The following is a 139,669-nucleotide window of genomic DNA, read 5'->3' on the forward strand; positions in this document are numbered from 1 at the left end:
AGACTTGAATAGGATGGTTCATCTTGCATTGACATCTGGATCGAGAATCACCTTTTCCAGGGCCGTTAAAGAGGACGTATGATAGGGTATATTAGACCGTTGTTGATGTCGAATTGTCTCGAGAGTGATTCTGCTGCTTTTATCCGACCTCTTACATTGGTCAGGGTCAGCCTAGTCAGTTTTATCAATTTCAAAATCCTCAATCCATCGCTCCAATATGCACATTCTGCCAGAAGTCAGATTTCCCTCTTTGTTTGGACAGGATGAGCATCGAGGTGTATGAGGCTTTATCTTGCTGACTTGTTGGTAAAACCTCCGCGCCTGGTGCGGAAACCTACTCCGACAACATGGCTTACTGGATGACCACTACAATACGTGGTGTAGTGGCTCTTCTCATGAAAACCGGTCCCTGTCCAGCGCATCTCTTGCTACATGAGCCTAATATTGCGACAGGGTATCGGCTAGCTGCTGAGCAGCATTCGGTCTATACAGGGAGCGCACGTTCTATGAGAAAATGCGCAAATCATTATTCGGTTGTCGTTGCCGGGTTCATCGTTTTGAAATCCATCCTGTCCGAGGCTCCTTCCGTGATTTCGTAACTCTGGTTTTCCGTGCAGGGTTGTCAGCCTTACCCAATTCCCAACCTGGAGGACCAGTTGGCGCGTTTTTTAGGCGCGGGCGAGTCGCCTTCATTTTCCTCCTTCTGCAGTTTTTCATTAAGAACGAACTCCAAGCGATCACCACGTGAAGGTGGAGATAGGGTTTGATAATAGAGCTGTTAGTGTTGGTTCAGCAGGCGATTCCCAGGTTTTATGCACCATCATGGGTACCAATCAACTTATACTACCCTTTGATCGCCAATCGATAATGTTTACCATAAACTTGAAGGGAATACCTTTCTCTTGGAGTATTGCTAAAACTTTTCAATGTTTGTTACTAAATGCAAACCCAGGGGTTTACTTGGGACTCTCTGCCTGACTGTCTTGCGTTGCAATTAAACCACGAAAGCCTCAATTGTTTTCGTATCAATCGAATCATGCAAAGCAATTCACATCTGTGACAACCACTTATACTTTGTAACTTCGTAGCAGAAGTACGTCCTTAAATCGACAACATAGTCACTTGTCGAATCCTTCACTCCTCCGGCAACCCATAGCAATGCATGCCTCCAAGGAAGCTTTTTCCTAGTGAGATTTCCTCCATCGACGACAAAGCATCTGTATCTGAAGTGTACATTCTCGAGTGATGTTCAAACAGGTGCGTTAACAACTTCTCGCCGGGTCCACTTGTCTTCCTTTCAATCCTTCGAATTAAAATCACACCCAACACAAACTTTTTGCCGACAAGCTGGAGGAAACTCTTTCGATATGTTCGCAGTTCCCACGTCAAGTTCGGCCCGGCTCCTTGACGTTCCCGCAATCTGGATGCTGCGACCCTCGTTCTCGTCTTCATATTGTCGTCGTCGTCTCAACAGCAGGTGACAAGAATAGCAAAATCTTGGAAGATTCCTTGTAGCGCCATTCGTGCTCATGTCCTGGAACTGTTGTTCGAATTTTATTGTAAGTTTTTGAATCGCACTAAAACCGAAAACTTTTGCCGCTTCCCAGAAATCGAGCTGAGCACGTACATTGGAATTTAGTTGAGAAGTGGAAACTACTTACGCCAGAAGCACCTACTTTCCAGGGAACACAGTTAAGGGTGGGATTAACACTAGTTAAAGTTGCTCACTATCGAAGTTATGAGCGCACGAGTACGTGATTTCACGAATTTAATGTTTCAAGTTTTCGATGGGAGGATAAGGAAGTATGGGGATGATATGTGGATGCTACAAAAGATATGAAAGATAAAAGTTAAGCGAAATAGCTTAGATAACTCTTAAGAAAGTAGAAGTTAGTTTCCTGAAACAGCACAAGACATCACTGGTTAATAGTCGTTGCATACTTTCGTATACTGATATGTGGGTGACGTCAATATCAGCTTCAGAACTAGTTGATAGAAGGAATATCCCCCAGCGAATAAGTAAGTTTATCATTAGGAGTTAGATTTCCCGATTAAGATGAATTGTATTAGGTTGTTGCAAATGAAATGTCGGATTTTTCAATGAAGTGAAGTTAGTTATGATTTTAATGTTTAAAACTGCCGCAAGGTGACTCTGGTGGTATGGGATAATTGAGTATAAATAGTCGTCCGTTCGATCAAGGAGTCATTTCAGTTTCAATCGTCATTGAAGTTCCAAGTAAAACTCAAAGAAAAAAGCATGGAAGGGAGTCAAAAACGTCTACTTTTTCTATATGAATTTAAACTTGGTCACAACGCAGCGGAGGCAACCAGAAACATTTGCAGAGCATTTGGAGCTGACGCAGCAAACGAACGAACGACACAGCGGTGGTTCGAAAAATTCCGATCAGGCGACATGACCCTCCAAAGTGAACCTCGTGGACACCCAGGACCATCGATCGACAACGACGAGTTGCGTTTGATAGTGGAATCTGATCCCCGATCATCGATTCGTGACATTGCAGAGAAAATAGGCGTACACTGTTCGACAGTATCTCGGCACTTACAACAGCTTGGAAAGGTGAAGAAGCTTCATAAGTGGGTTCCGCATGAACTCAACGAGCAAAACATGGCGCTGCGAATGGAAATATCCAGTTCTCTACTCAACCGCAACAGGAACAATCCCTTTTTGCGCAGAATAGTGACATGCGATGAAAAGTGGATATTGTACGACAACCGTCGCAGATCAGCGCAATGGCTAGATGCCGATCAGCCTCCACAACACATGCCAAAACCGAGCCTTCACCCGAAGAAGGCAATGGTAACTGTTTGGTGGTCTGCATCTGGAATTATTCATTATTCGTTTTTGGAGCGTGGTGAAACAATTAATGCAGAGAAATATTGTGCCCAACTTGATGAAATGCACGAGAAATTACGTGTTCGGCGGCCTAGATTGGTCAACAGAGATGGAGTGATACTGCTCCATGATAACGCCCGACCTCATGTTTCCAGAATGACGGTCCAAAAATTAAATGAATTACGATATGAGACTCTTCCTCATCCACCATATTCACCCGACCTCTCGCCAACCGACTACCACTTTTTTAAGCATTTGGATCACTTTTTGGCGGGGAAACATTTCAGCAATGAAGTAGCTGTCAAAAGTGCCTTTGAAGAATTTCTTAGCTCTAGAAACCCAGACTTTTACGAAACTGGAATAAATGCCCTTGTATCTCGTTGGGAGAAGTGCATTGAAGCTTCTGGTTCTTATTTTGACTAATAAAATTAATTTTCATAAAAGTTATAGTTTTTTGAAATTTTACTCAAATATCCGACATTTCATTTGCAACAACCGAAAACAAGCAAATTCGGCCGCAACAATATCACTCACGCGTAGTAACACAAAAAAAAGTCCTTGGAAACATTGTATCCTTTTTTTCACAACAAGAAAGCTGGTTGTTTTCAAGATATACATACTGAAAACGCAATTATTAGGATCTTCGTCATATTTAATATATGATTGCTATTTGCTCCTTCAGAGGTATATCACGTCAACCACATCCATGCGTCATCATTCGCGGCTATTATTATTATTCTGTTAAGGGAAAGTCGCACCGCGGCCTTGAAGAACTATTGTGCCCCTTTTACTGGTGTGTACCTGTTGATCATAGTATCTCAAGCAGGCCTGTAACCGTTAGGAACTTTAGTATGTTCCCCACTTCCATAAGTTTCAGCTTTGCATCTGGTATTAAGTGTTCTCCCAGATGTATCGACCTACTTTGCGCAAGTGCCGGACACTGTCCTAGGACGTGCATAGAGGTTTCGTCCTCCTCCTCACAGAACCTGCAGGCAGTGTCTGTAGATATCCCTAGCTTCCCTAGGTGATAGTTCAGCCGACAATGACCAGTGAGAATTCCCACTATGATTCGAAGGTTCTTTTTGGTGAGGTTTAAGCAGTCCTTTGTACGCAAGGGTTCGCATCCTCCAATAAGCACCCTGGACTGCTCCATCCCTGGTAGGCCCGCCCAATATAGTTCCCTCAACCGTTTCTCTTCGTTTCTTAGATTCATAGCCATGAAACCGTTTCCGATTCCACAGAAGAGTTCTGGCCCGTGTAAAGGCATCCCTGCTCCCTTCTTGGCTAGTTCATCCGCTGCCTCATTACCTTCCAACCCAGCATGGCCTGGAACCCAAAGTATCCAAACCTTGTTGGACGAGCCGAGTGTATTCAGTCTCTCAAGGCATTCCCATACCAGTTTAGAGTTCACCTGGTTAGACCTAAGTGCCTTGATCGCTGCTTGGCTATCGGTGAGAATAGCTATGTTCTGCCCCCTGTAGTTCCTTTGCAGATTAAAGGAGGCACATTTATCTATGGCGTAAATTTCCGCCTGAAATATGCTAGTGTACCTGCCCATTGGCTCAAAGTACATTTTCCTTGGACCAATGACACCGGCACCCGCTCCCTCTGCTGTGAAGGATCCGTCCGTGTACCAAATAATCAGTTGCTGGTTTAAGCCGTATGTCGCAGCCACGCTCTCCCAGTTTGCCTTGTTACTCCAATGTGTTTAAAACTTCTTATCGAAGTGAAACCTCGTTGTCATGTTGTCCCTCGGTATCAGTAATTCGGGATACCGCCTAGAAAGGATATCAATCTTCCTTCGATTTAGGCAGCTCCCCACCTCACTCATATTCCCGGCCATCCTGAATATTGATCTCCTTGCCTGCATCTGTATGTGCAGATGGAAAGGGGTTAATCCCAGAAGGACCTCCAGGGATGCCGTTGGGCATGTCCTCATTGCCCCACTGATACACACTCAAGCCAGCCTTTGGAGCTTATGTAATTCCCTGGCTTGTGTGTTGAGTTGGGTTCTTTCTGCCCAGATTACCGCTCCATAAGTAATCATTGGCCTTACTATTGCAGTATATATCCAAAGTAGTATCTTCGGGCTGCAACCCCATTTTTTTCCTGCTATGGATCTGCAAGTCATCAGAACCCTCGTGGCTTTTCGACAAGTGTTTCCGACATGTGTCTTCCAGAGTAATTTCTAGTCTAGCGTGATTCCCAAATATTTGACCTCTGTTTCTCGTTTCACCTTCAATCATGTAATGTTATGGCTTTCAGGGGATCCAGCTTACGCCTCCTAGTGAATGGTACTATGGTGGTTTTGGTTGGGTTGATCCGCAGTCCCACCTTCCTGCACCAGGCACTAGTAACCCTTAATCCAGTTTGGATTCTATCACATAGGGTATCTTCATATTTGCCCCTACAGATTAGAACAATGTCGTCCGCGTAGCCCTGGACTTGTATTCCAGTATTAGTTAACACGTCCAGGAGTTCATCAACTACCATACTCCACATCAGCGGCGATAGTACTCCACCCTGTGGACAGCCTTGAGTGGTGTTCATGATAATAGAATTTGTACCTTTTTGTACCTCTATTTGTCTGCTTTCTAGCATTTTGCCCATCCAGAGTGCCAGGGTGTTTTCCACTCCTTTGCGGCTTAGGGCATCCTGTATCTCTGTGTGCGATGTGTTGTCGAATGCTCCTTCGATATCCAAAAACGCGCACAGTGCAATTTCTTTTGTTTCTATGGCGTCCCGTAGTACCTCTGTCAGCTTATACAGAGCAGTTTCAGTTGACCGTCCTGCCCGGTAAGCGTGTTGACAGTGATGTAGGGGATTACGCTGTAGAACGTTAGTTCTAATATAGTTGTCTATGACCTTCTCCACCGTTTTGAGTATGAACGATGTTAGGCAGATCGGGCTGAAAGATTTAGGGTGAAAAGGATCCTTTTTACCCGCTTTCGGAATAAAGACCACTTTTGCCCGCCTCCATGCCCTTGGTATGTAACCCAGTTCTATGCTCCCCCTTACCACCCTCAGAAGAGACTCTAAGATAATTCCTAGGCCTCTCTGGATAAGTGCTGGGAAAATGCCATCTACTCCGGGAGATTTCATTGGTTGAAAAGTTCCCACTGCCCATCTTAGCCTAGCTTCTGAGCATACCTCTTTTGCTAGTTTCCAGCTCTCTTTCCTTCCCCTTTTATTCGTTGTTGGGGTGTCAGGCAGATTGTTGTCGCCTGCCGCCGAGGGGTAGGACCCCGGGAAATGAGTTCTGAGAAGCAGGTGTACCCTGTCCTCCTCATTCTCGGTGAATGTCCCACCTTCCTTTTTCAAGCAGACAGAGGATATTCCCCCGTCTTTGGCTACAGCCTTGTACAGCCTGGTTGCTTCTGTGATCTGTTCAATCCCTTCACAGAATTCCCTAAAGCTGTTCCGTTTCGCTTCCCTGATCGCGTTGCTATACGCAGTCAGTGCATTTTTATACCTCCGCCAGTCCCCGTTTTGTTTTGCCCGGTTAAAGAGTTTTCGTACCTCTGTTCTCATTCTGGCTAGGTTCCTGTTCCACCATGGTACATCCCTTGATGACTTGACTGTCTTGGCCGGACAGCTGCGTCAATGACGATTGTGTTGAGGTCTTCCACCACCGTTTCTAATTCCAGTTCGCTCCTGATGTCACCGTCCCCTTGAAGGTGGGCAATGTTGTTGCTCAGGTGCGTTGTGTAGGATTCCCAATCCGTTCTCTTGGGTTTCCTTGTTATTCTTTTTATTTCGGAGTTACCCTCAATGTCGAATCAGATTATTCTGTGATCAGACATTGAGGGTTCATCCGACACCCTCCAATTCCTGACCATCCCGTTCATTAGGGTATTTCCTAGAGTTATATCTAGTACCTCTTGTCTGATGCTAGTCACAACTGTTGGAGTGTTCCCTACGTTATATATTTCTAACTTATTACTAAGAATAAATTCGAGGAGGTACTCACCCCTACGATTAGTGTCGCTGCTTCCCCACACTTCGTGGTGGGCGTTGGCATCGCAGCCGAGAAGAAGTGGTAACGCCCTCTCCTCGCAATACTCCGTCAGCTTTGCGACTTGTTCCGGTGGAGCCCGGCTGTCGTCTCCTGGGAAGTATCCTGATGCTACAACTGCCTCTCGAGTGCTCCTCCCGGCTTCCAATGAGACTTGGATGGCCACAAGGTCCCCGGTTAAGAACTCTGAAAGACATATGTATTTTAAATTACGTTTGAGAATTATGCAAGCTCTTGGTTTTTCACAAGAGGAGTCCCAAATTACCTGCATGTCTCCTCCTTGCAGACCGCGAATCTGCCCCCGGTACACCCAGGGCTCCTGAGCCAGCACTATTCCAATGTTCTCCTTGGAATTTGCCCTTGCAATCACTGCAGATGCAGCTCTCGCATGGTGGAGGTTTATCTGGGCTATCCTAATGCTGGCCATTGGCTCCGTTATTGTTTGGAGCTCTTCTCCACTGTCGGAGTGTCACCCTCCTCCTCCGACATGGCGCTTTCCTGCGCGTCGCTGTCCACCCCGAGCCCTAGGAGTCCTAGGTCTAGGTCGTCCAGCTTCTGCTCTTCACTGGGCAGCAGGTTTATTTCCCTGGTTGATCCAGTTCTTTCCGCCTCTATGGCTTCCGCGACTTCTTCAGGGACCTCGGTAAGTTTTCCACCCGATGCCTCCTCCGAGGTCTCTTTCCTTGGCTTTTCCTTGTGCACATGCACGGGTATGTTGCCAAATCGGTATTTAATATGACAACTCCGACGTTTAATTGCCTCCAGGGATCGGTCATCTACCCCGATCGTGAGGAGTTTACCTTTTCCCTCCACCTTGCTTCTGAAGACTCTCCATAGTCGAGTATGGAGATCTTCATTCTGATCAATTAGGAGTCTCATAAGGTCTTCTGTTTCTATTGCCGCGGCCTTTGGCAGAAAAACTGTCACCATGTGGGCTCCTGGTATATTATCCCCAGCACATGTTGACAGTTCCACCCCTTCCCAGCCTGGCAATCTAGGAATTATGGTTCTAACCCATTCTGCGGTGCCTTCCGTCGCGCAGTCCACCAGTATAAGGCCTGGTCGAAAGCGTATCCCGGTGAACACCAGTTTCGACGTCCAACCCTTGATCATCTGCTTGACGACAAGTTCCTCAATGATTTCCTGTTCCTCCCGAGTGAGTATTTGCTCGGGTAACCTTTTTGGCAGTATGGCCAGTCGAATGCCCTTGACCGCACTAGCATAGCTAATGCCGGGCTTCCTGGGTCCTGCCTTCACTCCTGACCTGCCCGGGTTTTCTCCTCCCGTGGGTTCAGGTCTGGATTTTTTGGGAGCATTCCCTTCATGCGGGCTGATCTCTGCTGCTCCCCGCTTTCTCGGCTCCGGTAGAGATGGCTTAGGTCTGTTTAGGTGTTTTTCGACTCCCCAGTCTAGATCCGTAGCGTTTTGTTAATAGTAGGGTCACCTCGTACAGGGTGTGGCTATTACCACTCACTAACGGTCTTGGTAGACGAGAGGCTTGGCCCCTGAAAAGGCACACACCGTGCCAGAGGAGAGACAACTCATCCTTAGAGAGAGATAGGTTCGCCTCAGGGAGCTATGTTCCGCATCAGTCTATCCTGCAGTGCACTGCTTGACCCCATCGTTCGCGGTTACCTGAAACTCGAATCAGCTCCCGCAATGACTTCTCGAGACAATTGTTAGGCGACGTCGGCCGTCTTGGGACCGCGGGGACCACTGTATGACGTAGCCAGCGATGCAATTGTCGCCCCTCCATAACGTATGACCTATACACTGCCACTTCCGCCTTCCGTTCACCTTGCGTACAAGTGCTCACTAAGTTCTCCGTTTGTGACAGAATCAGGCCAGCGTACACCGATGATACAACGCAGACAGGTGTTGGTGAAGACTTGGAGCCTCCGCGTGACAGTCAGGGTCACGTTCCATGTGCTACTCTCATATAGCAGACGTAAAAATTGATCAGCGCCCTAATTCACATAGGCAAAATGACTGAGAGCCTTGCTTTTGTTAGTGTTGATATTCAGTTCAACTCTATCTGCCTCTTTCTGTAAATTCAGAGTCATTTGGCCAAGGTCCACGATTCAATGAGAGAGCAAATAGATGTTATTAGCGTAGTCAAGTTGTTTGAATAAAAAATCGTTTCCCGACCGACACCTTATTCCAATCATCCATGACTCTGCGCATTCATTGACAAACTACCGTGTTTTTACGACCTTTTTTTTGGGGCAGGGTAGGTGCGCACAGATTGTTGGACTCCCGATTCGGTACGTAGTCGGACAACCAACTAAACACCTCCTCATCAGCAGAAAGCGAGCCTGGAACCGTTTGTTACATTGCTTCGGGGTAGTCCCCGAACCCTCCCGACTTGTGGAGCCTTCAAATCAGGGAATTCCTTTCACCAACGCGAGGAGAGAGGAAGAAGGGAACTGTCAGTTCAAAGAACTGACCGGTCGAGCTCTATCTTCTTAGCAATGAAAAAGACCCGGACGTAATGGGCAACATAGCACTCTTCAGCATCTCTTCGACGATGTTGTCTGGAGAGACCCCTGTGCCTAAATAGAGCTACTGATGAATCCCATCCCATCTTTCGGAAGAAAAAAAAGTGTGATGGGCGTCATCTACAACTCCATTGTAAAACACACAGTCCGGAGATCGCACCTTTCCAATCTTGTGCAGGTAAGACTGATAATTTCCATTCCCATTTAAGAACTAGGTCAGTCTCACCATACTTCCGATTCAGCCACGCACCTAAGTTGCTGATGAGTCCCGCAATCCATCTGCCTCTAGTTTCATTTTGCCAAGAGAGCTGACAATCGTCTAGAGCGTGCTGCCGTTCTTCACGAGCAGCCAAGGGAGGTGGCTGAACTCCCTTGCCCTTGCATATGGATTGACGCTCCTTAGCAAGAAGGGCATCGGGAATCACTCTCGCGATCACCATCACGACCGGTTCAGACGCCACCAGCAAAGCTTCCCGTCTCTGTACTTGCGCAAGACGCTTACGATATATCTCCTTGACAAGAGCGTCAGCTGATACCTCTGCGCCGTAGAGCAGAACAGACTGCGTTGAACTCATCAGGAGACGTCGCCTGCTAAACGTAGGCCCCCAATATTTACCAGCTTCGATATTTTCAATAGCCTTAAAAATATCAAATTTTTTTCAGATTTCTCTAATTGATAATTGCCTATCTTTATCTAATGCTATTATATCGTCCAACCAACTGCCTGAAAGTTCGACGTGGATAGTATGCTTTAAAGGTAGCAATTACACCTTGGTCCATGGGTTGAAGTAAGGAAGTGGTTGAAAGTTGCAGGATATCCGGGAGCATTATCAACTAGCAAAACCTTGAGCAGTATTCTTTGACGCCTGGACAAAATTCATTTCTAAACCATTCAGTGAATAACGCCGAAGTTACCCAAGCCTTTCGTGGTTTTCAAAATATTTTCAAGGCTTTGGATTTTCCCAATGGTACACCAGTAGAGGCTTCAGTTTCAAATCGCCAGCATTTCCACCCAAAACAAGCGTAAGCCTGTCTTTGGAGACTTTGAAGCCTGGTGTTGTAGCTTCTTCCTTGGAACTAAATGTACGGGATGGTAAACGCTTCCAGTAAAGTCCTGTCTCATCGACATTAAAAACTTGTCTCGGACTGTAACCGCCTTCGCAAATAATACTTTTAAGCATGTCAGGACATTTTTCGCTTCTTCATAATCGGCACTAGCCGCTTTTCCAGTCAATTTTAAATTATGCAGACCAAATTTTGATTTGAACTTGCCGAACCATCCTCGACTTCCACTAAATTTGAAGGCTTCGTTTTCACTTCTGATGGTATTGAACAAACTCGTCGCCTTTTCTTGTATGACTACAGTTGAAATTGGTGTGATTCTCTGGTTCATGTCGAAAATCCAGGCATATAGCAATTTTTCCGTCTCCTCTAATACAAAGGGTGGGTGTTTTGTTACTATGGTACTTCCTGGTAAAAAAATGCCCGCCCGCCCGTTTAAAAAGAAAGTTTCTTCTTCATCATCAACAGCGCAACCACCGGTATCCGGTCTAGACCTGCCTTAATAAGGAACTCTAGACATCCCGGTTTTGCGTCGAGGTCCACCAATTCGATATCCCTAAATGCTGTCTGGCGTCCTGACCTACACCATCGCTCCATCTTAGGCAGGGTCTGCGTCGTCTTCTTTTTCTACCATAGATATTGCCCTTATAGACTTTCCGGGTGGGATCATCCTCATCCATACGGATTAGGTGACCCGCCCACCGTAACCTATTGAGCCGGATTTTATCCACAACAGGACGGTCATGGTATCGCTCATAGATTTCCTCATTGTGTAGGCTACGGAATCGTCCATCCTCATGTAGGGGGCCAAAAATTCTTGGGAGGATTCTTCTCTCGAACACGGCTAAGAGTTCGCAATTTTTCTTGCTGAGAACCCAAGTTTCCGAGGAATACATGAGGACTGGCAAGATCATTGTCTTGTACAGTAAGAGCTTTGACCCTATGGTGAGGCGTTTCGAGCGGAACAGTCTTTGTCAGCTGAAATAGGCTCTGTTGGCTGACAACAACCGTGCACGGATTTCATCATCGTAGCTGTTATCGGTTGTGATTTTCGACCCTAGATAGGAGAAATTGTCAACGGTCTCAAAGTTGTATTCTCCTATCCTTATTCTTCTTCGTGTTTGACCAGTGCGGTTTGATGTTGTTGGTTGATTCGCCTTCGGCGCTGACATTGCCACCATATACTTTGTCTTGCCTTCATTGATGTGCAGCCCAAGATCTCGCGCCGCCTGCTCGATCTGGATGAAGGCAGTTTGTACGCCTCGGGTGGTTCTTCCCATGATGTCAATATCGTCAGCATAGGCCAGTAGTTGGGTGGACTTAAAGAGGATCGTACCTCTTGCATTTACCTCAGCACCACGGATCAATTTCTCGAGGGCCAGGGTAAAGAGGACACATAATAGAGTGATGCTGCTGCTTTTATCTGGCCTCGCACATTGGTCTCTTGGCCGTGTACAGTTTTACCCTAGCTATGCTATCATAGACCGCTTTAAAGTCGATGAATAGATGGTGCGACTGTTGTCCATATTCCAACAGTTTTTCCATCGCTTCCCGCAGAGAGAAAATCTGATCTGTTGCTGATTTGCCTGGAGTGAAGCCTCTTTGGTATGGGCCAACGATGTTCTGGGCGTATGGGGCTATCCGGCCTAGCAAGATAGCGGAGAATATCTTATAGATGGTACTGAGCAACGTGATACCTCTATAATTGGTGCACTGTGTGATATCTCCCTTTTTATGTATGAGACAGATAATGCTTCGTTGCCAATCGTCAGGCATTGATTCGCTGTCCCATACCTTGAGCACAAGTTGATGAACCACTTGGTGTAACTGGTCGCCTCCATATTTAACCAATTCGGCTGTAATTCCATCGGCTCCTGGCGAATTATGATTTTCTAGCCGATGAATTTCACAGACTGCTTCTCCTATACTTGGTGGTGGCAGTATTTGTCCGTCGTCTTCAGTTGGTGGGACCTCCAACTCGCCGATGTTCTGGTTGTTCAGTAGCTCATCAAAGTACTCAACCCATCGCTCTAATATGCCCATTCTGTCGGAAATCAGATTTCCCTCTTTGTCTCGGCAGGATGAGGTGTATAAGGCTTCATGCTGCTGACTTGTTGGTAAAACTTCCGCGCCTGGTGCGGTTGCTCCCTGTACTATTCTAGTTCACAGACTTGTTGGTTCTCCCAGGCTTCCTTTTTCCGTCTGTGAAGTCGCTTCTCCGCTCGACGGAGTTCGTGATAAGTCTCTGCGCGTGCCCGTGTTCTTTGCGAATGCATCACTATTCAGTATGCAGCATTCTTCCGTTCCGTTGCTAGTTTACATTCATCGTCAAACCAGCCGTTCCGACTCCAACACGTGGTCAATTTGATTGAAAGTCGTCCCGTTTGGAGAGACCCATGTATGTTTGTGGAGCGCTTTCCGCGCAAACCAGGTACTTCCAACAACTATTTCGTGTGACACTGCTAATTGAATAAGCCGCAGTCCGTTATCATTTGTATTTTGGTGTAAGCTATGAAAGCCAGCGTATCGCCTGAATAAGGGGCTCCTTCCCTACTTGGCTGTTAAAATCCCCAAGTATGATTTTAATATCATATCTGGGACAGGCTTCGAGGGATCGTTCTACTGCCTCGTAGAAGGTATCCTTCTCCGACTGTGCAGTCTCCTCTGTAGGGGCGTGAACGTTAATGAGGCTTATATTTTTAAACTTGCCTGGCAAGCGCAGAGTGCTTATGTTTTCAAAGCCGATAACAGCAGGTTTCATTTTTCGGCTGACTAAGAAACCTACTTCGAGCACATGGTTTACTGGATGGCCAATAAAATATATGGTGTAGCGGCACTTCTCCAGGAAACCGGTCCCTGCCCAGCGCATCTTCTGCAACGCTGTTACATAAGCCCTATATTGGGGCAGGGTATCGACTAGCTGCTCAGCAACTTACAGGGAGCACACGTGCTATGAGAAAATGCGCAAATCGTTATTCCTTTGTCTTTGCCGGGTTCGTCGTTGTGTAATCCGTCCAGCCCGATGCTCCTGTTGTGGCTTCGTAACAAGTTGTTTTCCGTGTAGGGTTGTCAGCCCTACCCAATCCACAACCTGGAGGACCAGATGGTACAATTTGTCCCGTTTTTAGGCGCGGGAGACTCGCCTTCATCCTACTCCGTTGACAGCTTTATATTTATAACTTGCCTCTGCCTCTTCTTTTTAGAGGAGCTGCATCCCTTATCCATACTGCTGTGTGGGTTTTTATCCTTTTTCTGTTAAAACAATTTTGTCGCTTAGAATATGAAGGTCCGTTTAAAAGGAAAGTTTCTTACCAAGTTTTAGTCCTTAATTTCTTACTCGAAATCAAACCAATATTGTATTAGGCGTCCTTTAATCTTGAGTTCTACTACCAAGATTGAATTAAAAAAACTAAGGCGGCTTCTTTTATTTATGTGTCAAATATGTGTCAACATTCAGAGCTATATTCAATACATATGCCCAAACGGACGAACTTCGACAATGAAAGTGTGTAAAATTAAAAATATGTATGCAGATAGTGCTAAAAACTGTATGATGAGTCGAAGCAAAAACGTGGTAACTCGAAGTATGCTCCTTAATTTTTCGAGTATTATAAACCAAAAATGATAGAAGTCAAAGTGTGATAAGTCAAGGTATACCTGTACATTCTGCTGGAAATGGATATTTTAGTCAACCTGCCCATTTTGTAGAGCACGTTTTGAGCATCTTGCTCACCTGCATTCAGTAGTTTGAGAAGTAGACATTTTCCGGTGTGCTCTCTCTATGGTATGCATTAAGGACTTTTCACAAGCTGGCCTTAAAACTGATTCTGATTTTAGTAAAGTTTTAGAATACAAGCTGAGGATTTCACCAAATGCAAATGAGAAATAGTGACAATAATGGAGTTTTCCCAACTTAAAATGCAATTACCGTATAATACCCACATTCATATATCCATTCGTAGATATCAACCTGTATAACAGATAACCTAGTCCTTTCTCGAAGGTTTGTGCAGTCAATAATGATACTCATAAGTTTTATCCAAAGAACTTTCTATTAGACCAAAAACGTGATGGTTTGCGTCTTCAGTATATACTAAAACGCTTCTTTAGTACTGATGGAAATCCAAGTTAAATCCACCAGATGGCAGAGGGTGGACTTTGCAACTAAATGAAAGTATAGACAATTTCATTTAACAGCTTTATATTTCGACTAAGCTCCACCCCATTCCATGGTTCTATGGAGGTGTTGGAAAGAGAGGTTCGGTGTGAAAATCATGCGAACCCTTGCCGAAATTACATAATCAACCTAATCTTGTCAACGAATTCTTTTTCGAACCCTCAAGATGGCTTCTTATCTGTGAGGAATTGTCTCCTTCCCATGACCATGAAGTGATGTGATGGTGATGAAGATGAATTCCGATGAATGCAAACGTTAGCGGTTGTCCATACCCTCTCCTGTCATCGCAAAGATAATAGCTAAAATAATCATGAATAAATTAATGGACTAAAGTTTATTAACGCAGACAGATCGCCGTTTGCTACAAATTCCTTGAAAGCAACCAAATGTCTATGGAACTTGTTATATCAAATCTTAAACTCTGGATTGGATGAACAATTCATGTAAGTTACTTTAGGAATTGTTCAGAAAATGGTAATGCCCCCTCTCCATTTTGATAATTTTCACTCACATATATTGTGCAGGTTAATGTTCTGATCATTTTTTTCTGAGAACGCCAGACTACGGGATCTGTTTACGGAGATAGGACTTAGGAAGACTAGTCAGCTTTTGCTTAGCATGAATGTAAAAGCTGGTAAAAACGTCAACGACAATATAATAAAAAAATTTCCCTCAGGGGTCGTCAACGATTCTTAACGGGTCGCTTACGATACGGGGAGTGGCGTCCCCGAGGTACCCGAGCAAGCAGTTCGGACCCCCTAACTGGCATAACACCTGCGTCCTAGGTAGTAGCCTCGAGAAAGTTTCTCGTTGAAGAGTGAACTGCTAATGTCCGATACCCGCCAGGACACATTCGGAGTCCCCGGAGCCGTCGACAACTCATTGTCGACTTCGATGGGGTGATGTGAGCCTAGCTCTGCAAAGGTGATTGTTGTAGCGCGTATCAGGAGCCAGCCCCTTCTAGACCCTGGTCGGGTAGTGTGCATTGAACCGGTATTAGTAGACCGCGTTGCCCTGAGCGAGCGCTGATCCGATCGTGAGTTCCGGGATTAGCTAATCGTATGTCAGGCCTCAGGGAACTGGACGCAACAAAGGCTGAAATACCCGGCGAGACATCGGGATGCGCAGCCGAAGAGGAGGACTCGCAAAGTGATCCGGCACCTGCAACGAAAACGGAAACCCAGACAATACAACGCAGCGCTATAATTACGGAAAGAGGTTCAGTGCAAGCTGCCGAAACTAACCAAATAGTTTCAAATATAAGCCGACTGGGGGAAGTGTTGTCTACACTGGCGCAAGCTGGAGAGGAAAGGCTAATTAAGAAATGCGCGGCAGTTGTGAAGCACATGCGATCTGAGACGTTCCTCCAGAAAAACGTCAGCAAAGGGGTGAAAACGGGCTAATGGAGCTGGATGAACTCCTAGACAGAATTTCATATTATGGGCGAACATGGAGAGTAAGAAAAAATCCACAGGAAACAAAAACAACCGCGCCTCCCAATGAGAACACTACGAGTACCAAACGAATCGCGGACAGCCCATTCCAAAGCGAAATGGGAAAAAAAAACGAAAGGAGTAAGGAACATCTGAAGGAGACCTCTCTCAGGTATTCTCCAGGGCTCAAAAGAAGAAGGCGAAGAGGGACAAGAGACAACAACACCCCGCGTCATCAGAAAAGCCTCTGTTTAAAATTAAGGCGGACACTAAGGACGGAACACCAAAAGAAAAGCTGGGGAGACGTCTGGCGTTACAAGATCAAACTAGAAGATAGTGGAGCAGAAATGTCTTCCATTCGTAAAAGGAAAGCTGGTGGAGTCCTAGCCGAGCTAGCCCCGAAGACAACCAATAAAGTTACGTTCTGTAAAGCAGGCAAGGGGCTTTTGAGAGAGAAAGCTTTGGTTTCCAGCCTGGAACCCACGTATTCCTGGAAATCCGAGACCTTGACTATCTCACAGAAAAAAACGAGGTAGTAGAGGCCATCAAACACGAATGTCCGGAATATTCTCACCTCTGCGAACTCCCGAGTCCAAAAACTCGCTGTGGTAGAAGTTGCCGAGCTATACGCGTGGAAGCTTCTAAAGAGCGAGAAAATCAGAATTGGTTGGGTAGTTTGTAGGCTGCGAATCCGGTCCGTCCCAACCAAAAGTTACAGATGTTTGCATTATGGGCACACGTCTGCAACCTGTCGGGGACCCGATAGAAGGGCCATGCCCTAAATGCAACCGCTCACGAGTTTCTAACGTAGTTCACTGCGGAGACGAAAGCTTATTTGGCGCTTATCAGTGGGCAGTACCGAAACAAAGACCCAGTTTCATGGCACCCTGACATAGCAGGTACCGCTGCCATATGTGTTCTTACCTAAGGTCAATGGAACAGCTTTGTTTGGGTTCAGTGTTCAGGGATAACGGTTTTCAGTGTGTATCTTACCCCGAATGAGACGATACCGAACTTTCGTTGCAGGCTTGATGCTTTGGAGGGCGCCGCCTTAGGCACAGATGGCGGATCCTGGTCGGCGGTGGCTTTAATGCCAGGGCACTTGAGCGAGGCATGCCTGACACATACTCCAGAGGGAAACGAATTATTTATTTATTTATTAGATTTATTTATTTTTGGAAATGGCGGCGGGAACAGGCGAACCGTGAGTTCTAGAAGACTTCTCGGTAAGTGACCATCAATATATTGTCTTCGAAGTGGTGGACACAAACTCTCGGTGTGCGCTACCCCGACTCTCTTTTTGTGTATGAAACGTTGCGATAGTGAACACCGAGAGGTTTGTCGAAACTCTAGAAACAGGTGAGGCTGCACTGGAGAGTACTCCTGGGGGTGGTGACGCTGCTGTCGATACTATCATAAATTCAGTTATGAACCTGATAACAACGCCAGCAGAATTTCCATGTCTAGCAGGGCATCGAGACGCGACAAACCTTCTATGTTTTCTTGGACAGCGGAAATTGCAGGGCTCCGGAAGAAGTGCCACAGGCTCCACCGCTTAACACAACGAGTAAGCGGCCAGGAGTAGGCATGTCCCATAATGACGGGGTACAAATCAGCCAGGTTTAGTTCACTTAAGGCCAAGCAGATGGACTGCATTGTACGGGCACTATTCCCTGCCCATCCCGTATGGGATGATGACATCGATGCGGAGAGCGCGGAGGATTGTGCGCTTTTCTCTATAGAAGAGTTGGAACAGTCAACCCTCTCAATGAAAAGCAAGAAGTGGTGAGGACCCGATGGTATTCCAGCTCGGGGCAAGAAGATCCAAGATGCTGCTATGCAAATCATAGATGCCGTTCGACGAGCGGAGGCACATAGCCGCCGAACCCGCCGGCACGATCTCCGGATTGTGTGTTTATTTAAACACAGGGAATCTCTCTCCAGGCAACATTGTGGGGGAGATGCTGAGGAGTGCTGACAGGTGGAGCTGTATTGTCCATTACGTTCGGATCCTTCTCGTTGCTAGGAAGATATAGCTCGACCGGTGGAGGAGCTGGATGATAGGGGGTTCCTTGAACCGACAGTTTCCTTCCTCCTCCGATGGGGAGGTATTTAGTTGGAATCCGACGACGTACCGAACCGGGAGTCCAATACTCCCCCCCCCCCCACCAAACCGAAAGAAAAAAGATTATATATACATAGATTGCAAGCGCGAGTTCGACCAATTTTGTCAGTTTCTGATACATTGGCACTGGAACGACTAGCCGAGATCGCTGATAAAATTGTTGGCAACGGTAGATACACACAAGGTTGTGCCCATTCAGGCAAACCAATTGACAGAGGAACTGTCGGCGTTACGTTCACGTTGCGATAGGTTTAGTTTCAATCGCTCGCTTAGCGCTAATCGACACAGGTTCCAATGGAATACCAGATTTGTTCCCAAAAAGTGTTTCTACCAAGAGCGTTTCGGCAACTAAGCACGAAAATGTCATTCATCATATTCAGTGGAGACAGACTCAGGCTGGCAACGGTGCAGAAGGGCCAACAAGGTTCTCTCCGGAAAAATTAAAATTCCCAAAGGCAACATTCAGTATATGATGGGCTCTAGGTTTATTCAAATAAACCTCAATCATTCCAGGGTCGTTCAAGATTTACTCGAGCAGACCACCTAAGAATCCGAGGTCGAAATTACCATCATTAGCAAACCCTATAGAAACCTATGGGCTGCAGATTCGACTGGTGGAGCGGCGATATGAGCATGCGGTCGACAAGCCATACAATGTACAGGGAGTCAGACATACAGCGGCTTTGTGTGGGCGAAAATAAATGGGGTATATGTGTACAGTTGTTATACCCTACCAAGTGTGACACTGTCCGAATTCGAGGAGATGCTTGAAGGTCTTGTTCTCGACGCAAGTGGTCGTGGTCCAAGGGTGATTGCTGGTGACTTCAATGCTTGGGCCCGTGAGTGGGGAAACAGAGAGGCAAATGCAAGGGGCTGCAGTCTATTGGATGCTTTTGTACAGTTGGATGTAATTCTGGCCAACGAAGGTTATGTAAACACCTTTCAGAAATTGGGGTCTGCCTCAATTGTAGGCCTAACTTTTGTCAACCCTGCACTGGCACGTGGTATGTCTTGGTTCGTCAGCAAGGACTACATCCATAGCGATCATCAGGCAATCTTCTTTGGGCTATGGGAGGAGTCATCAGGCCGAAGACCATCAAGCCGAAAAAGATGTCGGGCTGGTCTGCAAAAACTCTGAATAGGTAGACCTACATAGAGGTGTCGCTAGATCAACCTAATAAAGCGGGCGCCTCTATGGAAAGAGCAGTCCATGTGGCTCAATGCATCGCCAGAGCGTGTGACGCGTCCATGCCGAGGATGTGCTCATTCTCCAGTTGAAGACCAAACTACTAGTGGAATACTGAGCTGGCCAGCCTTCAATCAAGCTCTCAGAGCCAGAAGAGTAGCTCAGAAGGTGGTAGGCAGAATTGACCCAGGAGAAAAAGAGCGCCCCTATAAGGAAGCCCGCAAAACCCTCAAGCTCTTCATCCAACGGAGCAAGAGGGAATGCTTTCAGGAGCTCTGTTCGGAAGCGGACGTAAACCCGTGGGGAAGCGCCTATAGAATCGTGCTGGGGCGATTCGGAGGCCGTTCATCTCCGCAGATCACGTGTCTTTCACTCCTGTTAAAAATTATCCAGGGGTTATTCCCTTAGCAAGAGGAAGGCACTGATAGCTTCTAGCGACCTCTGAATATGACGGCAATACCGCTAATCACTAGTGACGAGCTGCTGGAGATCTGCGCTAGAATAAGAGATAACAAAGCTCCGAGTCTGGATAGCGTGCCGAATAGGGCCCTTAAGTTTGGGGTAAAATCCAGACCGGACATGTTCGCTGAATTGTTCGAAGCGTGCATGTTCGAGGGGATACTTCCTGCATCATGGAAGCGACAAAAGTTTGTAATACAGCCGCAGGCTGGTAAACCTTCAGGTGAGCCAACCGCCTACAGACCTATTGATCTTTTGGATACTGTGGGGAAAATACTAAAGTGAGTTATCTACAATAGATTACTCCCTGTTGTTGAGAGCCAGGGAGGCCTCACAGATCAACAGTATGGGTTCCGTAAAGTCAGATCAACCATTGATGCCATCAAAATGGTTACTGGCTTGGCCGAAGTAGCAACCCACGGAAAGGGTAGTACTAGCAAATATTGCGTGGTGGTGACCCTGGATGTGAGAAATGCATTCAATTCGGACAATTGGAACCTAATACGGGAATCTCTGGCGAAGATTGGAATTCCCGCTTATCTTGCAGCTATTACCAACAACTATTTGCAAGAACGGAGGCTTTGCTATGACACGGATGACGGACCCCAGGAGTACGTTATCTCTGCGAGTGTCCCACAAGGCTCCGTGCTGGGCCCACTGGTGTGTAACATCATGTACAATTATTATTATTATTCTGTTAAGGGAAAGTCGCACCGCGTCCTTGAAGAACTATTGTGCCCCTTTTACTGGTTATAGTGTACCTATTGATCATAGTATCTCAAGCAGGCCTATAACCGTTAGAAACTTTAGTATGTTCCCTACTTCTAGATCTTTCAGCTTTGCATCTGGTAATAAGTGTTCACCCAGATGCCTCGACCTACTTTGCACAAGTGCCGGACACTGTCCCAAGACGTGTATAGAGGTTTCGTCCTCTTCCTCACAAAACCTGCAGGCAGTGTCCATAGATATCCCTAGCTTCCCTATGTGATAGTTCAGCCGACAATGACCAGTGAGAATTCCCACAATGATTCGGAGGTTCTTTTTGGTGAGGTTTAAGCAATGCTTTGTGTATATGGGTTCGTATCCCCCAATAAGCACTCTGGACTGCTCCATCCCCGGTAGGCCCGCCCAGTATAGTTTCCGCAACCGTTCCTCTTCATTTTTAAGATTCATAGCCATGAAACCGTTTCCGATTCCACAGAAGGGTTCTGGCCCGTGTAACGGCGTCCCTGCTCCCTTCTTGGCTAGTTCGTCCGCTGCCTCGTTGCCTTCCAACCCAGCATGGCTTGGAACCCAAAGGATCCAGACCTTGTTGGACGAGCCGAATGTATTGAGTCTCTCAAGGCATTCCCATACCAGTTTAGAGTTCACCTGGTTGGACTGTATGTGCAGATGGAGAGGGGTTAATCCCAGAAGGACCTCCAGGGATGCCGTTGGGCATGTCCTCATTGCCCCACTGATACACACGCAAGCCAGCCTTTGGAGCTTATGTAATTCATGTACAAAGATGTACTTAATCTTCCCCTTCCGGAGGAAGACATGGCGGTGGGTTACGCCGACGATATAGCGCTGGTTGTAGTCGCAATGGATCTCGAAGATGCTGAGTTATACTCATGCGAAGCGATCAGTGCTGCTAAGGGTTGGCTAGAGAGTTCTGGTCTGATACTTGCGGAGGAAAAAACGGAAGCGGTCCTCATCACCAAGCGCCGTAAAAGAAATTATACCCGTATTCAAATTGGGAAACATATCATTACTTTTAAGCCTGCCATCAAATACTTGGGAGTCATGACAAACGGAAAGCTCAGCTATAAGCAATACGCACAGTATGCTTATAACAAAGCATTCACTGTAAGTGTGGCCCTGGCAAGGATAATGCGTGGGAGGGCCACGTCATGCTTCCAGGTTGCAGGTTGCAGCTAGGGTAGTGAGTTCGATCCTGCTCTACGCAGCTCCAATTTGGAGCAAGGCATTGCAGGTTACATCTAACGCTAACAAACTGAGTGCAATTTACAGAAGAATAGCCCTAAGGGTGTGCTTGTCATTCAGGACTGTCTCAGATGATGCAACATTCGTCATCTCTGGAATGATTCCCATTGACATCTTGACAGATGAGATGTCGAATATATACAATGCAAAGTCTACCTCCCCTTTATCGCAAATGAAGAGCACCGAAAGGGAGAGATCTGTAAATAGATGGCAAGAGCTCGGGAAAGAGTTGGTGGACACACAGGCTCATCCCTGCCATCATGGAGTGGTTGCAGAGATGGCACGGTGAGATTAATTATAATATAATCTTGCCGGTTTCTCACGGGGCATGGACGATATCAGGTTTGAACCAGATACCTCACCCGATTGTCCGAACTGCAATGGAGTCCCAGAGGACCCAGAGCATGTATTCTTCCACTGTCCAGGATTTGGGGAAGAAAGGAAGAACCTAGAGGAGACTCTGGGAGAGGTACCTGTGCCAAAAAATCAGGTGCGAAGAATGTTAGCGTGTCTGGAAGACTGGAATGCGATCAACCCCATGATCGCATCTATCCAGAACACACTGCAAAAGGCAGAGGAGACTTGAAAAGTGCGGTTGCGTACATAGCGTGCACAAAACCTTAATAATGAAACCAACCATTGAAACTTTTACCTCATTCAAAAAAATTATTCTATCTCATTCAGATCATGTTTTCGAAAACGAAAGATTTAAGCCAGCAACCTTTTTTTTAGAATTTAAAAAGTACTCGATGGTCATGTTCCAGCGCAGTTTTCTAGACAGTTCCATCAACTTTATCTTTATCTTATGACTTGCATATGATTCACTCATAAGTTACGTGTTACCTTGTTTTATCCACTTGGTGTTGGCTTCCACGAAAAGGGTTCAAAATTAAAGTAGCAACTACAATTCTTCATATAGCATTTATTTTTCCTTTTAATCGGCTTACACCAAGTAGTTAATGGTAGTTTGTAGAACAAACGAAAACATCCTTAAGGCTCGTACTTGAAACACACATTACAACTTAAAACAGGGTTTCTAACATTTCCAAAAATTAAAATAAAAATTCAATAAATTAAAGCACATTGATCGTTTGCCATATCGTAATCTAACCCTTGAATAGTTCAATACAATCTCTAAATTTGTCAATAGATGGTAATATCTGGTAAATGTACAGCTCCACATTGTCTTCCGAGATTTCTTCTTGAATTTCGAATTTCCTTAGGATTCTACTGAGTCTGTGACGCTCGGAATTAAGTGTGGGTGGTGTAAAGCGACTTATGTATTTCTGACTAGCATGCATGCATTACGAGTACTATTGTATGTATGTAAGTATCTTTATGTAAGTTTCTTGTTGGAACACCTAAAATATCAACAATAACTTTGAATTAGCGACCACAATGAATTTTGTCTAGAATTTAGTTTTTGTACATGTCACACAGCACTTTTTCCATTGGTGTGTTGCCAATTGTTCGTTGAAAGTAGATCGACTCGATCTTGTGCGAGTTCACTATCCGGAGCAGGGGCAGCATCAAGAGGAGGCGTCCAAAACGGGCAATTTGAGTGGGAAATTGAGCTCGAGTGTGCTGAGAGAGCATAACGTGCGCTTGATCCTGAAGGTTTTCGATTTGAGCCGGGTCCTTGAGACCGCGCGTTTCAGGTCGAAAGAGAACGATCGCTTTGAGGCAGGCGAATTCGGCCGGGTCGACGAGAACTGCCTTGAATTTGCACAAGGTGTCGTAAAGGGTTCTTATATCAGCAGCGATCTGAAATAAAGAAAATGTAGAGCGTTAATTTAGTGTTAAAGGTCAAAGTCCTCGATAATATAGACTGACTGCAGATACCACATGTGAGTCATTCTATACACTGCAACCCATCATCCCAGAATGCCCGACGAGAAAGTACGTGGACTCTGGATATCTTGAGCACTTTAGATTTCAATTCAGACCGTTATACTAATGGCCGGGCTAGCCAGGACGGATTTTTTTCCGGATTAGTCCTGGAACCGAGACATAAACTCAAGTTTCAAAGAATGGACAACCATAAAAGAAGGAGAAGTAATGATAATAGGTGCATCATTGGAGGGTGGTCTTTTTGCATCCACCCAGGAGGCACTGACTGTCGAAGGCTGTATAATGATGTCAGCTATAGCTCTCCTGTACTGTAACCAATGACAAGGACTTAGGAGAGTGAGGTGGCAAGCCGTTTTGAAAACCGCTGTCCTCCAATTGAACGTAGCAAGCACCAGCCATAGTACTCCTGCCTCAAAACCCTCACCGTCGGAAATCCTCCCTGAAGCGGTCAGAATGCCACCTACCAGAAACCAACGAAGAAATGGAAATCCGCAGAAGTTCAGCTCAAAAGCCAGCGTTCGAAAGTTATTCATAATCTCAATAAAATTGCGAGAAATAGACAGGTCGATACAGTCCATGAACGTGTCAAAAAGGATAACGTTAAAAACTAGGCGATCATTAATGAATATAATAACAAATGCCTGAAAAACCAGCAGATAGCAAAATCTACCCCCTTGAAACCAACCAATCACATGTTCAGGTATAGTAGAAAAACAAAACGAGCGGAGTTTGCAGGGACTCGCACATTAAGCAACCTCTACAAGCAACGAAATAGCAATGGCCGCTGAGTATGAGCTGCGAAGTCAGCAAATATGTCACTAGAAGTCACTCACTGACAATTAAGCAAGCAAATAGGGACCAGCGCTCCCGCAAAGCTATCGGATTTGGTAAGGTCGTCTGCATAGAGCAAACAGGGACAAGTAAGGAGGGGGCGACCTTCAATAAAAAATAAAAAATAACAAAGGACCCAGAATAGATCCCTGTGGGACGCCAGAAGAGGGAGAGAAGGACCGGGAAGTACAGCCGTCAAAGGAGACGCGGCAGGATCGGTTGGAAAGGTAAGAGGCAAGCCATAAAACAAGTGGTATGGGAACGGTTAGGGACGAGAGTTTGGATAGAAGTATCTTGTGATTTACAGTGTCGAAGGCTTTAGCGAAGTCAGCGTAAATGGTATGCACTTCTTGCCGTGAATTTAGACATTTGGCGACAAAGTTGGTAAAGTCAAGCTGGTTGGAGGTAGTGGACCGATAACAATAGCGATAACAAGAGCTTTAAGGCCAGACGTGTAGAAAAGCGTCATCAAGAGCTTAAGCAGGAAGAGTGGCGAAGAAAGCGGAAAAGAGAGCGAGCCATAATGAGTCGCAGTTAAGAATTGATCCGATCTCGCTATGTAATGATTTGTAGCACTTCCATGGGGAGAGTCGAAGGAAAAGAAGGTGGTTCTAGTGAGCAGGAGTCTTATATAACCACATGACAGGAATAGCAGTAAGTTTCAAACCTCTCGAACTTCGAACGATGAAAGAAAACAAAAATACAATGAAAACGACCGACAGACATTGAATCGATTTTGATAAAATAGAAATTAGACTGTGTCACCCAAAATCTTGCAAAGAAATGAAAGAGAACGACAAATTCAATGCGAAACTCACAATGCCAATACGACTTCTGATGTAGTGGAGAAGGATGCTTTCTAAGAGCAATAAAACGCGGTTCAGGGGAAGCTTCCTTGTGATCGTGATGGATGATCTCATTGCCAAGGTGGGATCTGACAACACCTTGCTTGGACATGTGATGGGGAAGCACGATGTTGGCGACCATAGTAATCAAAATTCAACATCAACTGCTTGTATGACCCGGCTGTCGCTCGAGAGTGGGAGAGCAGATCTACTGAGTATCGCTCCCGAGAGTATCAATGAGCGTTGGGCCGCCATCAAAAATGCTTTTTTCTCGGGGCTGCACAGGTCCTCAGCCCCGTCGACGAAAAGGCTGACCTTAGAGTCGTGGAAGTGGATCGATGAACGGAAGGGGTTGACGGCTCTTCTGACCGCTGGCTGGCGTGACTCGTCCGAACTCCGATACTGAGTGAAATCTCGATAAGTTCAGCATAGTGTATGTCGTGACAGAAGAGAATTGGCTATTGCGCTGGTCAGGGAAGCAGAAGAGACCGTGGATCAAAATAATTTCAGAAATGTATACCGCATCCCGAAGAGGTTGCATGTAGTGGTGGATGGTTCTGTGAAGGACGCCAACGATCGACTTCTAATCCATGATAATGAACAATTGAAAAGGTGGAAAGAACAGTTCACCAAGGCCCTTAATTATATTACATCCGAACAGTCTCCTCCTCTTGTGGATGAAATAGCTACTCACCGAAACAACCGGATACGGACTGTTCCTCCAAGTAGAAGAGAAATAATTTCGGCTATCAATGCATTCAAACGAAGTAAAGCCGCTGGGCTTGATCGTATCCCCGCAGAGTCATTTATCGCTACACCTGCAGTGACTGTAGATCTGGAGCTCCCACTCAAATGGAAATCTTGGGAATCCGAGACCGTCTGCAGAGAGTCGAAGAAGAGGATGATCATTAAGATTAGAAAAAAAGGCACCCGGTTTTAAGTATGACAATTGGAAGGGTGTCTGCGTGCTCCCTGCTGTTGCAAAGATAATAGCTAAAATAATTCTGGAACTCATCAAAGAACAACTCGAAAGCTTGATAGACTGAGAGCAGGCTGGTTTCCGCTCCAGATCCTCCTGTAGCGTCCACATCACCAACCTTTGCTGAATCTGTTCTCCATCGATTTCGAAAAGCTTTCGATAGTATGAGCAGGGAGTGTATCTGGAGTACTTTACGTAGGTGCGGCATTAAAATTTCCGGAAATCTCGAGGTCATAAGCGGAGTCCGCCAGGATTACATTCTGTCACCGATATTATTTGTTCTTGTTGTTCATCATCATCACGTTCATCATACTGCCTTGTTCAGAAGACGTGGAGGAGTTCAATGAACGATGACATCTTCCATCAATACGCTTATGAGATTTATTGGCTCTCCCACCGGACCACGAACCTCGGCCAAATAGTTCTGGGTTTGGAAAGAGAGGCAAGTAGAGTCGGACTGAAGATAAAAACGAACATAATCATGGTTCTCAGGCTGACGGGTCGTCGTACCTTCCTGTTTGCATTAATGAGCAGAGCAACGAAGATGTCGGATCAATTTTTACATCTATAAAGCATGGTTTCTGCCGACAGTGGTACCGTACTGGATGTTTCCGACAGATTATCAGCGTTATATCCACTTTCGGAGCCGTGTCTAAAATCTCAACACTAAGATCAAATTAAGACTGTTCTGTGCTAGTGCTAGAGGTGCGGCCAGTGGGTCACCTCAAGAAGACTTAGCGAAGAACAGTAGAGAAAGAATACAAGGGTCTCAGGAAATCGTGGGGGGCTGTAACGCATTTTAGGAAACCGCGAACGATGGCGCGTAAATGTAGTTAACGTGGTATACCCCACAAGTGTTGTATGGGTCGCTGTGCTGGGACCACTTTTGCATTATAGACCATAATGATGTCCTCAAATTTTAGTTGCTGAGGAGGCCACGATAGTGGGTTCTATCGATGACACAGGAATGACAGAAATTTCCAAACATCTAGCGGAAGTTGAGTTGTATCTATCTGAGAGAAACTCTGCTCCAAAGAAGTAGCTGAAAAATGATGGCTTGGCACTCGGACAGGAGAAAAATTGATCCTCAGTATCAAGAACTGTGTGTGTGTCTTTTGAGGTAGGGGGAGGCAAAGCGTCTTAGCACTCAGACTTTAGTGGTCCATAGTACTCGATTCCCCCGTCTAACGATATATCCCCGATTTGTTTATGTATCGCAGGATTTTCGTTAGTAGATCTGATGCTACCCGCTGCAGTTGTAGCACATCAGAACCAAAAAAATCTGATGCCTGATGCGTCCATAGATAGACACTCACATAAAAAATGTTCCGTGGATTCCGCTTCCTCATTACAGGATGGACATGTATCATCTTGGAAAATTCCTATTCTGAACATATGCCACGCTAGTAAATTAGAGTCAGGTGAAATGCCTGCAATATTTTTGCAAGTTTTACTGCTTCTCGACAGGATGAACTTTGCCCTATGTTTGTTTGGTTCTGACAAGAGGAGTTTGGTGTGTTTAGTAGTATTAAGGCTCTGCTACCTGTCATTATGTAAAGTTTGTTCCCAATTTTTGATAACAACATCAGCCTATACTGCTGACACCCCAAATGCTGGTTCCGCTCCTGGCATGGCGGAAATTGAACTCTCTTACCGTAAAGCATCCGAGATTTCATTTCCCTATACACCACAATGACCGGGTACCCAGAGTAGTTCCACTGTATAGAATTAAGAAATAGAGTTCAATCGATAATCAAACGACTACTCAACGCCTTCAATGCAGCTTGACCATCGCGCTCGTCATTCATCCAAGTTGCCTTGCCTTGGGATCGCATACACTTTAGCCTGAAAGATCGCTGTATATTGTTCCAAGGGAAAAGTCCACTTCTCATTTTTATTCGAGAGGTATACTTCTGCCCCAGAACTCTGTTCTATTTTTGAGCCATCGTTGTAGAACACGTCAACATATCCTGACATGCATGCTTCTAGTTCGTCCCAGTTTCCCCTTCGTTTCAAGATAACCTCATATCTTCTACCAAACAGATGTATGGCGATTCGAGAATCAGAAGGCATTGCGAAAACTGAATTCAGTTCTCCCAATAAGTCTTCCAATGCTCTTCGCCTCCAGGTCCATTGTTTCCCCATAGATCTAATCTAATCCACCGGCTGCAAGTTGAGTAATACACTCAGAGCTGCCCCGGATGTCGCGGTCATGGCACCGTTGATACCTAGACACACAAAAGGATAACCTATAATATACTTCTAACTGTCATAGAGGAGCGACAATTTAGATTTCGTCGAGCTCATTCAACGATCGTCGCCCTAGACGTGGTTTTGAAGTTGGCTATAGACTCGATGACGTCTAACAACTGCAGTGCAGTGTTGACATCGGACGTCAAAAATTTTCTTTGGCTAAAACGGGTGTCCCTAGTTACTCCTCGAAAATTATCTCTCCGCAATCGACAGTACACCGTTACAGTAGGAGTATCACAAGGCTCAATGTTGGGTCCTCTCCTGAGGAACGGGATGTACAGTGGGGTGCTTGTTCTCCCGGGGGTGATCATTGAATTGAATATCAATATCAAGGGACACCTGGACTATATCTGTGAGAAAGCGGGAAATACCACAGACTACATATGGCTGGAGTAGTTCGCTCTATACTATTATTTGGGGAAAAGAGCTATCGTATGAGAGCAACCTGAGGAGGGTAAACATGACCTACCGCTTAGTGGTGGCAGCGGAAATGGACACTCTGGCAAGTGAGGTACACTGTCTGCACGAGAAAAGGAGAATGAATCTGACTGAAAAGGATACAGAATAACAAAAGGCAGTGAGGAGGGATTCGCTGAAAAAGTAACACCAACGGTGGGATGACATGCAGAGGGGCTGCTGGATGAATTGAAGAGTGGAGTCAGCGACGAGACGGCGAGATTAACTACCAGTTGACGCGAAAAGCGGAAGGCTAATTCACTTAAAGCGCAGCCCTCCCCGTGAAGTAATGCTCTGCGGTAGTTTCGCGAGAAAATAGGAAGGAGAAAGTACAGTTGGTTTTCGTGGGTGGTAGTGTCCTTCTAAGATAAGATCAATTTATACATCTTCATACGGTTTCTGCCGACGGTGGTACCGAACTGCACGTTTCTAACAGATTAAGGGTAATGCTAATGCTCGATCCACTTTCACTACTCCGTATAAAATCTGGAAATGTAATTATCTCAGCAACTAAACCGCTGCAGCCTGCAGCGGTAGTGTGCTTCTAAGATAAGATTTTCAACTCCATCAATGAAGAAATGATAGCCAGCATGCTGTTGGAGACGTCAAGTGCCCTGAGATCGAAAGTGCCTTTAACAGTAGCGAAAAAAATAAGGTTGAGTTAGATCAGCTTGTAGGGTCGGTGAAGACTGCTCTCATAAACCACCAACGAATCGGAGGTACAAATGGCTATAACAGCCTTAGTAATAATGCAGGGTACGTATGGGTAGCCGAACTTATAGATCGGGCGACGTTGTGGGCACACGGCTTCCAAACCGTACAGATTTGTGTGAAACAACCTTTGTAGGAGCAAAAACAGCAGAATATACAGCTACATTCGCTTTGCTTCTCTAAACGTCCCTTCGGCTGAACCAAGGATACGTTAGACAAGCTGAATCCGGATGCAAAAGGGCACGGAGGTAGGGTAGGTATCAGGGGCCGCTCCGAGGAGCCCAATTAGCGTTTTGGTGCACCGTTTTGATGCCACAAACTCCTAAGACCGCGACTGTTGTTGTGGAAGCAAGGAGGCAGAGTCCAGCCGACTCAGATTTTCAGAGCCAGCCCGTAGCATTCACGAAGGAAAGCAGCTCTCCGACCCTTCAGCTAGAAATCTCTCTGAGGTCCCCAAAGAATGGTTTACCCAGTGTCCACAGCCTGACTCTAGCCAGAGTTGGGCAATCGTAGAGAAAGTGAATGAGGGTTTCCCTTCCTCCTCCGCAGCTTCAACAAAGCGATTTGTAGGGTAGGCCGAGCCCAGCGGCATGATCCCCTATGGGCCAGTGCCCCGTGCAGCCCGCCATTATCATGCACTCTGCACGCATCTGGCACAGGAGCTCTCGTGATCGGGCTATGTTATAAGCGGGCCAAATTCTCCTTGACTTGGCACAGCTTGTAAGCCTTCGTCATCTTAGGCCCGCGGCTGCTAAGTAGTGCAAGTAGGGCAGAGACCAAAAATTCCTTTCCGATGCCTTCAATGCGTGACGCACAGAATGGGGAAATTCTCTTACGATTTCAATAAGTTGGTGTCTTTTGAAAGCCCTCGCGATTTCATATTAGTTAATGATGTTTGGATTTATACATACTGTACCCCCCCTGGTCTGTTTTGGTTTTGGACCTGACTTAGTCAGTCCTTCGCAAGCTTATAATATCTCCCGAAACATTCGTAAACACTATTACCCGATCCTGAGGCCTGAAAGCAATTGACGAGAAAACATACATGGAGGATTGGTTACACCAAGCCCAGATATGCCATCGGGAAGAGGCATCCATATCACGGAGTGTACCGGGACGGCTTACGAATAAACGATGCCAAGACCTTAAATTTTACTCAGCAGAAGGCCCAACTGCTGATGAAAAGGGGAACGGTCTGATCTTCAGGCAGCACGTTACCAAGACGAGCCACTCTAAAAGCAATGGATAAGACTGCTCAAGGGAAGAAGGAGAATGCCTTTAGGCAACTTTGGAAATGTCAAAGTAACTATATAACGAAGCAAGGAGGACTATTTCAAACAACCTTGTGCAGAGGTGGATATAATCCCATGGGGAAGCGCCTATTGAGTTAAAATGAGAAGATTCAAAGGTCAGGCAACTTCGTCAATTACAAGTCCGGATCTCTTTCTGAAAATTGTTCAGGGCTAATTTCCTCAGAAGGACAGGAGCGGAAACCGCCTTTAAATACCTTTAGATATCCCCGTAATATTCGCAGGAATATCAAAAAAATGCTGAAACTTTGTAAGGGGTTGCGAGGTAACAAAGCATTGCGTGTTGACGGTATACCAAACAAAAGTCCTCAGCTGGTAAGTCGAGGATAAACATTTTTGTGGAGTTGTTTTTCGCAAGCTCAGTGAATAAGACCTTTTCTGGGATGTGGAAATGATGAACAAAAGAATCATTGTATTATAGGTAACGCTCTTGATGTAAACCTACATGCCTATTGAATACTATGGAGAAATGCTGGCTCTTTGCTGTAGAGAGTCTGGGAGGATCATTCGATAGACAATTCAGCAACCAGATAATCAGTTCAACCATTGAAGCCATTACACTGGACACCTGCTTGCCTGGAAATGCGATACACGGAAAGGTAAGAACTAGCAAGTATTGCGGACTGGCTACCGTTGATTTGCAAAAGCATTGAACTCGGCCAATTGGACTCTAATAAAAATATCTTATTTGGTGACGATTGGTGCACCAAGTTACCTGGCTGTGCTTGTTGACACATTTTTAGGATGAAGGAGGTGTTCGTTCGATTATGGACCCGCATCCAGGGTTTTTTTACAGGGCCCTGGGCTCGGACTACGTTTCAGTGGAGATCCCGGTGATGGGTTACATCAATTACCTAGGGTGGTCGTAGTTGCAAAACATTTCGCGGATGATAAGTTATATTTATGACTCCTGGAGTGACCTAGAGCGACTCAATATGAAAACTTGGCTCGTAAAAGCAAAAAGTTGAGTCTCAGCGTTAGGTACTGGATGCAGGGAAGGCACGGAGAGATCAAATGCAATCTCACGGGGTATGAAGGATGTCGCAAAAGATATCTATTCATAAAATAGTGTATAGGGTAAAACTGGGCATTTCGCCAAATGGTCCCAGCTGTGGTGGCATCCCAGAGGAACCAGAGCATGTCTCTTTCAATTGTGCTAGATTCACTGAGAAAAAGAAAGTCTGGAAGTGATGCTGGGTAGGGCTACCGCACCCTAAGGTTGATTTCTAGATCCTTGGGTTATATATATATGGAGACCCTTGGGACCCTGGAATTGAAAGGTTTCTTCCCTCATATCCAAAAGATGAAAGCAACTTGCGTTGAGATAATGAAAAAATCTTGCAATAAAGAATCTAAATCTTAACAAACTTTTATCAGGGCTATACTCACCTCACTCTTTGAAACGCAATTATTATTTATATTATTGCAATGTTCCGTAACAGAAAACAGGGCACACGTTGAAGGATCAAGTGGCATGCACCATTGAATTGCGTTCAATAGAAACAATTCCGACCAGGATTCCTCCAGAAGTATTACCTAAAAAGTGACCAAAGCAAAGCAAGGATACATCGAACTCCTTCAAATCCAATTGAGCCATTTCCACTTACTTGATCACGAAATGCCAAACTAGCAAAACTAGGCAAATTTTTCGCCCATTTCACAGCCATAAATAAAAGTCTTGCGCTCGTTTCGTAAACAGTCTCTTGAGGATGTCCATAAATCGAACTGGACATGAAATGAGGAACTGAAAGTGGATTAACACTGGTTCGCTCCGGCTCCTCGTCGTTCGTTACATCAATGGAGTCGTCTGCAAAAATAAAAGTCATTTATCATTTTTTGAATGAATTTTCCAGCCACATACGTGCATATATAATCCCATCAATATCACACACGACCACAAACATATCGAATTCAAATTCAAATAATATTTATTTATTCACCACATCCATAACAACATTGTCAGAAACTTGAACAGTTTTTCAACCCCGGTCCCGGGAAACTACAAAGATTCGTGCATTCGTGATCCAATCCAATCCAGGACTCTGTGACTATCTTCTTCCTTTCACTATATTTTTTCCAAGCCCTCACCCTCCTGCTTTTCTTCAATCAACTTATTCAAATTTTATTACCCACGGATATTGAAATTTGTGTGTGTATTTGTGCAATTTAAACGATTCAAAAACGCTCGATTTCATATTTTTTGATTCGAAATCCGGAAAAGCTTTTCGTTGATTGAATTTTTATTTTTCATTTTAAAATGAGTTATGTGGTCGCATAGTCGCATAAAAGCGGGAGGAGAGGACGAACCAAACCGCATATTGGAAGCGGAGAGAGCTCCCAAGGGAGAGGGCATTTTTTTAACGGCTGCCAAGGATTTTTATCTCGGATTCAAGGAGATTTCCTTGTAATCAAATATCATGACTGAATATATGCAAATTTTCGGAAAATTAAAGGATCAGCGAAGCAGGAAAAAGATTGGAACCTGGAGAGTCCTCGCATATCATCTGCTCTGAATGGAAAGGATACCGGAGCCAACTGACTAATTCACTTCAAATGGATTTGTTTATTTGGTTACATAAACCAAGGAAACCTAATTTCATCGAAAAGGATTCAAATTATAATTACCATCGTTGTCATTTGCAGGTAGAGGACTTGCCGAGCCAACAGACGAGACGCTTCCATGGTTGTGTTTCTGATCTAATCCGTTTACTGCACGAGATGTAGATAATGCGGAATGAATTCGATAAACATGAAAGGATATTTGCTTGTATGTCACATACCTGAACTCTGTTCATTATTTACAGGTGAGTTGGCGGGAATTGACGTGCTACTCGAATTTGCTGACGTCGAAATATTGTTACTACCTAGGTCTGTGTGGTTGTTGTTACTTGTATTATTGTTGTTGTTATTCGCATGCATGGAGCTTCCGTTACTGAATGCGAAGGACGATGTATGGTGGGAGAGACTCGATGTTAGATGCATTGACGTAGAGATTTGACTATGATGTAGCAGTTGTGATGTGGGAAGCCCGTTTAAAGCTAAAATACGTAGAAATAAACACTATTTAATATTTAAATTGCCGTAATTTTATGTAAATATTATATAATATTTTATCCATTTACTAAGATATCTAAGTATCTGAGCGAATTTCGCACTCCCAAAGTTCATTCTTAGTCAAATTGTTCAAGGGATTGAAAGGTAGAATATGTCTCAGGGGGAGGCATTATCGACACTGCATTTCTCAACAAATACCTGGGTAATGCACGCTGATTAAACACCTACAGCTCTAGGGCCTAGTCTTCCTCTTACCACCACGACTTTAACCCCCCCCCCCCTCCCTCCACAACGAAAAGCAGCAAACAATAGGGTAAACGGCAAGCTTCAACGTAAAGCAGAGATGAGTCGACTGGGCATCCAGGTTGGGAGTTGTTCAAGAGGCTAACAGCCTGTTCACAGTATATAATTGTCATGGAACCCAAAATTGAGTATCGAATCGCTCAAACGGAAAACAAGGACGACTCAGTAAAAGACGAATTCTATGGTCACCTTTAGTCAGTATTTGATTCACTGTCCAAGGACGACGTGAAGATAATGCCCGGTGACCTGAACGCAAAGATCGAAAACGAACTGGTCGTAGAACTACTGGGGCAATAGTGTCCACGTCATAAGTAACGAGAAAGGGAGACAGGCTCATAGAATACGCTTCCAGCTGAAACATGGTCTTCTCATCGACTTGTTTCCCTCACCCTAGGATCCAGAAGAGACCATGGGCTTCTTCAAATGGGTTGATCTTCAACCAGGTTGATTACGTCCTCATTGAAAAACGAGCTGCATCTAGCATCCTTGACGTAGGCTCATACCGCGGGGCAATTGTGACAGTGGCCACTCTATCTCGTTCACCGAAGCTATGAGGTTCAATATTGAAAAACGAAAAAATTACATCGAAATATGTCGAAGCATTATAAAAATAAATCTTGCGAACGCTGAACAGACACCAGGATGTCGAAGGAATTTGATGGGAAGCGGAGTCAGCTAAAAGACGCAATCAAAACAGCTGCTGAGAAAACCGAACCGAACGAATGGTTTGACGAAAAATGTCAGCACACCATCGGTGAATTTGCCTCTGCCGCTGCATTCAATGTCCGTAGAAATAGCTGACGTCTGACACAACACTGAGTCGACAAATGTCAAGAATGATATTTTGTCAACACTCTTGCCTTGTCCACCTGCAAATTCATTTTAAGCCGTACCTTCGGTGAAATTAAATTTGCTCTAATCACCGATTACTTTCAGTAATTAAGTGATAAGTCTCTGATACATTTTTAGCTGGCCGACTTCACCCCACTCAGAGGATTGAAAGATTGATCCTTCAAGTTACGTGGAGTCAGTCCATAGTCTGCCTGCAGGAACTCGCCTGCTCTTTGATGTATTTGACAGTGATGTTGCACCGCCCTGTCAACCACGCCCCTATCTCCGATGTGATGAGCAGGTTCATACGCTACACGGCAAAGTTTGGATGACGCATTCGGAATTTGGACATAGTCCGTATCTGCCGCTGGAGCTTTTCCAGATCGATTTTCGTTCACGGCAATATTCTGTATGTATAAGCCAGTAAAGGGAAAGCGAATACATTCAATGCGTTTATTTTGTTCTTCCCCGAGAGATGCGATTTCAGCACCAACTTTACACGTCGCTTGAATTCAGACAACAGAGCATCCTTCAGATCACTTACTCGAGTATGGATTCCTTGCAGAATTCCTTGCGAATTGTGGAAGTCTGTCTCGGTCATAGCTTCGATATGGAGGTTACCAATGCTATGTCCGGCATGCGATTCGTAATGACCCTTGCGGATAGTTTAGGTTCGACACTTGTCTAACCCAAATTCCATCCGAATATCGCGGCTGAATATGTCTACTATTCGCAACAGACTTCTAAGGTGTTCGTCAGTACCAGCATACAATTTGATGACATCTAAGTATATCAAGTGTGCCAGCTCGCACTTGATACGTAGGCCATACTTCATTGCAAAACCATGCCCTCTAGCTTCATTCAGTAGCCATGAAAGGGAGTTCAGTGCCATACAAAACCAAAGGAAACTCAACGAATCCGCCTGGAAGATATCTCTCCGTATACGGATGAGCTCTGAGGTATTAGCACCCTCAGATGTACGCACTGATAAGGTGGTATGCCACCCTACCATGACTGTCGCCAAAAACTTTATTAGTTTCGGATCAATGCGATACTGATGGTGGATATCGATTAGCCAGGTATGCGGAACGCTATCAAAAGCCTTGGCATAATCGATATAGCAATTAAAGAGGTTTCTTTGGCCTCTAGTTGCTTGTCTTGCTAACTACCGAGTCGATAATGAGTTGCTCTTTGCAACCCCTTGACCCAACTTGGCAGCCCTTTCGCTCCTCGGACAGAATGTTGTTGTTCTCAAGGTGCGCATGACCTTTCCACTAATAATGGACGTTATCAATTTGTAGAGTGTTGGTAAGCAAGTAATCGGTCTTGTGTCTGCGGGGTTCTGCACCGTGTCCTTCTTAGGGGTAAGGTAGGTAATCCCCGCATTGAGGAAGGGTGGAAATTCCTCCGACCGACTCATGACCTAATTTATGCTGTTTGCCAGCCAACTGTGTACGCTAGTAAATTTCATATACCAGAAATTCTGCACCCGATCCAGACCTGGGCCCCTCCAGTTCTTCGAGCTGTTTATGGCTCCTCTTCGGTAACATCCGCAAAATTCACGCCAGGCCCTACTGCAATCTGATAGCCACAACTGCACCACAATACACAAGTGATTGAAGTTGCAGCAGCGACATATCAGCACACAGCTGAGGTGCAATCTCAACATTGATTTGAGATGGAATTCTCGGAGTTGCTGGAGATGCACAGAGCCTGGGAATACCTCGTCTATGAAAAGGATCCATAACCGAGAATTATATATACGCTCTTTGTAATTCGTCCCGAACCTCAGCGGAAACCTTAGCTGAACGATGGAGAAGAGTGCTTCGGCGAGTACTGACACTGTTGCCTGCAGTACGGGGTGGCGTTCTTGATGCCCCCACCTCTAGCCCCATTGGCTCTCGGTCACCAGTTTCCCCGATGACCTCAAGTCGAACACGGTCCCTGATGGTGGCCGGGATTGTGTCGCTGCGAGTAATAAAGCGGTACTGGTCTGCGACTCGCTGCACAGTCACGTGTGCGAATTACGGGAAACGTTCGACGAATCTCTGGTGCGACAAGGGGCAGTAAGATGTTGTACCCGCCCCCACCGTTATTTTGTAGTAGGAGCGGGTGATGAAGAGGTTCATTTCTTCAGTCCATTTCATCCGTTGTCTGCGCGAACCTGCTGAAGTGGTCACCACAGATTGTGGCGAAACAGCTCCAGGTGGCGGAGCTATGCTCCTGGGCGTCGTGGCGCCTAGACGCCCCCGCCCCACGACTAACGGTTTCGACGCCAAGTTATTATTATTTCCGAATTATCACAATCTCGGCAGGTGCCGGGTTTTACCTAATACTAGCACTAAGTGGCAAGCAGTTAGGCTCGGGCGATTTAGATGTATTTATTTTTTTATATTTTTTAAATTCCGCTATGGTCGGCGGAAGTTTTTCAGTTTGTTTTTTTAACATTTGCTCCCTCCGATCTCTGCCACACCGGTGTCCGCTGTGGAGATTGCTGCGTCGACGGATGCATATTCTTGGGCCACAGCCGTTTTCCGCTCTTCTCTTCTTTTTCCGCTCACTGAAACTACCGGAATATGTCGCGCGAGAAGAAGACCGCGGAAGGCGCGATACCACCGCTAGAGGCAGTCGCGATTAGAGTGCCTCCCTTTTGGCGGCGTGCTTCCAACAACTAGAAGCGCAATTTGCGCCAGCAGGCGTCATGATGGACGCCGCCCGGTTCAACCACGCCCTTATCGGTCTCGACGAAGAAACCATCGGGTTGGTTTCGGACGTGCTGGAGGAGTGCTCGTACGTCCGCCAGAAGGAGCTAATTCGACGCCTCTCAGTAAATAAGGAAGCAAAGCTTAATTACGGTTGGTACTTTACGTTCGAGAGGTAGATCTCAATCGCAATCACGGTCGAAGTTTGCTTCCCGAAAAGGGTATTCGGGTAGTCGTACGCTGAGACTCTCATCGGGCTCGATGGTTTGTTGGTACCATCGGAAATACGGAGCTTAGGTGACTAAATGTGCCTCCAGATACACGTTAAGGGCAACAAAAAACTAGGCTCGCTGGGTGCCTCGGCGACGGCTACTCGAAGCGCAGTACCACGTCGTCTTACAATCGTCGACCCCCAAGGAGACATTGTTTCCTGGTCGACAAGGGCCCTGAGGTGTCGGTTCTCACTGTACCCCGTCCGAATGCCCTAATTCCGCAAAATCTACGAGTGTCGGCGGCGAATTCTTCTTTAATCCGCACCTATGGCCTACCTAGGTAGATGGACGTGAGTCTTGGACGGCACCAAACGTTTTCGTCACGTTTCGTTCAAGCGGACATTAACGTCTTCATATTAGGCTTCCTGTGTCACTATGAACTGCTGGTGGACTTGCAGAATAAGACTTTGGTAGACCCCACAACCTCATTATAGACGTCAGGGAAAATTTCTAACTGCCAAAAGGCTGCTTCAAGCCTGTTAAACGCAACTGAAAGTCGTGGTGTAGACAAGAGCTCTCTCCGCCAAGTAGTACTTCATGTGGTCCCGCCGAAATGAAGACAGAAGAGTGAAGATGCTTTTAGTGGCTGCAAATCCAATACACTCCTGCAACCTTGGCATGACCGCGTCATTTTAAAACTTCTACCTTCATCCATATCAAAAAAAAACTGTGAAAGGATTCCATTAGGGCAAACGAAGTATGAGCAAATTATAAATCAAATTTGTCAAGTAGGTGGATCAAAAGCATTAACACGTAATGGAAGCGCTGTCTCTGAAGAAATTTCCTATTTAGACTAATCAGTATTCTGTCTACTTTTCCACAAACTTCATCTGAGTCTTCCCGCTTAACTGTCGCACCTATTGCCAATTTAAACGGATAAGCTAACGGAAAAGATGCTACTTTCGTTGCGCCGCGGCCCAATTTAAAACTGTTGACGCAAGAGAGGTGTGACCTGCAGAAGTTGTATCACGTTACGTTAGTACTTCCTCTCAAACCTGTGGGCTAGAGTGGCTTACAAACATTTCTGAACGACGGAGAATCATGCTTGACGTTCAAGAGCTTTCATTGCGCACAAAAATCCTCTTATATTTATATTGTCAGAGAAAACAAGGTATGACTGCGACTAGTTTACTGGATTGTATAATCGAGAGTCGGGAATAATTTAGTTTCTCAAAGATCTCAGAGCAATACGTCTCCGAATCTTAATATCGGAACCCATGGGCTACACCAGGGGAGGCCAAAAACGCAATTTTCCACAGAAAAACTTCTCACCATTGTAACAAATAAGCGATTTGCGATTTTATTGGGCAAAGGCAACTCGTCAAGCGCTGCCTCACCTCTCACTTGACTCAGAATTCCTCAATTCCAAAGACAACCGAATATCTTTCCATTTTGCTTGAAATTTCAAATATATTTTTTTGGTTGATTGGTCCATGATCTTGAGAGTATGCCCTGGTTATTATTGCCAACTGCTGGACAAAGCCAGAGGTGTGTTTTGTGGTGGCAATACATGGCCCGATACAGTCTGCTTAGCGCATCTGATACCATCTGGCTTTCACCAGTCAAGACTCTCTTTTCATATTTAATTATAGACCGAATTATCTCTTTTTCATAAAGGGATCAGAAAACCCCCCCAAAAAAAGCCGTACAAAACTAAGCAGGTAAAAAAGTGATATCGAAGTTGTATCTTTCGTAGAAGAATTATTTAGGAAAAAGTCCGGCTGTTGTATCTAAGGATAAAACTCAACTACTAACTAATTTGCAGGAGTTGTTAAATCAGATCTTTGAAATTAATTACTAAATTTAATAAATAAATCTGGAATAAAGGAATTATTTTTTATATGGAAAATAAAACAAAAAGATATTCTCACAGATAGAAGAAAAAAATACTTACATGGAGGTGTTAACAATCCTGGAGCGTATCGTGAAGGAGACAAAAGGACTGGAGGCCTGTGAAACCAAATCATAGAAAAGAAAACCCAATTAAGCTACCAGAGGTGAACTGTATGAAGGCAAAAAGAACGTATGCATTTTTTAAAAAATTCTTACCCAAAAACGCCAACGGCCACAGCGGCTTCCCGCAGAGCCCGTCCGTGCTCCATATCCCGCAGAGCTTCTGGTCGAATAGTTGCTGTGTTGCGGGGTTGTCTCTCATTCTGCACGGCTGCAAAAAACAATGAGAAAAATCCATCAAATTGTGTAATTATGCCACTCCTTCCCCAGATTCAAATCTCAGTCTTAGATACAAGTATCTATATGTTTATTTCCACACTTGAAAGTTGATTAACTGTGAAATAATGTCTTCATTGCTTTTGGCCACGTTAAGTGATTTGTTTATGCATCCTTAGTGCACGTGACTTTAGCGTATGTTTCCAAGTGAAGGTTCGGGATTAAAGGGGCTTGAGTCAACCCCTAGCGTATCGATCATGAACGTATGCAAAACCACCTTAACTAGCGAATGGACGACGCATGAAGGAGCGAATGTGTGAAAATGGTAAAATGACGCGTGCCAGGGTCCACAGGAGGACACAGTGTGACTGGTCTTTTGGAAGTAAACGGTTTCGTTTGGTTACAATTCTAATGATTTGTATTCTAATGAGCTCACGTATGTTTTACACTTTCAGGATTATAATGGGCAGCTTATGTTCAATGGAGTTCAAAGTGAGTTCGAGTATGACGTTCTTAAATCTGAACAATTTGCATAAGGGTTGATTGAATATTCGAGTGACCGGTTTGAATGCCTGAAGAAGTCAGTTTTGTAGTATAGCAAGCAACGCTATTTCGCAATGAAAGGACTTCTGCGGTAGTCTTCATTGACCTTCAATAATCAACCTCATATGAACTAAAATTGATAGACCAGTAGCTTCCTCCGAACTACAATTTTTATTTTTCAATGCAGATATATATTTCGGAAGCAACTTACCCCCTTCATTAGTACAAAGCTAGCAAAAGATTTTGAGACGACCTCGCGACTACCACCCAAGATTGGTAATAAGAACCGCCTCCGTCTTTTCGGCCGCCAGGTCCCGTTTGACAATTCGTAACCATGCTTTGAAGACATGAATGATTTCATTTCCGTAAGCTTCTACGTCATCAGGGTGCTTCGTAATTACCACCATCGTCAGGATGTCAGCAGAACCGGCCAATGTTGGCCCCTTTGATGCGTGAAGGTCATCAAGGCCTTCACTCCGTCTTGCATTATGTTCCACTGGACGGGCTCCAGTACGGAGCCTTGGGGAACACCTGCTTGCACAACATATTCTTTCGGTCTGCCGTTCGTCTCATAGCAAAGGAGACTCTCCGAGAGGTAACTCTGGGTTATCCGAGCTAAATAACAAAGAGTATAACAAGGGTGTCTGTAACCCAACTCCAGTTGGTCGAGTTAAAGAAATTTCTGACATCCAGCGTGACCACAGCGCAGCACTTACCAGGTGCCAATTCTTCCCGAGTCAGATCCTATACCACCGCTCCAATAATCCACCCGCTCCTCCTCGCACTCCTCAACCTCCAAAATCTTTCCCATACTATCTAAAAAAACAGATAGGTCAATATGAAGATGGCGCATCAGGTAGTTTTTGGGGCTTCGGCCTGTTCCACTGAGCGGGGAACACTCCTTCCACCATGCTCGATTCAAAAGTGCTCACGAACTATCTGAGCCGGATTTTAGAAGCCTTTGCTGGGAATCCCTTTCAATCCTGAAGCCTTATTATTTCGAATTCGTCCACAGATCTCTCGTAGTTCCTCCTTGGTCATCCCCTGTCGAACTGTTGGCTGTGAAACAAGAATTGAGATTAATTTCAAGAAGAGTCACGGGCACGTCACTTGCAATGATTTTTATCGCTATAAGGAGGCACAAAAGGCTCTAAGGAAGAGCATAAAATCGGCTAAACGATCATCATGGAAACGCTCTGGCGAAGAGACTAACTCTCTCGAACCAACCACAAAGTTGAAGTGCATCCTTGTTAAAGAACATAGTCAGGAGCTGGGTTATTTACATTTACAGAACGGGAGGTACACAGAAAGCGATGGAGAAAGGGCAAACCATTTGCTTGAAGTGCACTTCCCAGACTGCATCCAAAATCTCATTTCGGGGCCGACAGGTGCAGACCTCAACCGAGATTGAAATCTGGCATGTAAAGTAGTATCATCGGAGCAAGTAAACTGGGCGTTTAACTCGTTCGATAAGTATAAGTCTACAAGTCCGGGTGGCATCATTCCTGCGCTTATAATAGAGGGAATGGATGCCCTGGGTCTACATATTCGGAATATATATCGTGCATGCCTAGCACACGTTTATATTCCAATTAGCGGGCGTGATGTGAAGATGATAAACCTAAACCAGGGATACCCACCTACGCTTCCGACCGATGAACTAAAAGGACAAGAAAGACTAGTAGATCATCAGGGGTAGTGTTCTCTCTCCGCTGTTATGGCTTTTGGTAATGGATACTCTGCTATGGCTCTTGGAGGATTCTGAAGCTCGGTTGCATAAGTATTACTGGAGCAATCAATACTACGTCGACTGCGGCACTTGAAGCTACCCAAAATCTACCCCCATTAACTTGGAGCTGAAACGGAAAGCAACCAACGATATAGACTCATACGGTTATGTATCTATCTGGAAATTCCTTGACAAACATCCAGCTCTCATGCCAGATTCGTCTTTGAAAAGACATACACTGTAGTAGTCACCAAAAGAGGAAAATGGTCGATAAATGGCCATGAGTCGTTTCAGATTACAGACTTAATAATCTTCACCGACGAAGAAGGCGGTGGGTTCTCTGAAAATCCAATTATGGAACTGGCCCCACCCCTCGGAAAAATGACGATCATATTCCAGGCGGAGATCTACATCATTTCATTGGCAGCAGAAGAATGTCTGCGACAAAAATGGCGGGGTCGCACCATTCAGCTGGTGGAGCTGTGTGGAGTTCTCATCAGGTGCTGCAGAAGCTTGGCCGACTGAACGAAACATTCCTGATGTGGGTGCCGAGGCACTCTAACATCGCTGGTAATGAGGAGACTGACAGACTGGCTCGCCGATAGTCTGGATCCCCAATGGGGGCGCCGGAACCAGCTTTTGGCATTCAGCCGTCCACTGTCAAGTCTATTCTGAAGAGTGAAATTAGGGGGATTCACTTAGCCGAGTGGAAAAATTTGAACTCTTACCACCAGGCGAAAATCCTTGTGAAAGAACCTGCGGTCGCCAGAGCGGTATTTTTGTTGTCCCTTAAGAAGTGGGACATGAAAATCCCAGTAGGACTTTCAACGGGACACTGCTCCTTTAACTACCATATGGAAAAAATTGGGATGGTGAATTGGGCTATGTGCAGCCGATGTGAGGAGAAAGAAGAGACAGCCCTGCACTTTATGTGCAGCTGCCCGGCCTCCTCAGATCTCCGACGAAGACATCTTACTAAGGTTTTCTTTAATAAAGAATCCGCACACTCTCTATCTTTGGAGAATGTTTTCAGATTCGCTAAAACCTGCGAACGCCATAGGCGATAAGCGATTTACGGGGATAGTGCAATGGGCCTAACAATGGCCTGAGCGCTCGGAGCTGCAGCTCCCCCCAGTAAAACAAAACTAAACTAAACTACCTAACATCATTGTTTTTCCCAACCTTGTAGGCAACGTCGTAACGGTTCGTATTTGCCACGAAGCACAGCTCTCTGTAGAAAATCCGCTTAATTTCCCGTATGGCCTTCTTAAGGGTACTTTGAAGATTGCGGCATTCTTTGCCCATCTGTTGGTCTTCTGGCTTTTGGCAACGTCACGTTCTTCCCAGACAAAACGATCTTAACATCGAGATTTTTTGACTCCACCAGTAGCCTGGTTTCCTACTTGATTATCCGATGATATAGTCGTTTCACCTTTTCCAGCGCCGTTCTTTTCGGGTCGTGACTTTCTTCTGAACCTGTCAGGAATGAATCTGATTTGAAAGCTCCAGTAGGACAGCAAGCTATCCGGGTTTTCACACTTCTCTTTCGCATTCGACTGTCGCCTCCATTTCTAATGTCGAGAAAGATTGCCTAGTGGTCATTGTGGGTATTGCGTTCATTTACTCGCCAGGCCATCGTCACCAACGAGGTACTGAGGTGAGTTAGATTGGCAAGCGAACCTAATCCTCTGCTTCGGAATGCGGGGACGTGTCCAACTTTGGCTAATACGATGTCCAACTCCACAAAGTTTTCAAGCAGGATTTGGCCCATGATCTTCATCTCTAGGTTTAACCAGCCCGATGCCTACGTGTTGAAATCACCAGCATAACATTTTAGGAATGTGGCCTTTAGAGCCATTACCAAGCTGTCTAGCATCTGCTCACATTGCGCTAATATTGCAATACGAGGGTCATAAAAGCCATAGATATGGACGCAGTTGAGTTTTACCTTTACAAAGCTACCCAATTGTTTCTTGTATGGCTTACCTTCCTCACGCGAATACCGTCGTGGTTCCAGATGAATTTTTTCCGTACCCACTACCATAATTTCGGTAAAGTTCGAAGATCACCGCCAGGTCCACATGACTCTCGAAGTCTTGAGCTGCCTCGGAACGGTTCAGGGTTTATTTGTACTAACCTTATTTAGCCCTACGATTCAGTTCCCTATTATGCCGAAGCCTCCCATGACGTACTGGTTGTTCACTTCCTGCTTCCCTTTACACAACCTTTCCAGTGCAATCTTTGATAAGATGGCCCTCTTCTGCACTCTTTCCACTTGTCGTGCTCACTAGTACATTCGGCTGCAAAGTGACCCAAACCGGGACATCCAATGTCTCTCTTGAGAGATACTACTCCTTAAGTCGACACAAGACTTAACTTATTCTTACCTTGTCCACGGTAATCATTTTAACCGCTGATTCCATCGACAAGCTAATAATAGCGGTCTGTATACCTCCGTTCGCCTTCTTCTTCATCTTCTTCACCGCTCTCTCTCTTGAATTGTTCCTTTAGCATCCGTAATATAACCTCGTCTAGGTCCTTGCACTCGATTACTATCTCTTGCTTTCAAGCTTTCACTTTCGCTTGCTCACCTGGTGCCTTTTCCACCTGACTGTGAAAATTTTCCGCTGTCTTCGCGCTGAATTTGTTCAGCTCCAACATCAGATCCCCTTTCTGCCTATGCCTAATACGATTCAAACTATCGCCCAAGCCTGACAATTCCGGATCAGCTTTGACTTCCGGAAAGATATGTATCTTCTATCTTGGAAGTAATGATTATTTCCGGACAAATCTTTTTTTCTCCTTTCGCCGCTTTTTGCTGCCCACTCTTGTCATCTGCTCGAGTTTACGAACTGCAGATTCTTTCCCTTTTGTCAAAGTTAAGGCCATATTCGAAGAACTACCAGATTTCCACGGAACTTTCCTCGACTCAGCTTTTTTTGGTGAAGAAGCTTATTTTCTCCTTGGCCACTTGCTGGATACAAAGGGGTTCACTAATTCCACCTCTACTAAATTTGCCCGCCTTCTTAATTGCCTCATGCTGTTGGGTGCTCTGAGGTGGCAGCGAGGAAGACGCGGCAGCGACTCTATCGGCCAAACCAAAAACAAGTGGCTGAAGAGAACCTCCACGTGGAGGCACCAGAAAATCTTGTACTCACTTTGACTTGCTGGTCGTGTTCCAGTAGGCAAATGCTCCAAGAGTCCAAGTCTGCACGGGGATTCTTCTGAAGTATCCTCGGTCACGAGACCTTACCATCGAAACCGGTACAGCCATCTGAATTTACATGTCTCAGGAGCATTGCTGGTTAGTGTACTTTCAGACCGATTATTAGCGGTTAGCCCCTAGCGGGTTTCATAGGATTACGTCCGTGGCTATGTCCAAGCGAACAAGAGACCTTCGGGCCTCAAACGTGGCGTTGTGTTTCAACTCGGGTGTCGTACTCCTTAGTTCGGTAGAGATTTATGTTAGGTATGTCTGTATGTATGTGGACGCACCCGCATGAATGCTAAGCCATGCATTCAGAATAGACTGGTACCTCTTCTGCTTGTCTCAGCGGGGATCTGATTATGGAAGACCGTGGGATTACGTCAACCCAACAGGTTTTAGCCTTTGTTCTCTGTTCGGACTGGAAATTTGGAAGGCTTTTTTCAAATGCGGGTGGAAGCGCTTGTTTTGTGCATGGACACTGTGTTGTACATGAAAACAAACGCTAGTACATGGTTAATGGAACGGGGATTCCACGGAATTTCCAGTTGATATTTTCATCATTTGCTGCACAATTTAACAACGTCTGCTTGTTTTACTTGCGGCCGAACATTTGCATACCGGCTCGTCTCTTAGAACACCAGGATTCATGTCGATCCTGGGACTATCCGTATACCTTTTCGAGTCCTGCGACGAATCCCCACTGCCGAGGATTAACGTTGCCCTTGGTGGTGATCTTTCAAACTTCAAGCTTCTGCGAAAAGGAGCCGGTGTGGACCTAATTTTCTACTATTATCTCTTGAAACATTAGATGGCATAGTGGCTGTTTCCCACTACTGAAGCATGGCAAACCCTTGATATTGACGACCAGAAGCTTGCATGCTTACCCCGAAAATCCGCTTGTACTGGAGTCCTCCATATTTGGTTTGATTTCAGGGTATCCTTTCCATAACCAATTGTGATCCACTGGTGAGCGTTTGCACCCATTTACCCGGCCTACACAAAGCATCCCCCATCTCCTGATCCATATGTGTGCATGCCCATAACACGTCCCCCTAATGTTCCCTTATGCTTACAAAGGGACGCGGTCGATGGGAGATCTGGCAACTGCACACAGGAACTTTGTCCTTATTTGGATGCTCATTTATCATGTAGATATGTAGTCAGCACTGAATGGTTGGCTCTTGCTTCCGAATCGATTCTTAGATCACAAACAGTTTCTTAAAAACCAAAAGAGAAGGGAAGAGGAAGGAAATCATATCATAATATAATGGCTTATAGTCTATAAATAGGTATGCAGAGAAGCATTTATCCGCTTTCATCTATTTCCATAAAAACATATCATACGAACATGTATATGTCCCACTTCCATTACGATTCAATGAATTTTCACCGCTAAATTGAAAGTCACGTGCCAACCTTTGTGCCCTACAACATATTCCTTTCAACCCTTTCCGCCAACAACCCTAAACACCAACAATTGTTACATTCGGTCATTAACGACAATAAAAGGCAAATTGGTTAAACTGACAAACAAGGACAAGATGGAAATATCAGAAAAGCCGCAAATATCTTTTGTCTTTCCAAGCCCACTTCACAATAATCTAGAACTGTTGGATTTCACCAATAATAATTGAGCACAAAACGTGCAACGTCCCGAGTCCTGGCAAATGGTGGGCTCCCTCCATCTCCGTATGCACAAATATAACGAAAACCACGTCATGCATAAACAATGAGCATTTGCCAGCGCCATTGATGCGCGGTCATGGATGACTATCACGACTAAAGCTTAGAACTTCGTCTTGGATCCGTGAATCCTTTGCTGTAAACATTATCGAAAAGTTGAAGACTTTAGTTGTATTTCCTTGAAATGATCTTTATTTGAAAGGAAGTGAACTTTTCTTGCTCTTATGGTTGGAGTCTTTTCCAATTTTTGTACGGGATTGGGGTTGGGCTAGCGAACGTATCGAATCTGTGTGGAACTAGGTAGCTATCACAGAGCCTTACACTATTCTAAATATTATTCAAACATTGAAAAACGTGAACAGGTCCTAGCCTCATCGCAAACAAATGATATTAAGTATCGATCAGAGACCAGACTATCTTTCAAGAACTCAAAGCTCCTCACAGAAAAGAGGAAAAATTCAATTCTAAAAAAAATGGGCGACCTCATCTTCCAATGAATCTCCTGAATCCGATTCACTTATTGAAGCGTGATATAAGATTCAGCCAAGAATGAAAAACAAGTCGGGAAACCGGAAGCTGGACGCTTCAGGTACGAAAGGTTTTGTGTATTTCTTAGTACGTAGCACGTAATATACCCATATATTATGTGAGAGTATCCACTTTTGAGGTGATATTGACATTCATAGTCTTCAATTTTCAAAGAAGCAACAACTTCGACGTATTGTAAATTTGTTAGTAATAGTGCGATTTCCATCAAACTTGGTATGATCATGCTCTACATTATAGCCTATATCACTGCAGAATTTCGTGCCGCTAGAATGAATTTAAGGGGGGTTTCCAGCCAATTACAAAAAATTATAGTAATATACTATTATTAACTTTCTTTGAACAGATATCGGTATGAAAGGTATTTCGGAGCCAAGGCACCATACAGTGGCAGCCTCCTGATTTTTTTCAGATTTTTCGATTTGGTAGTTTCTGAGAATGGCCCCCTTAAAGGAATGGTCACTTTCAACCCCCCGCACTCCCCACCTTTCCAATAAATGTCAAAACTAAGACCGTTTTCGAAAAGTACTAACTGAGACCTATAATTTGATACCCCACATGACTATATTTGATGAAAAAAAAAATTACACCCCCCTTTTGCATGTATGGGGACCCCCCCTTAAATTCGACGCAAGAGGATGTAACTCACTGTATGCGTGAGCGTTCACAGTTCCCACCTTTTTACCAAATTTGGTGTCAATCGCTATAACCGTTTCCGAGAAAAATGCGTGTGACGGACAGACAGACAGACAGACAGACAGACAGACAGACAGACAGACAGACGGACAGACAGACAGACAGACAGACAGACAGACAGACAGACGGTAAACCGATTTTAATAAGGTTTTGTGTTTACACAAAACCTTAAAAAACGAAATCGAAAGACAAGTCTTCCAAGAAAACATTTTTCCTTCTCAATATTCATCCTTAGATTACCATAACAGCAGCCACAAAAAGCCATCCTCCCTCTTCCCGCAACGTATCCTCGTAGATACTTTAATGAAACGAAAGGAAGCCAAAGTTTGTTTTTATCTCTTGATGGAAAAGTTTTCCCATTTCACGTCATCGTCATCACCGAAATCGCGTATCGAGAACGATTTGTAAATAAAACTCTTTTGCAACAGCCAAACAACCTTCGTCGTTATCCTTTCAACGAACGCCCAAACCACGTAACCAACTAAAATAGGAAAATAAAATAATAATCGATTGCGGTAATGGAAATGGAAACGCGGAAAGCGGATTTTTACACAACACAGATCTTTAGAAAACTTTTGTGATAATGTCTAGATATCAAAATAGTTGAGTTGGGTTGCATTTCTTTTACAGGGAACAGGAAGAAAGGAAGTTTCTTGTTTGAAGGTTGCCACACCCGAAGGACATGACTACTTGGAAGTGTGGAGGAGGAGACAGAATTTTCTACACGTGGAGGTAGCGCTTTGGTGTGAGATAAGATGAGGTTGCTGACGATTTGGATTTCCATTTGAAATCTTTGAACGTAAGATGTTTTCCGCGAAGTACGGAATTTCCAGGAAAATTTGAACCCAGCAAAGCTTGTAGGAGTTCGTTTTTAGGACCTATTTCGTAGGACGAAGCGGGGCTTCGCGCTATAATATACAATCATCGCCGAATCTGAATAGATTTAAGAAGAAAGATGTTAACTCCTGCATATGGAGATTTTATGGTGTTCATCTTACTTACTTCAACGTAGACAAGGTTTCTGGTGGATCACTCACAAGATCTATCCAATCCAGTAGAGGGTAAAGTTAACACCCATCGTTTCGTTATCATTATTACATCTGGTTCTCATTCATCCTTTGGTGGAGGTAACCCGGTAACCACACCTATGCGCCATTGCTTGTGATTACTTGAAATGCGCTTCAGCTCCCCCCACGACTTCCCCAGACGCTCGCACTTCTCCTCTACTGTTCTGAACCAAGTGCCTTTGGGGTCACCCACTTATCGGCCATCTTAAGAGAATGGATTCCACTACATGGAGTAGCCGGCAATGTAATTGTCGCCCCTCCTTAATGTGTGCCCTATCCACTGCTATTTCCATATTCCGTTCACAGTACAAATGGCAGACCTGTGCATCGACTAAGTTCTTCGTTTGAAATACTGTCAGGTCAGCGCACTCCTATGATATTATGGAGGCAGGTATTGACAAAAGCTTGGAGTTTTTGGGTAACAGTGGAGTTCACCTTCCATGTGGTACTCCCATATAGCTACACAGAAAGAACACTAGTGCAGATCAGTCTCAACTTGGTTTTGGTGTTGAGATAACTGCATTTCAAACAGGGTGGCAAAAGCGGATCTTGCGTTGTTATTACGTTAGGCTACATCTAGTTCGGTGCCAACATCTGCCGAAACCACGCCTCCTAGATATATAAATTAGTCGACGATTTCGACGCACATAGTGAGAGTGCATTGACCCATCAGACTGAGAACCTTGGTTTTGTTACTCCTACTCCTACTCGTCTCTCTTTCCAAATCCAGAGCCATTTGGCGAAAGTCTACTACCAGATAGCAAACAGATGTCATAAGGGTAGTCGAGGTGTTTGAGGAACGATGCAATTGTCCATTGAACTCCTCCACGTCCTTCGGACATGAAAAACGCCAGCATAACAAGAAGAAATAGTATCGGTGACAGAATGCAACTTTGGTGGACTCCGCTTTGGACTTCAAAATCCTCCGAAATTTTACCTCGGTGTTGCATGCGATATTTTGCGCCATCACATGTCACTCTGATAATACCTATTAGTTTCTTCGAGATGCCCTTCATGTGTACATCACTTCAGATACACTCCCTGCTCACGCTATTGAAAACTTTCCGGAAATCGACAAAGGGCAGGTGCAACAAGGATCTAAGCTCCGCGTACTGCCCCAAAATGATACATAGGGTGTCGTCAATGCAGGCGGACCCGGAGCAAAACCAGCCTGCTCTCTATCTGTTCTCTCTCTTTCAAGATGTTCTTTGATACATATGAGGATTATTTCAGCTATTATCTTTGCAACGGTAGGGAGCACGCGACTGCAATTGTCGCACTCTTTGGGATCTGGACGATAATCCCCTTCTTCCACTCTCCGGGAAAGTTCTCGTATACCCAAGATTTCCGTACAAGTGGAAGTAGCAGATCTCCAGTAACTGCGGTTGCCGCGATAAAAACCTCTTCGGGGAGACCATTAAGCTCAGTGGCTTTACTCCATTTGAGTGCATTGATGACGGAAATGTTTTCTTTTCTGTTCGGAGGAACAGTCGGTACCCGCATCTTACGGTGACTAGCCTTATCATCTACAAGAGGAGAAACTTCACCGGATGTGATTCGGTTAAGAACCGTGGAGAAATGTTCGTTCCACCTCTTCAGCTGTTCATCATCGTAAAAAAGAAGTTGACCATTGACGTCCTTCACAAGACCATCAAAAGGTTCACTCTTTCGTGATGCGGATGCATGTCTGACATCATTGAGATCCGCGGCATCTTCCGCTTTAATAACTAACGCAATAGTAAATTCTTTCTTACACTACGTACACTACGCTGAACTTCTCGGGATTTCGCTCGGTATCGGAGTTCGAGCCCATCAGGCCCGGCATCGCTCTCAGTGGGCAGTAGAGCCTTCAACAAATCTTATGACGTCGCATCGGGACGTGGCCGAAGACTTGTGAAGCAGCTGAGAAAAAAGCACTGTTGAAGGCGGCTCAATGCTCATAGATATTCTCAGGCGGACTACTACTGATCTGCCGTTCGATACCTTGCTCATCGAACGGCAGATCTACTGAGACTCCGAGACTGTCCAGCGATAGCTATGTCATACAAGCGGTCGAAGTTGAACTTAGGGGGTCGGAGCTCCCCAACCCTGCGAGAAGTGGCGGACGTAAGCGAACATAAACGGTCATCAGATGGTCAGATGCTGATCCTTTTCGAGACCGACGTCAGCACTTCTCTTGTTATGAACATCCAAGAGACAACTCCAAATTTTCAACTGATCGGAAAGTTCTCGATTTGATTGTTCGCACGGCATCGATCAGTTGAAACCCAGCTGACCTTATGACCTCTGTGGCCTCTGTGGCCTAACAATGTGCCACCAATGCCCAGGCGGCGGAAGTTGGAGAAATTGACGAACCTCCCACCATTACCGTTGCCGTCGGCAAGACTGTGTTTCTCCATCACATGCCCCAGCAAGGTGTTGTCAAATCCCGCCTTGGCATTCAGATCACCAATCACGATCACAATATTTAATTGTTTGTAGAAAGCATCCTTCTCCACTATATCGGAAGCTTCGGTTGATGTGTAGCATTGTACAATTGTGATGCATCTTAACCGGGAGCCGAATCTTGCGGTTAAAAGTCTGCCAGAAACCGCTCCCAAGTCAGGAGAGCGCGCCTTGTGGTAGAAGTGAGAAGCAATCCGATATCAGATTCGCGTCACTACTACTTGGTTTTCCAATGATAGAGAAACAATGTGATGGAAACAACTGCACCCCGGATTAGCAGTTTGCAAACCCAACGGGTTAGTCATTGTGCTGAAAACCGACATTCTGCTCGAAATTAATCGCACCTTCCCCATAATAGCCTGCCTCCTTGACATAAGAGGAGCTTCTAATTGTATATGGCAATACACACTCACAAGCTAAACAACATCCTTGATTTCCGTACCGTACCGTACCCCAGCAAACTAATCTTCAGATTTTTAGACCAGCGGCAATTCCGAGTAAAAGTTCAGCAAAAACTGTCCTCTTCCTATGTCAATACAGCTGGAACCCCACAAGTGTCAATCATCTCGCCAATTCTTTTCACACTTTTTACGGCTCTCAACCCACGAAAATCACAAACAATTGTCCTTAAAGGAAAGATGAAGATGACATGGCTTACATATCCAATATTAAAAAGATCTTTTTAAACATCTAGACCTCTCCCATCCCAACAGCGAACGAAGTTGTATTCCTTGTCCCTTGGACCCTACTCAATTCAAACCTACCCAACGTCCTTCACATCAGCGAGGCCTTTCTTTGTTACTGCAGATATTCTGAAAGATTCAAGCATTGGTTCACATGGTACCTCATAATCTAGACGTAGTGTTCCCCAAAACGTTATTAAGTTCTTGGACTAAGCACAATTCGCTCCTTGTACGGGCATTTAGGAGTTAGAAGCCCATTGATTTAGTAAATTTTCTCAAAAAAGTTCTTCGTTCATAACTCGATGAATAGATACTGAGCACTGCAATAGTAAGGCCAATGATGACCTGTTGGTTGGTAATCTGGGCAGAAAGTACTGATCTCAGCATAATAGCCAGGTTTGTTATACAAACTTCAAAGACCTGCCCAACGGTATCTCTAAAGGTCCTTCTGGGACTGACTGCTCTCCCTCTTTACATACAGATACAGGCAAGGAAGGCAATCTTCAGATTGCCCAGGAGTACCAGTGAAAGCTGCCTAAATCGAAGGGAAAATGATATTCTTTCTAGACAGCATCCCGAATTACTGATACCATAACATAATAACGAAGCTTCACTTTGATTGGAAGTTTAAAACATGTTGGAGTAACGGGCCAACTTGGGAGAGGGTGGAATTGACATACGGCTTAAACCGGTAACTCATTACTTGGTACACTGACGGATTTCTTACGGTCGAGGGAGCAGGCACTGGAGTTATTCGTCTCTTTTTCTTTTTCTTTAGCTTTTGTCCCGTTCACCACGGAGTTCGCCTGGTCGTGATCGGTTTCGCCATTCTGTTTTATTTAAAGCCTGATCTGGATGCAATCGCAAGGCTTTCAAATCGCCATCTAGCACATCAAGCTACCGTTGTTTCGGCCGGCCTTTTGGACGCTTCGATGTTCAGATCAATCTTGGCGAATGAATACGCGCTAGGGCGAATTACGTCTCTCTCGCAATTTCTCCACAATCGGTGCAACCCTATATCGACCGCAGATATCCTCATTTCGAATGTGATCAAAGCGTATCACGCCACTAGCCCATCGCAACATTTTCGTCTCTATTACCGCAACACGCCATTCATTGTCTTTTATAGTCGGCCAACACCCAGAACCATAGAGGATAACATCAACATCCAGATTTGATTGAATAGGTCGACCATGTTGTTGATCGAGATACTCCCATGATAGTTTCGAGCTCACCAGGTTGAATTTGAATCCCTTGGTGCCCATCGGATAGTCGGTGCACTAAAGCTACTTCGACTAAAAAAATGTCCCTAGTTACTTAGCTAACCTTGAAGGAAATATTCAGCTATGAAACCAACATGGTAAGAGTCAATTCGAGTTAATGCTTAAAGGTACCAAAGTTATGCTGTGACTTAAGAACAACCTTCGATGCGTTGATGTGGTTTCTTGTAAGTGAGGCACTCTGCCCATTGATCCCATAGAAATTTAGCCGACCGAAAAAAATTACGAGTTTATAAAAGCCTACAAAGTGTTCTAAGCTAATGTACCGAATTAAGGAGAGGTTTCTATTAGCTAACAAGCCTAAACCTTTTTCATATTAAAAGTTGCTTTCTTATGACTGTTAACAACTTACCTCGAATTGGATACCGGAGTAGACCTGGTAAACGGAAAATGGATTATGATGTGGGAATATGTGGGTTTGAAATATAATAACAGCATACCCAGCTATGGTTCACAACTCCCATAGGAGAAGGGAAGCAGAAGTATACTCAATGTAGACGTGGAAGTCCATCTTCCCCTGTACTGGGGGAGCACATGCATGTTTCTTCAATATATAGAGGCCTGTTTAAAAACAGGCATATGTAAGTACCTAGTGTTGTTTTATTCAAGGTTTTAACTACTAGCTATTGATCCCTAAAGCGCATTATAGGACTTGGCTGAGTGCAGAATATGAAGGGCGATTGACAGACATAAAAACTACGAAGCGAGCTGAAAGCATTTCAAGTTTGATCCTGTGATAAAACCAATTAAGTTCAGCCTAATTTACCCTTCATAAAGGCAGTTAACGATTGTGCCCTCTCCCCTCTCCCTAATGTCGTTATTTTTTAGGCGAAATGAAGAGGGCTGACTATTTCGGCAATAAACTGTGATTAAAAAGTAAGGTGGCTTTCTTTATCAAAAAATATTTATTTGTTCGTCAATACTTATGTTTTCCCCCTTTAAAGTTATCGCCCTCAGATATAATACACTTGTTTCCGATGAGCACTTAATGGTATACCCTTGAATTCTTTTGGCGATAAACAAAATGAAAGATCGACATCATCAGCAACTTCCTTAAAGAAGATTCGACGATCCTTCGATGCTACTTTCTTCAGTTTTTCAACGTGATCATTAGTTATTAAAATTCTGGCGCGTCCAGGACGAGCTTCATCATTAAGATCTTCCCGCCCTTCGTGAAAGAGATAACCAACACTACCGTTCATATGAGTTGACTTTATATGGTGATAACGACGTACATAACTTCGATTGCGATTAATGTACGTGAAATACAAAATTATGACCTTCTATAATTTTGTTAATAACAGTTACATTTTCTCCAAACTTTCCAAGATTGTGTGTCACCATTATAAGTAATAATAATGGTACCAAATTGTGTACTCCAAGGATAAACTTAATGAGTGTTTTCGGTATGGTAATATGCAATTATGAATTTTATTTGAGCTGGTATTGGAATGGGATGTATTTTGAGGTCCAGATTTTGAAAAGGTGCTGTGGGTGAGTTTTGTCAATTTTTTTACTTGAATATGTTTTGAGAGCGAAACATGTTACACTTTCCGGGACGTACATTTTGAGCCCTCGCTTCCCTATGTTTCACTCGATATCAGAAATAAGATCAGTTTCGGAAATTACTAACCGAGCCCTTTAATTTGACACCCCACATGACCATATTCCGTGAAAAAAATGTACAGCCCCATTTCGCATATATGGGAAGCCCCCCTTAAATCCAAGAAAATTGGGCCACTTGCCGTATCTAAAGGGATTCATAGATCACGTGTTCTCACCAAATTTCGTGACAAAAGCCAGTCAACCGTTTCCGAATAAATCCGACAGGCAGACGAACAGACAAACATTGAACTGATTCCAATAAGGTTTTGTTTCACACAAAACCGTAAAGAGTAAAGTACCCATTCCTGTAGCAGTCAACTTATTAATACCGAACTTATGTCCCCGGCTTGCCAAACAACGTCAAACTTATCTCGTACCCGCGAAAATGTTGATTAGAGTGTGTAGTGATAAATGGTGATTGGACGATGTTCAAAGCTCATCCTAAGTGGCCGGAGATGACCAATAGTGAAGAGCTATCCCAAAAACCCGAAAAGAAAGCGAAATTGACTCTGAACGTCCGCCCGGAAAAATTGAAGCTTCATTAAAGTGTTCCGTCGATACCTGCTTGCATGTCTCAATGCTAGCCGCGCTCGGAAATATGGGAATCCTTTGGATAATTCGATCAGTCATTAAATCGAAATTCTCCCGTTTAAACCAAAAAGGGAGTTCGCGTGCTCCTAACGAATAAAAAACACGCAAGCTACATCGGAATTGAAACACCAACAAAAAACAACGGCCCGACCGTGAGCGTGGAGCCGCAAAGCTCTTCTTAAAAGGGCATCCTCCAGAGGATACAAAAGCAGGGAGTAAAATCTAAAAGCCTTGCCTGGCAATACACCCGAGGCAGGAAAATCATCGATTAAGGATATGCTCTCCGTCGTGCATCTTTCCATTCGATCGCGGTACTCAGGTCCGGAGTTTTACAGGTCCACCCGCACGGTGGTGTCGTTATTTTCTTCTTTTTTCATCTCAAAATTTTAGTCCGCGTGTTGATCTGTTGGTAAAATCAGGAGTCCCCCCGTTTGTTGGTTTTCAGGATCCGATGCGGACCCACGCATTGGCTAAAACGACAATTGTATTTTTGAATAATGACACGTGAGGGATCCAAGTATTCAAAGGACCTCCCCCCCCCCTACATTCCCGAGCCTGCTTAGCATAGAGACATGCAAGGACGCAATATTTAGGGGCCGACTTTCACTGTCAATTTCACCATCTTTCTAGGTTTTTAGGATAGCTTTTCCATCTTGGTCATCTCTAGCCACTTAGGACGGTCGTTAGACCATCCCATTTTGTCATAACAAGTGTAGAAATGGTGATGGATAGCTAAACTGGGAAATGAGAGCGAAAACTTCATTTTGCCAGGATTATCGCACAAAGAACCAAGAATGCAACTAATTTAATTATCTAGAGAGAATCATTTCCAGTGAAGATATATCTTACGAATCACGGAATGTATAATTGTCGTCAGACTAAGCTATAGGACAAGAATCAACATTTGGAAAAAATCAGATGTGCATCAGAGTATATTATGATGAAATATACGCATCACAAATTTTTCAATCACATCCCACCACTGTCAAGATTTTGACCTTCTAATGTTCCCTATATGCGGCACGTATTGTCATCAAAGAACGAAAAAGTTGACTGACAGTTTCATCCAGGGCAGAGGCAACTCATCAGACGCTGCCTCACCTCTGTCCTGGGAGCAGCGTGACCGAAAGTAACGACAGATGGTAACTGCTCCACTTAAATATAATCGCAAACACGTAATGGGTACGAATTATATTCAAGTGATATACGTCATCAGTCCAAACCTAAACCAGGCCGAAGTCAATATTTTTTGTTGAGGATGCTGGGAGTCCTGAGTCCGCACCCACTTATTGACGGACCGGACCACTTGAGAACTAATTTACTTCCTCTTTTGTAGTCCACGGAGTCCTCTTTTTTGAGTTAAACACCCAAGTGCTCAAAAAAGAACGAAAAAATTGACTGACAGTTTCGTCCAAGGCAGAGGCAATTCATCAGACGCTGCTTCAACTTTGTCCTGGCAGCATCCTCAACAAAAAAAATTTACTTCGGCCTGGTTTAGGTCAGGACTTATGACGGATTTCATTTGAATATAATTTGTACTCATTACGTGTTTGCGATTATATTTAAGTGGAGAAATTACCATCTCTTTTTACTTTCGGTCACGCTGCTCCTAGGGCAGAGGTGAGGCAGCGTCTGATGAGTTACCTCTGCCCTGGACGAAACCGTCAGTCAGCTTTTTCGTTCTTTTTTGAAAACTTGGGTGTTTAACTCAAAATACAGGAGTCCGTGGACTACAAAAGAGGAAGTAAGTTGCTTCCCAAGTGGTCCGGACCATCACTAAGTGGGCGCGGACTCAGGACTCCCAGCATCCTCAACAAAAAGAAAGAAGTATTGTCATCAATTTGATGTGGATCATTCACAAATACTAAACTGCCAAACTTGTGCACTCGTTAGCATTTCAGTCTTTAGATGCATCCTTAGCTACGCTCGTCCATGTATAAAAACAGAAAATCCTTCTATAAGACAGGTATCATTAATTCAAATATGCCTCAGTATTCACTACTCCTTTAGTCAAGCTTGACAACCAGGCTTGACAGGCGCAAACCAAAACACTTTCATTAGATCAGTTGGGATTCAGAGACAAAACGCAAAAGAGGGCATGTGTCGACCCACACACAATTTACATGGAACTCTTGCAGAAGTTTATCACTGAGTCTTAAACGAGTTTAAGTTTTAAAGTTTAGTTTTCCTGTGATCCGTAGCTTGACCACAACCTGCGTAAGTTGCGTAATGAACCTAGGCGAAATAGGATAATAAAACAACCACCCTAAGTGGCCAAAGACGACCTAGAAGGAAGAACTATCCCAGAAACCTAAAAAAAGTTGGCGAAATCGACCATGAAGGTCTGCCCGCAAAGACTGAAGCTTCATCAAAGTACTGAGTTGGCACGTTCTAGCACGCTTTTCTGCTAACCAGGCTCGGGAATGTGGGGGGTCCTTTGAGCGCTTGGATCCCTCACGTGTCATTAGCACAAAATTAACTTGTCTATACCGATGCATGGGTTCGCATGGATCTAAAATGGATCTAAAAACAGAAAGCGCTCAAAGGAGCCCCCCATATTCCCGAGCCTGGCTAGCACAAAGGTGCGTAAGAACGTGTCAACCGAGCACTTTGATGGAGCTTCAGCATTTGGGGGCGGATCTTCGCGATAAATTTCGCCCAAGTTTTAGGTTTTTGGGAAAGCTCTTCCCTCTAGGTCGGCCTCGGCCACTTAGGATGGTCATTTGATCATCCGGTTCTTTCAGCTTCATTACAGTTGTTATGTTCATCCTATTTAGAATCCCTTTCGCTTTTGTTTCTTTGAATTAGTAATATTATCGATGCTCTTAACTTTCTTACCTGGTTGTGACTTCCTTTCGATTTCATATAATTGTAAAATGTCATTGATTTGATATTCGGCTGTAGGTGTCCTCAATGTAATAGCAATAAACTTGAAATGTGACATATGTCGTTCCGATCACAAAATCAACACAGAAAATATCATCCCACAATTCTCTCCAAACTCCTATCAATTTCCACACAAAAATGATGTACTGCCACTACTTAATCCCACTTGAAGACTAATGAACAATTCCCGTAACTATTCAAAGGATAAATGACTTACCATCCTTATTCATGCCCATCTGTAAACATTTTTTCAGTCTGCACGCCTGGCACTGATTCCTGTGCGCCTTATCCACAACGCATCGTCCTGTCCCCGCCTGGCATCTGGAAGCAAACGAGATAGTGGTCAAAGTCAATTAACCTGCCTACATCTTCACAATCGTTAAGAATCATCCGAAATTAAGAACGCCATTCTCAGCTCAACCCGTACTTGAAATATCCTTGCATACCTACCCGTCGTCAGTCGCGAGTCATAACATTTGGGCATGGTGAAGTAACCTTTTGCCGTCGGGTCGGACAAATGGGAGAGAATCCTTTTGTTATGCGCTCACGTCCCAAAACCCGGGACAAGGAGATTTAAGCACAACGGTCTTTGAAGAGCCATCGCCATCATTCATTTTCTTCGTTAATGCGGATCATAGCCCTCCTTCGACTCCAACTAATCCCCATTCAGAATTGACGGACCCAAAAGTCCTTCTACGCTTGATATTTAATCGAATAACGATTGAAGTTGTGTCGTGCAAAGTTAATCCAATGCTTTTTTGGACCATCCGGATTGTAGCCATCAGAAAGTTTTTGAAAATAGGAGATGAGGAAAGTTTCAGGAGAGTCCATGATGGATCGATTTGGCGACAGTTGGATTACAAGTGAGAGGGAGGATTTTTAAGGGAAATAGAGAATACAACTTGAGACGAAGCCTGATTGCTGTAACAATCGTAGTAATCTTCTTAGTTTTCAAACTGCTCGGACTGAAGACCTCTGAGGCCTAAATTAGCCCCACAGAGACATTCTGTGATTTTATCTCAAATTACTATATACATAAATGTGTTATCACAAAGTGATATTTCATTCTAATAGCGAACACCACCTCAACTCCATGGCAAACGATATATGGACTTTACTGCGCCACTGAATGGATGTCGTGAAAATTGGAAATCACTTTATCCAGGAAATCAGCTCCCCAACGGAAGGAAAAATCCCTGTCACGTAGTTCCATAAAGCCTACACGCAATCTCATCGAATCAGGCATTGGCTCCTGAAAGATGATAAAAGTTCCCTGAAAATGGGTTGGTTCCAAAATGTTTGTCTTTTTTCCTGTTTCATTGCCAACGTTCGATTCGCTGCTCACCGGAATTTCGAATTCAGCTTGGCTTCTATCCACTCGCATCTACTTCACTCTGTCTCCACTCAACTGACGTGATTCACTAAATTTAATGTGGTCACATTTGGCCAAGTATATCCCACTTAAATCCTTATCGATCCCAAGGGACATGAAGATAAACCGACGTGACATTTCCCGGGGCTCGCAACTATAATACTCGTCCTGGTACCAATATGACTTTATATGTCGCATGTAATTTGTTCGAAATCAATTCTCTTTGAGTTGGACGGAAAGGGAGTGAAAGAGGAGATACCGACGGGAAACAATCACAGGACGACTGAACAGGATACGGAGACTGTAGAATTATATTGTTTCGTTTTTTTTTTTGAAAAAATGAATGATTGAATAGAAAAAGGTAGTCACCGGAATCATAAGTTCGCTTGGTTGCTATTATCGTCTGAGTTTCCTCTAAAATTGGAAAATAAAATATAAAATTTTCCAATAAGATGACATCCTAATTTTCTTTCTACAGAACAGAGTTTAGCTCCGAATATGTCCTGCCCCGATCGAAAGTTTTTCCCGATGCTATTCTCGGCAGAACTCTACAAGTTGGAAAACCTAAATAGAGGTTAACACACAGAAGTGGCTAGCGAGCCCTTTATAAACAAAGCTCGACGGTTCTCTTTATCCTACCGGCGATCCTTGAAATGTCAATACTATCTCCGCTCTCCACTCTCTGAATAAAATGCTTCGAAAAAAGGATGCCTGTTTGCTGAATAAATAGTAACGTTTTAGCGTAGGTTGTTTAAAAGAAGAGACAATTCTGTGGTAGGACCCTTTTCCCCTCCCGTTTTTTGTTCGAAATCTATACGTAGGCAATTAGGGTTCATCAAATTCACTCTTCTCTGGTTTAAGCCATTTTTCGAAGCTCTCACAGAAATAAAAAAATGTTAGAAAGTAACAAGATATACCGTAACATTTTAGCCAGAAGCTATCACCGACTTTGCTTGCACTACCCAATGCTAATCACTAAACTCGTTGAAGATATACTTTTACCGGTGATGTTTTCCATCTGCATCCTGGGTGGACTCAAATTGCATTCCCTGGTCAGTGATGACCACTGCAGGGACGCCAAAGCGAGGTATCCACTCTCGACAGAGAGCTTCGGCACAAGATTGCGCCGTACTGTCTTTCAGAAGTATTACCTCAGGCCACCGCGTAAGCCTGTTGATGATTGTAAGGCAATACTTGTAACCGTGCGAGTCTCGCAAAGGCCCTACTATGTCGAGGTGTATTGTGTGGAACCGCTTGGTAGTGCAGGGAAATGAGCCTACTTCTTTCCTTACATGCCTGGTGACTTTACACTTTTGGCATGCGATGCACTCTCTGGCTCAGGAATTGACATCCTTGTTCATAGAGGGCCAGAAGTATTTATCGGTGACTAACCGATTTGTTGTCCTGATGCCTGGATGCGCTTAGTCGTGAACCGCGTGGAACACTTCCTTGCGAAAGGTGGCCGGAATGTAAGGCCGAGGTCCCTTTTCCGAGTCTTCGCAGCAGAGAGAGAGGTTCGACCCAAAGATGGGCAACTGCCGAAATTTGTATTTAGTTTTGGATTTGAAGCTCTGAAGTACTGCGTCATCCTCCTGCGCCTTGGTAATAGCCGAGAAGTCGAGTGAGGCGGGGATGGTAACCTCAGAGACACGAGACAAAGCGTCAGCAACTATGTTGTCCTTGCCGAACATGTGCTGAATGTCTGACGTGAACTGGCTTATAAAGCTCAGATGTCGAAGCTGACGAGGGGACGCTTTGTCGAGCTTTTGTTTCAAAGTATATGTGAGAGGCTTATGGTCCGTGAATACTGTGAACGGCCTGCCTTCAAGGAAGAAGCGGAAGTATTTGATGCTCAAATACTGCACGGCCAGCAGTTCTCGATCCTAGGTACTGAAATTCCGTTGATTCAACTGCCTAGAGAAGAAGCTCAGCGATTGCCATAGGTGATTCACCTGTTGGTGAAGAGCGGCAACTACTGCGGTGTCAGAGACATCAACAAAAACAGCTAGGGGTGCATCTTGCAGAGGAAATTCCAAGAGTGTAGCATCAGCCAGTTGCTGTCGGGATTTATTGAACGCGCGGACAACCTCTTCAGACCACACGATCTCTCCTGTGTCCTTAGTTTTGGGGCCAGACAAGTATGCGTTCAAAACGGACTGGTGTTGGGCGGCCTTGGGCAGGAAACGACGATAGAAGTTTAGCATGCCCAACAACCTCCGCAAATTCTTTACAGTTTTCGGACGCGGGAAGCTTGTAATCGCTTGCACCTTGTCTGAGTCGGGCTGTATTCCTTCAGAACAAATGGAGTGGCCGAGAAATCTCACCTGTTTTTGAAGGAACTTACATTTCTTAACGTTTAGGACTAACCCGGCCTCAAGGAGACGTTGAAAAATGCACTCGAGATGGGCTAAGTACTCAGACTCTGAGGAAGAAGCGACCAAAACATCATCCAAATATACGAAACAGAAGTCGAGGTTTCGCAGGACCGAGTAGATGAACCTTTGAAAGGTTTGCGCCGCATTGCACAATCCGAAAGTCATCCTGGTGAACTCGAAGAGTCCAAAGGGTGTACATATTGCCGTCTTTGGAATGTCTTCTGGAGCTACAGGGATTTTATGATAAGCCTTGGTTAAGTTCAAGGTGGAAAAGATGCGGTAATTCGCGAGGTGATGCGCAAAGTCGTGGATGAGTGGAATTGGATATCGGTCAGGAACAGTCCGTGCATTTAGCCTTCTATAATCCCCACATGGGCGCCATTCGCCGTTTGGCTTAGGGACCATATGCAGTGGGGAAGACCGACAGCTGTTTGAAGGTCTGCAAATACCCTGTTGAACGAGTTGTTCAAACTCTTTCCGCGCAATAGCCAGTTTCTGGAATGGTAGAGGACGCACCTTCGAGAAGATCTGGGAACCAGTAGTATTAATGTGGTGCTGCACATTGTGCTTCACTGGTTTGGAGAGACTACACTCGGTAGTAATTTGGCTGAACTTTTGCAGAAGTGCCCGAACACGAGAGTCGGTAATGTCTTCTAAAAAAATGTAAAGATTATTGCCTAGGTGAGATACCATTTGTCCCGACGAATTAAAGTGGGTGGTGGAATCTATAAGAGACTGGTTTTGCAAGTCTAACGGCAACCCATAGTGACACAAGAAGTCTGCGCCTAGTATGGGGAAGCTGACATCCGCCAGGATGAAACGCCACGAAAATGTCCTACCCAAGCCAAGACTCATGTCCACTTGCCTATACCTGATTGCTCTTTTCGAGTGGCAGACCGCGAGTGACCTCGTGATCTGGCGCCCGAACGCTGAGCGTCCAGCGTCGCCCGCATCTCGGCCACATTGGCTGTTAAGGCGGCTATCTCGCGCCTTAAGACGCCCACCTCGTCTGATGGCTGTTGAACGGCCGCTATGGTCGGGCGTACGTGCACCTCGTGCACTTTGTCAGCCGCAGCTACCAGTGCCTCCAAGGAACCTGAGACGCACGCGAGGACCGCCTGGGTGCCTTCCTGGAGCCGACGCAGCCAAAGGGACTTCATCAATTCATCGTCGATCTTACTCCCACCCAATTGCTTCATTTCGCGCAGCAATTCGCTAGGAGTTCGATCTCCCAACGTTAGGCCCGCCAGCAAGTGATCCAGTTTTGCCGACTCACTTACTGGCAGGCGCCTGATCAATTCGGTCTTCAGCTGGGAGTACGAAGACGATTTCACTACGTCGGACACAAGCACGATGGACTCCTCGTTCAAGCCGACTACCGCGTGTGCACCCCTAACCAACGGTGCGTTCGCTTCAAGGACTGATGGGGGAACACAGTTCCGGATTCAGTCGCTGAAACCCCTCGGTTTCATCTGGGGGCGGAGTGATGTGGCGCGGCAGGATTCGCGGCATTCGAAATTTATTTCGTTAGAGGCTTTGAGCCATCTCATTTCTGGCTACACTAATAATGCCGTACGTAAGGTTATGCACCAAAACCTTGCATGCAGGTATGCACTGATCACGGGAACATGTCCGGTTTACCGATATGAGAAGAAGGTGAACTATGAGCCACTGGATCGGGAAATTAAAGAAATTTGACGTCTCGAGAAATAAGTTGTAGTTCCCATAATATTGACAGCTACAATAATTGTACCTAAATCCCGCACGGCTTCCCTTGATATCCTAGGACTCTTACACAGTCTGGTTCAAATCATGCAGAAGTACACCATCCTGCATACGTGTTCGATGTTGCGGGTAGTTCTCAACGGGTTCTCCCACTAAGGGACGCTGCCTTTATGTTTTAAGAAGGTAGGATTTTCTAAGCCTAAATGTTTGGGACTTAGTGCTAGTATTAAGCAAAATCCTAAATCAAGACCGTAACGGTATACTACAGGAGTACAATACCCTATAGGAGGCAATGTGGTCAGCATTGCGTTCGCCCGAGATTATTACCCTCATTTGACTCAAGTACTCATTCCCAGCTGAGTCGATTGGTATCCCACAGTAAATCAATGAGATTTGAGCCGTGACCTTCTGTACGATAGCCTTGTGCTGTAACCACTGAGCTATCCGGACGCAAACCATACCCAACACAAAACGGTTTCAAATAAGAAAACAGACTGACTTCTGTGCTCTTCAGCTTGACATTTATATTAACATAATCAGTAACATACGAAAATGACATAAACATTTTGTTCTGCTTCTTCCTAGACGATGCAACGAAGAAAGGACAATTATGGGTCAATAAACATGATGCAAATTGGAAAAAATATGCCAGCTGAACACAACATCAGGATTGATGACCACAGCTTGGAGGACGTTAACGTATCTAATTGTTTGGCAGGTAAACTATCGAAAAGAAAGACATAACAGACCCTGCTCGAGACAAAGCGATGGCGTAGGCTAGTATACCAAGGGGCTTTTAGGGATATCGAATTGGTGGACGCCGACGCAAAACCGGGATGTTTGGAGTTGCATACTGAAGTAGGGCTAGACAAAATACCGCTTGTTTCGTCGTTAACGATGAAAATGAAACTAGTGAAAAAAGGGCAAAACAGGTTGCAAATAAACCCTATTATCCGACAGGAAACCGAAGAGGCGGATTTATAAAACAATAATCAAACCTAGGTTATGTTACCGCTATGGACTCTCGCTCTATGAATTTCAATTTAAGGTTCTGAAAAATTACTAAACGAGTTTGGGAGGAAGGTGCTATGAAATATCCTAGGAGCAGTTGGAGGGGGGAGGGCACATGGCGGATCCGTAAGTCCCTAACAGGATGAAATTACAAAGGCTTCAATGAGCCTGTTACGTTTAACCGATAGACAACTCGAGAAAAACTTACTGTCTCCGGAACCCAGTCGACAATAATAGAGCTCGCTATTCGGTGTAAGGCACTTGTGAAAGAAGGGGGGGGGGGATCCAAAGGAGAAGAAAATTTCCATCAAGCCAAGAAAATGATATCGGCTATCACCGCCACCCGTTTATGACATTTTACATCACTCTTGGCAGAACTTGGGACGACCGGGTTTTTGTATTCCTGGTGACAGTTTCTCGCATTCCTTAAGGGCTACAAGAATCTGAGGCTTGTTGACGTAAAGCCGCGACTTAAAAAAAAACACATACAAAGAACTCGGGAACGGTTAAATCGGGTGATCTCCCCGGTCAGTGCAAGTCACCAAAACGAGAGATTAAGCGACCCGGAAATGGCTCCTTCAGAAAATCGGCTGCAGCTAGAGCAGTGTCCGCCATTGTACCATCCTGTTGGAACCACATGTTCTCTAGTCCCAATTCATCCAACGGAGGAAGAAAAAATTCAGTAATCATGACTCTGTAGCGCCCGCAGTCGACAGTCGTTTGGCCCGCAACGTCCTCAAAGAAAAATAGCTCGATGGCTGCTCCAGCGTAAACAGCATACCACGCAGTAACCTTGAGCCAGTGTAATGGCTCTTCGTGGGTGATACATCGATTTTTGGATTTTATTCACGAAACTGCGAAGATGGAAATGAGCCTCATCGCTCATGATAATTTCCGATGAAAAATCGTCCTCCTCTTCATTGAGATTCAGGATGGCTTCTGCGTAGGTTAGACGCGTTTGGGGACCAACAATTAACAGCTGATTCACTGTCGGCTCTTTGTAAGAGAACATCTTCAAATCTTCCACCAAAATTCTGCGTTGGAACCGCTAGCTAATGCCAAATTACGTGGCACGTCCTGTGATCGATGTTCCCGACTCCTTTGCCCTATCTTGGGAAACAGCAGGAATATTCTCATCAGAACGGCTGCCCCGGGCTAGCTGACCTTGGGAACATCATGCGTTGTCCCAGTATCTTCAGGGCGAATGACCAAAAGCCCCAGTGTTTGTCCGGTTGGTATCGGACGGCCAGGAAATCTACGACGAAATTCACGATGCGCCAACACAACCCAGGAATTGTTGGGCTTGCTCTTGTGGAGTAAACTGATTCATGGCTTGTCGATTTGCATTCTACGTTTGAAATAATGAAAACTTGTTGTTTATTTTTCGTTGATGTGGATGTTTATTCTTGCAAATACCGATATTTCGGGAACCACACCAACGTAAAAGAAACAAGTTTTTAATATTTCAAATAATTAATCGATGGAAACACCGCATAGTTCCACTCAGATTCTACGTTTGTTCATTTCACAAATGTCAAAACCGAATTGACAATTGGCGCCATTTACAAAAATTATAGCGTTTTCCAATAGGGTGATTATTTTTGCCCCAGTTTGTGGCATATCAAGCCATAACTATTTCCTTTGGCCTTTGGGTCATTCTCATCAATTCGGATGTTCAAGTCAAGCAGCTAACGAGCGCTCATCAGCGATGATGACATCACTGCATCCAACGCAAGTGAAAAGTAATTATTTTAGTGACTGAGTTCAGTTTAAATACTCCCTAGACAATTACCTATCTTGTCGTGGTGAGGGAGCTCAGTAAGGAAGATCCCCAGGAAATGGAAGGTGACACTTGAAGCCAAGCGGTAATCAAAACCCCAAGCCAAGGTTTGACTACCGCACTGACGGCTGAATGGTCACAGGGGTTAAGATGTGGCCGTAAACGGTGAACTCTGGGTACCAAGCGACCACCAGTTTCAACTAGCCTTGTCTCGGCAAAAAGGGGCTCTGCCGAGATCGACCTACTTTCCCCGATAAAACTGAGGCCATGGCAGCCAATTATGAAAAAAAACCTGTTAAACAAATACAATTAAACCTCGATCGTAACGATCCGACCCCGAGTGAAGGGGCGTCCCTAAACTCATCGATGGAGAACCTGAGTCTGGACTCAGATTCTCCACTTACTCAGGTGGGAACCAATCTAATTGGGACCCAGTCCTTAACGGACGAGCCGAAGCAGGCCCCTTCTGTCAGCGCTCCTGACACCAAGCTCCAATCGGTGCCACCTGCTGAGCCAAAGTCTTGCCCATAGGTAAGCACCTTTCCACGGACAGCAAACACACTTCGGGCAAACCGCTTCCGGGCAAACCGACTCCGGACAAACCGCCTTCGGGCAAACCGAGGGGCTGCCGACAGGAAGGGGTTCTCTCTCCACTGTTATGGCTCTTGATAATGGATACCCTGCTGTGACTCCTGGAGGACAAAAAAGTCTTCGCGCAAGCGTTTGCGGACGAAGTTTGCGGACACAGTATATGACCGCTTGAATGCAACTCTGCATGAGATCCACACTTGATGCCTCGGCAATGGACTCACGGTGAACGCTAAGAAGACTGGACTAGTTGTGTTTCCTAGGAGCGTCAGGTGGAGCAAGGGTGTTCTCGGGGAATCCGATTATAGAACTGGCCCGACCCCCCGGAAAAATGATGACCATATTCCAGGCGGAGATATATGTCATTTCATTGCCAACAGAAGAATGTTTGCGACAAAAATGGAGGGGTCGCACCATTCGAATCTGTTCCGACAGTCAGGCAGCATTATCAGCACTAAACAGCAACGACATATCAAGCCAGTTGGTGTGGATTTGTCATCAGGTGCTGCTGAAACTTGGCCGACTGAACGAAACATTCCTGATGTGGGTGCCGGGGTACTCTAACAACGCAGGTAATGAGGAGGCTGACAGACTGGCTTGCCGAGGGTCTGGATCCACAATGGTGGGGCCCGAACCAGCTCTTGGAATCCGGTCATCCACTGCCAAGTCTACTCTGAAGAGTGAAATTGCAAAGATTCACCGAGCCAAGTAGAGAAATTTGGACTCTTGTCGGCAGGCGAAAATCCTTGTGAAAGAGCCTAGGGTCACTAGAGCGGCATTTTTGTTATCCCTTAAGAAGTGGGACACAAAAACCCTAGTAGGGCTTTTAACGGGAGACTGCTCCTTAAACTACCATATGGAAAGGATTGGAGTGGGGGTTTCGGCTATGTGCAGCCAAAGTGAGGAGAAGGAGTAGACGCCCCTGCACTTTTTATGCAGCTGCGCGGCCTCCTCAGATCTCACATGAAACACCCTGGCAAGGCTTTCTTCAATGAAGAATCTGCAGACTCTCAGCCTCTGGAGAATGCTCTCAGATTCCCTAAAGCCTACGAAGGCCGTAGGCGGGAAGCCATTGAATAGACGATTTATGGGGATAGTACAATGGGCCTAATGGCCTGATTGCTCGGAGCTGCGGCTCCCCCAGTAAACTAAACTAACTAACTAACTCAGTTTCAATAAATCTTCAAAAAACCTTTGGCTTTAAATTAATTCTATGACCTTCCGTGCCACGGAATAAGATATGATAATTTTTATCATAAATTGAGCTGTAACTCTTTAATTTTCATCTTGATAAAAATCAAACCAACAAACCTCGCTCGTATTTCCAAAATAAATCCCTCAACTCACCCAGATGGCAACATTACACAAACCACCCCCTCCCTTCCATCCCTCATCCCTCAACCTACTCTTTTTAGTGTTGTATGCAAAATATCACGGCACTTTAAAATTCAGATACATCTGATACCACTCAACCTAAATGACTTTTTGCGCATCCACCATACCACCATCCCGGCACCCCTGACTTCACCTCCTCCGAGTAAAGGGAGCAATGAAATTCAGATTTTTTATCCCATTTGGTATCAGAAGGCTTTAAATAATTGTTTGATATTGTACACTTGTATAAGACCTTAATCCCGGTCTGATTTGAAGAAGGTCTGTTCACATTACGCATCCCCAGTCGACAAAAAGACGCCGGAGTCAAGGGTGGTGTTAGCTCCCTGCAGTATCAGAGGCCTCGCGGCATAAGTCGGGAGAGAGGCATACCAGCAGCGAATCAGGACTTTGTATCGATTTGCTCTTTGCAATTCAACACAAAACTTCTGAATTTGCATTTGATACAATTAGTTTAATTGAATTTAGGCCATTCAAAGGGATCATCGTTATTATGGTGTTGAATGTTACGAACCTGTAAATGAGCTTTCGTCGAACGCTTCGTTTGAAAAATCCTGAACAGCCGTTGCACGCGAGGATGCCATAGTGCTTCCCGGAGCTGGTATCACCGCATACAACACAAATGAGTCCTAGATTTTGACCTTTGCGATTCGTACAGCCCATCATATTGTTGTCGGCCGAATTTGAGGCCGCAGCTGCTGCCGCTGCTGACATCCCATTGTGATGTCCCCATGGAACAATTCGGTTCTGCGGTGAGTAGCATGTCACCGGTGAGTTACGAGGATCTGGAAGAGAAGGAAGATACAATATCTTAATTGTTTTCTATATGAAATATCTATGGTTAGTAGCCTTATCTAAATATCTTTTAGGTACGCTCCTAGCCCTCGTTTTCTAACACTCAGAGACTAGCAAAGGACGAAAGGGTTTTTAAAGAAAGTTTCAATTTTTCTTCAAAATTGTTGACCCTGCAATGAATTATGAGTATCTTTTCTAAAATTCGCATTCAATTTTACTAATTCTATCTAAATCACGGTTCAAATATCCTCACTTACTCTAATAACATCAAATTATGATTAATAAGACCATATTATACATATTTTTATTTACTCGTCAAATTAGGGTTACTCCCGTACACACAGTCAGTCCTCGGGGACAAATTGTTTGCCCATCACACCCTTAATTCGATAGTAGTGATTCTTTGATGCACTTAAGCCTGCACCCGAATCCTTCGAACCCTCCCTTCTTGGGCTCACCCTCCAGCAACTCAGTTCGCCACCAACAAGTTGAGGTGAGGGTGTCCGAATGGTGTTTTATGGTGGGATTAAGTCATATGCTCTCTTTCAGAGACACGTACCAGGAAGACCTCCTCGTCCGCTGATGATAACTGCATATACATTTAATGTAATTCGGTTTTAATTTAATTTCCCAAATTGATTTCGGTACTTATCCGTGAAGCGAAACTGATTTTGTTTGCGCATTCACTTAATTCGGTGCAAATTGATAACATTCGAGTTTGATTGCTGCGCTGAATTGGGGACTGGCAATCTCTAAGATATTTTCACGTCCTTAACCCTATGTGCGCTTGGAAAATTGTCCTTAAGTAGCTTGACGAGAGGAAGGATTTGGCACGTGAATTTAGGTCGAGTCGTATCTAATTTTATCAACCGTCACAAATTATCGTGAATTTGATTTCACGCATGACGGAATTTCTAGTGAAAGTTCAAGAGACGAAAATAGATTTGTCAGGTCATTTGGAGTACAGGACGATTTCGTGGAGTTTTTGATGTTAACCAATAGTGGAAATGAAGTTAATGAAACACAAAGCGTATGATCATTCTATTGATGAACTCTGTTTGAAAGAAGGTCAAAGTCTAAAAATAAAATAGAAAGACGAAGACGAGTATCTTTTTTCTAAAGCTCTGTTTTCAACTTGGGGGAGTCAATTCCATGTAAGGACCTTTTTCAGGGGTGTAAGTTCAATTGTGCAAGGAAGACTGATCAAGCTGCAGGGGAATCTCATGTAGCCGTGATTTCGGGAAGAAAGGTGGCTCCGCGGAAAAAGAGAGATAGATAGAGATAGAGGATACGAGCGGAGGTTATCATCATCTCCAAGCGTAGCGAAGGGCCATCCGTTGACATTCTAAAGAGAGTGAAGGAAATCGCGGAACTTACCACTCTGGGAGATAATGTTGGCCGCATTAGATGGTCTCAGAAGGGAGACAGTATGCTGGAGCTCAAGAAATCTAAGGATATAACGGCGGATAAATTCTTGAGCCAAATTGGAAAATCCTTGGGACAGGAAGCCGAAATCAGGCCTAGCTGGCCGGAGATCTCTATAGTATGCAAGGATATAGATGGGGTCACCACGAAGGAGGAGGTTTGTGGGGCTTTGGAAAAAGAGTTTGACCTCATTGAACTTCAAGAATCAGCGGTAAAAACGTTACGAAACGCCTACGGTGGGACATAAACAATTCTGTGAGATGCAATTCAAATTTATGAAAGGAGTGAAACAGTAGACTACAAGATAAACTGATGCAGCTGATGATACAGCTTTTCGGGAGGCAAACTGTCTCTCCCTCTCTGAGGTTCATAAGTTACTCTCCACCTCTGTGGAGTTGCCAAATCTCCCGCCAGGCGCATCCCTTCGTGCTGATAAGGGTACGCTGAGTGGATGTGTCATGTGCGTATATGGGCATACTTATTGGCAGGCCGGGTAATTGGAAATAAAAATGCCCACCTATGGATAAAAATTGGCCATAGGTAGGATACCCAGAAATAAAACCAAATATGGAGGAGAAGAATAGGGGAAATGCTACAGTGCAGGGATTCGGAAACCCAGTACCTGCGGTCTTTGGGAGTGGGTATGCGGGCTCCTGGCATTCGGTATCCCACGACCGCATTACCGCAGTAGTGGGAACCTTGGCTACTTTGGCATCAAATGTTACAAATCCGATGGATGGAGTAGAACTAGAACATTCAAAAGAAGTTCGATTCTCCGTAGATCCCCACCCTTACAGGCATACGCCCCAGCGAATGAAAATGCTACTCCCAAGGGGGAGAGTGCAGCAAGGTACGGAAAGGAGGAAACAATGCCGAATAACTACTTGAGCGACATTAGGTGCGGTGACAAATCGGGAACTGCCTTCATCGCACTAGGTAATAAAATCCTAGAGCTTTGCGAATTTATCAAGGAACGCCGGAATATTCATCAAAATATAAGGTCCATGATTCGAGGCATTAGGTTGGCGTACGGCAAGGCTCAGAATGAAAGAGAAGTGAAAGTATTGGTTGAAAAAGTAAGCCAGGCAACACAAGTGACACCTACAAAAAATTCGGGGAAGGCGAAACCGGAGAAGAGGCATCGCGAACGATTGAACGAGCCAACTGGCCAGCAATCCCTAAAAGAAAAAACGGCTCAACTATAAAAAAAGTGGAGCAAGTAAGGAGGACTGCTCAAGCTGCAGGGGAATCTCATCTAGCCGCAATTTCAGGGAGAGGATGCGAACCCCTGGAAGCCTGGAGAAAGGTAGTTCCTCGGATAAAAAGAGGTAGTACGGGGATACAATCGGAGGTTATCATCATCTCCATGCGTGGTGAAGGGTCATACGCTGACATTTACCACAGAATGAAGGCAGACCCCGAACTTACCACTCTGGGAGATAATGTTAGCCACATTAGACGGTCTCAGAAAGGAGACCGTATGCTGGAGCTCAAGAAGTGCAAGGATATAATGACGAAAAAATTTGTGAACCAAACATCAGGAAAGATTGTGGAGCAGACCCAAACTGACTACTGTGCAAAGGGAGCGGGGGGGAGGTGACCATCGGCGCATTGCAGGCAGCAGCAGATGCCTGGAATTCAAGAGAGCCCTTAACACAAGGCGCAGATGAGGTTGATACAAATCAGCGCGGCAGCGCAGGATCTAGTCCCCAACTCTCCAACCATCCGCGAGAAAAACAGCCATATCGAAACCACGGTGGTAGCATTTGGGACAAAGACCAAATGGGCCAAGCAGCGCTGTAGGCTTGTGGAGAACAAGCCTTCGAGGAAATAATGGAGCACCCGGATGAAGGTGAAAGGCGTCCACATCTACAGCTGCTATGCACCCAGCACTACACTTCCCGAGTATGAGCAGATGCTTGCCGCTCTGGTTTTGGTTGCAAGAGGATGTTGGCCGACCATAATTGCAGGAGACTTTAATACATGGGCTCTTGAGTGCGGCAGCAAGATAACTAATGTGTAGGAACGTGCTCTCCTCGAAGCAATCGGCAAGCTAGACGTGGTACTGGCAAATGTTGGGGCCTCGTACACTTTCCGGGGAAGGGGCGTGGGATCTATAGTAAACCTGATATACGTAAGTGCCACTTTAGCCAGGACAGTCGCTTGGCCTGTCAGTGAGGACTATACTTACAGCGATCACGAAGCAATCTGCATAGAAATAAAGGGCGGATCGAGCTCGAAAAAGTGTTCTCGCAGAATGCCGGGTATACCACTAGGCTGGATGACGACAACTTTTGAGGTTGACACGTTTTCCACGGCGCTCAAACCCGACATATCCCTGAATGATACGGCTAGAGAGAAACCCACTCGATGGGTGCGGGAGCATGCGAGGCTCAGAAGGCGATTGCTTCCCAATAGGCAACCCTACTGGTGGAACAGCGAAATCGCAAGCTTGCGAGCCGCATCTTTCCGGGCAAGGAGGCTTTGCGAGAGACTCAGGGGAAAACCTGGCGGCGACGGTCGAGAGGAGTCACAGAGGCAACTGCGTCGCCGCCTAAAAGAAGCTATTCGGAGGAGCAAAAAGAACTGCTTCAAAAAGCTGGGTAAGGGAGACTAAACCCTTGGGGCGAGGCCTACAGGGTAGTAACGAAAACGCTGCAGAGATCACCCCAGGTGACCTGTCCGCGCCTCCTGAAGCATATTGTTACCACTCTTTTCCCTCAGCGCGAAAATAGGGGAAGGCAAATTGTTGTCCAGCTAAATGGGGCATAATACCTTCCGTAACTTGTAGGAGCTGCGTGGTAGGATTGGTGACAACAATGCCCCAGGTTTGGATGGGATCCCTAACCGGGCTTTGAAATTGGCAGTGAAGACTAGGTCCGACTTTTTCGCCAACACCTTTGAGGCGTGCCTAAAAGAAGGTGTATTGCATGTCGAGTGGAAAAGCAAAAGTTAGTGTTGCTTCCGAAACCTAGTAAGCCACCTGGAAACCCTAGCATCGCATCGTCCTATCTGGCTGCTGGATACAAATGTGGAAGATTATGGAGAGAGTCATCTACAACAGACTCCTACCCACTGTCGAAGCCAGTAATGGTTTATCGGAACACTAGATTGGTTTCCAGCGTGCCCAGTCTACGGTGGACGCAATAAGCATGGTGGTAAACCAGGCAAAAATACACTGATTTCTGGTGGCGGCTGTGCCGTGTTGGATACAATGGGGAATTGATGCAGGGAATCATCTACAACAGACTCCTACCCATCGCTGAAGCCAGCAATGGTTTGTCGGAACACCAGTTTGGTTTTCGGCGTGCCCGCTCTACCGTGGACGCACTGATTTTTAGGGGCTGCTATGCCGTGTTGGCGCTGGAGGTCAAAAACGCATTCAATTCGGTCAACTCGAACAGAATTAAAGGGACGATAGTCGGCTTTGCTGGTAACAGTTGTTGTGGTTGCTACAGACAGACAGACCCAGAAGATGTGGAGGCTTACGCGACGGAAACAGTAAGAGCGTAGTATTAATAACGAACCGCAAGAAAAATAACACTGTGAAAGTGGAAGCGGGTATATATACGGTCGTATCAAAGCCGTCTATCAAATACCTGGGGGTGATAATTGACACCAAATTGAGCTTTAGAGAACACCTAGACTATGCATGCCAAAAGGCAGGCAGTGCCACCGCGGCACTTTCATAATCGTTGCTTAATACTTAATACACTTCTAGCCGAAGTGGTGCATTCCGTCCTGCTTTACTCCTCACCTGTATGGGCAGAGAGGCGGAAGCAGGTGAACTCGGTTTACGGGCTGATGTCTTTCAGGGTTTGCAGTGCTTTTAGAACCACATCAGATGTGACGGTATTGGTGGTGGCAGAAAAATTGTGGCGAAAAAAATTATTGTGCTGTACCATGCAAGGCCTGTGGAGGGGCACACAGATCGCAGAAATGGGGAAATGTCAGAGTCGACGAAGGGTCGGTGGACGCATAGGCTTTTTCCAAACATTAGGGTGTGGTACCACACTGTCGTGCAGATACTACTATAGGCAGTATTGCACCGCTTTGGGTTGGACGATTTTCCGAATTATCCTAAATGCGATGGCATACCGGAGGATCCAGAGCATGAATCACTGCCCAAGATTTATAATGAAGAGGAGGCGCCTAAACCAAGTGCGTGAGTCCGGAGAACTTAGTTGCAGAGATACTGAGGTCCGAGAAGAACTGGCTTACGTTTTGCTCCGCGCATACAAGAGGAATTGCTGAAGGAGCAAAGAAGGAGGAAAGCCGAAAGGAGCAGAAGGACGAGTGCCTAAAGTCAAACTTACCCCGCGAACTAATACCTAAATGGTAGTCGCGCGGGACTGGGGCTGGTGAGACCGGGGGTGGTTTTTAGTGAGTGCCAATCCCACATGCGCCCGCTGCAGCTCCCGCGGAGCTGGGGTGGACGTGTCTTTCTAGGATTTTTTCCCACCTCCGTGTGCCAAAAAAAACATATATATATTGCTCTCCAAGAGCCAAGCCTTTCGTTTACCAAGGCTGTTAGCGGGTTATGGCAGCCAAACCTTATACGAAATGACTCTACTGTTAACAAAACGCTACGGGTCAAGACAGAGAAGTAAAAAAATACATACCCCAATCCAGTGTTATGCGTGTTGTCCTGTTATCCTATTATCCTATTGGATAGTTTGCAGTCGGGGATACAAAAGATACTAGACATAATTGCAGAGAACACCGATGAACGGTGTAGTAAAAAATTGGGAGGTATCGGATGATCCCTCTATATTGGCTAGCAGAATAATCAGATTCGGGTTTGAAGGTAACTTGCAAATAGAATGAATAACATAGAATCCTAGGAGAGCAGATTGGGACTCCAATACAAAGCGCCTGGGAGATAACATGGCTTATCTACAGGTGAGTGGTGATATTAGGAACGAAATGCGCTGGAAACAGTAGTGGCAGTCTTAATAGAGCTCAAATTGACGCATTGAGGTAAGCTGCCTGGCTGCGACGTCACGTCATCAAAGAATATACCTTTAAGCGTTTGGTGGACCGAGGAAATACGCCTACTTATTTCCTTACAAGCATGGAGACCTTGCATTTCCGGCACGCGATGAACTCTCTGTTCCAAGCACTGATGTTCCTGTCCATGGAGGGCCAGAATTGCTTTTCTGCTACTAAATGGTTCGTTGTCCGGAAGTCTAGGTACGCGAAATCGTGGAAAGCGTGAAATACCTTCTTACGAAAAGCGTCCGGAATGAATCGTCTTGGTCCCTTTTCCGAGGTCTTGTGGAATAGGTGAAAGTTTGAGTCAAAGATAGAAACAGGTCTGCCTCTTCTTTCTACGCCTCAGCGATTGCCCGGAGGGACTGTGACCTCTAAGACATGTGATAAAGCATCTGCAACCATGTTGTCCTTTCCAGATACGTATTAAATATCAGAATTGAACTGGCTGATGCAGTCAGTTGCCGAAGTTAGCGAGAGAATACTTTGTCGGGTTTTTGTTTGACAGCAAATATGAGAGAAACGGAAACGGAAGTACTGATTAGTGAGGTATGAGGCGAGAAGCTCACGATCGTAAGCGTTGTAGATCCCTTGAGCTGGGTTCAACTGCTTGGAGAAGAAGCTCAACGGTTGCCAGGTTTGATTCACCCACCAGTGAAGAGCAGCGCCTACCACTGTGTCCACGGCATCGAAGAACGCAGCTAGGGGTGCATCTGATCGGAGAAATGCCAAAAGTACAGCATCAAATAGCTGTTGTTTGACGGTTTCAAATGCCTGGATGGACTCTGCAGACCATACAATCACGCGAAAGTCTTTTGTTTTGGGCCCAGAGCAGTAAGCGTTGAGGATCGCTTGAAGGTGAATGATTCTGGGTCGCAGGTCCTTTACGGTTTCCCGGAACAGGAAGATTGAAATGGCTTATACCTCGTCTGGGTCTGGATGGATTCCATCTGGACGAGGAATTTCACCTGCTTTCTTAAAAACTTGCACTTATCAATGTTAAGAACAAATCCGGCTTCAGGGAGACGTCGAAAAATGCACTCGAGATGGTCCAAGTGCTCAAACTCCGAGGAAGAAGCGAGCAAAAGTCATCCTAGTGAAATCGAAGTGTTCGAAAGTTGTGTAGATAGCTGTTTTTAGAGTATCTTCAGGAGTAATAGCGATTCGATGATACGCCTTGGTTAGATCCAAAGTTGAGAAAACACAGCAGTTTGTCACGCAACGTGCCAAATCATGGATGAGTGGAATCGGTCAGAAACTCTCTGATCATTTAGACGCCTGCACTCTCCGCAAGGTTTCCATTCGCCGTTTGGCTGAGGGAGCATATGGAGTGGAGATGATCAACGGCTGTTGAAAGGTTTGCAAATACTCTGTTTCGTGAGTTCAGAAAACTCTTTCTTGGCAGCGAAAAGCTTCTGGGGTGGTAATGGATGCACCTTGGAGAAGATAGGGGAGTCGGTAGTGTTGATATGGGGCTGAGCATCATGCTTAACTGACTTAGAGAAACGATATTCGTGCCCGAATACGTGGGTCGACACCATCTTCGAAAATTAACGAAAGAGTCTCATTGGAGCAGGTTCAAATCCCCCTCCTTCAAACTGTTTGTGGGGTTTATCAAGGACTTCTTCTGCAAGTCCACCAGCAGCTCATAGAAAGTCCGCGCCTAAGATGGGGATGCTGATATCCGCCAAAACGGAACATCACGAGAAGGTTCGCGCAAACCCAGACTCAAGACTATTTGCCTGTGGCCGTACGAGTGTATTGGGGAGAAATTAGCGGCAGCCAGCTTTAGGTTCACGGGAATCAATTTATTTCGGCGGGTTACGGGGAGAACCGAGACCTTCGCCATGGTGTTAATCAAAAAGCAATGTCTGTAAGGCGAGGAGGTTCCCAGCGAATTTAGTATTATTGAGCTGAAAAAGTGCATGGAATGGTACATTTAACGGCTTTATCAGCAAATGTGCGGTGATCGTGATCGGGATCTACCTTTCGATCGCAAAGTACCACTCTTCGCCAGCTTCGAAATTGCGGTCGCCATTGCCTCCATCAAACTTCGAAATTCCACCAATTGTTCCTATCGAGCGTAGCCACCGGTTACCTTCTAAGCTTTTTGGTATAGCTTGCTCACCTGAAAGAATACAGCTCGCAGCGTTGCTATTTTATTGTTTCACCAGGAAGAGTAGCTGCCTTCAGGCGCAGCCGCATCCTATGCTTCCACGCCCAATTGAGTAATCTCAATGACTTTTGGCTGTACGATTCAGGGAGTATCGGTTTTCTGCGCCCGCAAAAGCCTTCGCCGCTTATCCGAGCCTACACCGCATAACGCCCTTCTGGAGTTCGATTTCCCTTTGATCTCTAAGCTGATTTGCTGGTCACTGTGAGTATACAGTTTTCACTATCCTACCAAGGGTCTTCTTTGACCAAAGTGGTGCCCATTGTAGACACCAGATTTCTTCCTTGAAAATTATCTGAGCGAATGCTTTGAGCACTGACAGCACACGCGCTGAAATCTGCTGTTACGATTTTCGGTTTACGTCCTCTCGCATCCAATATATGTGAAGGTCTTTCACTCGTATATTCGCCTTTATGAATTTCCATTATGAGTGTTCCACTACTTCCTGAAAGTCCTGCTCTCAATAACCTCATAGCGCTTTTTGGCCTGTTCGGTCTCTGGCCCAAATGCCATCACGGTAACCATGATATGGTTGACTTATTATGGCTTCATCAATGTCTTCCTCTAGGATGATCTACGAAAGTAAGCCCAGCATCGCATCAAAGTGAGTGATGTTGATCTGTAGCAACTTCATCTGTGATTTGCCGAGAGCATTCTCCTGTACTTCGAATATTCCTGCGTTCCTTAATAAGCTCCCAGAATTTCATAATCTATGATGAATCCAGCTCCAAATTATTTGCTGCATCTTATGTGGCTCGGGTGATTAAGTGCCAGATTGTGATTTGCATTTTTGGCCGAACCAGTAACTAATTTAATAACATCAAAGGTTAGGCTGGCGTTCTAAAAGTGATGTTGCCAATGTGATAACCTTCCTAGGACCCCAACCGTCGGGAATAACCTATTGTAAATTTCTCATTCCAACATTTTCATAGGAGAATGGCTGATCTGTAGGTTTGACATCTTTAAATACCAATTCCAACTTCTGCTCGGTTTTAAATTCACCGCGAGGATAAGGACCTTTTTTGTCACATATTCCACTTCAGATGCCTGACAGCTCGTCTTTTGTTACGGCTGGAATCTGGATAATTTTGCTTAGAGAATGTAGTAAATGACTTGCGGAGATGAACGCCCTCCGAATCGTCCCATTAACATTTTATAGGCGCTTCCGCAGGGTTTACGTCTGCCTCTAACTGAGTTTCTTAACATATTCACCCTTACTTCGCAGGATAGCTAGTTTGCTGTTCTTTTTGGGCTTCTTTATAGACATGGTCTGTTTCCGTGCCGCCCTCTGTGGCGGGCATTTGGCTCCGTTACAAGCCGATCCAAGGTTGACCAATTCAATATTCCACCAATAATTGGATCATCTACTGGGGAAGGTATATCTTCTTTGAAAAAATTGTCTGTTAGAGTACGGCAACATGCTTTCTCATTGCAATCTGGATAGCTGAATTTACTGTAGTAAAACCAATCCATAAAGTCTGTTAATCCTTATCTTTTATCTTTTCCAGCATATTTAGTGAAAGTTGGCTTTGTGTGAATTAGCGTCATAGTAAATTTATTATTTTGACATATACCGCCTTAATAAATTTCGAAAAGAAGCCCCAACTGCCATCAGTAATCAGTGCTCTACTTACGACGGTATCTTTATCGAAAGCTTAACAAATTCTTTGTTGATAAAAAATCGCGTATTGATAATTAATGATTAACGAATTAGGGGAATGTTTTTAAAAAATCATTTCAACCTCAGACTCTCATAACAGCCCTCTCCATTAAAGTCGATTCCTGTAAACGTTGGAGTGAAAAAAGGGAGCTCAAAACATGTTCCTTTTTTTATCATTTACGTAAACGACAATTTCATATTCCCTTGACTCGAGATTAACATATTTTTATATTGTGTGAAAAATTCCTGTACAATTTATCAGAAAAGCACTTCCGTGCCTGTCCGGAATATAAATGTTACATCACGCCTGGTACCCGCCACTTTGGACCAACATTTTCGCATTTTTATATTCCTTTCATGCAGAAAGGATACTCGCCGGCTCCTTTTTATTGACATAGACATATCAAGATAAATTGTTTTTTGCATAGTCTTAGTGTTTTCTCTTGATTTCGCTAAGGGGTAGTTTCTTTCAACTGTTAATATGCCAGAGAGTTGTGGAGTTGTAAGGACAATGATGTGGGTGGATATCTGTTTGATAGTTTCATTGGGGGATTGTAGCAGTTACGAACACTTGCGTTCGAGAAGGCTTGCCCAAGAGGATTTGCACTTGTTGAAGTTTCGGATATCGTGGACTGTATTGGAATTTTCGAAAAATCATGAACTACACTTTTTTGAGCATTTGTTCATGAATTGCCATTTTTCTGGCGCATATAGGGTGACAGTAATATATACTGACACTGACCGTACTTATTCCCATAAAAATAAAACCTCCTCCTTGAGTTAGTGAATATTTTTTTTTTATTTATTACTCCATATCCTCCACTAGGTAGCATGTAACTACCGAAGTGCGTACATATGTACATATATGGACAAATCAACAAAAAAATATTCTCTGAATAAACGGGGGAGGTTTTATTTCTTATTCATTTGATTACTCACAGCCTTCCCTTTTCGTTATCTCAAATCACTTCCAACCATTCCAGAATTCTGGTTTTTACCTTCTATTTTCCTTTGAGAGTTCACTGTATAAAAATAAATTTCCTTTTTAATTTTTTTATAAAAAAGAAAGACTCCAAATTATGATTATAATTCGAAATTACTCTTTGCCTTGAAAAGAAAATCTTTATCATAAAGCAATTATCAAATTGTTGTTGCTTAAAACAAAAACAAATAATCGTTGACCCCTTGTTATTTTCTAGTCGTAATGCTATGTGTAATTTACAGCTTACTGGCAATTAAATGCATTTTTCTTAAGCCAAGCAGTCTCAAGGTAAGGTACAGGTACACTGTACCTAAGTGAACAGCTGACGGATTAACTCGAGTTTAGAAGTGGTGGATCGTCTATTCGGGATAACAAAAAACGATTTTTCTTCACGGTTGTGCGAGCGATAGCTATGAATGGTGGAAATACCAAAAATACAGTCGGGATTACAAAATTATCTCTATGTTTAAGGAGACAAACATCAGTAGGACAAATGAGCAAGCACGCAATAGTGAAAAGGACCTTCTGATTTATGATTGCTGTACTCTGTCAATAAATTGAGAATCAAGAGGATATTTGAAGGGGGAGATCATAACAGTGTCATTATTTTGTGAAGTTGAAAGTATTTAATTTTTTTTATTTTTATCTTTAGTATTTTATTCATATTTTATTTTTAGTGTTATTAGTTTTGCTAATTAGATACACTAATTTTTATTCATGGTTATCTCATTATATTCATATCAGTTTTCCTGTATATACTAAGTTCTTGCTGATGACATTTTTTTGCTCAAATTTAGCACCAGCAAGTTCGAGACACTTCTACCAATGAGATACAATAGCACTTAGCCATAAACTGTGTCATCACAAAAAAGTGATTCAAAAGTGGTAGTCAGTTGAAGAAAGCTGAGGTGTATATGGCGGGTGACAATTTTCAATGACAATTTTCAATGACAATTTTAATTTTTGGGCCGTTATTCTCGATATATGAAATCATTAATTCTCACCAAACAGTATTCCATCCAATTTTCCATGCACTTTTTCGATTGTCGTGCAAATCCACTCATTGACCTTCTTCAGTCTTCCAGGATGTTGAAAGGGCCAAGAAACTGTCGAATAGTGCAAAGCTCATTTGTGTGGTTCGCGGTGAGAGTGAACCCTGAAGCCATTCACAGCCAGACATTACTCCGTAATACCTACGTTGGTGGGTACCATTTATAAAATATTGCCCGCTATTTTGCTTGGCCGGGTAGCCCCGTGCGTTCAGAACATCATCGGCCCATATCAAAGAGGCTTCACTCCAGGTAAATCAGCAACAGATCAGATTTTCTCTCTGCAGTAAGCCTGGAAAAACTGTTGGAATATCGCTATCAGTTGCATCATCCTTTCATCGACTACAAGGATGCCTATGATAGAATTATCAGGGACTGTACGCGGCCATCAAGGAATTTGGCCTATTTTAACTTACAAAGCCTGATCAGGTAGAAACGTCTGACCAATGTTAACTTTGTTGGTAGTCCCCATGTTTTCCTTGGAGACATGCTTTCTTAGCAAGAAAAAAAATTATCAACTCTTAGCCGCGTACGAGAGAAGAATCCTCTGGAGAATTGTAGGTCTCCCATTGGAAAGATAGATGATTCCGCAGCCTATATAATGGTGAAATTTAAGGAAGGCTGTGGATAAAATTTGATCTATGGTAGAACATCCATCATCATCAACGGCGCAACAACCGGTATCCGGTCTACGCCTGCCTTAATAAGGAACTCCAGACGTCCCGGTTTTGCGCCGAGGTCCTGGCTGTCTGGCGTCCTGGCCAACGCCATCTTAGGCAGGGTCTGCGTCGTCTCCTTTTTCTACCATAGATATTGCCCTTATAGACTCTCCGGGTGGGATCATCTTCATCCATACGGATTAAGTGACCCACCCACCGTAACCTATTCAGCCGGATTTTATCCACAACTGGGCGGTCATGGTATCGCTCATAGATTTCGTCATTGTGTAGGCTACGGAATCGTCCATCCTCATGTAGGGGGCCAAAAATTCTTCCGAGGATTCTTCTCTCGAACGCGGCCAAGAGTTCGCAATTTTTCTTGCTAAGAACCCAAGTTTCCGAGGAATACATGAGGACTGGCAAGATCATAGTCTTGTACAGTAAGAGCTTTGACCCTATGGTGAGACGTTTCGAGCGGAACAGTTTTTGTAAGCTGAAATACGCTCTGTTGGCTGACAACAACCGCGCGCGGATTTCATCATCGTAGCTGTTATCGGTTGTGATTTTCGACCCTAGATAGGAAAATTGTCAACGGTCTCAAAGTTGCATTCTCCTATCCTTATTCTTCCTGTTTGACCAGTGCAATTTGATGTTGTTGGTTGGTTCGTCTTCGGTGCTGACGTTGCCACTAAATATTTTGTCTTGCCTTCATTGATGTGCAGCCCAAGCTCTCGCGCCGATTTCCGCCTGCTCGATCTGGATGAAGGCAGTTTGTACGTCTCGGGTGGTTCTTCCCATGATATCGATATCGTCAGCTAGGGCAGTAGTTGGGTGGACTTGAAGAGGATCGTACCTCTTGCATTTACATCAGCATCACGGATCACTTTCTCGAGTGCCAGATTAAAGAGGACGCATGATAGGGCATCCCCTTGTCGTAGACCGTTGTTGATGTCGAATGGTCTTGAGAGTGATCCTGCTGCTTTTATCTGGCCTCGCACATTGTTCAGGGTCAGCCTAGTCAGTCTTATCAGTTTCGTCGGGATACCGAATTCTCTCATGGCCGTGTACGGTTTTACGCTGGCTATGCTGGTCGAACATTGGTGAAGCATAATGCCAGGCAACTTTTATGAATATCGAATTGGTGGATATCGGGGTAAAACCGGGATGTCTGGAATTCCGGTTGATGATAATAAAAGCACTAATCGAGTCCATTCATTTGATATCAGACATGGCTCTGTGAGAAAAGACATATAACGCCCACTCTTCAGTGTGTGCGCTGCCACTGATGATCTTATGCACGGCTTTAATTTCCGAATACTACTTTCCGCTTCCTTGATATCTTCATTAAATCTAATCGTTAAGAGGGGTTTAGCCTGTCCTATGTATATCTTATTACAGTCGTTGCACGTTATTCGGTAGATCCCGCTTTTTTCCTCCGCTGCCAAAGGATCCTTGGCACTTCCCACAAAATTGCGCAAGGTGAACCATCGACTCAAACCTACGACTTCCAGTTGAAACTTTTTTATCCAATTCCTGATGTTGTTAAATAGGTAGAAATACGGAGTACTTATCCGTCTCGTGGTTGCCTCCATATCCTGCGAGAATTGTACTGTATAGGTATGCCTATTCAGTTGCTTGATTTTCCTTACGATCAGCTTCTCAGTAGTCTGAGGATTATACCCATTCCTAATAGCGGTGTCAATAATATGCTGTCGTTCCTTATTGAAGCCCTATTCCGAAAGAGAGCATGTTATCAGTCGGTGAATCATGCAATTATAGGATGCCATTTTTTGGGAAAATGTATGATGGGAAGTTCCTGGTATCGTTCTCTGCGTTACTGTAGGCTTACGATATATCTCGAACTTAAGCTTCCCGCTAGAGTTGACGATATTCAAATCTGGGAACGGTAGAGCCACATGCTTTTCTATCTCTAGTTTAAACTTGATAAATCTTGTTTATAGAGAAGATGACCATGTCGATATCGTTTCTTCTCACAATCACAAATATATCGTCTATACACCTAAACTACACTTTAGGCATAATTCCCCTCGAATCAATTTCTTCTTCGATTGATGACATGAACCTTTCAGTGAGTAACGGCGAGAAGGGGTTCCTCAGCGCTACTCCCGAAGTAGTTTTGTAGAATCTATCCCGAAACGTAAAATAGTCTTCGTTCATGCAGAGCCTGGCAAGGTTTGCATTGATATGAATTTTTCTTCTCTATTCCGGGCCAGATCCAAACTGGCTCAGCCATCTCTCGAGTTCAAAAATTGACTCTTTCGCTAGTGTATTGGGAAAGAATGCCTTCACGTCGAACGACATCATCAGCTCCTCCTCACCCGTCTTCTTAATGCGTTGTAGCTTCTACATTAGTTCATGGGAGTTGAAGTTATTGATCAACCACTGGGCGATATTTTATGTGGGTTAGTTCGAGTCAGCTATGATTTCTCGTATCTCGTCCCCCCCCTTGTGGATTTTCGGTTGACATTTGATTCTTGGAAGCACAGGATTAGGCATTCGGAGTAGCTCAATATTCGGGAATACTGCACTAGCTTCGTTCAACGCTCGATCGACCCTTTTGATAGATTCGGAAAGCGGGTTGTTCCGCAATTCGAAGAAGTTTCCACTCTTCAGTTTCCCTTGTTGGCCTTGTCCGCCTTGCGAAAATATAGCGGTTTATCACGAAGTTCGCGTATTGTTTTTTTTTAGCGGTGCGTTGTTCCGAATGATCTTACTTACACCCGAACGAATTTCATCCCTGCCTGGATGTTAACCACGGTTTCGTCGACAACCTTAGTTGGTGGTACCACGAACACGAGCCCGTTAGTTAACAACTTTATTTCGTTATCGGTTAGTTCAATATCCGTTTTGTTCATTATGTAGTTATCAATATGCGCGACCTTATTACTATTTAGCTGGGGACTCGATTCGTTTTTAGGGTTGACAGGTTTTTATTTAGAACGTGGCGTCTCTTTATAATTTTACACTCCAAAGTCCGGTGTAATTTTGCGATTAGTTGCTCGATTGGCAGACCCGATTCCGCGGCTTCTTTTGCCTTTTTGAGGTGTGTGCTATATGCCCGTAACGTGATGCTATTCTTTTTGGCGTATAGAGAATTGAGAGTTGCGATGACATGTGGCAGCTCTAACTTTAAAACTAATTTGCTAGTATCTCGACCCGACCCGATTTCAGCGCAAGGGAAATAGAACTTGGAAAACGGGCATACTCTCGGGAGTGGGAAATGCCTGGTGCTTAAAAAGTTGTTCACTTAGAAAAATAGGTCTTAGTAAAATAAAAGTTAATCATGGCAGTCTCACTCAGGATTTGCTGGCGCTAAGTACCTATAAATGGAAGATTTCGACAGATAGTAGTATCTAAAGGAAGATCTCCGGGCATGGGTCATCAAGAGGCACAGGAAATTCAATTTACCTGAAACTTTTGAACAGTTAGATTTGATAATGATTAACAGAGGTTCTGCACAAACCTACTGAAAAGGGAAGACAAACTCAGTTGTAGGTCTAGCGATATACTACTATGCAACATGTCCTAAAATGGCAACGGGGGTTGCACCTACAGAACTAGCAAATGGTAGACTTTGCTCTATAGATGGTACAACGCTTGGCTTTATGATCATAAGAGGGTACACCCCTTTTGAATAGCAAGTGGCTGCCGTAATCAGAGGAATGAAGGTGTGCATGGATAGCATACACCTTTCCTATCATTGAGCTACATCCGTCATTAAATAGTGCACTGCAATCTTAATCATCAGGCCAGCAAAAGCAGCGTTAGGTTTGGTAGTAGAGAAGTAGAGGCACAGTCTCATTGGAAATAGAGCAACAAGCATGAGTGAATCCTATTTTACCTTTAGGAGCAAGTTGTACGAAGCGACAGGCAGGCACGCAACTCGTAATCGCCAGTATTGTATGAAATATTGGTGTAAAACCTAGAAATTAAAAGAGAAAAAAATAGGGGAAGTTCTTAAAGAAACTCACAGGGATATACAGTTTAAAGAATAGAATGAGATGAGACCTCCTTTCCTGGAACTGAAGAGAAATCGGAAAGATGGAAGAATCAACCATGACCATAATTTTCATCAGAAAATGGCAGCATACAATACCATTGTCCGTAGGATGGTAACGACCCACGAAACAAGAAAGTTAGACAGAAGAAAGAAAAGGATATCACATAAATACAAAGATCGGCTCGAAAAGAGAATAATAATATATATAATGAATAAGAAGAGCCTCCTCAGACAAGGGCTACAGGACTCATTTCTTCCAAATGATGACACCAAACAGAACATATGGATAACATTTACCCACTCACTATTAACATGGGGCATAGAAACTGTCAGGAATGGGGGTTCCAAATTCTGACAATCAACTGTCAGGAATAGGCGTTCCAGATTCTACCAATCAGCAAAGAATTTTCGCTTAAAACTAAACTACAATTTATAAGATAAACTTCCTCAGAATGCGACATGGCTTTCCCAATAAAAAAATTTTCTACACCCATGGCATTCTGCGCTATAATGGAATAAATAAGAAACTCTTGTACTTCATAATGAAAGACACTGATGGCGAAAATAGTTCCTAAAATACAGTATCTGCAAGTCAAAAATGCTCCATCAGTTGTTCCAAACCGTAGAAATTTCCAGTCCTAATTTAAAAATAACGAATTTTCACTTCCATTCGAACACTTGTGTGAGCAAAGTTGTTTCCTTGGTAACTTTTCCAAAGCGTATTTAATTTTGAACACACTCCGCCTAAATTTCATGCGTGTAGGTTCAGTTGTTTCGAAGTTAGCATTAAAGATATCAAACTCAACTCTGATAAAAATAGCAACAAAGAAAATTTTCCTCTCATCAACTATGTAAAACCGGCTTTATTTGCCTCCATTCATGTTAATTTCATTAAAATCAAATATCGTTCGCCAAAATTTATTGACTTTCTGCACAGAAACAAATAATAAAGATCTCAATATTTAATTATTTTAAGGTGAAAAACGGGAAAGCCTGCATTTGTGCAAATATAAATTTTTATTCTCCATTATTTACTGTTTTTTTAAAAACCAAAAGTTGTTCTCTCTGAATTTCTATACTGAAGACGCTAATTTTTTGTCACTTGAGCAAATACAGAAAATTTTCATAATAAAATGTGCGTTAAACGGTTCTGAAAAAAATGTTTAAACTCTAACAAAACAATTGTTAGTCAGTACGTGATATCAGGCATGTCAATGGGGGAAGGGAAGGGAAGAGGTAGTAATACACCCGCGCCCGGATTTCTTTCGAAGGACTCGATGTAACTAATAAGATTAGATTCTGAAATCTCGGAAGGGGAGGGGCGCATAATTTGCACGCCAGATCTGGATTTTCACCCTACAACCCTGCGGGAAATATTTAAATATTCCAACAGTGCAAAAGTCAAAATTCTTGAGAATGGACCAATGGAAAATTTCTACTAATCCTGCCAAATTGCATCTCAACTATAAAGGATATCAGGAAAATTTCACCTTAATCCTGAATAGAATAAACTACTTGCAACATATTAGACGACAAATCTGAGTTCGGGTCGGGGGTGGAAAGCGTCGGAAAAAAAAGTGGAAGCGTTACAAAAATTCAAGAGTACAAAGTGCTTGATCCTCTGGTGATGCCCCCTTCCGAAAAGATTAAAGCTAATATCTTCTCGGCAGCGGAAAGTTCGTAAATAGCCCTCCTTGTCCTATGCAAGACGAACGTTCCCTTTCCAGCTTCTTATCAAAGGGATGGGAAGCTTAGCGAAGTCTTACTCATCTGGTATTTCAATCTACTCCACAAGATTTTGAGGTGGACTGGGAATTCCATCGACAAGTCAATGTAATAATCCGGAGAAACATAGAGTATCAGATAAGAATGTATGTTAAGTGTCATGAATCTCGCATCGGGCGATCTTAACTTCTGGGTTTTCGAGTTATTCGGATTCATGTGCACAGTTGAATCACAATGTTTTGTCTCTTTTCAGTGTCCTTTCCTCAGCTTATCTCAGTTTTATTTGTAGAGATCCTTTCTCATGCGAGCTCCTTCTAAAGGACACTAAGTTTTAAGGTGGACAAGTTTCTGCACATGGCGGCTTGAAGCGTTTAAAGAACCTAACCTGCCTTCTTCAGTGTGGCTAACATGAAAGGAAGCAAATGCATCGTTGCAGAACACTTTAGTGACTGGCGCTTGAGTGCCGCTGAGCGAAAATTTCGCCACGATTTACACGTTTTTGCGATAATTTTAGGATAACTTTCCCGGCATTTCAAACTCCTGCGCTAATTACATCTTGATCCATAAAATCCGCAAGAACAGAAGAAGTCATCTGTCAAGAAATGACCAAAAGTTCTTGACGTATTGACGACATCAGGAGGTAAACAAATGAACTCGAGCTAAACAAGTCCGTGTCTCCACAATAACCACTACCATCGTTACTGGTAAGATGAAAGAACTTGCCGGAGTCCTTCGGTAGAGGGGCATGGATATCTGGGTGGTGCCAAAAACGTGAACCTGGTAAAAACGTTTTCACTTTGGTTGCCTACGCACTCCATATGATGTCGATATTGTCCAACTTCGAGCTGCCATGCTCAATTCTAGCTGACTGCATGATTCAATTCTTCACCACGATTAAACGACTGAGTTATCTAACTACATTTTACAGAAGGCCGTAATTTTCCCATCGTCCCTGACAACAAGGCTATTCCCCTATGTTATCTTTGTGCCTCAACATCGGCCTTTGACTGATGCTCTTTGAATTAAGCCACCATCGAAATAACTTGGGTGTCCCCCACAACAGGACTCGACCATATCTCAGCTGAGCCCTGGAAAGCGATGAGTTGGAACTCAACTCAGGACTAACCGACTCAGATACCGAACAGGGTAAAGAAAAAGAAAAATTAACTTAATTTGAGTAGATATTAAAATAGCATATACTATGAGGCCCAGATTTTATATAACGACTCCGTCATCACATTTCCGAGTTTTTTGATAGGTGATTTAAGAGAAAGCAACCGCACCAGGCGCGGAAGTTTTACCAGCAAGTCAGCAGGATGAATCCTTATACACCTCGATGCTCATTCTGTCGAGACAAAGAGGGAAATCTGATTTCCGACAGAATGGGCATATTGGAGCGATGGGTTGAGAACTTTTATGAGCTACTGAACAACCAGAACATCGGCGAGTTGGAAGTCCCACCAACTGAAGACGACGGACAAATGCTGTCACCAAGCATAGAAGAAATAGTCCGCGCAATCCATCGACTTAAAAACCATAAGTCGCCAGGAGCCTATGGAATTACGGCCGAATTGGTTAAATATGGAGGCGACCAACTACCCATGGCGGTTAATCAACTGATGCTCGACAGGGAATCAATGCCTGACGACTGGCAACGAGGCATTGTCTGTTCCATACATAAAAAGAGAGATACCACGCAGTGCAACAATTATAGAGGGATCACGTTGCTGAGTACCATCTATAAGATATTCTCTGCTATCTTGCTAGGCCGGATAGCCCCATATGTCAGAACATCATTGGCCCATAACAAAGAGGCCTCACAGGCGGCGTGCGAGAGACGGAGTACATTGCGAACGTCAGTGCCAAAAACCAAAGAACGAACAACATCAAATCGCACTGGTCAAACGAAAACAATAAAGATAGGAGACTACAACTTTGAGACCGTTGATAATTTCTCCTACCTAAGGTCGAAAATCACAACCGATAAGAGCTTTGACCATGAAATATGTTCACGGTTGGTGGCTGCCAACAGAGAATATTTCAGCTTACAAAACCTGTTCCACTTGAAACGTTTCAGGAAATTCTGTCAAGTTCCTAGGTCGACCAATATTATTTCTATTCAGTCGATGTTAAAGTAAGGAATGAGCAAGTGATTCATACTTCTATTTTCCAACGGATTATTATAAAGTTTCTGACGCGAGAGGAAGCAAAATCTTCAAAAATGTTAATACGTTTACGGACCACATTCGAAACTGACACTCTCTCCAAAACTCGCGTGTACAAGTGGCAGAGAAGTTTCCTCGAAGGACGTAAAATGGTGGAAAATTGGAGTTACGATCGACGTCCTCCAGCTTCCACCACAGACGAACACATCCGTTCAGTTTGGGAGGTTTTGGAGGAAGGCTGGCACCTCACCGTCGATGATATTGCATCTTTTGTAGGTTTAAATCACGGTAATGTACGGCAAAATCAGGAAACATCCAAAATGGTGGGAAAATTTTTTTAAGTATAAGGAAACTATGTAGAAATTATTTCGTTCCCATTATGAATTATGTTACTCACTTGTATGCACAAAGGGATTCACAGTTCCTCTCTTTTCACCAAATTTCATGTCAATCGCAATGGCTGCTACTGAGGAAATGGGTGTGACAGACAGACAGAGACACAGACGAAGGACAGACAGCGAACCGACTTTAATAAGGTTTTGCTTAATGGGAACGAATTGGACTGACCCTCGTATTAAACGAAAGCTTTTGTTCTCCTCCACTTTTGATCACACTGCTTCCAGGGTCAGAGGTGAAGTGAATGAAACCGTCAGTTGCCTTTTATTTACTTTTTTTCTTTTTTAAGGTTTTGTTGAAAGCAAAACCTTATTAAAGTCGGTTTACCGTCTGTCTGTCCTTCGTCTGTGTCTCTGTCTGCCTGTCATACCCATTTCCTCAGTAGCAGCTATTGCGATTGACATGAAATTTGGTGAAAAGAGAGGAACTGTCGATCCCCTTGTGCATACAAGTGAGTAGCATAATTCTACGTTGAGTTTAAAGAAGGAGGGGAGTCGCCATACATGCAAAAGGAGTATTAAAATTGTTTAACAAACAAAAATCGAAGTAGACAGTTGAGACGTTGCACGGAACATCATCCTGGAGATATATTGCGCGCGTCACAATTCCAGATTTAGAGGTGGGAAAGGTGTGCGGCCTATCGACATCGTTGCTGTGGATGGAATTCCTGGAGTGTAGTACGGTCTGACACCCAAGCCGCCGAAAACACAGCGGTGGATTAACTTAAGCCAGACAACTTCATTTCCTTTATTCCATTTCCTTTATTTTTTTTCATATTATTGTTTATTTATTTTCCCCTTTTTAATTAATTTAATTTCCACTTTTTTTATATGTTTCATTTATTTATTTTATTTTACCAGCTTTATTGTTTCCTTTGATATATTTACTTATTATTTTGATATTTCAATTTTATATTTTTTAAATTCTGCTTCGGCCGGCGAGAGTTTTTCAGTTTTTTTTTTTTAACATTTACCCCTTCCGGTCTCTGCCAGACCGTTTTCAGCGTTGGAGCCACAGCCGTTGTCCACTCCAGTGTTCCGTCCCTTCTCCTCGTTTTCTCCACTTTGCCTGAATCTACCGGAATATGCGCGTAAGGGAAAGACCGCAGAATACGCGATACCACCGCTGACGACGGTTAGGGTGACGCAATCCGGCTGAGTGGTTCCGACAACTGGGGGCGCAATTTGTGCTGGCGGCTGTCACGACAGACGCCACCGGAATCAATCACGCCCTCATCGGTCTCGACGAGGAGACCATCGGACTTGTTTCGAACATACTTGAGGAGTGCTCGTACGTCGGCCTGAAGCAGTAACTAATTTGGCGTCTTTCAGCGAGTGAGGAAGCGAAGCTTAACCACATGCTTAATGAGCTGACGTTAGGCGACCGTACTCCAAGTCAGTTACTTGGAAATGAGGCAGTTGGGTGGGGATAAGTTCGACTCAGAAGTTCCTCTAGTTGCAACGACTCCCGGGGAGCACCCGCGCCATCTTGGTCTGCGCGGACTTGGAATTGCTAGAGGTGTTGGCCGCCAAGACCGACAAGCTGCACAAGATGTACGCGCGTCCAGTGGTCGCGGAGGCTCCCCGAGACACAGACTACTCCTCCTCGCCTAGAATGACACGTACTAACTTCATATGAAAAATTAATTATTAAGTATTGGGTAATATATGCGCTCTCTTCAACCTAGCCCTGGAGAAAGGGATTCGCGATGTAGACGTAAATGCGAGAACACCATCCTCTCCAAGTCCACCCAACTACTGGCCTACGCTGACGATATTGACATCATGGGAAGGACAACCCGAGATGTACAGTGTACCTTCATTCAGATCGAGTAGGCGACGCGAGATCTCGGACTGGACATTAATGAAAGCAAGACGAAGTACATGGTGGCAACGTCAGCACCAAAAACCAAAGAATGGACAACATCCAATCGCACTGGTCAAACGAAAACAATAAAGATAGTAGATTCTAACTTTGAGACCATTGAAAATATCTCCTATCTAGGGTCGAAAATCACAACCGATAACAGCTACGATGATGAAATCCGCGTACGGTTGTTGGCAGCCAAAAGAGCCTACTTCAGCTACAAAAACTGTTTCGCTCGAAACGTCGCACCATAGGGTCAAAGCTCTTACTGTACAAGACAATGATCTTGCAAGTCCTCATGTATTCCTCGGAGACTTGGGTTCTTAGCAAGAAGAATTGCAAACTCTTGGCCGCGTTCGAAGGAAGATCGCGCGAAGATGGACGATTCCGTAGTTTACTTAACAACGATATCTATGAGTGGTACCACAACCGTCAGATTGTGAATAAAATGCGACTCAAGAGGTTGCGGTGGGCGGCTTGCCTTATCCGTATGGATGAGGATAATCCACCCCGGAAAGTCTATAATGGCATTAGTAGAAAAAGAAGACGAGGCAGACCCTGCTTGAGATGGAACAATGGCGTAGGTTAGATAGATAGCTTTTAGGGATATCGAATTGGTAGATCCCGGCGCAAAACCGGGGTGTCTGGTGTTCCTTATTAAAGGAGGCCTAGACCGGGTACCAATTGTTGTGCCATTGACGATGATGAAGCGAAGTGATTTAAAGTGTTGTGGGTGTACGCGTGTCTAGGGCGGGGGGAGTAGAGAGGCAAAGACTCTGAGCACTCAGACTCTAGTAGTCCATTGTACTCGATTCCCCCATCCCGGATTCGTTCACGTATTTCCGGATTGCCATTAATGGATGCTACACGCTGCAGTTGTAGCACATCAGTACCAAAAATCTGATGTCTGATGCGTCCATAGGCAGAGCACCCACATAGAAAATGTTCCGTGGATTCCGCTTCCTCATTACTAGATGAACATATGCCCATCTAGTGAATTATGGCCTGTCAGAATGCCCACAATTCTTCTTCAAGCCTTTTTGCTTTTCGACAGGATAGTTGTAGATTTGTTTGGTTCTGAAAGGGAAAGTGAGGTATGTTTAGCAGCATTAAGGCTCTGCCACCTGTCATAATAATTTTAATTTTTTTTCACCAAGTATAGTTTTGTGGGATCTCGATTAGTATGATATTTTCCGAAGCCGGTCTCACTTTTGACATTTGTTGGCAAAATGAAGTGCGGGGGGTCGAAAGTGATCGTTTCTTCAACAGGACCATTCTCAGAAATTACCCAACCCAAACATCTTAAAGGAAGCAAGAGGTTGCCACTATATGGCGCTTAGGTTCCGAAATCCCCTTCATACCGATATCCGTTGAAATAAAGTTAATAATAGTATATTACTATAATTTTCAGTAATTGACTGCAGAATCCCCCTTAAGTTCATCCACCACGAAATTCCAGCAATGTAGGCTAGATCATGATCCTACCAAGTTTGGTGGAAATCACACTATTACTAACAAAGTTGCAATAGATTTTCACTGTATATTTCTTAACACCGTTCCGAGATCTCAACCAACAGCTACCACAGCCACGTTAGAGTTTCAGAGTTGCGTCCGCACTCTTTGAAACCAAGAAATGACGAGCAGACTCACACTGAATTTCTTTGGATTTGAATAGTCATCTTTCCCAGGTTTAGGTGTGAAGATCACCTTAACCTTCTGCCAAGAGCAAGGCACTTAGCCCAAAGAAAGACATCCACCAAAACTATTTCTAAGAAATCACTTCAAGTGCTCTGTATCCTCCTTTAGCATCGCTGGGTGGACACGATCCCTGCCAAGCGCTTTGAAGTATTCAAATTATAGTGTAACAGCTCTCGCCTAACAAGCGCTCTTGCAGTGTCCTAATGCCCCATGCAACATCTGCGTGTTGCAAGGTGTATAGAAATTGCCAATTCTCTTCCGCCCACTTCTGAGACTTCTCGCATTCCGCAGACATATAACAGTTTTAAGATCATCCTTAGTGCAAAAAAAGCCTCCCGTTGGGGGTGGAGGGTGCTTACAGATTACGCTGTGGATTTTCTATTTCGGGTTGAATCCTTGAGAGCCGTAGTTCATTTCCACCAAAATGTGGAGGGATTCAAAGCCAAATTAAAAATTTGCAGCAAAACTTGCTGCTTAACAAAAGGTTCACAGAAGGAGACTTGAAAAGGAGGGTCTATGAGTTTTGCTGATAACACTTTGTCAAATCAATATTTTGTATCAAATTTTTGTTTAATCTTCCTGAGTCCGAATTCTATTGATTACGAGCTGGATCAATTGGAGGGAACAGTATTCACGTCAAAAATCGAATGTCCGACTAGTTGACTCTAAACTTGATGATACCGTGAGTCCTCTTTTTCTTAGTTCCTTCAATATCTGACCGAGCAATCCTTCCGTGGAGTATTTTTATGTGACTTTCTCACGGAATATTTTTCATTCATGTATTTTATTAACCAAGGATTGCAATCCTTTAAGTAATTATTATTGAAAAATGCTTCACCCATAGTGTAAGGATTCTCCAATGAACTACCTGCCAATGGCTATCACTGCTTTGTCTTTTAAATGCACCTATTTGATTGGAGGGTTTTCGCTCGATAGTTGTGAAAAGGATATTGAAAACACTAAGGATACTCCCTTACCAAAACAAAAAACTCAGTAGCATATTTAGTTTTTTGCTAAACAGTAGATTTTAGATGTAAATTCTAATCACAATCTAACAGTAACAAAAGATATTATAGAAAGTAATCTAATCTATCTCAAAAAAATTTATTCGCTTAAAATTTCCTCACCTGAGACTTCCGGCAATAACGTTGAATTTTCACCATTCATAATGAACGACCACTGTTCACACACAAGAAGAAATTAATTTTAGTCCTTGATCCGATCAGCAAAGAACGTTTCACCCTATCCACAAATTGCACAAAACTCCAGGATGCGACCAATTCAAAAATTCCGCACAGTAACCAAAACGTCGTCCATCCTCTCTTGTCCTATTTCACCTGAACAACACAAATCAGGATCAAATTCACAGGCGACCGAAACACCGATTAATCCGAATCTTAGCGTCCATCGAACAACGCCAAGAATTCAAAGGACACACACTCGAAATTGCACCAGAAAGTGAACACAAAAAAAACGTACACGGAAAGAATCTCACAACGACATCGTCCTCATCACATCGTCCTCGTTGTCGTCCTTGTCGTCGTAAATTCAATGTTCAAATAGCGAACGGCGAAGGCGATTTGTCGCACAAAAGCAAAGGATGAACGAGCGAGCGGTCGCGAGCGTGGAACAAATGGCGGTTCGCCAGCCAGTCCAAAACTGGCAATAGCAAGTCAATAGTGGGTATGCCGGGGGTGGTGGGAATATGCCAGCGCCAGAGCATACAGCATCCGACCAAGCGCCAACCGTTACCGCTTATCAGACCACCAGCCACCACCACAAACACTTGACGCCTGGCGTGGTCGCAGTCTCGTGCCCTCCTCGCCGCCAGTTCGCCCCGTCGTCGGGGTGGAAAGTTCAATGGAGTCAACCGCCCGACAAGCGTCCCACCCCACATTGCAGCTGGATTCGTTCTACTTGACTTGGAGCTTTACGTTTTACTTTTTGCTTCAAGCCGCAGCCCCCAATAAACACCATCCGCAACAGTCTTCGGAGCCGATGCTGAACGGCATAGAGACCTGAAATTTGAACGTTTCCATCCCCGAAAGATTCGCCCGGCATTGATCCATCGCCACCACCCACCCACCCACTCTCAAGGCAGTTCATTCATTTCACTCTCAATTCTAAGTTTCTCTAAAAAACTTCAAATTTCAGCGGATTCTTTCTTCATCATTTGCAAAAAATGTAATTAACAACCTTCGCTAGATATCAACGTAATTAATAATGCCCGAAATCACCCGCTAATTAAATTCACCGCATCCCTCCGTCGTTCGGTGCACCACCCTCCGAAAACCCTCCCGGTAATCGCTGCGCTGGCACTGTGTTCCCTTTGACCTGACGCCGCGCCCGAATCCAGGGTCATATTTACTTAACGTTTTACAAAATGGAAACACAACATGAACTCTGACGCCTGGCCCCTCCTCTCACCCTCACTGAAAGGACTCCTGATTCCCAAGGATTTACTACAGGCTCCGCCTTCGCCAGTCGGGAAGGCGTGGTCGCGGAGGGAGTAGAGCTGAATCTATTATCTTTAGTTATGTCAAATAGGGTTTGACCTTTTACGGTTGGTTGTGGCTGGGTGGAATCCTGATGCAGGGTGAAGACGCAAACAAGGCGCGGAGCTCGGAGGAATATCCTCATCCCCAGTCGCTTCGGGTGAACTCTCCGGGTTGGAACGGCAGCAACGAGGATTGCTTATGGTCGCTGCTGGTTGATTTGCCGTTGTCGGAGCTTCTTGCTTTTGCTTCCCATTCACGAGTTAATGAAGACGATCCACATTTAATCTGTAGCCATTAATCTAAGCCAAGAAGAGGATTTACAGTCGGCACCAGTTTAGGAGCTTTCTTCGTAGGATTGGAGGGTGGAGGGGGACAGGAGGCTCTGATGTATCTCCAGCAGACAGTGAAGTAGTGAACTTTTAGATTAATGGGAAGGTGGCTGTGTTGAAACGTGTCTGCACACACGATAAGGAAAATCGCTTGCAGGCAGAGAGCCTTTGAAATGGAAAACAGTAATTGGTGATGAAAAGCCAGTGCGGAGGGAAGCTTGAAAAGTTACAGTGAAGTTCGCATCTTTTGTGAGTGGGAAAAAAAAAGGCGAATATTGACGTTCAACTTTAATCGAAGATACTTTTTTACTACGTAACAGACTAGGTTTAAGTTCTTTTAGGGTATAATCAACCCTTGAAGGCCTGCAGTGCTGTCTAAAGGCAGGCGTGCAAATATCATATGTAGATGCAGGAATATGCCGGAGAAACGTGCAGGCAAGAGGAGTTCCGTTAATATGTGGCGGAAATACAAATTAATGAATAGAATTTGAGTGGGAAAATGGAGTTTTTATATTATATCAAAGTATCTTAGTGGTTGGCTTCCGGTTTGCATGGTGAGCGCTTTTCCCATGCTCTATCCTTCAATGTTCGTCTGGTTAGTCTGTCGGCTTTCACCCCGTGTGAAGTCCCGGGGCTATTGTAGATTTCTTAACTTTAAGATTATGAGTACCGAAACCGCAACCCCTTTTTGTATCGAATTTGACACTCCGTCCCTTCTATTCTTTTTCAGACTATGTATAGACATTGGGGGGAAAACTGATGGCTTCCGAACTCAGGTTAAGAACTCACTTGGGGAGAATGTCACAGTACGGACCCACATGACGTCTATATACAGTGCAAGGATCTCGATGAAGTGACATCCAAAGGAGAAATTTGCACTGCCTTGATGGAACAGTTCAAGTTGGAGGAACTTGCCGAAGAGTCCATTGTGAGTTTGCGGAAAGCCTATGGCAATTTATTATCATTCTGTTAAGGGAAAGTCGCACCGCGTCCTTGAAGAACTATTGTGCCCCTTTTACTGGTTATAGGGTACCTGTTGATCATAGTATCTCAAGCAGGCCTGTAACCGTTAGGAACTTTAGTATGTTCCCTACTTCCAGAAGTTTCAGCTTCGCATCTGGTATTAAGTGTTCTCCTAGATGTATCGACCTACTTTGCACAAGTGCTGGACACTGTCCCAGGACGTGCATAGAGGTTTCGTCCTCCTCCTCACAAAACCTACAGGCAGTGTCCGTAGATATCCCGAGCTTCCCTAGATAATAGTTCAGCCGACAATGACCAGTGAGAATTCCCACTATGATTCGGAGGTTCTTTTTGGTGAGGTTTAAAAAATCCTTTGTACGCATGGGTTCGTATCCCCCAATAAGCACCCTGGATTGCTCCATCCCTGGTAGGCCCGCCCAATATAGTTCCCTCAACCGTTTCTCTTCGTCTCTTAGATTCATAGCCATGAATCCGATTTCACAGAAGGGTTCTGGCCCGTGTAAAGACGTCCCTGCTCCCTTCTTGGCTAGTTCATCCGCTGCCTCATTCCAACCCAGCATGACCTGGAACCCAAAGTATCCAGACCTTGTTGGACGAGCCGAGTGTATTCAGTCTCTCAAGGCATTCCCATACCAGTTTAGAGTTCACCTGGATGGACCTAAGTGCCTTGATCGCTGCTTGGCTATCGGTGAGAATAGCTTTGTTCTGCCCCCTGTAGTTCCTTTGCAGATTAAAGGAGGCACATTTGTCTATGGCGTAAATTTCCGCCTGGAATATGCTAGTGTACCTGCCCATTGGCTCAAAGTAAATTTTCCTTGGACCAATGACACCGACACGCGCTCCTTCTGCTGTGAGCGATCAGTCAGTGTACCAAGTAATCAGTTGCTGGTTTAAGCCGTATGTCGCAGCCACGCTCTCCCAATTTGCCTTGTTATTCCAACGTGTTTCAAACTTCTTATCGAGGTGAAACCTCGTTGTCATGTTGTCCCTCGGTATCAGTAATTCAGGATACCGCCTAGAAAGGATATTGCCTATGGCAATACTCAGACGACCACATTGAGATTGCCAGTGGACGCCGCGCAGAAGTTATTGGCGGCCGGGAAGGTTCGAATCGGATGGGTTGTTTGCCGTCTGAGAGAGCAGATTTCTCTAAAGAGGTGCTTCAAGTGCCTCACGTTTGGCCATTTCGCGAAGGCATGCACCAGCGGCATTGATCGGTCCGATCGATGCAGAAGGTGTGGGGAGAAAGGCCATATTGCCAAAGCGTGCAATAGGGACCCCAAATACTTATTATGCGAACGAAGTGAGGAACCGGATTACCGGCATATTGCCGGAAGTGCTAAATGCCCGGAATTTAGGAAGGCGCTGGCTTCAATGAAAAAAATGATGTTTATTCAAATAAACCTCAATCATTGTAGGGTCGCTCAAGATTTACTCGAGCAGACCATCTTCGAATCCGAGGTGGAAATTGCCATAATTAGCGAACCCTAAAGAAACCGTCACGGTGGCCTGTGGGCTATAGATTCGTCTGGCGGAGCGGCGATATGGGCATGCGGCCGACAACCCATACAATGTCTGGGAATCGGACATACAGCGGCTTTGTGTGGGCGAAAATAAACGGGGTATATGTGTACAGCTGTCACGCCCCACCCGCCCGAATTCGAGGAAATGCTTGACAGCCTTATTCTCGACGCAAGGGGTCGTAGTCCAAAGGTGATCGCTGGTGACTTCAATGCTTGGGCCCGTGAGTGGGGTAGCAGAGAGACAAACACAAGGGGCCGCAGTCGATTAGACGCTTTCGCACCGTTGGATGTCGTTCTAGCCAACGAAGGATGTGTAAACACCTTCCAGAAAGGGGGGCCTACCTCAATCGTAGACCTAACTTTTGTCAGCCCTGCACTGGCACGTAGTATGTCTTGGTGCGTCAGCAACGACTACACCCACAGCGATCACCAGGCAATCTTCTTTGGGCTATGGGTGGAGTCACTGGGCATAAGATCATCATGCCCGAAACCGAGAAAGATGTCAGGCTGGTCCGCTAAAGCTCTGGATGAGCAGACCTTCATGGAGGTGTGGTTAGACCAACCTAATAAAGCAGGCGCCTCTACGCAAAAAGCTGCCCATGTGGTCCAATGCATCGCCGAAGCGTGTGACGTGTCCATGCCGACGAGGTGCTCATTCCCCAGTAGAAGACCAAACTACTGGTAGAATGCTGAACTGGCCAGCCTTCGATCAGCCTGTCACCGAGCCAGAAGAGCGGTTCAAAGAGCGGTAGGCAGAATCGACCAAGGGCAAAAAGAGCGCACCTATAAGGAGGCCCGCAAAACCCTCAAGCCCGCCATCCAAAGGAACAAGACGGAATGCTTTAAGGAGCTCTGTTTAGAGGCGGACGTAAACACGTGGGGGAGCGCCTATAGAATCTTAATGGGGCGATTCAGAGGCCGATCATCTCCGCAGATCACGTCTCCTTCACTCTTCTTAAAAATTATCCAGGCGTTATTCCCTCAGCAAGAGGAAGGCATAGACAGCTTCCAGCGACCTCTGAACGACACGGCAATACCGCCAGTCACCAGTGACGAGCTGCTGGAGATCTGCACTAAGATAGGAGATAATAAAGCTCCGGGTCTGGATGGCGTGCCGAATAAGGCCCTTAAGCTTGCCGTGAAATCCAGACCGGACATGTTCGCTGAGTTGTTCGAAGCGTGCAAGTCCGAGGGGATATTTCCTGAATCATGGAAACGACAGAAGTTAGTGCTACTGCCTAAGGCTGGCAAACCTCCAGGTGAGCCATCCTCCTACAGACCTATTTGTCTTTTGGACACTGTGGGCAAAATGCTAGAGCGAGTAATCTATAATAGATTACTTCCGGTTATTGAGAGCCAGGGAAGTCTCTCAGATCGGCAGTATGGGTTCCGTAAAGCCAGATCAACCATTGATGCCATCAAAATGGTTACTGGCTTGGCCGAAGATGCAATCCACGGAAAAGGCAGTACTAGCAAATATTGCATAGTGGTGACCCTAGATGTGAGAAATGCATTCAATTCGGCCAATTGCAACCTAATACGGGAATCTCTGGCGAAGATTGGTGTTCCCGCTTATCTTGCAGCTATTGTCAGCAGCTATTTACAAGAACGGAGGCTTCGGTATGACACCGATGACAGACCCGAAGAGTACGTTGTCTTCGCGGGTGTCCCACAGGGCTCCGTACTGGGCTCACTGCTGTGGAACATCATGTATAACGATGTTCTTAATCTTCCCCTTCCGGAGGAAGCCACGGTGGTGGGCTGCGCCGATGATATAGCGCTGGTTGTTGTCACAAAGCATCTCGAAGATGCTGAGTTATACTCATGCGAAGCGATCAGTACTGTTAAAGGTTGGCTTGAGAGTTCTGGTCTGACACTTGCGGAGGAAAAAAAACGGAAGCGGTTCTTATCACCAAGCGCCGTAAAAGAAATTTTTCCCGTATTCAAATTTGGAATCATATCATCACTTCTAAGCCTGCGATCAAATACTTGGGAGTGGTGATAGATGGGGAGCTTAGCTATAAGGCACACGTGCAGTATGTCTATGACAAAGCATCCACCGCGAGTGTGGCCCTGGCAAGAATGATGCCGAACGTGGGAAGGCCACGGCATGCTTCCAGGTTGCTTATAGCTAGGGTAGTGAGTTCGATCCTGCTCTATGCAGCTCCAGTTTGGGGAAAGGCATTGCAGGTTACATTTAACAGAAACAAACTGAGTTCAGTCTACAGAAGAACAGCCCTAAGAGTGTGCTCGGCATTCAGGACTGTGTCAGAAGATGCAGCATTGGTCATTACTGGAATGATGCCCATTGACATCTTGGCAGATGAGATGACGAATATATATAATGCGAAGTCTATCTCTCCTTTATCGCAGACGAAGAATGCCAAAAGGGAGAGATCGCTAAATAGATGACAAGAGCGTTGGGAACGCTCGGGAAAGGGTCGGTGGACACACATGCTCATCTCTGCCATCAAGCAGAGTTGGCACGGTGAGATTAATTATAATCTTACTCAGTTTCTCACGGGGCATGGAGGATATCGCCAGTACCTCTCCAGGTTTAAACTGGATACCTCACCCGACTGTTCAAACTGCGATGGAATCCCAGAGGACCCAGAGCATGTATTCTTCCACTGTCCAAGGTTTGTGGAGGAAAGGAAGAACCTAGAGGAGACTCTAGGAAAGGTGCTTGTAGCAGAGAATCTGGTGCGAAGAATACTAACATGTCAGGAAGACTGGGATGCGATCAACTCCATGGTCGTATCTATTCAGAGCAAACTGCGAAAGGCAGAGAAAAGCGCGGTTATGGACGCCGCGTAGAGACGAAAGGGGACCAAGCTAAAATGAGCTGACTCCGCCCCGTGATGTAATACCGTGAAGATTTCCACCTCCTCAAAAAAAAAAAAAAAAACTAGGTATACACCACTCATCTCCTCCTATTTGGTATGAATCACAACCTCCAAGGATTTGAGAATCAGCTTGCCATCTGCCCACCGACTTCCACCTTCACAGTATTCTTCTATTGACGGCTGGTTCTTAAAACCGCTTCCGTTTTATTTCACATCCGCTGAATTCAGCTCAGTTGTTTCTAGCCAGGACTTTACCACTGTCGCTGTCTCCGTCGCGTAAACTTCTATACCCTCTGTTCCATCCACAAAGTCATTAATGGTAGCCTTTTGTGAGGAGGGAAGCAAACACCCAACACTGTAGTACCCTTGATGTGTCGCCATACTCTACTCTACGTGACGCCATCGCATACGAGGGGTCTTCTCTGCGTGGTAATTTTCGACTAGACTCGCCAAATATCCGCTCTCAATACGGGAAGTGAATTCCTTGAGGAGCTCGAGCAAATAGTTCTGACCTTTAGTTGTTAGTATACCTGCGTCCTAGGTAGTAGCCTCGAGAAAGCCTCTCGGTAAAGAGCAAACCGCGAATGACTGGTACATATCGGGACATCTCGGGAATCCTCGGAGCCGGCGATAGCTATCTGCTGAAGTCGATGGGGTGATGTGAGTCTAGCTCTGCCAAGATGGTGGTTGTGATGTGACTCAGCCTCTTCGGGACCCTGATACCGTGCATTTAATCGGTGTTAGTAAACGCCGTTGCTCCAAGCGAGCCCTCCAACCGTGAGTTTTGGGATCAATTAAAATTAGTTCAGCCCTCAGGGAACTGGGGTAAGGACTTTGGCTAGTTAATTAGTTTAGTTTAGTGAAAGGAGTCGCAGCTCCAAACACTCAGATCTTTGCTCGGCACATTGTACTATCTCCGGAGATCGCCTATTCATCGGCCTCTCACCGACGGCGTTCGCAGGATTTCGCGAATCTGAGAACATTCTCCAGAGACAGAGAATGCGCAAACTCTTCAGAAGAGTGAGGTGAGTGAGGTCTGAGGAAGCCAAGTAGCTGCATACGAAGTGCAAGGTCGTCTATTCTTTCTCCTCGATTTGACTGCATATGGCCGAGATCGCCACTCTGATTTTTCCATGTGATAATTTAACGAGCCCAAGATCTCGCGCCGTCTGGTCGATCTGGATGAAGGCAGTTTGTACGTCTCGGGTGGTTCTTCCTATGATGTCGATATCGTCAGCATAGGCCAGTAGTTGGGTGGACTTAAAGAGGATCGTACCTCTTGCATTAACCTCAGCATCACGGATCACTTTCTCGAGGCCTTGGTTAAAGAGGACGCATGATAGGGCATCCCTTGTCGTAGACCGTTGTTGACGTCGAACTGTCTTGAGAGTGAAGGAAAGACAAAGTATGAATGAGAGAATGAAGGCAAGACAAAGTATGTGGTGGCAACGTCAGCACCGAAAACCAGCCAACCAACAACATCAAACCGCACTGGTCAAACAGGAAGAATAAGGATAGCAGAATACAACTTTGAGACCGTTGATCATTTTTCCTATCAAGGGTCGAAAGTCACAACCGATAACAGCTACAATAATGAAATCCGCGCACGGTTGTTGTCAGCCAACAGAGCCTACTCCAGCTTACAAAAACTGTTCCGCTTGAAACGTCAATGATCTTGCCAGTCCTCATGTATTCCTCGGAAACTTGGGTTCTTAGCAAGAAAAATTGCGAACTCTTGGCCGCGTTCGAGAGAAGAATCTTCCGAAGAATTTTTGGCCCCCTACATGAGCATGGACGATTCCGTAGCCTACACAATGACGAAATCTATGAGCGATACCATGACCGTCCAGTTGTGGATAAAATCCGGCTCAATAGGTTACGGTGGGTGGGTCACTTAATCCGTATGGATGAGGATGATCCCACCCGGAAAGTCTATAAGGGCAATATCTATTGTAGAAAAAGAAGACGAGGCAGACCCTGCCTAAGATGGAGCGATGGCGTAGGTCAGGACGCCAGACAGCTTTTAGGGATATCGAATTGGTGGACCTCGGCGCAAAACCGGGATGTCTGGAGTTCCTTATTAAGGCAGGCCTAGACCGGATACCGGTTGTTGCGCCGTTGATGATGATGATGATCTTAGTGGTTGGTTTCCAGTATAGACCCGGTTTGCATAGTGAGCATTTTTCCCATGCTCTATCCTTCAATGCTCGATTGGATAGTCTGTCTGTGAAGTCCCCGGGATACTATTGATTTTTTAACTTTAGGATTGTGAATACCGAAGCCGCAACTTCTTTTTGTATCGAATTTGATGCGATATTGTCAGCGCCTTATACTTCGATAACAAATACGGGGGATTATGTAAAGTTGTAAACGTGCTCTAAATATTAGTCCTGAAACTCAGTTTGGGATGAATCATCACCACCAAGGATTTGATAATCAACTTGTCTTATGTCCACCGACTTCCAAGTCTCAAAGTGTTCTTCTTTCTACGGCTGGCTCTTAAAACCGCTTCCGTTTTCTCATCCGTCAAAGTCAACTCGGCTCGTTCTAGGCAGAACGTTAATGCTGTCGCTGTCTCCGTCGCTTCGGTCTCCATATCCTCTGAGTGCTTTGATACAACAACCACAGCTAAGTCTTGGACAAAGCCAATAATCGTAGCCTTTTGGGAGAGGAGATGAACAAACACCCATCACTGTCTTCGTTCTCTTTGGGGCCATCCCGTAGCAGAGAGTCGTCTCTGCGAGGCAATTGTCGATTAGACTCTCCAAATATCCGGAAATACCGATATCGTTCTCTCAAGGGTCGTCAGCGATCTTTAACGGGTCTCTCATGATACAAGAAGTGAAGCTCTCAAGGAGCCTAAGTAAGTAGTTCATACTTCTTAGCTGGGCGTACTAGTAACCTTGAGAAATTCTCTCGGTGAAGAGCGAGCCCTGGGAGTCCTCAAAGTCGGCGACAGCTCTCTGCCGACGTCGACGGGGAGATGTGAGCCTAGATCTGCCAAGATAGTAGTTGTGATATGTATCAGGGGTGGGCCACTTCATCATCGTTTGCCCTGCTCGGAGGAAAAATAATAGAGTTTTCTGAATTCATAAAGGTCAAACACAGTGTGGACTAGGCCATCAAAACGTTGTCCGAGCCATTCATGTACTGTACAATATTACCAAGGACCCCTCGAAGTAATCAAGCGTTACCCAGGCAACACAAGTGACACCCCCTCAAAATCCAAAGGGCGGTAAGCTTGAAAAGAGGAGTAAAGAGGACGCGAACGATTTTTACGGATCCTCGCAGGATGCGAAAAGGCAAAAAGGTCTCTCACCAACAAAGGGGAAGGCAAATAAAGTGACTAAAATCGTGGAAACAGCGGGGCCGGCTCCAATTGACCCAAGGGAGGCCGGCTCCAATTGACCCAAGGGAGGCAGACCATTTATGAGAAAGGAATCGAAGGTGCCACAATCAACGAGGTAATAATAAGAGCGCTGCCTGGACTACAGTTGTAACTGACAAGGCGGCAATATGGGCGTGTGGAAATCAAGCCATTCAAGAAGTGATGGAATTTCCAGAAGTTGGATTCGTCAATGCAAAAATGGCTGCAATCTACATATATAGTTGCTATGCTCCACCAAACGCAAAGATAGCAGAATTTGAAGGAATTTTAGGTATGCTAGACTTGGATGCAAGAAGTTGAAACCCCAAGATAATAGCGGGTGATTTCAACGCGTGACAATTTCTCCTATCTAGAGTCGAAAATCACAACCAATAACAGCTACGATGATAAAATCCACGCACGGTTGTTGTCAGCCAACAGAGCCTAATTCAGCTTACAAAAATTGTTCCGCTCGAAACGTCTCACCATAGGGTCAAAGCTCTTACTGTACAAGACTATGATCTTGCCAGTCCTCATGTATTCCTGGAAAACTTGAGTTCTTAGCAAGAAAAATTGCGAACTCTTGGCCGCGTGTGAGAGAAGAATCCTCCGAAAAATTTTTGGCCCCCTACATGAAGATGGACGATTCCGTAGCCGACACAACGACGAAATCTATGAGCGATGCCATGACCGTCCGGTTGTGGATAAAATCCGGCTCAATAGGTTACGGTGGGCGGGTCACTTAATCCGTATGGATGAGGATGATCCCACCCGGAAAGTCTATAAGGGCAATATCGATGGTATAAAAAGAAGACGAGGCAGACCCTTCCTAACATGGAGCGATGACGTAGGCCAGGACGCCAGGCAGCTTTTGGGGATATCGAATTGGTGGACCTCGGCGCAAAACCGGGATGTCTAGACCGGATACCGGTTGTTGCGCCGTTGATGATGATGATCATGAATACCGAAACCGCAACCCCTTTTTGTATCGAATTTGACACTCTGTCCCTTCTGTTCTTTTTCATACTATATATAGACCACTCATCTCCTCCTTCTCTCCTCCATCTCCAAGGAATTGAGAATCAGCTTGTCGTATGCCCACCAACTTCCACTTTCACAGTATCCTTCATTCGACCACTGGTTTTTAAAACCGCTTCCGTTTTATTTCACATCCGCTGAAGTCAGGTCAGTTGTTTCTAGTCAGGACTTTACCACTGTCACTGTCTCCGTCACGTAAACTTCTATATCCTCTGGGTGCTTTGATATAACAACCACAGCTGTTTCATCCACAAAGTCGTTAATAGTAGCCTTTCGTGAGGGGAGAAATCAAACCCCAGCACTGTAGTACCCTTGATGTGACGCCGTACTCTACTCTACGTGGCGTCATCTCGTACGAGAGAGTCTTCTCTGCGAGGTAATTTTCGACTAGACTCGCCAAATATCCTGAAACACCTATATCGCTCTCTCAGCGGGTCGCTCTCAATACGGGAAGTGAAGTCCCTGCGGAACCCGAGTAAAGTCCTAGGTAGTAGCCATAAGAAAGCCTCTTGATGAAGAACGAACCGCGAATTACCGGTACACGTCGGGACACACTGGGAGCCTCTGGAGTCGTCGTCAGCTCTCTGTCGACGTCGATGGGGCGATGCGAGCGTAGCTCTGCCAAGGTTAGTTGTGACGTGCATCATGAGCCTTATTGGGACCCTGATCGGTTAGTGTGCATTTAATCGGTGTTAGTAAACTCCATTGCCCAGGGCGAGCGCTGATCCGGCCATCAGTTGAACGTAGGTCAGGCCTCAGGGAACTGTGGTAGGGACTTTGTTCCCGAGGGTTAGTTAGTTAGTTTAATTTACTGAGGGGAGCCACCCCTCCAAGCTCTCACATCTTTGCTATGCCCATTGTACAATCCCAAGAAATCACCTATTCATCGGCCTCTCGCCGACGGCTTTCACAAGCTTTCGTGAATATGAGAACATTCTCCAGAGACAGAGAATGCGCTGACTCTTCGTTGAAGAAAACTTTATCAAAGTATCTTCCGCCAATCTTTCAGCTTGCTCATTACCGGCGGTGTTTGATTGCCCCACATCTGGAAGATTTCGTTCAGTCAGCCAAGTGAATCTGTTTTGGTGAAAGTCCTGAGGTCTTACCTATTGCAGTCTTACAGCACCAAAGCAATCTACCGGCAAAGGCCGAAGAAGAAGAAGGCATTGGAAGCAAAAGTGACCTAATGCGGTGCTAAATGGAAAAAGTTAGCTCTTTCCTCCTATGTAAAGCGACTGAATGTGATACTAGATCCTAAATTACGTTAGAGACCAAGTGCGGGTTGAGAGGGCCTGTATGGCCTCTACGCCAGCAAGAGGACCTTTGTAAAGAAATGCGCTTTTTGGCTGAGGATAATTCTCTGTATGTACACAGCCGTGCCTCGCCCCATGCGGATGCTTTCAATGTACTTCTTCACCTCCTCCCCTGGACTTCCACATCGCACACACAGTAGCGGCCAGTGCTGTCAGGTAATGCGACGTTATGGCTGTCGAGCTCTACGAGGAACTTTGTTGTGGGTTTTCCAACTAAGGCCGAGTGGAGAACTCTCGACGCTTTGAAAGGTTATATTCTTCACCGACGGATTAAAGATGGTCTGTGGAGTCTGTGCGCGAGTTTTCTCGGATATATGTACTGTAGCCCTATGATATGGTCTGCCAGGATTCGCCATCGTATTTCAGATAGCTGAGTGGTTAGAGCACAAGGCTGTCGTACGGAAAGTCGCGGTTAAAATCTCACTGGTGGTATTGGAATTTGTATCGTTAATTGACATCGGATACCAGTCGACTCAGCTGTGAATGAGTACCTGCGTTAAATCAAGATAATAATCTCGGGCGAGCGCAATGCTGACCACATTGCCTCCTATAGAGTACTGTAATCCTGTAAGGTATTATTACGGTCCGAAATGAAGTGCTTTAACACATGATCCAATGATTTATTAGACAGAATACTGATGATACTGGAAGCCTATTCTGAGTCCCAAGCGTAACAGACATTCTGATTGACAATTAGGCGGCCGTTAAAAATTTGTACTTAATGCCGATATCATCCAAGCGGGTGGCGTAGCACAGGGATTCGCTGAACTGTATGGAAGGCACGCTCAAATTCACCCGCCTTTGTATTTCCGGTCATATGGATATAGTTTCCCTCTCTGAGTGAGCTGACGGACTGACACCTAGTCAGGGGCTTTGTTCTTGGCAGTTTCTCGGCGGACGCAGTCTACATTCCGTTGCAATAGTCAGGGGTGGAATTTACTCGAACTATTTAATAGCCGCTGACTTCAACGTGCCCTTCATGATTCCATTAATGGTGCGGGGAAGAAGGAAAATTTCATGTCCTTGCTTTTTGTTTTTCCAGCTCTAGCTAGATGAGCAATTCTTTGAAGACCTCAAAAGAGATTTTCAACTGCAGGCTTGGAGAGTTGCTACACTTTGAGAAGGGTACTGGCTGCCTCTGCTTCTTTTGTTCTCCCCACAGTAGTCGCGGTGTGGTGGTCTTCTTGGAGGGGCCACTGATACTACCAATCCCTTCGGCCCGTTTCTCAGAGTGTAATAATACTATGCCGCTAGAAGAGAGGAATGATCTCCAGAGTCCCTACATGTTACCTCGTTCAGCCTCGCTCAACCCCTGCGCTGGAATTCGTACTGAAATTGGAGAAACTAATTATTTTGAGGAGACAGTCGAGCATTTACGAATTCCAGTACCCATTCAGAAATCCTTGATAAAAGCAGCAGGTAGTAGCCGGCATATCAGTGCACCTCCGGGGCATGTTAGCCATTTCCTGAGCATAAAGAAAATTATAGATTTTCTTAGCCGCCTTCTACGGCGAAAATGAAGTTTTGAGTGTATTCTAGAACCCAAACCCGATGGATCCTTGATGGTACATAATATTCAAAAGCCTCAAGCTTAGTTCATTTTCCGTGGGCACCTTTCTATTCTCCCTGTCCTTTCCCTTTGGGCTTTCCCAAGTTGAAAATGCCTATGAAAAGGATCAAATTTCATACCAAAGAAGAAGTAACGGAGAAGAGTAAACCATCAGTGCCCCATACCAAAAGTAGATTAACCACAGTTGCAGGAACATTGGTACAAGTGTTTCCTTGAAGAAATTAGGCATATTAAATATAGGTGGTCAAAGGGTAGTATAGGTCCCAGGGCGAAGCGTGGATTGGTACCCACGATGGAGCATAAAACCTGGGAAATGCCTGCTGAACTAACACCAACAGCTCTACTACCAAACCCTATCTCCACCTCCTCGTGGTGACCGCTGGGAGCTCTTTCGTAACGAAAAGCTGCAGACGGAGAAGGATGAAGGCGAGTCTCCCGCGCCTAAAAACGGAACAAATTGTACCAACTGGTCCTCCAGGTTGGAGGTTGGGTAGGGCTGACAACCCTACACGGAAAACCGATGTTACGGAGCCACGAAAGGAGCATCGGACAGGATGGACTTTAAAACGACCGACCCGGCAACGACAAAGGAACAACGATTTGCGCATTTTCTCATGGAACGTGCGCTCCCTGTACAGAGATGAAGCTGATGAGCAGCTAGCCGATACCCTGTCCCAATATAAGGCTGATATAACAGCGTCACAAGAGATACTATGGACAGGGACCGGTTTCCTGGAGAAGAGCCACTACACCATATATTATAGCGGCCATCCAGTAAACCATGTGCTCGGAGTAGGTTTCTTAGTCAGCCAAAAAATGAAACCTGCTGTTATCGGCTTTGAAAATATAAGCGAACGGTTATGCACTCTGCGCTTGCGAGGCAAGCTTAAAAATATAAGCCTCATTAACGTTCACGCCCTTACAGAGAAGACTGCAGAGTCGGAGAAAAATACCTTCTACGAGGCAATAGAACGAACCCTCGAAATCTATCCCAGATATGATATTAAAATCATACTTGGGGATTTTAACAGCCACGTAGGGACGGAGCCCGTATTCAGGCGATACGTTGGCTCTCATAGCTTACACGGCGGAAAGCAGTCCACAAATATACATGGGCCTCTCCAGACGGGGCCACTTTCAAACAAATTGACCACGTGTTGATCGAACACCGCCACCTCTCAGCCTTGATGAATGTCAGGACATATAGGGGGGCCAATATAGACTCGGATCACTATCTCGTTGGCATGGTGCTCCGAGCTCGAATAACAATACCACCTAGAATCCCCTCTGACAATCAGGTGAGAGTGAACGCTGAAACCATCCACAACACAACCCTCTGCGACACCTATAAGAGGGAAATGGATGCCGCAATAACCGCAGTCAACAGAGGACCTGGAGATAAAGCATCAACAAATGATATTCACAATCACCTGAAGAACGTTATGGATACGGCCACAAACATACTTGGCCCCAGCCGCAAAAGGAGTCAGAACGGCTGGTTTAACGATGAATGTAAGCTAGCAATGGAACGGAAGAATGCCGCATACCGAGTAATGTTGCATTCTCAAAGAACGCGGGCACGCGCAGAGACTTATCACGAACTCCTTCGAGTGTAGAAGCGACGGAAAAGGGAAGCCTGAGAGAACCAACAAGTCTGTGAACTAGAAAAATACAAGGAGCAACCGCACCAGGCATAGAAGGCGGAAGTTTTACCAACAAGTCAGCAGGATGAAGCCTTATACACCTCGATGCTCATCCTGCCGAGAGAAAGAGGCAAATCTGATTTCCGACAGAATGGGCATATTGGAGCGATGGGTTTAGTACTTTGGTGAACTACTGAACAACCAGAACATCGGCGAGTTGGAGGTCCCCCCAACTAAAGGCGACGGAAAAATACTGCCCCCACCAAGTTTAGGAGAAACAGTCCGTACAATTCATCGGCTAAAAAATCATAAGTCGCCAGGAGTCGTTGGAATTACAGCCGAATTGGTTACATATGGAGGCGACCAAGTGGCTCATCAACTTGTGCTCAAGGTGCGGGACATGAAATCAATGCCGGACGATTGGCAACGAGGCATTATCTGTATCATACATAAAAAGGGAAATATCACACAGTGCAGCAATTATAGAGGTATCACGTTGCTGAGCACCATCTATAAGATATTCTCCGCTATCTAGCTAGACCGGATAGCCCCATACGCCCAGAACATCATTGGCCCAAACCAAAAAGGCTTCACTCCAGGCAAATCAGCAATAAATCAGATTTTCTCTCTGCGACGAACGATTGAAAAACTGTTGGAATATGGACAACAGTTGCACCATCTATTCGTCAACTTTAAAGCCGCCTATGATAGCATAGCCAGGGTAAAACTGTACACGGCCATGAGAGAATTCGGTATCCCGACGAAATTAATAAGACTGATTAGGCTGACCCTGACCAATGTGCGAGGCCAGATAAAAGCAGTAGGATCACTCTCAAGACCATTCGGCATCAACAACGGTCTACGACAAGGGGATGCCCTATCATGCGTCCTCTTTAACCTGGCCCTCGAGAAAGTGATCAGTGATGCTGAGATAAATGCAAGAGGTACGGTCATCTTCAAGTCCACCCAACTACTGTCCTATGCTGACGATATCGACATCATGGGAAGAACCACCCGAGACGTACAAACTGCCTTCATCCAGATCGAGCAGGCGGCAATCGGCGCGAGATCTTGGGCTGCACATCAATGAAGGCAAGACAAAGTATATGGTGGCAACGTCAGCACCGAAGTCCAACCAACCAACAATATCAAACCGCACTGGTCAAACGGGAAGAATAAAGATAGGAGAATACAACTTTGAGACCGTTGACAATTTCTCCTATCTAGGGTCGAAAATCACAACCAATAACAGCTATCATGATGAAATCCGCGCACGGTTGTTGTCAGCCAACAGAGCCTATTTCAGCTTACAAAGACTGTTCCGCTCGAAAAGTTTCACCATAGGGTCAAAGCTCTTACTGTAAAGGCAATGAATGATCTTGCCAGTCCTCGGAGACTTGGGTTCTTAGCAAGAAGAATTGCGAACTCTTGGCCGCGTTCGAGAGAAGAATCCTCCGAAGAATTTTTGGCCCCCTACATGAGGATGGACGATTCCGTAGCCTACATAACGACGAAATCTATGAGCGATACCAAGACCATCAGTTTGTAGATAAAATCCGGCTCAATAGGTTACGCTGGGCGGGTCACATAATCCGAATGGATGAGGATGATCCAACCCGGAAAGTCTATAAGAGCAATATCTATGGTAGAAAAAGAAGACAGGAGAGACCCTGCCTAAGATGGAGCGATGGCGTAGGCCAGGACGCCAGACAGCTTTTAGGGATATCGAATTGGTGGACCTCGGCGCAAAACCGGGATGTCTGGACCACAGTTTTAGGAACATTGGTAAAAGTGTTTCCCTGAAGGAATTAGGGATATTATGAAAGCTCACTCTATGGTTAATAAATGTTTAGTTTCGTTTAGTTTTTGAGTACAGTACTGAGTACAGGAATAAGTCTCAAACTACAATCGAAGCTGATCAATAACTTTCTTTCCTTTATACCAATGAAGAAATCTCTTCCCGAAAATAGCAGATTGAGTTCAAAATGTATACTTCCGTGAGGGCCTACCTAGAGTTAAGTAACCTCATCAACCTGAAAAAAGTTCCTCTAACAAAATTACCAAAGCCCTCCTCAGCAACAGCATAGAACCTTCAATTTCTCACATTTAAGTTATCCCAAAAGCTACATTAAAGATTTTCGATGGAATTAATGTTCCACCAAAAGCAGAACACTCGCTCAACCGAAAACAATCAAGCATTTCGCATAGGGAATTCTCCTTAACGACATCCCTCCATTTCAAACATCCAACTACACCCTGCCCATTTCAAACCACCCTCGCCTTTAATTCTCAACTACAAAGCACGATTCCCAAAGACCTGAAGGCACTCTCAATTATCCCCTGTTCATATAAACTGTTTCACTTAGTTCTTTTCTACTCCAGAGGCAAATTCATCCGCAACCGCCCCCTAAACCACCCACCCAATCCTTCGGCCTCCTTCGAACTCCCGGTACATCCGAAAATGACAAATAATGTCACATTCAAGTCTATCCCCACGCTTAAAAACGGCAAGCGTCACGGATCCAAGCTTCCAATTTCATCCCCAACAATAATTATTTTCATGGCAGATATTTCGACTTCCAATTGTAGACGCTCTGCGAAAATGAGCGAGGGTTGGCGGGTCGAGGGTCGAGGGTGGATGCTCTGCAAAAGAACAGTCTTTTGAGGCTCTTTCGATTCTGTCATATGGGAAAGAACGTGACATTCTATACTAAGACTTGATATCGATTTTGCCATCCAGTGGAGACGGAAGAGAGTGGCGCGGGAAACCCCTTTTTTAATATCCTTGCTAAAGTTGAAACTTCTATTTTGCTATCCACTGCGGCATAACACGTTATTTCTCTACGAGTGAATTCACTGTGGAGCCATTTATATCCACGTAGCCAAGAGAACTTTGTTCGTTCCATTCGACTTCTGCCCGCTCTTGTTTCTCCACCCCCTCTTCTACTCGGTGACCGTCGTCCTACGTCCCGACAACAAGGACTCCATAAGCTTCCATCACAAAACCATTTTCTGAGATTTCTACCCGAGTCACGGGTGTCATAGAGTAATCCGATTGGTGCATCATCTGTTATGAGATTGTTTATCTGTTGAGGGTTGATGGGGGGCAGGTCTGCTTTAGTGAAAGTTCAATGGAGGTTGCTCGGGGGTGGGATTTTGGGGATGTTTGCTGATGTTCTCGTACGGATGTTGGGGTGGTGTGAATTGCTCAATATTTTCGTTTTTGATCATGAAAGTTAACGCAGTGGCGGAGATTGGGATTCTGGAAGACTAGGAACCAAAAAATGATGATAAGGCAATAGACTAAAAGGTCCTTGCTGAAAAACAAACGCTTACCTAAAGACACTAATATATGTTAAGGTAGGAATGCACCAGGAGCTGGTGCCAGTAGAGTAGATATACCAGTAGCGTAAGACAAGTGAATATCTATCCCTTCAAACCACTCAATTCGTATCTTCTGCATAAACACAAAAGGCTAAGGCTAAACTCTCTACAAACAAAAGGCTATTAACATTTGTACCTGCCCAAAATATGCCCAAACACGTGTTCCAATAATTTTTGTTTGTCCATCTCTCCTGGTCCTGATTGACTTCACCGCGTGAGAAATGTAGCGTGAAATTGTTTTGACAATTTCTACACGAATCCTTGTTGTGTACTTGACAGAAATTTTGATGGATCCACCCTTCGATTAAGAATTACGATTGAACCTTTCAAATTTTATGGCGGGAACAGTGAAACGGTTGTCATGATTTTATTATCCTGGATAGGATGTTATGACAGGCACGTTGTTCTCCACAATGCAATGATGCACGCCTGTCGTTATCAGGAAGAAAGTGTGGGTGGTTGGGCAATAGGAAGTTGTAAAAACGATGATGATTGTTTCCAGGAAGATTCTGTCAAATGTTTGATGAAGGGATAACGTCCTGAAAAACATATTTATTATCCTTAACCAAACGAAAGTGAAAGAACACTAAAATCGCACAACAAATCAAAATATGCTGACAGCTCCTCGATAAAGCCCCAAAATCCAAGGTAATCGCGCCCTCCTTCCTTGCTCTTAACAGCCCTGAGCACGAACTTTGGTCCTTATCCTGAGCATACACAATTTCTAGCACTGCTTTCAACTGGCTTCGAAAACGAAGTAAAATCAGGAAGAGGGCAATATGTATCCGCAAAGTCAAAAGAAGTGACGAAATTGAACAGCACAAGCCCAACAAATCCCCAACATGTAGCTTCCCTTTGGAAGACACTCGAGGGACACTAAACTAAAAGTGATCATGAATTAAGTTCCTTTTCTCGAAATTCTCAATATTAACGGAGTTATGAGCGTTTCCGGATAGCTGAGTGATTAAAGCATAAGGCTGTCGTACGGAAGGTCGCGGTTCAAATCTCGCTGGTGGCAGTGGGATTTGTATCGTGATTTGACGTCGGATACCAGTCGACTCAGCTGTGAATGAGTACCTGAGTCAAATCAGGGTAATAATCTCGGGCGAGCGCAATGCTGACCACATTGCCTCTTATAGAGTATCCTGTAGTGTACCGTTACGGTCTTGAATGAAGTGCTCTAACACACTTCAAGGCCCTGATCCAATATGGATTGTTGCGCCAATGATTATTATTATTTCCGAGTTATCACAATCTCGGCAGATGCCGTATTTTACCTAATACTAGCACTAAGTGCCAAGCATTTAGACTCGGACGATCCTACCTACTTAAAAACTAAAGGGGCACTGGTGGTAGTGGCCGGTGGTAGTGGCCGGTGGTAGGTCAGTGAGAGAATCCGTCGAGTACTCCCCGCAACATCGAGCACGTATGCAGAATGGTGTACTTCTGCATGGTTTGAACCAGACTGTGCGAAAGTCCCAGGACATCAAGGGAAACCGTCAGGGATTTGGGTACAATACCTGTAGCTGACAATATTATGGGAACTACAAACACCCGCTCGAGACGCCAAATTTCTTTGATTTCCCGAGCCAATGGCTCATAGTTCACCTTCTTCTCCACGTATTTCCGTTCAATGTTGCTATTATGGGGGATAGCAACATCAATAATATACGCGGAGCGACCCGTCTTGTCAACTAACAGTACGTCAGGCTTGTTGTGTGCAGTATAGCGATCAGTCAAAACTTGCCGGTCCCAATACATGCTGTAAGCAGAACTATCAAGTACTACTTGCGGCTCATATCGGTAAACCGGACATGTTTCCGTGATCAGCCCATGCTTATATGCAAGGTTTTGATGGATAACCTTACATACGGCATTATGCCTGGTGATGTATAACAGTACAGCCAAAAATGAGATGGTCCAACGTCTCCAACGCCGAACCACACATTCTGCACTGGTCGTTCTCCACCCGTTCTTTCATGATGAGCTTTTTATAAGCTCGGGTGGCGACCAAGCCATCCTGAATGGCACACATGAACCCCTCCGTCTCAGCAAAGAGCTCCCCAGCACACAGCCATCTATTCGACAGATGCAAATCGACAAATGGCTGCCAAAGACAATTCACGTGTTTACCGTTCATTGCCTTCGACTTCCATTCCTCAATCCGCTCTTGGTCCGACTTCACCCCACTCAGAGGATTGAAAGATCGATCCTTCAAGTTAAGTGGAGTCAGTCCACAGTCTGCCTTACAGACAGCCGCATGCAAGGGACTCGCCTGCTCTTTGTTGTAAAAATAAGCGCGCAGCGAGTCGACTTGGCGATGATGTTGTGCCGCCACGTCAACCACGCCCCTACCTCCGATGTCACGAGGCAGGTTCATCCGCTCCACGGCAGACTTTGGGTGATGCATTCAGAATTTGGACATAGTTGCCCGTATCCGCCGCTGGACGTTTTCCAGGTCGGTCTTCGTCCACGGCAATATTCCGAATGCATAAGCCAGTGAAGGGATAGCGAATACATTCAACGCGCTTATTTTATTCTTCCCCGAGAGATGCGATTTCAGCACCAGCTTTACACGTCGCAGGAATTCGGACAGCAGAGCTTCCTTCAGATCACCAACTCGAGCATGGGTTCCTTGCAGAATTCCTAGGTACTTGTAGAAGTCTGTCTCGGTCATAGCTTCGATGTGGAGGTCACCAATGCTATGTCCGGCATGCGGCTCGTGATGACCTTTGCGGATGGCTTGGATTCGACATTTGTCTAATCCAAACTCCATCCGAATATCACGGCTGAACATGTCTATTATTCGTAACAGACTTCTTCTTCTTATTATTATTATTATTATGAGCGTTTAAAGTTTTTGCGAAGATTCGTCCACTTTGAAGCCATTTTCCCGCCACCTGGACCCCCAACACATATACCGTTTGAAAGTTCTAATTCTCCTCTTACTAGTGATCACGAATTAAGCTCCTTTTCTCGAAATTCTCAATATTAACGGAGTATGAGCGTTTAAAGTTTTTGCGAAGATTCGTCCACTTTGAGGCCATTTCTCCGCCACCTGAACCCCCCAACCTATATGGGTAAGTATCAGTGGCCGCTCCGAGGAGCCCAATTAGCGCTTTGGTGCGCCGTTTTGATGCCACAAACTCCTAAGACCGTGACTGTTGTTATGGGAGCGGGAAGCAGAGTCCAGCCGGCTCGGATTTTCAGAGCCAGCCCGTAGCATTCACGAAGGACAGCAGCTCTCCGACCCTGCAGCTAGAAATCTCTCTGAGGTCCTCAAAGAATGGTTTACTCAGTGTCCGCAGTCTGACTCTAGCCAGAGCTGGGCAATCGCAGAGAAAGTGCATGAGGGTTTCCCTTCCTTCTCCGCAGTTTCGGCAATGCGAGTTGTAGGGTATGCCGAGCCTAGCGGCATGGTCCCCTATGGGCCAGTGCCCCGTGCAGACCGCCGTAATCTTGAATGCATTTGCACGCGTCTGGCACAGGAGCTCTCGTGATCGGGCTATGTTATAGGCGGGCCAAATTCTCCTTAACTTGGCACAGCTTGTAAGCCTTCGCCATCTGAGGCCCGCGGCTACTAGGTAGTGCGAGTAGATTCCACCCCCGACAGCCGCCAGCAGAACACCAACTGTATTCGCCGAGGGACTGCCAAGAGCAGACCCTTGCCTGACTAATCCATCAGCCCGCTCATTCCCTCTATGTTCCTTTGCCCAGGAACCCAGAGGAGAGCGCGTCTCTGCACTGCCCCATCAGCCGGGAAGATGTCGTCGTTGAGTACAAGGCCTTGATGGCCGCTTGGTCGGTCAGAATGGCTATGTTACGTTTGGGGCTCGAATCACGCTCCTGCCTTCGACAGACTTCCAATATCGCCAGTACTTCCGCCTGGAATACACTGGCGAAACCTGGGAGCCATACGACTTGGATACACCGTGTGTATTCGAGAAAACCCTCGTGCCGACTCCATAAGCCATCTTTGATCCGTCCGTAAAGAATACCGTGTCATAGTCTTGCAACACGCCGCCGGTCTTCCACTTTGCCCTGGTTGGAAGGTCCACAGCAAAGTTTCTCGTGAAGTTCAGCTTGCGTGTGACATAGTCCGTGGGAGATGCCCAGATTTCTCGAGGTATTTCATCTAGGATGTTGCTGTGGCCGTAGGACTTCGCCGTCCAACATCCGGACTCACGTAGTCTCACGGCACTGCACGCTGCAAAATATTTGATGTGGAGGTCTAGGGGAAGGAGATGCAGGAGTACATTGAGAGCATCTACCGGGCAGGACTGCAGAGCCCCCGTAGCACCTGCACACGCGGTTCTTTGAATCCTAATAAGCTTCATTCTATTGTATTTCTTCTTCAAAGCCTGCCACCATAAAATAGAGCCGTACGTCAGGATCGCACGCACTACAGCGGTGTACATCCAGAGAACCATTCTCGGCCGGAGACCCCATTTCTTTGAAAAGGTTCTCTTACAGGCATAGAAGGCTATACAGGCCTTCTTAACCCTCAGTTCTATGTTCAACCTCCAATTTAGCTTAGGATCCAGGATTACACCCTGATACTTTACATTAGAGGAAAGAACCAATCTTTGTTCATTCAGCCGTGGTAAATGGAATTCAAATATCCTTGACTTGGTGGTGAATAGCATCAGTTGCGTTTTGGTTGGGTTTATGCTGAGTCCGCATCTTGTGGCCCACAGGCACACCTTTCGCAACGCTCCTTCCATGATGTCGCTCATAATGGACAGAAACATCCCTGATACTAATATCACCAAGTCGTCGGCATACGCCACCACCTTCACCCCGCTGCTGTCCAATGTACGTAAAATTTTGTCCATTACTATTAACCGGAGCACCGGTGAGATGGCGCCACCCTGGGGCGTGCCTCTGTTCACAACTCTGGTCAAGTGGTTGCCTCCCAGATCGGACTGGATTATCCTGGTACTCAGCATGGATATAATCCAATGCGTGAGATACCCCTCCAATCCAATACCGGTCAAGGCTTCCTTGATGGCGTTGGTACTGACGTTATTGAAAGCTCCCTCTATAGCCAAGAAGGCAGCTAGGGTATACTGCTTGTACTGCAGCGACCGCTCAACCGTGCCAATTATAATACCTCGCGGAGGGCGGTTTCTGTGGACTTTCCTTTGAGGTAGGCGTTCTCTCCATAATCATCCTTAAGTGAATGTCCAGGACGCGTTCTAGGATCTTCAGCACGAAAGAGGCCAGGCTGATTGGTCGAAAGTCCTTCGCGGACTTATGACTGCGCCTGCCCGCTTTCGGTATGAAAACCACTCGTGCGCGCCTCCAGGACTGCGGTACGTATCCTAAAGTGATGCAGCTCCGGTAAACCTCAACAAGCCACGGCACAACCCTTTCCGGTTGCTTCTGTAGCATGACTGGCATTATGCTATCTGGGCCTGGAGATTTGTATGCGGAGAAGCTGTTTATAGCCCAGCCGATCCTATCCTCGGTAATTACCGATTTGATAGTCTCACACAGCTGGGGTTGCCGCAAACCCTCCAAGCAAGGTTCTGACTCACAGTCCTCCTCGCTGGAGGGAAAGTGCGTTTGAACCAGCAGCTCCAAGGTTTCGCTAGAAGATTCCGTCCAGGAGCCTTCCGACTTTTTAAGGAAGGATGGGCTCTTATGTTCCTTGGACAGAATCTTACTGAGCCTCGCGAATTCACTAATGCTTTCAATGTTCTGACAATAGTCCAACCAAGACCGCCTCTTGGCGGTCCTAATGGCCGACTTGTACTTCTTCAGGCAGTCCTTGTATGGCTGCCAGTATTTTTGCCTGTAGCAGATGTTGAAGATTTCTCTGGTCAGCTTCCTGAGACTACAGAGATCTTCGTTCCACCACGGTGGCAGGGTCTTTTTGCTATACTTAGCAGGGTACGAGACTTTAAAGGCGGTATCAAATGCCTTCACCAGAGTCCCGACCTTTGACTCCAGTTCGTCTGTCGTGCCAATCCTACCAATTTGCACACCGGAGAGTTTGTTCTTAATTACCTGACCAAACTTTCTCCAGTCGATCCTCCAGGGGTCTCTAAAGGGCTTTGATACTTTGATACCTCTGCGGCGAGATCTAGACTGAAGAGTATCCAACTGTGGTCAGAAAAGGATCTCTGGTCAGACACCCTCCAGTCCTCCACCTTAAGAATCCCGTTGTCGATTATTAGGGTGATATCAAGGACCTCCTCCCAACCGTCACAGTTCTCCGAGCAGGGGAAATGGAAGGTTGGTGTCCTGCCTCGGTTACACACCGATAGATTTGAAGTAATAATAAAATCAAAGAATGACTCATCTCTTTTGTTGATTTCGGAGCTGTCCCAAAGCGTATGCCTTGCATTCGTGTCGCAACCTATCAACAGGTTGCCTTTCTTTGTTGTTATGGTGTTCGTCAGATGTTGTAGTTCTTCTGGCGGAGCTGATCGGTCATGAGCCATGTAAGCCGAGGAAATATACACGTTCTCTGCCCCCGTCTGCTCCAGCTTGACCACAACTAGGTTACTGGAGCTCAGGTCCGGGCACAGGAAAGCGTGCAGACTCTTCCTCGCAAGAAAACATGCTCTAGGTCTATCCTGATCAGCGTCTCCTGTGCTATGGAATAAATTAAAATATTTGCTATGGAGCCCTTTGATGGTTCGGTCGCTTCCGACCCAGGACTCCTGTATTAATGCGATGTCGATGTCTTCCTCTTAGAGGAAGACGAGCAGATTAGCCGAGGCGTACTTCGAGTGCTGCAGATTTATCTGCGTTACCCTCAGCATGATTTGCTTGCGTGGGGGGTTTGTCAGCCCCAGTCGGACTGTCGATCGTCATCTCCTCCAACAGCTCGTTGGCGGCGTCGATTGGGTCTACGTCGTCGTCCGGTTTTGCATAGCGGAACACTTTTACTTTGGCATTCCTGACTCCGAAGCACACTTTATAATCGGCCTTTTTCGGTGCCTCCAGGCACTCCTCGTTTATGCGGAGTAGGACAGACTGGCCATTTATCTGAGGTTCCTCCTCCTTGATAACAATCCAGTCGTCCACGGGAATCCCGGGGTTGTGAAGCCGCAGGAAATGGACAAGCTTATCCTTCTCCATGCGAAACTTCGGCAACCAGATGCGAGCGACCGGTGTCCTGGGAATCTCGTCGTAAGAGATAATCTTGAGCTTAACGCCCTCCCAGGCGTCGCTGATCTTAGCGACACACGAACCGAGAAAATCCTTAGAGAACTGGTCCATGCAAGCTATTACGTGGAACCCACGGACCACCCAAGATGAATCAAAGTGGGGGGTGAGTCCCGGGTGTTTGCCTCCGGTGTCCAGGAGATGCTCATAGACCATGCCCGACAGCCTAGCCTCAACACTGGTCCACACCTCCAGTGTTAGTTTGCCGCTAGCAGAATTGCCATCCGCCAGCGCCACACGTAAGTGATTCCTATCCACGCCGCTGAAGGGCTTCGCAGTACGTGGCCCGCCGGCTGACGGTTTCTGTACAATTTCCTTCGGATGTTGCTTAGCGTTTGCGCTCTTGCCCACTCTGCTCCGCTTCTTACCTTGTTCGACCTCGTCTTGAGATCGATTGCGTTTTAGAGTGATGGGCTTTGCCTTCTGCTCGTCAGCCAGGCGTTTGCTATTGTATTCATCAACAATCGCCTGGTATTTAGCGAGGTCTTTTTCATCCCGGTCGTCGACAGTACCGGCCTCCTTATTCTTAGCAATCTTGCTGAGAATATGCATGGCCTTATGGTACTGGCTCTTGACCAGGACACCCGTGGACCTTCGCTTCTAAGCCGGTTTCCGGCAACCTACATTCTTGTCGGTTTTCGCTTTCGAGGGATCCCCCGACGCTGAGGGCTTCGGGTCAGCAGTACTATGTCTGGTACTCGCTACATCCAGCTTGACGGCAGTGGGTTCCAGGCTGGAAGCCACTAGTCCGTCTGACGCCTCGCTCCGGAGGTCCCTGCGGTTGGTTTCAGCACAACGGTGCTACGGCTGGCACCGAGTGTACTGCTCTAGACGACCACTGTCTCCTGGCTGGAGGACAGCAGCTCGTCCTCCGATGATGCGCCTGGCATCATCGCCTCCTCTTCTATTGTGGTTTTTGTTTTTTTGATAATTGAGTCCACGTCTTGGTCCCACGAGTAGTCCGGGAAGAATGTCCACCCTGGCTGGCCCGGCCACCAGGGTAATGGTCTTATTTGAAACTGAAGGTGCCCAAGGTATTCAGAGTTCGCATACTAAAGACCAAGCTCTCCATTGGCCACGCAGCCCTCGGCGTATGCTGGCTTGGGGTCCTACTAGCACCTTCTCCGGTGCAAGGAGGATGATCCCCGGGCTGTTGCTTCAGTCCATCCCCCTGCCAGATCTACTTGCCCCTAACACATGACCAGCAGACAAGCAGATCCTCATCAGTTGGATGAGCCTACTCCCAGCCCTGCCCTACATACTCTTGGCCCGCCCGAAGACGACTTCCAGCGGCCACCACGCGGAGGTCGTGTGAGGACTTGCCGAATTCATCATCAACGGCGCAACAACCGGTATCCGGTCTAGGCCTTTGCCGAATTATACAACTTTAACCTGAAGCATAATCAGACCGGGCCACCCCCCAACCTATAGACCGTTTGAAAGTTCTAATTCTCCTTTTCACTGGTGATCACGAATTAAGCTCCTTTTCTCAAAATTTTCAATATTAACGGAGTTATGAGCGTTCAAAGTTTTTCCAAAGATTCCTCCATTCTGGGGTCATTTTTCCAGAACCCAGACCCCTACTGGTGGTGATTTCTCCGGTAAGCCTTAGAGGGCGAGCAACGAAAACGAGTTCTGAACAGGCCCTAGGGTTTTGCCAAAGTACTACAGAATCCTCTAACGGAAGTGATTTAAGCTCCGCGTTTCCTTAGCGGTATTCGGTTCAAATTACTTCATAATTTTGAGGTGTTTCGTACGCGAGAATTGAAAAGTCTAAAATGGAAGACTGGCTGGATTCCTTATTAAGTGAGCCTAGCAGATATCTTCATTCCTCTAAGGAGCTAACTCCACATTTAAACGAGTTAATTTGCCGAATCTGCTCGAAGCTCTCTTTGTCCACGGAGATCGAGGTCACTTGTTTTGTGAACGTTGAGAAGTTTTTCAGCATTTATTTTGAAAAACTGGGAAAATTTATAGCAAACTGCAAAGACACTCCAGGAAGTCATTTATGGAAGGAAGCATTAGCTGAAGTCGAACAACCTGTGACTGTGTTCCTTATGAACCTAGTCCTGCTCTGCGCTAAGTACATGGATAATACCATCTTAATTCCGATGAAAATTTTCCTCGAACTCCTGGTGATCACCGGCCGTCCGTGCAGTTTAGATTATTTGAAAGAGATGGAATTGAGGGTTTTCCAGATAGTTGACTACAAGGCATGGACATAAGTATTGGATCCATCCCATTACCAAGATTTAATTTTATTTACAGATTCATCCACCAGTGGCTTACTATTGTGCGATGTATTTTCTGGAAAGGTGTATTCAGCCTACCTCAGTTAACCACTCGACTATTTCAGGCATCTGCAAGGAACTTCTGCGAATATCCTTTTTGCGTAAGCATAAAATCTTCACAAGGTTTGGACTCTTCCCAATAAGTTTTTCGTGTTTTTAACTTATTATTTTTTGAAGGAATTGCTTTGGAACTGTTTCCCCTAAAGGAGAATACCAAATCGATCAAGTCCTTCTTGCTTCGGCCGTTGTCCTGACAACCTTCTCGATGCTGAAATTTCCTGAAAGGATGATGAACAATTATCTGGATTTACTTTCTGTAATTGGGAGACTACCACCCACTGAAATTACTCTCTTGGCCTCGAGAATTGAGTCTACCGTTTATGGTGTAAAAATGTTCAGTCCTTCTGCAAATATTAGGAAATAAAATCCTTTCCTCTGAATTTCTAAATTTACTTTTGATTTATAAATTCGAATACTCCTTCAAAATGTAGATTCCAGATATTGTCTTCTTCTTTTTCTTCAGCCGTTGCTTCGGACCGCCTTTGGTCGTTTACAATCGAATTCGATGATCAGACCAATCTTGGCACGAGAATTCTCATTAGCGCGAATTACGTGACCATACCATCGAAGACGTCTCTTTCGCAACTATTCCATGATCAGTGCAACCCCAAAACGATCGCAGATATCCTCATTTCGATTGTGATCAAAACGTGTCACGGCACTAGTCCAACGTAACTTCTTCGTCTCCATTACCACAAGATACCGTTCATTGTATTTTATAGTCGGCCAACACTCAGAACCATAGAGGGTGACAGGACGGACGACATTGCTATAAATTTTAGATTTGAGACGTTCGTTGATACGTCGATCACAAAGAATACCAGTTGTGGGGAACGCCACTTCATCCGGGTTGCGTTAACGCGTGAAACAATTTCATAACGCAGTCCTCCATTGGCTGATAGCGTTGACCTGGGGTATTTAAATCGCTCAGTTCTGGGCAGATCACTGCCGCTGACAGTGATTGTGCCTGTTTCATGGGGATCGGTCGTCAAAAATTCAGTTTTGTTTAGATTCAATGTGAGATCGTGTTGCATGACGCGATCATTTCATTTTTGGCCAAGTTGCTCGAGATCATTTTTGCTATTTAATGATAGGAAAACATCATCTGATAAAGCAGGGTGTAGGGCGCTGGACGTTGAATATCCCGTGTGACGGTGTCCATAACAAGAACAAAAACGAGTGGTAAGAGGGCGCTTCCTTGATGAACACCAACAGAGACACGAAGCAGTACCTCGAACTTTACTTTTCGGATCGTTGTAGAGCAATTAAACCTAGGGCACGAGTTCTTCTGGCACTAAGTGTTGTTGTGTGGCACAAGGTCAAACGCTTTCTCTATATCCAGAAATGCAATGTAAAGAGGACGATGCTTCTCATGGTGTTTCTCCATGAGTAACCGCGCAGCGTGTATTGCGTCAGTAGTTCCGCAATTTTTGACAAATCCGATTCACGGTTATTTCAACGATTTCACGAATACGCTTATCAAAAATCTTCATGGTATGTGAAAGTAACCAGACCGGACGGTAATTTGAACATTCTGCTGGACTACTCTGGCGCAAGTTGAGGAGGAAAAGCTTATTAAAAAATGCGCGTTGCTCCAGAAAAACATCAGCAAAAGGGTGAAAAACGGGCTGATGGAGCTGGAGGACCTCCTGGACAGAATTTCATATTATAGGCGGACATGGAGAGTAAAAGAAAATCCGCGGGAAGCAGAAATAATCGCGCCTCCCAATGAGAACAGTGCGAGCTGGAAGAAATGCTCTCCACGCGCAAGAACACGATACGGGCCTTCGTATGGAGGCTGCAGCAGCTTCCGGGCAGCATCCGTCCTGACCAGGACGTGCATGCACGTGTCCAGCTCCTTGGGCGCGCAGGCAGGTGCGGACGAGTGTCGTGTGGGAGGTGTGGCTTTAATGCGGCGAAGGTTGTCCCTCAGCAGGCGCAGCAATCCCGAATCTATAAGAGCCGATCTCTTGTTGAAGACCGGATCACTTGGTAGCATTCGATTCTCCCCGTATACCAGCTCCACGGAGCTGATAGCAAATTCCTCTCGGTGGGTTGTTCGTAGGCCGAGTAGGACGAGAGGCAAGACTTGAGCCCAGGTAGTGCGGGGAAATGAGCCCACTTCTTTTCTTACATGCCTGGTGACCTTGCACTTTTGGGACACGATGCACTCTCTGGTCCAGGAGTTGATGTCCTTATTCATGGAGAGCTAGAAGTATTTCTCGGTGACTAACCGATTTGTTGTCCTGATAACTTAATGCGCTACGTCGTGAACCGCGTGGAACACTTCCTTGCGAAAAGTGGCCCGAATGTGTGGCCGAGGTCCCTTTTCCGAGTATTCGCAACAGCGAGAAAGTTTCGAGCCGAAGATGGGCACCTCCCGAACTTTATATTTGGGGTTGGATTTGTGGCTTTGAAGTACTGCGACATCTTCCTGCGTCTTGGCGGTAGCCGTGAAGTCGAGTGAGGCGGGGATGTTAACCTCGGAGACACGTGACAAAGCGTCAGCAGCTATGTTGTCCTTGCCGGACACGTGTTGTATGTCGGACGTGAACTGGCTTATAAAGCTTAGGAGTCGAAGCTGACGACGGGACGTTTTGTCGAGCTTTTGTTTCAAAGCATACGTGAGAAGCTTATGGTCCGTTAACACTGTGAACGGCCTTCCTTCAAGGGAGAAGCGGAAGTACTTAACGCTCAAGTACGCGGCGAGTAGTTCTCGATCATAGGTGCTATAGTTCCGCTGAGCAGAGTTTAACTGCTTCGAGAAGAAGCTCAACGGCTGCCAGACATGGTTTAATTTTTGGTGAAGGGCAGCATCTACTGCGGTGTCAGAGGCATCAACAAAAACGGCTAGGAGTGCATCTTGTCGAGGAAATAACAAGAGTGTAGCATCAGCTCCATTCCCGCAAGACGCCTTTTCATTATCTTTTATAGTTGGCCAACACTCAGAACCATAGAAGACGGACGACATTGCGGTAAATTTTAGATTTGAGACGTTCGTTTATTGGTCGATCACAAAGGACACCAGTTGTTGAGCGCCAGTTCATCCAGGTTGCTAGGAAAACATCATCTGCATAGGGCAGTGTATAGGGCGCTGGACGTTAGATGCCTCTTGTGACGGTGTCCATAACAAGAACAAATAGGACCAACAGAGACACGAAGCGGTTTTAATACACCCGCCATACTTCGAACTTTACTTTTCGGGTCGTGGTAGAGCAATTGAACCCAGCGCATGAGTTCTTCTGGTACTAAGTGTTGTCGTAGAGCATACGAGATGAGTTCCTGTGGGGTGTGTGTGTGTGTGTGTATGGTGGGGGAGAAGCTACAGCTTCTGAGCACTCAGGCCGTGTTGGCTCATTGTACTCGCCTCCCCCGTCTAACGGAATATTCCGGATTCGTTAACGTATCGTAGGATTTCCGTTAGTGGATGTGATGCTACCCGTCGCAATTGGAGGACATCGGCACCAAAGATCTGATGCCTGATGCGTCCATAGGTGGGGCATTCATATAGGAAATGCTCCGTGGATTCCGCTTCCTCATTACAGGAGGGACACGTATCATCTTCGGTAATTCCTATTCTGAACATATGCCCAGCTAGTGAATTATGGCCTGTCAGAATGCCCACAATACACCTGCAAGTCCTCCTGCTTTTCGACAGGATAAACTTTGCGGTACGTATGTTGGGTTCTGGCAGGAAAAGTTTGGTGTGTCGAGCAGCATTTAAGCTCTGCCACCTGTCGTTATGGGAAACTTGTTCCCAGTTTTTGAAAACAGATTTAGCCAATGCTACTGATACCCCAATTGCTGGCTCCGGTCCCGGCATAGGGGAGATTGACCCCTCTTTCGCTAAAGCGTCCGAGATTTCATTTCCTTCTATGCCACAGTGACCAGGTACCCAGAGTAGTTCCACCGTATTGAATCTAGACATAGAATTCAAACGGTTTCTGCATTCCTGAACGATTTTCGAGGTGATCAAAGGACTGCTCAATGCCCTCAGTGCAGCTTGACTGTCACTGCAGATTGCGATGCGCCTGCCCTTCAACCGCTCGTCAATCAATCAGTTTGCCACCCTTAGAATCGCATAAACTTCAGCTTGAAAAACCGTTGCATATTGTCCCAAAGGAAAAGCCCACTTCTCGTTTTTATTCGAGAGGTAGACTCCGGCTCCAGAACCCTCTTCTGTTTTTGAGCCATCGGTGTAGAAGACTTCCGTATATCCCGCCACGCATTTCTCTGGGTCTTCCCAGTCCTCTCTACGCTTCAGGGTAACTACATATCTTCTACCAAACAGATTTATGGGGACACGAGAATCGGAAGGCATTGTAAGAACTGGATTCAGTCCTCCCAGTAACTCTTCTAATGCTCTGTGCCCCCCACATCCGTTGTTTTCCCATAGATATAATCGAATTAGCCTATGAGCTGCTCTCATTGCAGTGCTTCGAATAAATATATCCAGTGGCTGCAAATTGAGTAGTGCGTTCAGAGCTGCGCCGGATGTCGTGCTCATGGCACCAGTGATACCCAGACAAACAGTTCTTTGCAGTGCGTCTAGTTTACGGTGAAAACCTTTTTGTCTCACCTTAACCCACCACACTACGGATGCATATACGAACATCGGCCTAATGATGGCAACGTATATCCACATTACCACATGAGGCCTGAGTCTCCATGTCGAGGCAAAGGTCCGTCTGCACAGCCCATAAGCTGTGAGAGCTCGTTTCATCTTTACCTCTACATGTTTGTTCCAAAGAAGTTTTTTATCTAGAGTGACCCCCAGATATTTCACTTCTTCAGAGAGTTGAAGGGTAGTACCCCTCATCTCAGGGAGACAAAGTCCATCCAGTTTTCTCCTTTTTGTGAATAAAACCATTGTGGTTTTATTTGGATTAACTGACAAACCATGTCTAAAGCACCAGCTGTCTATCAAATCAACGGCACGCTGTGTGTTCCTACACACCGTTCCAAGATCGCGATCAACAGCAAGTACAGCCACGTCATCAGCAGAAGCTTGAGCGTGTATTGGCAAATTTTGCAGTTCGCATAGCAGTGAGTCGATCAGCATACTCCACAGAAGCGGCGAAAGTACACCTCCTTGGGGGCAGCCCTTCGTCGCTTGGTAGTCAGGTAGCGATCGACCCCTACCTCAGCGCACAACAATCTTTGCGTTAGCATAGCATGGATCCACTTAATTAAAGCATCATCAACACCATGCGCTCTGGCGGCATCACAAAGTTTTTGAAAAGGCGCACAGGCAAAAGCCCCTTCAATGTCCACGAACACCCCCATCGCGTACTCACCATTCAAAGTTGTATCCTCTATCTTTGTGACCAAAGAATGAAGAGCAGACTCACAGGACTTTCCACGTTGGTAAGCATGTTGGTTTTCACTAAGTGAGTGTGACCTAAGTGCGTTTCCACGAATGTGACGCTCCACCAGTCTCTCCAAACCTTTCAGCAAGAATGAAGTCAAGCTGATCTGTCTGAAGTTCTTTGGATTAGAATAGTCATTTTTCCCAGCTTTCGGTATGAAAACTACCTTAACCTGTTGCCAAGAAGAAGGCACGTAGCCCAGAGCAAGACATCCTCAAAAAATATTTCTTAGAGGTCGCTCTAAATGCTCCATACCCTCCTTTAGCATTGCTGGATAGATGCCATCCACGCCAGGTGCTTTGAAATGTTCAAAGGACAGTATGGCAGCTCTCACCTTTTCATGGGTAACAACCGCTTTCGCAGGGTTCCAGTTCCCCTTGCAACACTTGCGTGTTGAAGGGGTTGCAAGAACCGTCAACTCTCCCCCTACCACTTCTCTCACCCATTCTCCCGGGTGGTGTACTTCCAGGAGGGTCTGTACTGAATCCAGTCTGGAGCTCGTGAAAGTACCGTCGGGTTTTCCAAGAGAATCCAACTTGGCCGACTCATCCCTTTTGAGGACTCTGCACAGCCTTGAAGTCTCCCTTTCGCCTTCCAGTTCCTCACAGTACTCTCTAAAGGAGTCTCGTTTCGAGCACCTCACGAGCCTCTTATATTCACGTTGTGAGTTCCTGAAATTTAACCAGTCTTCGTCCTTGTTACTTTTGCAAGCACGATTTAGAAGTCGCCTGGTTGATTTCCTGAGTTTTTGCAGTTCTCGGTTCCACCAAGGAACCGTTTTACCGCTTTGGCCTCGGGAAATAGGACAAGCCTCTTCATAGCACTCTAAAAGTGTGCCGTTCAGAGTTTTCAATTCATCTTCCAGCACCAAAGAAGTCCTTAGTCGCCTAGGGAACTGTACTTTATTGCCAAGAAGTTCATTAAACTTTGCCCAATCCGTTTTCCTAGGGTTCCGTCTTTGTACTGCAGACTGTTCGCCCGCAATAGTCAGATTGAATTCTAGATATCGGTGATCTGACAGTGAGACCTCGTCTAGCACTCGCCAATGTGTAATCAATTCTAACAATTTTGGGGTACAGATTGTTAGGTCAATTACTTCGCTTCTTCTCGGTCCCACGAACGTAGCCATAGTTGCCTCTAATCGTCTTGACATCAGCACGCAAGCTCTCGGTCTTATGGATCTTTCGTCGTAGAAGATCCTAGCCCCCTTTACTGATCCAATGCCACAGATTCTGTTAAATCGAACCCACGGTTCTTGCACCAGAAAGATACAGGGGAAATCCTGCAGCTTTGTCATTCTCGCTGCCAACAGGTAGGAGGGAGTTTTGGCATGCTGCAGGTTGATTTGACCAATCTTTATGTTTTTCGACATAAACTTAGTCTATTGTCGCTGACAGAAGAGTCTGGTGCGTCCAGTGTGGATCTTACCGGGGTTTCCAGTTTATCCCCACCTTCCGCCGGAGATTCCGCTTCCTTGTGTCCGATTTCTCTGGGCGTTACCGCGCCTAGTGGTACAGCCACTTCCATGTCCTCATTCCCAAGGTGCTTCATCTTCCTTCGCAGTGCTCTCTTCTGCCGTCGGCTTGGGGCCTTTCCAGGTTCACGGTGTCCGGACCGCTCGGATCCATTTCCACACACCGGTGTTAAACCAGTAGCGTCCACGTCACCAGCTTCCCGTTCTTCCGCTCTTCCTGGTAAGGATGAAGGAGAAGGTTCTGACAGGCAGAATTCAGCCGTAGTCGGATTTCCAGTTTCTCCCAATTTGAAAGTTTCCGTACTTTCCTTTCTGGCTAACTTCGCCGTAGGCACCAAGTGCAAACTTTCCACTGAGTCGGAAAGCATGCCTTCTACAGATTGATCTGTAGGCGAGTATGAATGTGGTGAGGCCTCCAAAATCCGCGCCTCGGCCGCGACATGATTGCTCATGGTCGCGGGTGGATTCGAAGTCTGTGACTTCTTACCACTTGGAGAGTTTAAATCCATCGTTTCCATATTCATATTTTTGGACACCCTTAGTGTAGTAGTAAACTACTACAGGCTCCCCCACCACGACAAGATGGTGTCCGAGGGGGAGCACGGTCAAACGTGTGGTGCACGGTCAAACGCTTCCTCTAGATACAGAAATGCTATGTAAAGAGGGCAATGCTTTTCTCCGGGCCCCGGGACACACTGTACTCACTTTGGCTTGTCGGCCGTGATGCAATAAGCGAATGCTCCAAAGGACTAATTAGGGCGATCAGACCCGAGTCTACACGGGGACTCATCTGAAGTGGCAAATTGGTCACGAAAACTTACCAGGGTTATACTGGTACCATGGGAACCGAGATAGCTCCTGCACTCTCATACTTCGGGTGAACTCCCGTTGTATGTGAGTACAGCTCGGTTATTTGCGGTTGGAACCCTAGTGGGAGCTTCATGGGGGTTGTGGTTATGCTCAAGCGAGAAGAGACCTTCGGGCCTCGGCGTGGTGTTGCGTTTCAACACAGGTGCCGTACTCCTTAGTTCGGTAGAGATTTAGGTAGGTCTTGCATCCACCAGTATGAATGCTAAGCCATGCACTTGGTATAGACTGGTACCGTTGTTGCTTGTCACAGCGGGACTCTGATTGTGGTCACAAAATCAATTCGTGTCCTAAGAAAACCGTGGGATTAAGTCTTCCAGACAGGTGCTTACGTAAAACCCTCAAGGAATTAACTGTCAACGCAACCGAAGTCGAGGAGGCAATAAAACGAATGAAATTGGAGAAAGAAACAGGGCTTGACAACATCGCATCTGCACTCTGGAAAGCGAAGAGCTGAAACCCAACACTGTGGCTCAGTGAATTCTTTAATCGAGTTATTCAGGAAGGAAGAAAATCTGACTGGCAAGAAAGTACCACTTTTCTAATATGAAAAAAGAAAGGTAGTCCAGCAGAATGTTCAAATTACCGTTCGTTACGGTTACTTTCCCATACCATGAAGATTTTTGAACGCATTCTTGACAACCGTATTCGTGAAATCGTTGAAAAAACTGTGAATCAAGCTGGATTTGTCAAAAACTGCAGAACTACTGTCGCGATACACGCTGCGCGGTTACTCATGGAGAAACACCGTGAAAAGCATCGCCCTCTTTACATTGCATTTCTGGATTTAGGAAAAGCCTTTGACCGTGTGCTACACGAACTCCTATGGTATACTTTACAGCAACACCTAGTACCAGAAGAACTCGTGCGCTGGGTTCAATTGCTCTACCACGATCCGGAAAGTAAAGTTAGAAGTATGGCGGTGTATTAAAACCGCTACGTGTCTGTATTGGTGTTCATCAAGGAAGCGCCCTCTCACAACTCCTCTTTGTTCTTGTTATGGACACCGTCACAAGGGGCATCTAACGTCCAGCGCCCTATACACTGCCCTATGTAGATGATGTTTTCCTAGCATCTAAGGGCAAAAATGATTTCAAGCAACTTGTCCAAAAATGGAATGATCGCTTCATGCAACACGGTCTCAAATTGAATCTGAATAAAACTAAATTTTTGATGACCGATCCCTATGAAATAGGCGCAATGACTGTTAGTGGTAGTGACCTGCCCAGAACTGAGCGATTTCAATACCTCGGGTCAACGCTATCAGGCAATGGAAAACTGCGTTATCAAATTGCTTCACGCATTAACGCAACCTGGATGAAGTGGCTTTCCACAACTGGTGTCCTTTGTGATCGCGCAGCCGAGTGGAGAAATTTGGACTCTTGTCGGCAGGCGAAAGTCCTTGTGAAAGAGCCTATGGCCACTAGAGCGGCATTTTTGTTGTCCATTAAGAAGTAGGACATGAAAACCCTAGTAGGGCTTTTTACGGGACACTGCTCCTTAAACTACCATATGGATGTGACGCAGCGGAGAATGTGCTCTGATTCACTAAAGCCTACGAATGCCGTAGGCGGGAAGCCATTGAAGAGGCGATTTACTCGGAGCTGCGGGTCCTCCCAGTAAACTAAACTAACTAAACGCTACCCTGACACTATCTCAAATAGACAACTTGATCGACGCACAGGTTTGGCACTCGTATGCTATGTGATAGGAACAGTTTTTTTTGGGAGTAGGGTAGGTGAATGCGTTTACGCACAAAGTGTTGAACTCCCGCAACAGTACGCTGTCGGACTACCAACTAAAGACTTCCCTGACATCAGAGAACTAGCTTGGAACCGTTAGATACTGCTTTCAAGTCTGAGAATTCCGGTGGCCAGGTCTGATTATGCTTCAGGATAAAGTTGCATAATTCGGCAAGTCCTTACACGACCTCCGCGTTGTGGCCGCTGAAAACCGTCTTCGGGCGGGCCAAGAGTGTGTATGGCCGGGCTGGGAGTAGGCTCATCCAACTGACGAAGATCTGCTTGTCTGTTGGTCATGTGTTAGGGGCAAGTAGATCTGGCGGGGGGATGGACTGAAGCAACAGCCCGGGGATCGTCCTCCCTGCACCGGAGAAGGTGCTAGCAGGACCACAAGCCAAGGTGGAACAGCATACGCCGAGGGCTGCGTGGCCAATGGGGAGCTTGGTCTTTAGTATGCGAACTCTGAATACCTTGGGCACCTTCAGTTTCAAATAAGACCCTTACCCTGGTGGCCGGGCCAGCCAGGGTGGACATTCTTCCCGGACTACTCGTGGGACCAAGACGTGGACTCAATTATCAAAAAAACTAAAACCACAATAGAAGAGGAGGCGATGATGCCAGGCGCATCATCGGAGGACGAGCTGCTGGCCTCCAGCCAGGAGACTGTGGCCGTCGAGGGCAGTACACTCGGTGCCAGCCGTAGCACCGTTGTGCTGAAACCAACCGCAGGGACCTCCGGAGCAAGGCGTCAGACGGACTAATGGCCTCCAGCCTGAAACCCACTGCCGTCAAGCTGAGTGTAGCGAGTACCAGACAAAGTACTCCTGACCCGAAGCCCTCAGCGTCGGGGGATCCTTCGGAAGCGAAAACCGACAAGAATGTCGGTCGCCGGAAACCGGCTAAGAAGCGAAGGTCCACGGGTGTCCTGCTCAAGAGCCAGTACCAGAAGGCCATGCATATTCTCAGCAAGATTGCTAAGAATAAGGAGGCCGGTACTGTTGACGAGCGGGATGAACAAGACCTCGCTAAATACCAGACGATTGTTGATGAATACAATAGCAAACGCTTGGCTGACGAGCAGAAGGCGAAGCCCATCACTCTAAAACGCAATCGATCTCAAGACGAGGTCGAACAAGATAAGTAGCGGAGCAGAGTGGGCAAGAGCGCAGACGCTAAGCAACATCCGAAGGAAATTGTACAGCAGCCGTCAGCCGGCGGGCCAGGTACTGCGAAGCCCTTCAGCGACGTGGCCAGGAATCACTTACGTGTGGCGCTGACGGATGGCAATTCTGCTAGCGGCAAACGAACGCTGGAGGTGTGGACCATTGTTGAGGCTAGGCAAACACCCGGGACTCACCACCCACTTTGATTCATCTCGGGTGGTCCGTGGGTTCCACGTAATAGCTTGCATGGACCAGTTTTCTAAGGACTTTCTCGGTTCGTGTGTCGCTAAGATCAGCGACACCTGGGAGGGCGTTAAGCTCAAGATCATTCCTTACGACGAGATTCCCAGGAGACCGGTCGCTCGCATCTGGTTGCCGAAGATCCGCATGTAGAAGGACAAGCACGTCCATTTCCTGCGCCTTCACAAGCCCGGGATTCCCATGGACGACTGGGTTGTTATCAAGAAGGAGGAACCTTAGATAAACAGCCAGCCTGTACTACTCCGCATAAACGAGGAGTGCCTGGAGGCACTGAAAAAGGCCGACTATAAAGTGTGGTTCGGAGTCAGGAATGCCAAAGTAAAAGTGTTTCTGCAAAACCGGAGGAAGACCTTGACCCAATCGACGCCGACAACGAGCTGTTGGAGGAAATGACGATCGACGGTCCGACGGGGGCTGACAAACCCCCCACGCAAACAGATCATGCTGAGGGTAACTCAGATAAATCTGCAGCACTCGAAGTGCGCCTCAGCTAATTTGCTCGTCTTCCTCTTAGAGGAAGACATCGACATCGCATTAATACAGGAGCCCTGGGTCGGAAGCGACCGAACCATCAAAGGGCTCCATAGCATCCGCAAATGCAAATCAACGAAAGAGGTGAGTCATTCTTTGATTTTATTATTACTTCAAATCTATCGTTGTGTAACAGGGGCAGTACACCAACCTTTCATTTACCCTGCTCGGAGAACTGTGACGGTTGGGAGGAGGTCCTTGATATCACCCTAATAACCGACAACGAGATTCTTAGGGTGGAGGACTGGAGAGTGTCTGACCAGAGATCCTTCTCTGACCACAGTTAGATACTCTTCAGTCTAGATCTCGCCGCACAGGTATCAAAGCCCCCAGGAGGATCGACTGGAGAAAGTTTGGACAGGTAATTAAGAACAAACTCTCCGGTGCGCAAATTGGTAGGATTGACACGACAGACGAACTGGAGTCAAAGGTCGGGGCTCTGGAGAAGGCATTTGATACCGCCTTCAAAGTCTCGTGCCCTGCTAAGTACAGCAAAAAGACCCTGCCACCGTGGTGGAACGAAGATGTCTGTAGTCTCAGGAAGCTGACCAGAGAAATCTTCAACATCTGCTACAGGCAAAAATACTGGCAGCCATACAAGGACCGCCTAAAGAAGTACAAGTCGGCCATCAAGACCGCCAAGAGGCGGTCTTGGCTAGACTATTGTCAGAACATTGAAAGCACTAGTGAATCCGCGAGGCTCAGTAAGATTCTGTCCAAGGAACATAAGAGTCCACCCTTCCTTAAAAAGTCGGAAGGCTCCTGGACGGAATCTTCTAGCGAAACCTTGGAGCTGCTGGTGCAAACGCACTTTCCCTCCAGCGAGGAGGACTGTGAATCAGAACCTCGCTTGGAGGGTTTGCGGCAACCCCAGCTGTGCGAGACTATTGGAAATCGGTAATTACCGGGGATAGGATCGGCTGGGCTATAAACAGCTTCTCCGCATACAAATCTCCAGGCCCAGATAGCATAATGCCAGTCATGCTACAGAAGCAGCAGGAAAGGGTTGTGCCGTGGCTTGTTGAGATTTACCGGTGCTGCATTACTTCAGGATACGTACCGCATATCGAAAGCGGGGAGGCGCGGTCATGAGTCCGCGAAAGACTTTCGACCAATCAGCCTGACCTCTTTCGTGCTGAAGACCCTAGAACGCGTCCTGGACATTCACTTAAGGACGATTATGGAGAGAACACCTTTCTCCAAGTCCCAGCATACCTACCTCAAAGGAAAATCCACAGAAACCGCCCTCCACGAGGTAATTGCCACGGTTGAGCGGTCGCTACAGTACAAGCAGTATACCCTTGCTGCCTTCTTGGATATAGAAGGAGCTTTCAACAACGTCAGTACCAACGCCATCAAGGAAGCCTTGACCGGTATTGGATTGGAGGGGTATCTCACGCATTGGATTATATCCATGCTGAGTACCAGGATAATCCAGGCCGATCTGGGAGGCAACCACTTGACCAGAGCTGTGAACAGAGGCACGCCCCAGGGTGGTGCCATCTCACCGGAGCTCTGGTTAATAGTAATGGACAAAATTTTACACCGCTGAAGTGCGTCCAATCCTGACGTACGGCTCTATTGTATGGTGGCAGGCTTTGAAGAAGAAATACAATAGAACAAAGCTTAATAGGATTCAAAGAACCGCGTGTGCAGGTGCTACGGGGGCTCTGCAGTCCTGCCCAGCAGATGCTCTCAATGTACTCCTGCATCTCCTCCCCCTAGACCTCCACATCAAATATGTTGCAACGTGCAGTGCCGTGAGACTACGTGAGTCCGGATGCTGGACAGCGAAGTCCTACGGCCACAGCAACATCCTAGATGAAATACCTCGAGAAATCTGGGCATCCCCACGGACTATGTCACACGCAAGCTGAACTTCACGAGAAACTTTGCTGTGGACCTTCCAACCAGGGCAAAGTGGAAGACCGGCGGCGTGTTGCAAGACTATGACACGGTATTCTTTACGGACGGATCAAAGATGGCCTATGGAGTCGGCGCGGGGGTTTTCTCGAATACGCACGGTGTATCCAAGTCGTATGGTCTCCCAGGTTCCACCAGTGTATTCCAGACGGAAGTACTGGCGATATTGGAAGTCTGTCGATGGCTGGAGCGTGATTCGAGCCACAAGCATAACATAGCCATTCTGACCGACAGCCAAGCGGCCATCAAGGTCTTGTACTCAACGACGACATCTTCCCGGCTGGTGGGGCAGTGCAGAGACGTGCTCAACCATCTGGGCGCACGCTTAAGGTCACTCTTCTCTGGGTTCCCGGGCATAGGAACATAGAGGGGAATGAGGGGGCTGACGGATTGGCCAGGCAAGGCTCTGCTCTTGGCAGTCCCTCGGCGAATACAGTCGGTGTTCCGCTGGCGGCCGTCAGGGGCCGAGTCTACTCGCACTACCTAGCAGCCGCGGGCCTGAAATGGCGAAGGCTTACAAGCTGTGCCAAATCAAGGAGAATTTGGCCCGCTTATAACATAGCCCGATCACGAGAGCTCCTGCGCCAGACGCATGCAAATACATTCAAGATTAAGGCGGTCTGCACGGGGCACTGGCCCATAGGGGACCATGCCGCTAGGCTCGACATACCCTACAACTCGCGTTGCCGAAGCTGCGGAGAAGGAAGGGAAACCTTCATGCACTCTCTCTGCGATTGCCCAGCTCTGGCTCGAGTCAGGCTGCGGTAAACCATTCTTTGGGGACCTCAGTGAGATTTCTAGCTGCAGGGTCGGAGAGCTGCTTTCCTTAGTGAATGCTACGGGCTGGCTCTGAAGATCCGAGCCGGCTGGACTCTGTTTCCCGCTCCCATAACAACAGTCACGGTCTTAGGAGTTTGTGGCATCAAAACGGCGCACCAAAGCGCTAATTGGGCTCCTCGGAGCGGCCACTGATACCTACTTACCTACTCCTGGGAATTCCTTTCACCAACGGGAGGGGAAGAATGGAAAGGAGTTGTTAGTTCAGGAAACCCCTTACCATCCGGTCCCTCTACCGGTCGACTTCAATCTCCTTCGCAATTAGAAGAGCCTGAACGTAATGTGCAATACGACTCCAGCTGGG

The 139,669-nt window shown here is 45.6% G+C and overlaps 1 protein-coding gene and 1 long non-coding RNA gene across 2 annotated transcripts; one reads left to right on the forward strand and one right to left on the reverse strand.

Moving 5' to 3' along the window:
• Positions 1-22,752: 22,752 nt before the first annotated feature.
• On the reverse strand, positions 22,753-97,054 carry LOC119661337 (photoreceptor-specific nuclear receptor). Its single transcript, XM_038070640.1, has 11 exons — positions 96,301-97,054; positions 70,082-70,352; positions 59,542-59,645; positions 40,243-40,357; positions 40,088-40,143; positions 33,812-34,069; positions 33,657-33,740; positions 32,639-32,838; positions 32,421-32,567; positions 23,225-23,559; positions 22,753-23,156 (listed from the first exon to the last, which is right to left on the reverse strand). Exons 1-11 carry the CDS (start codon positions 96,338-96,340, stop codon positions 23,132-23,134), a joined length of 1,635 nt encoding a protein of 544 aa, XP_037926568.1. The 5' UTR covers positions 96,341-97,054; the 3' UTR covers positions 22,753-23,131.
• On the forward strand, positions 32,925-34,041 carry LOC119661338. Its single transcript, XR_005250577.1, has 3 exons — positions 32,925-33,075; positions 33,675-33,835; positions 33,900-34,041. It is a non-coding gene; the product is annotated as an uncharacterized LOC119661338 (long non-coding RNA).
• Positions 97,055-139,669: the final 42,615 nt, after the last annotated feature.

The sequence above is a fragment of the Hermetia illucens genome, chromosome 1, assembly GCF_905115235.1.
Source record: "Hermetia illucens chromosome 1, iHerIll2.2.curated.20191125, whole genome shotgun sequence".
Lineage (NCBI taxonomy): Eukaryota > Metazoa > Arthropoda > Insecta > Diptera > Stratiomyidae > Hermetia > Hermetia illucens.

What these genes read in the sequence shown, in the direction of transcription:
- LOC119661337 (XM_038070640.1), bottom strand. Translation starts at nt 96,340, where the DNA reads ATGAATGGTGAAAATTCAACGTTATTGCCGGAAGTCTCAG. An exon ending in GTTATTGCCGGAAGTCTCAG is followed by an intron (nt 70,353 to 96,300) that starts GTGAGGAAATTT and finishes CTTCTCTTCCAG; the next exon opens with ATCCTCGTAACTCACCGGTG. An exon ending in ACCTGCAAATGACAACGATG is followed by an intron (nt 32,839 to 33,656) that starts GTAATTATAATT and finishes TTATTTTTGCAG; the next exon opens with ACGACTCCATTGATGTAACG.